At 37.0% G+C, this 121896-nt stretch overlaps 2 protein-coding genes across 4 annotated transcripts; one reads left to right on the plus strand and one right to left on the minus strand.

Moving 5' to 3' along the window:
* Positions 1–26364: 26364 nt before the first annotated feature.
* On the minus strand, positions 26365–47757 carry LOC125936007 (uncharacterized). The gene is made up of 2 exons (XM_049649837.1): positions 46610–47757; positions 26365–26784 (listed from the first exon to the last, which is right to left on the minus strand). The coding sequence occupies exon 1, from the start codon at positions 47755–47757 to the stop codon at positions 46792–46794; it is 966 nt and encodes a 321-aa protein (XP_049505794.1). The 3' UTR covers positions 26365–26784; positions 46610–46791.
* On the plus strand, positions 47085–112428 carry FOXN2 (forkhead box N2). Of its 3 annotated transcripts, none has more exons than XM_049651453.1 (6): positions 47085–47165; positions 83714–84264; positions 95725–95849; positions 98287–98351; positions 105963–106031; positions 108818–112428. In XM_049651453.1, the coding sequence occupies exons 2-6, from the start codon at positions 83728–83730 to the stop codon at positions 109339–109341; spliced, it is 1320 nt and encodes a 439-aa protein (XP_049507410.1). In that variant the 5' UTR covers positions 47085–47165; positions 83714–83727; the 3' UTR covers positions 109342–112428. The 3 variants fall into 3 exon arrangements, with proteins under 3 accessions (XP_049507410.1, XP_049507409.1, XP_049507411.1); XM_049651452.1 differs by lacking the exon at positions 47085–47165 and adding an exon at positions 47403–47491; XM_049651454.1 differs by lacking the exon at positions 47085–47165 and adding an exon at positions 48308–48734.
* Positions 112429–121896: the final 9468 nt, after the last annotated feature.

Below are 121896 nucleotides of genomic sequence, written 5' to 3' on the forward strand. Positions count from 1 at the left end.
AACAGACATTGTCATGTGATGAATTATCTGATAGAGACATGTTCAGGTTGCTATGGGAGCTCAGGGAAGAGACTTCTAACACAGTCTTGGAGATGATGAGAAAGGTTTTTGGAATTCAGAATTTCTAAGTAGTCTTGAAGGGTGAATAGAAGGTAACCTGCTAACAAAGGAAAACTCTGAATTATCATAACAATATTAGTAATAACATTTCATACCAATAAAGCTACAATTTATGTATTATTTATCATACTAATGTTTATTAAATACTAGGTGATAAGCACAGTTCTATGTGTTGAAAATATGGAGGTGAACAAGATAAAATCTCCCTTTCATGAAGCTTAGTGGGAGATAGTCAATAAATACATAGACAAGCGAAGCATAGTCTACTGGATTACAGCAGATGGTCTGGAGAACAACAGAAAAAGGGGAAAAGAAAGGTTTGGGAGGAGGGAAAGGATGTTACTAATTTTTATATGGTGGTTGGGGAAGGCCTCACTCATAGCAACATTTGAGCAGAGGACCATAGGCAGAGAGAGAAGGAGCCTTCTAGGAAGAAGTGGAGGCCAAGGGAATCACACATACAAAGTTCTTGAGGTGGGAAAGGGCCAGTGTGTGATTGAAGCATAAGGAGGGCGGGGAAGAGCTCCCATCATGCGGGGCATTTGAGGCCATGGTAAGGACATTGGCATGTACACTATGTGAGATGGAAGCCTCTAGAGGGCTTTGAGTAAAGAAACGACAAGACCTGACTTAGGTTTTAAAGGGGTCATTTTGTCTGCTCTGTTGAGAAGACTGGAAACAGGAAAGGTGGAAATGCCATCACCAAGTAGGAGACTACTGCAATAATTCAGGAGAAATTGATGGTGGCTCAGATTGGGAAGGTAGCAGCTGAAGTCATATTCTAGATAGATGTTGAAGGTGGAATCAACAAGATTGTCTGATAAACTGGATATCAGGTGTGGAAGAAAGTAAAATCACCATGAATGATATCCAAATTGTTAGCCTGAGCAACTAGAAACACTGAACTGCCATTGACTAAGATGGAAAAGCCTATAGAAAGAGCAGATTTGGGTTGGGTGCCAACACTGGAGCTACTGCATGAATGTGGGGAAAAGTAAAGATGGGATATGGCCATGGGGCTGTCAACACAGTTATACTCCTTGATGGAGGTTCCAGGAAAATAAGAGACATTGACAGAACAGGAGAGGATCATCTTAGTTAATATCTTGGTTCAGATACCAGATAAAGGTTTCAAATCTACTGGTTGGCAAAACCTAGACTAGATGACCACTAAGATCCCTTCCAGCTCTGATGCTATATCTCTGTTTCTGGGATTTTTGTAAAGCCAACTTTGTTTTCAATGAATTTCTCAAGCACCTATTAAGTGCATGAACGTAACAGGAAAGTCTGGTAGTACATTAGCTCCTACTGATGCCATCAGTTGATGGGCAGAGTTAACTGGCTTTTGCTCTGGCCCAGGCTTTGGTTATATCTGTCTGATTTTGTAAGGCAGAAATTGGGAAGTTGAAGAGCTTCTATAAAATGCCATCCATGACATCTGGCAATGGCACCTCTTACCCATCTTCCATAAAAATTACAGTGAATAACTGTCCTGTAGTGACCAATGAAAGGCATTTGTAAGATTGCTGGCTAGAGTTAAGTTTCAAACACAGAACTTTTGCAACGTGAAAGTAAGTGATCTCAGGACCTGTAGTCTCATGTCCTTCTTAACCAGGCAGGACTTTAATAAACACTCAGTAAAAACTCTTTGAAAGAATATAATCGGAACTCTCTCTGGCACTCTACGAAACTACAGATTATTTTCAGAATGGTGAAGATCCAGAAGTGCCTTCTCAAGCATAAAAGAAAAACCCAAACAGGCCATGGGTTCTGAGCTGCTAACTACATCCCCTGTCCCTGGGGTAGGCCCTGTAGAGGATTCAGAATAACTGTGAAGATAACTCTACTTCCAAAGAGAAGACAGAAATTGCACTGACCAGGCAAACATCTAAAGTGCTCAGATGTGTGCTCAAGCCTCTCCCCTGGGCTAGGGCCAGTCCCCTCTGTTACAGATCCTGTTCTTTCTCTAACACAATGTTCTTCACACTTACACTTACTTCCTCAATGTCAGTCTCACTTCCAGACAGTGAGCAAAGATCTACCCAGTTCACTGCTGTCTTCTTAGAACCTAGGCCAGTTCTAAGTGCCTGGCACAGAGCAGTCTCCAGTACATGTTCAATAAATGAATAGAAGCTATGAAAAGACATTTCCATTAAATAAAACAGTTTAAAATGCAAGTTATGTCAGGTTAGGTTTTTCAAGGCCTTTCCTTTACAACACAAGCATGCCATCCTCTGAAAGGGTTCCTTGAACCCTGACAGCAACCTCCTCTCCACAAGGGGCGGTCACACTTCTACACTTTGACCCTATTACATCTTAAGCATTTGTTATGCCATTTATCACTTTCTACCGTATATTATTTTGAGTTTTCATTCCTTGTATTATTCCCTACTAGACAGAATACACCTTGAGGACAAGATCCTTCCATCTTTGCATCCTAGAATCAAGAGATAGTGGTTGAATAAATAAGCTTCCATTTCCTGAAGTTATTAAAGGTGAATCCATTTATTAAATAAGTGGTAGACAGGTTTAACTAAAATCAAGAGTTTGTAGTATTTTGATAAGATTTTCCTCAATGAATATTTGTTGAAAACTGTTAAAGATATATTATTAACCCACTGCAATTAGTGTTCCCAATGGCATCTAAGAGCTCATTTCCTATCCTGAGTAAACTCTGCCATCTTCCAAGATCAAAGCTTTATTTCACAGGAAAATGAGGCAGACCTCTCTGCCAGTATGTTAGACTTTGGTGCTGGTCTCATTGAGAGTACTGTTCCTTCTCCTCTTTGGTGGAGAAAATGATCAAGATTCTAGGACCTCTGAGATTGACATATGAAGGCTAATAGTCTAGAATTAGTATTGGAAATTGGTAATTACCAGGAGGGTAATTATTTAATTGAAAAAGTAGATGTTTAAGTTACTGAAGAACATTTTTTTTTAAAGTAGGTTATACCAATGCAGATGAAATTTTGTGCTACTGAAAGTCAAGGAATAAACGTCTAATAATTTTACTCTTTTTTCAAAATGAAGACCCCCAAATCTGCTGGTATATTCAGTAATCTAACAGAAAAATTATACTCTGAGATTGAAACAGGTCTGTCTGATTCCATAATCTACGTTTTCCCCTTCTGTAAAAAGATTGCTCATGAATGATATACATGCTGAAGTGTTGAGAGGAAATATATTGATTTCTCTCAATGAATCAAAAATATCAGATGGATTGATGGGTAGACAGAAAGAAGGTAGATGGATCATTATGTGAGAAGGCAAATATGGTAAAATGTCAATTGTAGAATCTAGGCATTCATATGGATGTTCACTAGATAATTCAATTTTTCTGAAAATTTTTCATAGTAAATTTAAATAACTTATAATAATTTAATAATGTATAATAAAAAAGTAAAACAGTAAATTAAATTCAATTTTAAAATGGTAAAATAAATCTAAAGCTAGTAAATAAAACATTTGAAATTTTTCATAATAAAACATCGACAGGGAAGAAGTGGCATTATATTCCTTCCCAAGTCAACGAGGTCTAGGAAGCTAATGCTCTGAAAGCATGTCTGATCCTATTGTTCCACTGTTTAAGATCCTTGAAGCCTCTCCATTCCCTGTACAATAAAATTCAAGTTCTTGGGCTTGGCACACAAGGCCTCATCCCCTGTCCTCTGACAGGCTCTCTGATCACGTCTTCAATCCTTCAAGCATAAGAGGCAGAGCCATAATGTCTAATAATTTGGTGCCCCTTGATACTTTTAAACGAATGTTTACTTATCAAAGCAATGTATGTACATAATTTAAAAGGTCAGGTAGTAGCAAAAAGCCTATAACAAAAAAACCAACAGTATTTTTACACAGCTCTACTCTACCCTCACCATCCTATATTATAGACACAATCATTTCCAGCTTTTATAGTTGTTTCTATTTGCCTTCAAGTTTCTCTGTATGTGCTCCTCTAGTCATCGAGTTAGATATTATCTATTGATTTCCTTTCATTGCCAGTGAGGTGGTTAGCACTCTTACTCTTCCCCTTTTACTTCCCCCATCCCTCCAACATAGTTGTAACATATTTTTTGGCTAAATCCATATTTAGTATTACTTAATATAACTAATTACTGTTTGCTGAGGAGTTAGGAACAGTGATTATATTTTCTTTCTTGGATGTCTTTTAGATTGTCCAGAAGTTGATAACTACCTCTGTTTGGTCATTTGCTCAGATTTCATTGAACAAATTGTGTTTCTGTATCCGCCAACAGTTCTACAAAATGCTTCTCGCTAAAAATTCTCACATGACCAAACCTGTTAGATAATCCTAGTAGCCCATTTTGTTCTGCCCTGACAGCGCCCTTCCTATAGCCCTCAATCCCACTTAATTTATAAGGGTTACTTCTTTTTTTAGTTTGAGAGAGAAAGAGCACCGGCAGGGGAGAGGGGCGGAGGGAGAGAGAGAATCTTAAGGAGGCTCCACACTCAGTGCCAAGCCGAATGCGGGCACTTGATCCCACGACCCTGGGATCATGACCTGAGCTGAAATCAAGAGTCTCAAGAGTTGGACACTCAACTGACTGAGGCACCCAGGAGCCCTACATGGGTTACTTCTGGGCCTATCACATCACCTAGTCTATCTGAGGTCTTCTGGGACTTCATTTTGCCATCATTCTAGAGATGCCCTTTGCCTTATTCCTGTGTTCCCCTCTTCTCTGGATCTACTGTGTTCTTTCTTGGTTTATTTCTTCATTTGGTGGAACATATCATCTAGTGATTTCTTGAGAAAGGATATGTGAAAGGGATATCTTTTTGAGATTTTGCATGTATGAAAATGCATATATCCTGTCCTCACACATAATCAATGATTTGTTTGGGTGGGTTGGTGTATTACTCTAGATTAAAAATAACTTTTACTCAGACTTTTTTTTTCAAGATTTTATTTTAAGTAATCTCTATACCCAACGTGGGGTTCAAACTCAGGGTTCTGAGATGAAGAGTCTCATTCTCCACTGACTGAGCCAGTCAGGTGCCCCATAACTTTTACTCAGACTTTTATTTATTCATTTTTTAATGTTTATTTTATTTTTGGGAAAGACAGAGAGTGAGTGGAGGTGGGGCAGAGAGACAGGGAGACACAGAATCCAAAGCAGGCTCCAGGCTCCGAGCTGTCAGCACAGAGCCCAACATGGGGCTTGAATCCACGAACTGCAAGATCATGACTTGAGCCGAAGTCGGACACTTAACCTACTGAGCCAGTCAGGCACCCCTTACTCAAACTTTTAAAGGCATTACTCCCTTAGCTTCTAGCCCTTTTTTTTTTTTCCCCAATCCCTTGGAATGATTTTTTTTCTCAGTCTCTGAAAGGTGTTTTCCCCTCTGAGTTGTTGTTGTTATTGTTCTGGTTTCTAACTTCCATATTGGAGGTTTTCCTCAGATCTCCAGTGATCTTTGTCTCTCCATTTATAACTAAAATGAGACACTTAAAAGCTGTTCAGAAGCTGTTTATTTGGGCGGGGAGGTATCTTCTGGTGAACTGGCCAGCCAACTTTTTCATTTGGAATCCCTAAATTTTAGTATAGGCAGGTCTCTTTTCCAACAGTGTTGAGTTTCTCCTATGGGAGGAAGGCAGGGAGGAAGTGCCATTAGAACTTGGCACTGGGGTCCTCACTTCCTTCTTTTCAGACTCATAGTGCTTCACTGCCAGCTCTCCTCTGTATCTGATTTCCTGAAACTTTATAGTTTGGCTTCTCCAGAGACCCTACTCTCATCTCTGAGGGTGCAGGAAACTTAGCCCCTTTGTAGAGTGGACAGGAACCTACAACAGGTCTAGCTGTTCCTCATATGCTCTTAAATAGTCCCCATTCCACTGTCTTCCAGGTACTTGGAGCCACCAATTCCTGAGCCTTTCTACAGTTGGATGGAATGAATCAGCTCCTTAACATGGCCCTGCCCTGGGACTTTATTTTGACCTTCTTCCTCTTTGCTTCAGAACACAATTTTCACCCAGTTTTATTAAAAATAAACTCTGTGTTTCTTATTTTTGTTTTTCTTGTTCTTTAAGGGCAATTTTTGAGAGAAAAGGGAGTGAGGGGGGCAGAACCATCTTTGTTCAGTCATCTGTAAACTTGAAGTCTTCCAAATGGATATTACATTAAGAAAAAACCCAGTCTTTACTACTGTGTTTCTCCTTTACTCTCACACCACTACCATACTCACAACACGTCTTTAAAAAAAAAAAAAAGTTTTATTTTTAAGTGATCTCTAAACCCAACATGGGGCTTGAACCTATAACCCTGAGATCAAGAGTGGCAAGCTCTACCAACTCAGCCAGCCAGGCACCACTGCACTCATAATACTTCTGATGCCAGATATGCAGGGTTTGTTTCCCCCCCAGAAGCAATTCTGTGACAGCAGCTGGGTGCCCTACAATTTAACTCAGTTCTGACACTATCAACCTGGAGATAGCCTCAGATCCCACAGGTGGAGGGCTCAGTCCCACAAGACTGCCCCCCTCAGATGCCAATCACAAGCAGTAGGTACCCAGGTTGCCCACAACTTCTGTCTGACTTGGCTACAAACTGGAGAATCCCATGGCCTCCTCCCACTGGATTCAATTATTGGATTGAGTAAGCTATCTATCTGTAAGCTAGAGTGGCTTACAGAACTCAGGAAAACACTTACTCACGTTACTTGTTTATTAAAGGATATAATAAAGGACATGGATGAATAGCCAGATGACAAGATACATAGGGCAAGATCTGGGAGGGTCCTCAGAGTAGGAGCTGCTATCCCCATGGAATTGGGGTGTGTCACTCTCCTAGTACATGGATGTGTTCACTGACCTGGAAGCTTTCAGAACACCATACTTTTGGGATTTTTATGGAGGCTTCATCACATACACATAATCAATCATTAACTCCTGTCCAGCCCCTTTCCCTTCTCAGGAGAATGGGAGTTAGGGCTGAAAATTCCAGGCTTCTAATCATGGCTTGGTCTTTCTGGTGACCAGCCCCCATCCAGGATCCCACCAATAGTTACTGCTGTTACCCAGGAAATTCCAAGGGATTTAGGAACTCTTTGTCAAGAATGGGGATCAAAGACCAAATATTAGAACAAAGGGTATTCCTACTACTCTTATCACTTAGGAAATTATAAGGGTTTTAGGAACTCTGTGCTAGGAACTGGGTGCAGGGATCAATATATATATATTTGTTATCTCAAAGATATTCTTTATTATTTGTTCCAGATGTTTTTAGGGGAGAAGCTGGGGAAGAATGGGGAAAGAAGACCAACAGTGGTAGAGAGCTGAGCTCTGCCTGCTAGTTAAGTTTTACAACTTTACTAATTTAGTCCAAAAAGGAATGCGCTTGCTTATAAAACCAAATCATTGAAAGAACAGGGAAGACTAGATCTTACTAGAACTAGACACTCGATGGCTACATTCTCCAAGTAGTAGGGAATGAGTTGTTCTCAAACCTTGACATTAGTACCAACAGAGAGGAAAGAACTGCTGTCTATTATTCAGCTACTTGAAGAAAAAAGCCTAGAGAGACTCTTTGAGCCTTGACTTGTATCACAGACAGTGGCCTGGGAGGCCCCATATGGGCCACAAGAGTGAGGGAGAAAAGCAGTAAGTCTCTTAAATAAGTGGAAACAACACCAGTGTTACTGGGGGGCATCATTGGTGTCCTGCACCTTCAATGAACTGTTGAGCTACAGCTCACCACTGCCCCTAAAACAACTTCTCCTTTGTTGAGGTGGCTAGAAAACATAAGCTTCAATATTACTTCAATTTCCAAATATCTATGAGCATCTACTAATGCCACTAGATACTTGGAATAAAAAGATGAATAAGACCCAGTCACTGGACTCAAGGAGCTCACAGTCTAATTGTCAAGGTAGCCATGTAAACAAACAGTTGCAGGACAGTGTTGGTGAGTACAGCAATCCAGATGCTTAGAAAATGTACAGAGAAAGGAGGTCATAATTTCCTCTAAAGGAGCAGTATTTTGGAGTCGTGCTACAGGGTGGGTTTTGGAAAACGTAAATATGAGATCACTAGCCAAATAGGAAGAGGGAAGACATTCCAAGCAGAGAAAAGAAAAAAACAAAACAAAACAAAACAAAAAACATGTGCTAAGGCTCATTTGTTAAAAAATATTTACTGATTACTACCAGATACCTTGTACTAGGTACAGATACAATTCTGAACAAAATAGTCACAGTCCCTATTCTTGAAATTTGCAGTATGATGAAGTCAGACAATCAAATTTTCAAATAAATAAATTAATTACAAACTGTGTTAATTGCCACAGAAGGAAAGTATACAGTGCTATGAGAACCCAACAGGGTTGATAATAGTGGGAAGGGAATGTGGGAGGGGAGAAGTCACAACATGGAGTATCCAGGGAACCATAACCATTTCCATGTGGCTGGATAAGAACAGGAGGCCCAGCTGTCTTGGACAGGGTAACAAGTTCATTGCCCCATTTTACCCTTAGGGCTGTTCCACACTTGCTAATAGTTCTTCAAAACCCATGGGCAGACATTTATAAATTCTAGAGGTTTTTCCTTCTTTCATCAAATTCAGTTTATCTGATAATTCTAAAATTCCTTTTGAAATTTATGGATCCTTGAGTCAGATCTAATCTGTCATACTATTGCTCTGCCTCCATCAACAAGTTCAAATCCATCTAGAGTTTCTCAAAATTCTCCAGTGGGTTTTCTTTTTTACCTTTTTTCTTTTTTTTAACTTCTGCAAACAATTGTGTCATCAGCTCCCTTCTCCAATGTAGAGTTATTTTTCAAATTAAGATCAATTTTTTAAGTATGCACACCACATAGAAGTTTTATCTCATAAAAATATGCCCCATACTAAATAACTTTAAAGATATATAATTACTTATATATAATGCTTTTAATTACTTTATCCATTATCATGAATACTTTTGGTCCCTGAATCTGCCTTTGTTTCTTCTCCTAAGGCTGGATGTAGGGTACAATTGCCCTCATGGAAAGGGCCAAGAAATCAAGGTACTAAGGAGACCAGTCTCAGTTATCATTGATGATGCTGAGAGACACTTACCACTATGACCATGTTATTCAAACATAAATGAGAACTTAAGCTACATGAGTGAACTTCAAGAGGTTTGTCACATAAAGTGTATTTCATATCACTAAAGACTAAACTACCAACAAGCTATACCTAACTGAGTTACCTAACAACTTCTGAGTCCTTTGAAATAACATTAATATTCAGCTTCCAATTTGTACTCTTTGTTGACCTTGTTGTTGAAGGCATTAAGCACACCCACAGTTGGGGACATTTTTAATTTTTTTTTTTTTTTTTTTTTTTTTTTGAGACAGAGACAGACAGAGAGTATGAGAAGGGGAGGGTCAGACAGAGAAGGGGAGTGAGAGAATCTCCAGCAGACTCTACCTTGTTAGCACAGATCCTGACGCAGGGCTCGAACTCACAAACTGTAAGATCATGACCTGAGCAGAAATCAAGAGTCAGAAGCTTAATTGACTGAGCCACCCAGGTGCCTCAAGAGTTGGAGACATTTTCAAAAGTTGACTTTGGATGTACTCTCTCTTCTATTATGAAAAATGACTAGTAGTTTTGATGCCCATTAGCAAACCAAAGCTGCCAAGTTTTGTCCTTGTAGGTGATACCATCAAGTTGTGGTAACTGGCCTGTCCTACAAAGCACTGGCTTCCTGGTTATGCCAGATAAGATTCCTCTGGTTCATCCTCCTTAACATCTGCAAGTGCCCAGATTCACATTTATAGAGAACACCCACTTAGAGCAGCCTATTAAATGCATCACCTACAGATGATGGCCAGAAGTACTCAGGCCAGCTACCAAGGGCCCTCAGCAAAATGACAAAGTGTGATATATATCCTTGGTACCTTCCCAAAGTCTCTAGATTTGCCATTCCCCAGTCCATTCTCCTCAACTGCAGTTTTTATGTCTTTAGCTCCTGAGGTGGCACGAGAGAGGCATTGAGAGAGATGTCTTGGAAGGACTCTGACAGTAAATGAGTTCTTGTACCTGGGAGCACTTGAATGTCTACGTGTCTACACCCAAACTATACTTACCCATCTTGAAAGAGAGGCCCTTGGGGAAGGAGGAAGGAGTCTGTGGGAACAAGATAAGGAAGGGAAAAGGTGCAGGAAGGAGGAGGTCTGATGAGAGCTCCACCCATAGGGACAGAAAAGGATCCATCTACACTTCTGGGTACCAGATAAGGATAAAGCAAAATGCTGTGTAAAGGTTTTGAAGACTTCATAACTTCTTCATGTTGTTATTTTTTATCCCTTTTTATTTCCCCATGGTGCCCCCAATATAGCCCCCAAAACAAAAGGGCTTGTGTACTTATCTCAGTGCACAGCAAGACAGGGATACATCCCATTCCACATCTACTTTTGAAGGAAAATGAGAAACAAGAAGTATAGTAAGTGTGAACAGGTCAGAAAGGAAAAGAAAGCAAACTGGATTTTTCAGATGTACTGGAAAGAGGAAGAGGTTCAAGAAGTCAGGTCACTGAGAATCTAACTGGGAAGAGTTTCCCAACAACCCCTAGGGTAATACAACCTTCCTCCCCCTAGTGTCTGCCTCCCCTAGTTTTCTGTGTTCCGTTTTCTTTTCTTTTTTCTTTTCTTTTCTTTTCTTGTCTTTTTCTTTTTTTTTTTGACACAGAGAGAGATGGCACAAGTGAGTGAGGGGCAGAGAGAGAGAGAGAATCCCACGAGGGGCAGAAAGAGAGAGAGAAGCAGGACTCAGCCAAAGCAGGGCTCAGGCTCACCTCAAGCGGGGCTCATGCTCACCCTAAGTGGGGCTCACTTGAGGAAGGACTTGTGTTCACCTAACGTGGGGCATGAGCTCACCAGATATGGGCCTTGAACTCACACCGTGAGATAATGACCTGAGCCAAAGTCAGATGCTTTAACTGACTGAGCCACCCAAGCATTCCTCCATGTTTTCAAATGACTAACTTTTCCTTCTTTACTCTTTCTTAATCCAAGCTTCCATTTGGACAAAAGAGGTACAGGGAGTACCTGGACCACCATGGCAAAATTAAAGAAGGCTCTTCAGAAGAGGAAGATACACATGAGCTTCTTAATTTGGCATCATCTCTAACAGAATTGTTGGATGACTATGCCCTTCTGGGTCAGCCTTCCATGAGATCTCTACAGCAAACATCATTTTTCAAGAGGAATAGCTAGCTACTTCTTATTTAGTTTTTGGAAGTAGAAGGTAGGGCAGAGGCAGTCTCAAGAGAAATATCCAGGAAAAGAATTTCTTAGTCTCCTACCTGTCCTTTAGAGTCCATGATTTCCTTGCATTTATTCCTGAATGTGATTATATTAGCCAAACACAAATGGCAAACAATTCACATTATTGACCCTAATTTGCATTCTTTATACTTTGCCATGGTAAATGTCTGTATCTTTTCCTTTTATTGTGTTAATTATTCAGCATTAATGAAAAGCATCCTTGCAGCACTTTTTACCATATTACTTATGTCATTTTCACACATATTAGGAAATGAAAACCCTAAATCAGTCCATCAGATGGCACAAAAACAGACACTCAGATCAATGGAACAGAATAGAGAACCCAGAAATGGACCCACAAACTAATCTTTGACAAAGCAGGAAAGAATATCCAATGGAATAAAGACAGTCTCTTCAGCAAGTGGTGCTGGGAAAATTGGACAGTGACATGCAGAAAAATGAACCTGGACCACTTTCTTACACCATACATAAAAATAAACTCAAAATGGATGAAAGACCTAAATGTAAGACAGGAGGCCATCAAAATCCTTGAGGAGAAAGCAGGCAAAAATCTCTTTGACCTCAACCACAGCAACTTCTTACTCAACACGTCTCCAGAGGCAAGGGAAACAAAAGCAAAAATGAACTACTGGGACCTCATCAAAATAAAAAGCTTCTGCACAGCAAAGGAAACAATCAGCAAAACTAAAAGGCAACCGACAGAATGGGAGAAGATATTTGTAAATGACATATCAGATAAAGGGTTAGTATCCAAAATCTATACAGAACTTATCAAACTCAACACCCAAAAAACAAATAATCCAGTGAAGAAATGGGCAAAAGACATGAATAGACACTTCTCCAAAGAAGACATCCAGATGGCCAACCGACACATGGAAAAATGTTCCACATCACTCATCATCAGGGAAATACAAATCAAAACCACAATGAGATACCACCTCACACCTGTCAGAATGGCTAACATTAACAACTCAGGCAACAACAGATGTTGGCGAGGATGCGGAGAAAGAGGATCCCTTTTGCACTGCTGGTGGGAATGCAAACTGGTGCAGCCACTCTGGAAAACAGTATGGAGGTTCCGCAAAAAATTAAAAATAGAACTACCTTACAACCCAGCAATTGCACTACTAGGTATTTATCCAAGGGATACAGGTATGCTGTTTTTAAGGGACACATGCACCCCAATGTTTATAGCAGCACTATCAACAATAGCCAAAGTATGGAAAGAGCCCAAATGTCTATCGATGGATGAATGGATAAAGAAGATGTGGTATATACGTACAATGGAGTATTACTCGGCAATCAAAAAGAATGAAATCTTGCCATTTGCAACTACGTGGATGGAACTGGAGGGTATTATGCTAAGTGAAATTAGTCCATCAGAGAAAGACAAATATCATATGACTTCACTCATATGAGGACTTTAAGATATAAAACAGATGAACATAAGGGAAGGGAAGCAAAAATAATATAAAAACAGGGAGGGGGACAAAACATAAGAGACTCTTAAATATGGAGAACAAACAGAGGGTTACTGGAGGGGTTGTGGGACAGGAATGGACTAAATGTGTAAGGGGCATTAAGGAATCTACTCTGAAAATCACTATTGCACTATATGCTAACTAACTTGGATGTAAATTTAAAAAATAAATTAAATTTTTTTTTTCAACGTTTTTTTATTTATTTTTGGGACAGAGAGAGACAGAGCATGAACGGGGGAGGGGCAGAGAGAGAGGGAGACACAGAATCGGAAACAGGCTCCAGGCTCCGAGCCATCAGCCCAGAGCCCGACGCGGGGCTCGAACTCATGGACCGTGAGATCGTGACCTGGCTGAAGTCGGACGCTTAACCGACTGCGCCACCCAGGCGCCCCAAAAAAAATAAATTAAATTTTTAAAAAAATCAGCACATCAGAAGCAGGAGATCCCTTTCTTTAATGCCCTCATTCTATCTCTGGTCCTGATTGTGCTTCTGATTTAAACATATTACTTATCTTCCATTTTTCTAGGATGCTGTGCCATATACATCTGAAAGGGAACCTTGAGTAGCACTCAGGCTGCACTCCATTTTCTGTTTTAGCTCCCCCGACCTTATTTCTTAGGTTTGGACTGGTGGTTAAAAGGAATTATGACAGTATGGCCTGCTCTTTGAGGGTAGGGTCCTATAGAGTTCTGGTTGTGAGAGTGACCTCTGCAGTCTGACCTCATTCATTAGACTCCTTCTCTCTTCCACAATAGTAGTATTACCTTGAGCAAATATCTAAGTTCCCAACATCTATAAAATGGGAATCAAAAAAACCTTGATATGGCCAGGCTGACAGTGTTATGAACCTAACTTCTGGTAAAGTAACAACTAATATAATAATCCCCAATTGGTTTTAATAATCCCTAGATGGATCCCGAGATGGTATCTCACTTGCTTTCTTCCTATCCTGTCCTTAAGTCAGGTTGTAGACAGAAATGAATTTTCCTATTATCCAAAGAACAGGCTTCACTGAATTTAATGGGAAATGGGGTCACAGTAGCACTTTTGGAAGACACTGACAAGTTTCCTGGAATGAAAGCAGCATACAGCATAGGTTTCTTCTAAAACTTTTTGTTTTTGCATAGCACTTAAAACAAAACAAACAAAACAAAAATAAAAAGAAGATAAGTGTTTTTACAGAAACAGAAAACAGAAAAGGCACAAAAAAAACATACAACACAAACATATAGCTTAATGAGTCATTAAGGCAGACACTTTTATAACCATTATCCAGGCCAGGAACTAGAACTCTGCCAGCCCCCCTCCCTACCCAGGAGGCCCTCTATATACCCATTCCAACAATAACCTCCTAACTCGACAAAAGTAACCACTATTTGGAGTATTTTATATTTTATTTTATTTTGAGAGAGAGAGAGTGAGCAGGGGAGGGGCAGGGAGAGAGAGAGAGAGAGAGAGAGAGAGAGAGAATCTTAAGCAGTTCTGCACAGCAGGGATCCTGATGAGGGGCTCAAACCCATGAACTGTGAGATCATGACCTGAGCCATAATCAAGAGTGGAATGCTTAACTGACTGAGCCACCTAGGCACCCCAGCACTATTCAGAGTACTAAAGCAATCCTTGCTTTATGTTTTCATTACCCAAGTGTAATAAGACATCCGAATGTGTAACCCTAGACTACTGTTTAGTGTTGTCTATTAAGAAACCTTTTTCTTTTTGAAGCAACGGAAAGAGAAATAAAGAAACTGATCCCACTTATAACTGCACCAAGAACTATAAAATACCTAGGAATGCACCTAACCAAAGATGTAAAAGATCTGTATGCTGAAAACTATAGAAAGCTTATGAAGGAAACTGAAGAAGACATAAAGAAATGGAAAAACATTCCATGTTCATGGATTGGAAGAATACACATTGTTAAAATGTCAATACTACCCAAATGTCAATCTACTCCATCAAAATTGCACCAGCATTCTTCTCAAAGCTAGAACAAACAATCCTAAAATTTGTATGGAACCACAAAAGACCCTGAATAGTCAAAGTAATACTGAAGAAGAAAACCAAAGTGGGAGGCATCATAATCCCAAACTTTAGCCTCTACTACAAAGCTGTGATAATCAAGACAGTATGGTATTGTCATAAAAACAGACACATAGACCAATGGAATAGAATAGAGAACCCAGAACTGGAATCACAAATGTATGGCCAACTAATCTTTGACAAAGCAGGAAAGAGTATTCAATGGAATAAAGACAGTCTCTTTAGCAAATGGTGCTGGGAGAACTGGACAGCAACATGTAGAAGAATGAAACTAGACCACTTTCTTACACCATACATAAAAATAAACTCAAAATGGATGAAAGACCTAAATGTGAGACAGGAAACCATCAAAATCCTGAGAAGAAAGCAGGAAACAACCTCTTTGACCTCAGCCACAGCAATTTCTTATTCGACACATCTAAGCAAAAATGAACTATTGGGACCTCATCAAGATAAAAAGTTTCTGCACTGCAAAGGAAACAATCAATGACACTAAAAGGCAACCAACGGAATGGGAAAAGATATTTGCAAATGACATATTGGATAAAGGGCTAGTATCCAAAATCTATAAAGAACTCACCAAACTCCACACCCGAAAAGCAAATAATCCAGTGAAGAAATGGGCAGAAAACATGAATAGACACTTTTCCAAAGAAGACATCCAGATGGCCAACAGACACATGAAACAATGCTCAACATCACTCATCATCAGGGAAATACAAATCAAAGCCACATTGAGATACCACCTCACACTGGTCAGACTGGCTAAAATCAGCAAATCAGGAAACTATAGATGTTGGCAAGGATGTGGAGAAATGAGAACCCTCTTACACTGTTGGTGGGAATGCAAGCTGGTGCAGCTGCTCTGGAAAACAGTGTGGAGGTTCCTCAAAAAATTAAAAATAGTACTACCCTATGACCCAGCAATAGCACTGCTAGGAATTTACCCAAGGGATACAGGAGTGCTGATGCATAGGGGCACATGTACCCCAATATTTATAGCAGCACTTTCGACAATAGCCAAATTATGGAAAGAGCCTAAATGTCTATCAACTGATGAATGGACAAAGAAGATGTGGTTTATATATATAATGGAATACTAGCAATGAGAAAGAATCAAATCATGCCATTTGCAGCAACATGGATGGAACTGGAAGGTATTATGCTGAGTGCAATAAGTGAGTCAGAGAAAGACAGATATCATATGTTTTCACTGATATGTGGATCTTGAGAAAGTTAACAGAAGACCATGGGGGAAGGGAAGGTGAAAAAAAATAGTTACAAACAAAGAGGGAAGGAGGCAAACCATAAAAGAGTCTTAAAGACAGAGAACACACTGAGGGTTGATGGGCGGTGGGGGAGAGGGGAAAGTGGGTAATAGGCATTGAGGAGAGCACTTGTTGGGATGAGCACTGGATGTCTTATGTAAGTCAATTTGACAATAAATTATATTTAAAAAAAAGAAACCTTTTTCTGTTAAGTCTCTTAATATAGAAGTTCCTCCTCCAATGCTTTTCTTCACAAACTATCTGTTGAGGAATCCAGACCACCCAACCCATATACTCTCCTACACTCTAAATATTGTTGACTGTGCATGCATAGTGAAGTTCAACAAGCTTCTCTGTCCTCTTTATTTCCTGCATTGGAAGCTGGACCAGAGGCATGATCAAGTTCATGTTTGGTCCCTTTGGGAAGACTAGGTGCTATGGTCTGAATGTTTGTGTCCCTTCTAAATTTATATTTTGAAATTCTAACCCCCAAAGGTGATGGTATTAATAGGTGGGGCCTGTGGGAGATTATTAGGTCATGAGAGAGATGCCCTCATGAATGGAATCAATGCTTTTATAAAAGAGATCCCATAAAACTCCCTAGACTTTTCCACCATGTGAAGATACAACAATACATCTGTGACCCAGAAAAGGGCCCTCACCCAACTATGCGGGCATACTGATCTCAGACTTCTAGACTCCACAGCTATGAGAAATAAATTTCTGCTGTTTTAGGTCACCCAGTCTGTGACATTTTGTTACAGCAGCCTGAAAAGACCAAGACATGGGGGGTGATGGTCTTCTTTCACTGGAGGCACATGTTGAGTTGTCCCCTTTTTTGTGATGCCAGCAGATTGTTGATGCTTAGTGCCCATAACCATTAATTTGCTAAGGGTTGAAAAATGGTACTATCATTTTCTATCATTTCTTTTTCAATTATTAGCTGGAATACTTTTGTAAAAAGATGTTTACTCTTGTTTACTATTTAGTAACACAATGGCAGCGTTCATATAGGAAAAGTAAAATAAATAGTTGATTCTTTTACATCAGCAGTTCTCAAGATAAGGAATTAGTTCCCTAGCATCCTCTAAAGGAAACAAATTTTTATATCTATAAATTAATATATAACATATTCATAATCTTTAATATGCACAATTATATATAAATATATAAATTATATGTAAATAGTAATGATATGATATGTATAATTATATATAAATTACATATATACATATATATGTATATATATGTGTGTGTGTATATATATAAACAGCTTTGAAGCTCAAGTTATAATTTTCCTACCTTTTCTTTGGCCAGTGGGAGCCTCTTTAGGTTGGACCTTTGGACATGATCCTGGTAAATCTTAATAAACTTCCTCATTATTTATATAACAAGGTGTTTAAAGTTCATTTTTTATATTTACTACCAGCTATGGTTGAATTATATCCTCAAAATTTATATGGTGAAGTCCTAGCTCCCAGTATCTCTGAATATGACCTTATTTGGAGAAAGCATCTTTACCGGGGTAATTAAGTTAAATCGAGGTCATTAGAGTGGTCCTTAATCCAATATAACTGATATCCTCATAAAGAAAAGGGAATACAAAGATACTTATAGAAAGAAGACATTGTGAAGAAACTTAAGGAAAAGATGGTCATCTACAAGCTAAGAAGAGAGGCCTGGAACAGAGCCTTCCCTCATGACCCTTAGAAGGAGCCAACCCTGCCAATACTTTAATTTTGGATTTCTAGCCTGCAGAACTGTGAGGCAATAAATTTCTGTTGTTTAAGCTACCCAGTTTGTGGTACTTTGTTACAGAAGCCCTAGAAAACCAATCACCCATTTCCCCAAGAAGCTCAAATTTCTTTCAGGGAGAAATGGCATCATGGTATTTCAAGACCACAATCTGACTGCTAAGGCTGCTCATGGCTACAGGACTGGTCATTGTTTCTAGGCCTCTTCAGTGAACAAGAGATATGAAAATTAAAATAGAAAACCTCCTTGTAAAAACCTTGTTATTGTTATGTTAAACAACACACAGATACAGAGAAACATACATTTTAAACATAAATCTCTGAGTTAACATTGACATTTCCAAGTCAAATTGGGACTATAGGTTTTTTATTTAATCCCTTCTGTATTTAGTTTTCCACAGTGGAAAATCCTGGTTCTCAAGGAGAGAGGGTAATACACAATTTGAATATCCCAGAATTGCCATTTATTTTATCCCGTGTTATACACATCACAGGCTCAGAAAAATACACATGCAATTACTGAGGACAGACATTTTTCACATATTCCTCTCCCATTCTCCTCTCAGTTTTTTTTCTTTCAGTTTTAATACTTATACTGTATCTACATTGTCAGAGAACCATTACATACCATACTCTCCTTTTAACCTTTTTTAGTCTTCATCCTATACATAATATGTTTAATGCTCATGAGCAGAACTAATATCAATGTCTCACTAGTCTTCTTGCTTATCTAAAGCCTGATCTCTAACAGACAGACTCTTCAGAGAGAAAAATGAGAGCAATATTCCCTCAGTTCTTGCATGCTGAAAAACATTTGTTTGTGCTTTTTATACCTTGTGGTCAGTTTTAATCTTCATTTTAGAGAGAGAGAGAGAGTGCTCGTGGGGAGGGGCATAGAGAGAGGGAGACACAGAATCCAAAGCAGGCTCCAGGCTCTGAGCTGTCAGCACAGAGCCCGACATGGGGCTTGACAAACCGTGAGATCATGACCTGAGCCCAAGTTGGATGGTGAACCGACAGAGCCATCCAGGTGCCCCATTGCTAAATATATCCTTGTTCACATTTGATGTCTTTGAGTGCCTAAATATGTTACTCCATTTATGTCTGGCATTAAAGTGTTGACAAGACTGATGATAATATAACTATGTAATAGTTATATATAGTTATATAATGGTTATATATAGTAATATAGTAATCTCCCTTTTTCTTTAAAGTCCAATAATTTTACTAAATTATGTCTTGATTTTGGCGTTTTGGGTGAATAGTCTCAGATACATGGTGTACTCTTGCCATATGTAATTTACATTATTTTTTCTTTTTGTTTCAGGAAAGTTTTCTTGAATTAATGTTTTTTTTAGTATTTGTTTTGTTCCCTGACTTTGATTTTTTTTTTTTTTGAGGACTTCTTATTATCTATATGTTGGAACTTCTTTGCCTTAATTTATCACTTTCTCTTGAATTGTTTCTACCTTTGTTAACTTCTTTTTCATTTTTAAAATTCTTATTCTTTTCAACTTTTGCCTAAGATATTATTTGTACAGGTCCCTGGCTGGTTCAGTCAGTAGAGCACTTGGGATCTTGACTCATAAATCATGAGTTCAAGCCCCATTGGGTGTAGATCTTATTTAAATATATATATATATATATATATATATATATATATATATATATATAATTTGTATGTTCTCTTCAGTTAAGACTTCATTTCTTTTTTTTATTATTATTTATTTATTTTTGAGAGACAGAGAACGAAAGCAGGGGAGGGGCAGAGAGAGAGGGAGACACAGAATCCAAAGCAGACTCCAGGATCCGAGCTATCAACACAGAGCCTGATGTGGGGTTCAAACTCACAAACTGTGAGATCATGACCTGAGTCAGACACTTAAGTGACTAAGCCACCCAGGCGCCCCAAAGACTTCATTTCTGAAACGATTTTTCTTTTATTGTTAGTCTCTGAGTTCTATCATGTCATTTCTGAGTTTACGATAAAATCTGATTTATGGTTTTTCTTTTCATGTCTTGATATCTTTCAGGTTACTTTTCTTAATATCTTCCAGATTATTTTGAAATTAAAGGTTATAGACTTGATGTATTCCGTGGACACATGTTTCTGATGTGCTTTCACTGTCTGAGATGATGTCATTGTGCTCCTTATTCACTATCTTTTTCATATAGTAACTGATATATTGCCCACTTTTATGTGAAAAGAGTTTTTCTGAATCTTCAGAAGGTCGTATGGTTCAGGGTAGCCTGGCTAACTTTATAGAGCTCCCTCTTTTATTTCCATAAAGTGTTTAAAAAATTAACTCTTTAGAGTTAATTCTGAGATTTCTGAGATTTCCTGGCTATGGCTCTTATCTTTCCTTTGTTTTGTTGTCTTTATCCTGATCAATTTTGAGTCTACTCTCAGGAATCCGGGTCAGGCTGTATTCTGGAAGAGAGCCCTGGCTGGCCTGGCCAATCTGCATGAGTTCAGAGACACCAAAATGTTCTAGTCCCTTCCATCATTACTGGAGACCTCTTGCATTCATCTGCCATTGGAGTAAGGGAACTACCTCCCAATTTCAGCTGCTTTTCTCAAATCAGTCTTTTCACTTTCCAGTAGATATTTGTTGGTTATTTTTCTCTGCTCTGTTCTCAGGTTCATTAGAGACCTTGTTGCTTTCCTCTCCATTCTACCACACAAATGGCAGGACTTGTCGGTTTTGGTGGCTTGTTTTCATTTGCTTGTATTTTGGTTTTTCTAGGGATACTCTGTCACCTAATTTTATTCTAAATGTTTTTGGTCTTGCTATCTAGTGGCTCTATGTTGTGTTACGTAGAGATTTGAAGAGATTAAAAAACTAGGTCACTGCTGCCAACATCCCAGAATCTTCTCAATCTTAAAGCACCTTTTAAATGTATATTTAAAGCATGATAGTATTGTCCAGCACACAGCCCACAAGAAGGTGGCCTCCTGGAGGCGACTGGGTGGCTTGGTAGGTTAAGCTTCCAACTTCAGCTCAGGTCATGATCTCATGGTTTGTGGGTTCGAGTCCCGTGTCAGGCTCGTGCTGACAGCTCAGAGCCTGGAGCCTGCTTCAGATCCTGTGTTTCCCTATCTCTCTCTCTGCCCTCACCCGCTCATGCACACACTCTCTCTCTCAAAAATGAATAAACATTAAAAAAAATAAAAAAAAAAAAAAAAAGAAGAAGAAGGTACCCTCCTGACCAGGCAGGTTGGATCAGAGATCTTAGAGCTAGACAGAGCTTCAAGAAGTCATCTGGTCCAGTTCCCTATTTTTAGGCGAGAAAAGCATCACTCAAAATTCAGAACACATAGCAGTGGCACTCCAAAATTAAGTAGGAAGTGGAACTTATTGTTCAGTAGTTTTAAATTTTGATGTTTTCTTATAGTGTTCATACAATAAAATTTAAATATATAAATATATACCACAAAATATTGCTCATTCAAATTAAAATAAACTTGAACAAACAAACAGTTCAAAAGTACAAGCAGCAGGTTGATATTACATCTGGGTATTGATGAGTGTTAAGATTTCTGTATTAGTTATAGTCATGAAGGAAATATTAATTTAAAATAGCTACTTTTTAAGACAAATCTGAAAATCAGCTAAGAGTAACATCCAATTCAATCAGTTTGTGAATAGCCTGTTGAGTGAGCCAGAATATTTTAATGCAAATTCTTGTGAATTAACTAGGGAACAAAATCTCTGGTGATGATAAAATACTGAATTAACAAATGATTTTTTTTTTTTAAAAAGAGAGACAGCTCTCCATAGTAACAAAAAGAAATAACTATAATACAAGACGAAAATAACCTAAAAGCAAATAGAACATGTCATTAATAGAGTCCTTCATTATCTAGCATGGACTGTAATGGAGAAAATGGCAAGTGTAATTCTGTTATCTCACCCTAGGCAGTACGCACACACTGTAAAATCCATCTCTTCATTTTCTGGTTGAAAAGATCATTGTAAAAAAGGACTGCCAGGGAGTGGAGGTCATGCTGATTTATTGGCAATTAAACCTGCAGGATTTCTGCACTCCCTTCAAAACAAAGTATCTGAGGCTATTCAGCCAGGATGATTACATAGTGGGCTATCTACTAAAACCCAGGAGTCTTTCTGTTAGTGCACGACAGATACAATTGACTTGGCTGTATTTAGAAGATTACTGCTATTTTCTGTGCAAATTCTTGTTGTATCTTCTTCAAATCGCCTAGGCCTAAGTAATTACCTTGTTAGTCAGTTTAATAAGCAGAATCTTACCAAATGGTATATAATTCTGCTTGGGTGTATAAGAACTTTGGCATAAATACAAATATGGACTCCTATAAAGCAAGTGAATGTATTACTGAAACTATGTAATTGGTCTATAGAGTCTCAGCCCTAGCTTTCTGAAATGTTTGAGATGGTATTTTTAGGGGTTGATACTTATTATGAACCGAATGTTTGTGTCCCCCCCCCCACCCCAAATTTCTATGTTGAAATCTTAACCCCTAGTGTTTAGGAGGTGGGGCCCTTGGGAGATAATTAGGTCATAAGGGTAGACCCTTATGAATGGGATTAGTGCCCCTCTAAAAGGGACTCGAGAGAGATCTTTCACCCTCTTTTTGCCATGTGAAGACACAATGAAAAGTCAGCAATCTGCAACCCAGAAGTGGGCTCTCACCAGAACACAACCATGCTGAAACTCTAATCTTGGAATTCCAGCCTCCAGAACTGTGAGAAATACAGATCTTTTGCTTACAAGCCATCTGGTCTATGGTATTTGTTATAGCAGCCTAAACTAAGTAAGACAATACTGGTGCATATAACTAGCTTTTATCTATTCTATGTCAAGACACAACCCAAGTTATATATATAGACATTTCTGCTTGTCCTACAGATGGTGATGGGCAAGCTTAGGTGCTAGGAATGATGGAATCTTAGCAACACAGGTAGGCAGGAAAGAGAAGGAAGAGAATAGTTAGCTGAGGGTGGAGAATAGTGATCAGGTTAACATTTCTGCCTCTGCCCAATCCCACCTGCCAAAATGAATCAGATTGTACCTGAGTTGTTCTTCTCCTTAGAAACAGGAATATGGCCACTGGACATTGTACCATATTGAATTATCTGCCCCAGGCACTGGCCTGCCTGTACCAATCCTAGCTTTATTTTCCTCCCTGCTGGTTTGTATTCCTAAGGTCTCATTTATTCATTCATCCATCCATCCATCCATTCATTCAGTAAATATTTATTGAGATTTTAATATATTGAGATTTTAATATTCTAGGCCCTTGCAATATAACATAATATAATAATGTTATATAATGTCTCTGTAATGTAGTTTAAAAAATTTTTTTATTTATAAAATTTTGAATAAAAATACTATATTTATTTTGGAAAATGGAGAAGAATATAAAGAATAAATTTTTATCCATATTCCCAATAAATACTATTAAGAATTTCACTGTGTATCTTTTCAGCTTTCTTTTTACCTCTTCTAATGTTTTTAAATTGAAATATTATGGGCATACGAAATATTAGAGATTGACAAAATAAGCATCTATGTGCCCATTACACAGTTTAAAAAATAAAATATTACACAAACTGCTGAAAACAAGAACCACCCTGAGGATTTATTGCCATCCTCCAGAATCCAGTGCCACATTCATAATGGATTCTTAATGATGTTGGTGTGCTGTTGATAGAGGGAAGGCACTTTCCTTTCCCTCCCATGGAGAGGTCAGGTCACGTTCCTGGAGTGACTTTCTAGGAATAGCTATCCTCCCTCACTTTGGTAATAATCCAGTTAAGATGCAGATCCACCCACTTGTTGCCCCAATAATTTCATTCCTCTGTACACAACCTGGAGGAACTCCCTCACACGTGCTCTCACTTTTCTCTTACATTCCTCTTCTTAGTAAGTTCTCACAGCCCACCAAAAATCACCTTTCCTTTTGTCAGCATTCCAGAAATTCTACCACTACCAATTAATTATTTTGGACTCCTAAATGATAGGTATTGTAAGTCCCTTCTCCATTGTAAGGGAGTTTACTAGGCACTTTGTCCCACAACAGAACAATCTGATGCAAACCTGTTGACAAGGTATATAGTAGGTGCACTGAAAAGGACACTCTTTCATCTAACCAGGACAATCTTACCAGCTGGGCTGAGGGACTTAGTATTTGATGTGCCATAAAAAGAAACAAATGTTTCTCTTGGCCAATTATTTACTGTCATTAAATTACTTATTCTAATTAAATAATTGTCCAGTAAAATGTATATTTTAATATGCTATATTACATATTTATATACCTATATATCCATATATCTATATATCCTTATCCTGGTATGCATTCTTAGTCCAGTTGGGCTGCTATAATAGAACACCATAGACTGGGTAGCTTAAACAACAGAAATTTATTTTGTACAGTTTTGAAGGCTGGGAATTCCTAGATCAAGGCACCAGCAAATTTGGTGTTTGGTAAGGAGTTACTTCGTGGTTCATAGATTGGTTGTTTTCTCACTGTGTCCTCACTTGGCAGAAAGGGAAAGGCAGTCCTCTGGGGTTTCTTTTATGTCATTAATCCCATGAGCCCTTATGACCTAAATCCCCTCCCAAAGGCCCCATCTCCAAAATACCATCACAGTGGAGATTAGGTTTCAGCCTATGAATTTTGGGAGAACACAAACATTCAGTCTATAGTACATACAGAAAACAATGGTGTTATTGTATCAGAAATATCCTGCCTCTCTATACAGTGAGTGTGCTTTTTACTATAGGTCTTCTTAAATATTTTCAGTTACTTCAGAAAAACATGTTATTACTTAAAATATTGAATTACATTTTTTAATAATAAAAATCTCAATTACCAGTAAGACTGCCATCAATACAGTCCCGCATTAATTTCCTTCCCATGGGTATCCACATCAAGGTAAAAGTTTTGCACAGGAGGCTAGAAAAGAGCTGGGTCGTTCTGAACTAGTTAATTTGAAAAAACTATTAGAAAGCCTCAGCCATACTTTTACTTATCAAAGTGGAGCAATTCTAGATCACCACAGGACCCAGGTAACCTGAAACTAAGAAAAAAGGAATCATTCATTAGGAGGCGTGAGAAATGTCTTAGGGTTGATTTTGTTTAAATGCCAAAGTGAATTGATCATTAGCATTTGCGAGAGCTGTGCAAATAACACCACCTAAGGGGCTAAACCAACAAGGGATTGTTTCAAAGCAATTAATTCACTTCCAAGCTTCTTGTATTAACACCACCTTATTTCCCCAGTGTAGACATACAATTTGTCTTAAAAATAGATCCAAAACTGTGATATTCTGCCAACAAGATTACAGGGGTGAAAGAACAACCCCCTAGTCAAATGCAAATTGTAGTCATATTAGTATGCTAATGAGCTAAGTGATAAACTGTGGGTCAAATTTCCCCTTCTTCAGCTTAAACCGCACTTGAAAAGGCTTATTTCTAAATGTTTGGGAAACCTAGGAGCAGCAACAATTAAGGTTTATAACATGAATGTTATCTGTTCAGCAGTATGAAAAATTAATAGAGAGGACTAAACTAAAATGAGACATAATTCTTCCTAATGATTTGTAAGTTAATGGGAATGATGGCTTCAAGGAAACATATTTAATTATTCTAGATTTGGAACGAAGTCTTTGCAAATTCCTTATTTTACAATTTTTAAAAATTAGGTCTGTTTTGTCTAGTTGAAGGAAATTTAAGGAGAAGCCTTTTTTATAGTCAAGAAAAGAAGTTGAAAGGAAATAATGGGGCTTGGGGGTTTCAAGAAAAAAAAAGTTGAAAGGAGATAACATTTTCATGAGAAACAATGTTTAGAGGTCAGTTCTCTTTCTTGACCACGTATCAAAGAAGACTTTCTGGATTGAACCTACACCCATCGCCTGATTTCACCTTGTCACAAAATAGCTTTGTGCTTTTATAGAGTTTTTCTACAGATATTCATTATCTTTTAAATGTTCATGTTCATTTTATAAGTTCCTTAAAAATCCAAAGCAAGTTGGATTATATTTTCCAGCATCCAGATCATCTCCTTGCCTGCATGGCAGGCTGGAGAAAGCCAAGGGAAGACCCCAAAAGGCCAGGAAGTGTGGTGGAGAGAGACTGAAAATGGGGTCACATAGATACTCCGACACATCCCACATCTGTGTGCTCATGTCCAGCTCCACCCTCTGACACTTCCACAAGCTGTGTAGCCATGGGTAAGTTACCAAATCTCCCTGGGCCTCAACTTTGACAATGGAAAAAGGAGATAATAAAGCTTTAGGTCCAAGGCAGTGATCCCAACTTGGCTGCACAGTGGAACTACCTGGAAAACTTTAGTAACGCTGATGACTGAGTCCCACTCCCAGACCTTCTAAATTTTTTTTTTTAACGTTTATTTATTTTTGAGACAGAGAGAGACAGAGCATGAACAGGGGAGGATCAGAGAGAGGGAGACACAGAATCTGAAAGAGGCTCCAGGCTCTGAGCTGTCAGCACAGAGCCAGACGTGGGGCTCGAACTCACGGACCGCGAGATCATGACCTGAGCCGAAGTCGGCTGCTTAACCGACTGAGCCACCCAGGCGCCCCAAGACCTTCTAAATTTATCTGTGTGGTTGTTACAAGGGGATAGGGACTTTTTAAAAACTCCCTAAGTGATTGAAATGGGCAGATAAAGTCAACAGCCAGCACTCTAAGGGTGTTACAAGAATTAGTTAAAACAAAAACAGTACCTGACAAGTAGTAGGTCAAAAATTATTTGTTTCCTTTTATCCATAGTTGGTTTTTCTATGTGATGAATGATAGCTGTGTTCGATCTTAGCTGGAAGCTAAGAGAGAGAATTCAAAGATTTCTTTTATTTTTTTTTAAACTTTTTAAATTTTGAAATAATTTTAAACTTGAGTTGCTATTCTCCAAGATTGATTCACCAATTGTTAACAATTAACTACATTTACTCTATCACTCCTCTGCATTCTTTATACACATATAATTTTTTTTTCCTTAACTCAGAGATAGCTGCAGAAAACATGTGACTTTACCACTAAAGAGCATGTATTTATTAAGAACAAGGGCAATCTCCAACATATCCACAGGGCAATTATGTGGAAAATTTAACATTGATACTATTATATAATCTACAATCCCTATGTAATTTCTCCAATTTCTCAATAATATCCTTATGACATCCTACCATGCCCTACCCCCCCCCCCCACCCTTCAGGATTCAATTCAGAATCATGCACTGCAGTTGGTGTCATGCCTTTTTCATTTCTTTTAATCTGACATAATTCCTCTGCCTTTCATGATTCCTGATATTGACAGTTTTTGAAAAGTACAGGCCAGCTGTTTCGTATTCCATGCCATCTTTTTTGTAAGTATACAATTTAATGATTTCTGGTAAATATATAGAGTTGTGCAGCTATCACTACAATCCAGTTTTAGAACATGCCCATCATCCCTGCAAAATTCTGCTTTCCCCACTCAAACCCCCAGCCCTGGGTAACAACTTATTTGCTTTCTGTCTCAATAGTTTTGCCTTTTCAGAATGTCAAGTAATAGAATTATACAGTACTGTATCTGGTCTTTTATGTCTGACTTCTTTGACTAAGTCTGATGATTTTCAGGTTTATCCATTTATAGCATACCTTGGTAGTTTGTTCCTACTTTATTGTTGAATAGTACTGTTGTATGGATATACCACATTAGTGGGCAGCTTCTAAGATGGCCTTCAACAATCCCTACCTTCTGGCATTCATGCCCTTGTGTGGTTCCTTCCCATTGACAGCAGGCTGGACCTATTGACTTGCTACTAATGAACTGAATGTGGTGGGATGTCATTCCTGAGATGAAGTTATAAAAAGACTATAGCTTCCCTCTTGGGGGCTCTTATTCTCTCTCTCTTGAATCCCTTGCTCTAAGCTGCAGTGTTGTAAGCAGACCTACGGAAAGATCCATACGGCAAAGAACTGATGTTTCTGGCCAAAACTAATGAGAACCTGAGAAACATGGGGAAGCATGGAGGCAGATACCTCCTCCTTGCAGTCTGACTTCAAATGAGACTGCAGCCCTGAGCAGACCTTGGCTGTAATCTTGGAGGGAAGTTACCCAACTAAGAAAGGTCCAGATTGCTGACCCACAGGAACAGTGAGAAAATAAACATTTGTTGTTTTTAACCACTGCATTTTGGGGTGATATGGACATAGCAATAGATAACATATCACATTTTGTTTATTCATTTACTAGTTGATGGACATTTGGATTGTTTCTGGGTTTGGGCTCATATGAATAATATTGCTAATGAACATTCATATACATGTCTCAAAGACTTTTCTTACAGCACCAACTTCACTTGGCTTGTACTATTCTTATAGTTTCCCTACTTAAAGCACTTTCTTACCTTGTCAAATAGAATTGTACAATCTACCACCTATGCCCTGCAGTAATATTTTAAATCAGGACACAGTATGTTGGAGAAAATCATTAAAAAATCATTAGGTTTCAAACTATACAGAGCACTAACTACTTCTTGATAGCCAGAGTATTCATATTTCAGGATATTAAAAAATAACTTGGGTTGGGGGGAGCTCCTGGGTGGCTCAGTTGGTTAAGTGTTCAACTCATTTGGTTAAGTGTTCAACTCTTGATTTCAGCTCAGGTCACAATCTCACAGTTCATGGGACTGAGCCATGCCTTGGGCTCTGCACTGACAGCATGGATCCTGCTTGGGAATCTCACTCTCTCTCTCTCTCTCTCTCTCCCTCTGGTCCTCTCCTGCTCACACTCAATCTCTCTCTCTCTCTCAAAATAAATAAATAAACTCTCTCCCTCTGGTCCTCTCCTGCTCACACTCAATCTCTCTCTCTCTCTCAAAATAAATAAATAAATATTTAAGAAAAATTAAAATAATAAAAATAAAAAAACAACTTGGGGACAACAGTGATCATCTGCTTAATATTATACTAGATACATGTATGGGGTAAAGGGTAGTAGTTCTGTGCCCTGGGAGAATTAAGCTCATATTCTCTTTTTCCACTTCCCTATTCTCTAAAGCATATATCTCTTAGAAAAAAAACATTTTTAATCTACTATACCTGCAAAGTGGTACCTGTATTCCTTTAATTCTTAACTAATAATATAGTCACCATGACTATGTTTTCAGGATTTTCTTTGCATAGCCAAGATATGGACCGATTTCTAATAGCATCTAATAAGCCCTTACCATGTGCCAGGCACTATACTAAACCCTTCATATGCATTACACTTTATTTAATCTTTACAATGATCTTAACTGTCACAACTCCCTAAGGTAGATACTCATAACAGGGTGGTCCCTTTGCACAATTGTGGAAGATGCCATTCATGTTGTAGTTTATATGAATGCCTGGAATTATATAGCACTAGGCTGCTTGTTGGTATTATTTATTACATTCTCTACTCAACAGATGAAAAGGCACAGAAATGTTAAGTATCTTGCCCAAGCTCACCCACTTTGTAAGTGGCTGAGCTAGGATCTGCATCTAGGTTATCTGGCTGCAGCCAGGGCATGAACTCTTAAACACTGTACTCTTCTGAAGAACCTTAATTTGAGGTTTTAAAAAAAGTCATGTTAGATAGGGTCATTTTAGATCATTATTTCTAGGGCATTGTTTCACAAGGAGTGATCCTTGGACCAGAAAGATCAACATCACCAGGGAGTTTGTTAGAAATGTGAAATATAATGTCCCAGTCCCATCCCAGACATATTGAATGAGAAAGCCTAGGGTGGGACCCGGTAGTGTGCACTTTACAAGCCTCCCGCTGGTTCTGATGTGTGCTCAAGTTTGAGAACCACTAAGTTTTAGGAAATAACTTAGTTTTTTTAAAGAAAGGACAAAAAAAAGGAAAAAAAATAATTAATGGTATTTAAATTTTTTTATATTTGCTTTAGAGCAAGTTTTATTTCAAGTAACCTACTCATATTAGTTCACATGTTTATTATACTCTTGATCTATGCTATAAAAATTAATAACCTCACAGAATTCAAGAAGGAGGCAAGGGTGAGAACAGGGCAGTCACTTTCTTCAGTTCCCCTATGAAAGTGAGGTAGCTGCCCATTCCCTAGGTTTCTATCTCCTCTTTCAAATGTTCAAAAAGGAAATTAAAAAAAATTTTTTTTAATGTTCATTTATTTTTGAGAGAAAGAGAGAGACAGACAGAGCATGAGTGGGGGAGGGGCAGGACACACACACACACACACACACACACACACAGAATAAAAGCAACTCCAGGCTCAGCACAAAGCTCAACACAGGGTTCAAACCCACAGACCGTTGAGATCATGACCTGAGCTGAATGAAGTCAGACTCAACCAATTGAGCCACCTAGGCACCCCCAAAAAGGAAATTTTTATTGATCTATCTGTGCAATGGGGTACATCCTTTTGGGCCAGCCAAGTATCTACCCATAGCTTCCTTGCCTGAGTCTGGGACAGGGGTGAAGTCACATAGTACACATAGGCCAGAAAGGCTCTGTTATGATGGAGACAAGTCAGAATGTTTTAGAGGGGAGGATGGATGAAATCAACGATCTGCATCTCTGACACACAATTTATGTTTTAAATAATGTGGTAAATATAAAAAGAATGCATTCATTCTATCACATTTGTTATTGAACATGTGGCACTTGATTTTCTTAATTGGTTTGGGAAAGTATGATATGGGCGTGGCTGGAGCAGAAGCCCAATGCAGAGCAGCAATGAGTGATGTTCAATACACTTCTCCATCAAATGGTAACACAGATGCTGAAGTAAATAACAGGAAAAATTCATTTGTCAGATTAACTGAATTAAAGTTGTCGTTTTTTTCTCTTTAAGATCTGAAGATATTTTTCAAAAAAATATGAAATGCAGTATTTGCTTATGAAAAAATATATCCAATGGTAGTTCAGACTTGTTCAAAGTGGTACCATCACTAGCTGAATTATACATTGTATCTAGCTATTACCTGAACGATGCATAACCTTTCAACAAATCCTGGGTACTTCTGCCTGTCTTATTTCTATCACATTTGCATTCTTCCCAGCCACAGGTGATTGGATCAAAGGTAGACATCTGACCAAGGAGAAACAAGCCATTTCAACCAGTTAGGTTTCCTATCTCAATACTTTGGTGGCTGAGGCACATTAATGGTAGAGCACTAGAGTGAAGATCTCTAAAATCTTGATACTGAGAGTCCTGAAATGTATTGATTCCTCTCTTTCTTGTGGCTTAGTTGTTCTCTGTTCCTTTGTGGACTACGAAAGTATTTTTATAATGCAACTTCTTTGACATGATTTTTAAAAATTTTCATTTTTACTTATTTTTGAGATAGAGAGAGAAAGCACAAGCTGGGGAGGGGCAGACAAAGAGAGGGAGACAGGAACTGAAGTGGACTTAGTGCTGACAGCAGAGAGCCTGATGCAGGGCTTGAACGCACCAGCTGTGAAATCATGACCTGAGCAGAAGTCTGATGCTTAGCCGACTGAGCCACCCAGGCAACCCTAAATGATTTTTTTTAATGTTTATTTATTTATCTTGAAAGAGAGAGGGAGAGAGAGAGCACAAGTTGGGGAGAGGCAGAGAGGAAGAGAGCGAATTCCAAGCAGGCTCTGCGCTTTCAGCACAGAGCCTGAGGCAGTGCTTGATCCCACAAACCAGTGAGATCTTGTTGACCTGAGCCAAAACCTAGAGTCAGAAGCTTAATCCAATGAGCCACCCATGTGCTCCTATAATGCAACTCCTTAAAAATAACACTCTTAATGATAACCATATAGATGGAAAAATCTATAAAGAATAACAAAAAAATGATTATTTCCAAAAAAGCGGTATGACAGTTACCTCTAAAGTGGAGTGAGGGAGATGTTTGCAGAGAGGGGAAAACAAAGGTCTTCTAAGGTATGGAAATATTCTATTTCTTAGACTGGCTGATGGTTACTTTATAGTTATTTTTTCATATTGATATATGTGTATTTTATACATTCTTGTTCTATAAGACACAATTTCTCAAAAGGGAAAAATAATTTTTACTTGAGTAATTCAGTAGGTTTCTATTCCTTTCGTGCAAACATGTTCCAAGACTCATAGTTATTAAAGATGCTTTAATAGTAGTAGTATTCATTAGGAAAAATACAGAGAATATGTGTGTATGTGTTTAAAGCATGATTCAAATACCATTAAACTCCAGGCTTGGAAGAAAACTGGGGAATTTTCTAGTTAGTTGAAGGTCTTTCTTTAATAAAGATAAAATTGGGAGCTAGAAAAATTAAATAACTTGCCCATTTTCTTCTTCTAATTCAGAATTCTGAGTTCTTTCTACCAAGCAATACCACTTCCCTAACATGAGAAGAGATAGCAATCATATGAGTAAGAAATGCATATTTCAAAGTTTCAATTATTTTTAATGCTTATTTTATTCTTAGTCGACTTGACTGGCTCTGAACTGAAAATAAATTATCCTATGTAATATAATATCTATACATAAGCAACATTTTATATCATGATTGCTGGATATCAAGAACATCCAGAAAAGAAATTACTGCAATTTAAAATGGAATTTTACTGACAAGTACTAAATTTTCTTCCCTGCTTATTCATTTTAAATCATATTATAAAGTGAATTTAATGATAGAGTGATTCTTATGGGCATAGGAAAAAATTGCTTCCCCTTTGCTAAACCCATCAAAGGTAACTGAAGATTAATAATACTATGTGTTGTAAAAATTGGCTTATTTTCACTAATGTAAGACACATCACCACTCAGATGTTATAGTCTGTTACTTGGAAAAAAGAAGTAGAATGCCTACAGACAGGACCGACCACATTATTTGCAGGGTCCAGTGAAAAATGAAAATATGGTGCCTTGTTCAAAAAGCAGAAAAAGTGCCAATGCAGGGCAATGCTAAAAAGATACTAAAATATAAAACCGTTGTCTTTCTTCTCTCAACTCTTCTTGGTGTGTTTAATTTGCTACTTAAATCCCTTGCACAGGGATATTTTCAGGGTGAGGGCAGCTGCTCACAGGCACCTCAGGGCCCCATTCCATGACTGTGTGCACTCACCATCCACCAGCTTCCAGGGTCACCTCTCACTAGCGGCAGGACCTATGTGCTATGCCCTGGTCAGGGGCAGGAAGTCAACCTCCCTTTGCATGGCTCATCACCCTAACCCATGGCAGATAGGCAACCCCTGAAGACTGTCATCTCCACACCGAAAATGTTGCCCCATGTCAACCTTGAAGAAAAAATCTGAACATATTCCAATCCCTTCAAAAGAAAATCTACCCATCAAATATTTATAGGCAATGTAGATTCTACAGAAGATTTTGTAAAGGAGCCAAGGGAAGATTTTATAAACCACAGTGAATAGCACACAACTTTATTAATGCCCTCCTCTAATTTGTCTTCTTTTTCTTGTTCCATGGTGGGAAGAGTAACAAAGATTCATCATTTTCCATGAAGCCAACTCCCAAATCTTCTGTGCATCAGTACTATTCTTCCCTTTACTGCATTAGTCCCAACTTGAACTACAACCTGAGGAGTGTCTCTTAGCTAGTTTGTAAGACCAGGCAGTCCTAAAAATAATGGCTAGTTAGACATAAAAGTTGTGCTCTGTGAACAGATTGGGTATGGCTGAGGACTAGCAGGGGATGGGGAATGGCAACATGGGCAGCATTGACTCTTAGCTGAGGAAATGTACACATCAGCTTAAAGTAGAGTTGTATTTAGGACATTTGGGGGTTTTAGCATAGCACGAAGAAGAAATTGAAGCAAAGAGAAGTACAAAGAAAATGGAAAACCCCCAACTCATGTTGGCTTTGTTAAATTACTGTGAATTTGTTTAATCTTTGTCCAAATAAGAGTGTGTAACAAACACACATACAACTAGCAACCACAAAACTAATCAATTGACAAATATCTTTTGAGATATATGCCAGGCAGTGTTCTAGATGCTTAGCATACAGCAGAGAACAAAAGAAAGACTGCTATTCCTGTGAAGTATACATTCTGGTCAGGGGGACAGATTTAACCAAAACATAATAAATAAGCTACCTAGTGTGTTAAAAGGCAATGATTGCTATGGGAAAGATAAAATACAATAGGGAAAGGGGATTAGGATTCTTGGGACATGATTGGGGGTAATTTGCAGTATTAAATAAGGAGGTCAAAGCAAGCCTCATTGTGAAAGTAAATTTAAGCATAGACTTAAAGGAAGTGAGAGAGTTAGCTAAGCAGATATCTGGATGAACATTCCAGGCAGAAAGCAAAGGTCACAGGGCTGGGTGTGCCTGGCACTGTTAAGAAAGAGCAGGGAGGCCAGTGATGGTGGTGGTGGGGTTAGATCTTATAAAATGCTGTGGGTTATTATAAGGACTTTGGTGTTGCTTTGAGTGAAATGGGGAAGCCATTCAAGAGTTTTGAGATGAGGAGTAAGATGAACCGACAGATTTTAAGATCAATCCCGGCTGCTGTGGTAAGGGAATACTGCCTGGGGGAAGGAGGAGAAGCAGGGAATTAGGAAATATTAAACTCATTTAGGTGAGAGACAGGACCCTGGCTTTGAGCAGGGTGGTGGCAGTAGATGTGGGGAGAAGGAGTCAGATTCTAGACATATTTTTTATTTTTTAATTTTTTTTAATTTGTATTTTTTAACGTTTATTTCTTTTTGAGACAGAGAGAGAGAGAGAATGCCAGCTGGGGAGGGGCAGAGAGAGAAGGAGACACAGAATCCGAAGCAGGCTCCAGGCTCCGAGCTGTCAGCAAAGGGCCCAACGCGGGGCTCGAAATCACCAACTGTGAGATCATAACCTCAGCCAAAGTTGGACATTCAACTGAGCCACCCAGGTGCCCCCATATTTTATTTTTTTAATGTTTATTTATTTTTGAAAGAGAGAGAGACAGACCAAGCATGAGCAGGGGAGGGGCAGAGAGAGAAGGAGACAGAGAATTCCAAGCAGGCTCCATGCTGTCAGCTCAGAACCCACTGTGGGGCTCAAACTCACGAACCCCATGAGATCATAACCTAAGCCGAGATCAAGAGTCACACACTTAATCGACTGAGCCACCCAGGCACTCCTAGCCATATTTTAAAGGTAGGAACAAAGGGAGCCAAAGGTGACTCCAAGGTTTGGGGCTTGCACAATCAAAAAGAGTGAAGCAATTGACCATAGTTACTAAAAATGCCTGACTCTAAATGCAATACTACTGTAGAACAAAAATTTGTATTTGCTATAAAATAATTTGGAATCTCCTTAATACTGCCTTCCCTAAACATTTACCTTATTTATCAGAAGTCAGTTTCACAACTGTAGTGTTTAATTTTGAATAAACTCTATTTGCTAAATGGCCTATTGCTACGGATATCATTTGTTTTATTCTTTTAGCAGTGGAGAAGGAAACAGGCTTCTCTAGCTTCTCTTGTGCAATCCTTTTGGGCAATTTCAAAAATTGAAGTAGGTTGACTTTTTAGATGCTGTTCATTTAAAAAATAACATTAACAGCAGCTAGCATTTACTGAGCACTTATTCACCAGGCCATGCACTAAATTGTTTCACATACATTGGCCTCACAGCACCCCTCTGAGGCTGGAATTACTTTTTTCATTTTAGACATGGAGAGGTTAAGAAAATGTTGAAATATTTTGCCTGGGCTAGTTAGTAGCAGAGCCAGGATTCTAACCCAAGTCTAGACTAGAGCTTTTAAAAACTGTACAAACTGTCTACTTGACTGTTATGTAGGGAGGGACCAGAGAAGGGGTATGGAATTGTAGCACTATTTTGTCCCTAAGAGTTATTAAAGCTTTAGGGTTTCCTCTATCTTAGTCTATTCGGGCTGTTGTAACAAAATACCAAAGGCTACATGGCTGGTAAATAACAAATACCTATTTCTCACGATTGTAGAGGCTGGGAAGTTCCACCCTTTGGTGTCTTGTGAGAACCCAATTCCTGGTTCGTAGTCACCCATCTTCTCACTGTAACTTCCCATGATGGAAGGGGTAAGGAAGTCTGGTGACCTCTCTTTTGTAAAGGCACTAATCCTATTCCATTGGGCTTCACTATCACAACCTAATCATATCCCAAAGTCCCACATCCTAATACCACCATACTGGGCATTAAGGGGGATATAACAATCTATAGCAGCCTCTTTTGTTAGTGATCAGTATAGTTTTTAATATGCCTATGTTTTAACTGAGTTTCATTGGTCACATTCTAAGCCTTAGTTTCCCCATCTTTGAGGTAAGGGATCTAGACTGAGGATTTCCAGGTCTTTAAAAATTTCAACTCTCTCAAGGCAAGACATATCCTATCACTATCAGGGATTCATTGTAGAAGTTATCAATGAGGTAGAAGTTAAAGAGAGCCTGGAAGTTTGGCAGAGCCTGGCCCTAAAGGTTCTGATAGTACTTCTGCTCCTTCCACTAGATCAGTGGTTTTCAAACTGTGTTCCCAGAGGAACGCTGGATGAAAATGCCTGGGCTTTTCCAGTACTTCTCTGTTTATCAGCATCAGCCCATTTTCTTTTCTTTTTTCTTTTTTAAGTTTATTTATTTATTTTGAGAGAGAGTGCGAGTGGGGTAAGGGCAGAGAGAGAGGGAGAGAGAATCCTAAGCAGGCTCCAGCTCTAAGCTGTCAGCACAGAGCCTGATGCAGGGCTTGAACTCACGACGAGATCGTGAGTCAATATCAAGAGGCAGATGCTTAACCAACTGAGCCACTGAGACTCACTCAGTGAGTCACTCACTCACTCACTGAGACTCACTGAGTCCCCATCAGCCCATTTTCAACCAGAATAGGTTCACTCTGATCTATTTTATAGAGTTGGGTTTCATGTTAAGATTTCATTCAAATAAAACAAAACCCCACGGTTCTACTTTGAGTTGTCTGAAACTGCCATTCTAATTGTTTCTTATACTTTAATGTGTATATGAACCACTTCGGGATCTTTAAAAATGCAGTCTGGGGTGCCTGGGTGGTTCAGTCAGTCAAGCCTCTAACTTCGGCTCAGGTCATGATCTTGTGGTTTGTAAGTTCCAGCCCCGCGGTGAGCTCTGGGCTGACAGCTCAGAGCCTGAAGCCTGCTTCAGATTCTGTCTCCCCCTCTCTCTGTCCCTCCCCTGCTCTCTCTCTCTCTCTCACATACACACACCCACTCTCTCTCTCTCTAAAAAATAAAAATAAACATAAAAAAAATGCAGATTCTTATTCAGTGAGTCTGGGGTAGGGCCAGGGATTCTGCATTTCTAACTCCTGGTGATGCCAATGCTGCCAGTATGCTGGGCCTGAATATAGCAAGGACCAAAATGATCTCTAGAGCTTTAAAAACTCTACTCAACCAAAAAGACTCCTTGCTTATTTTCCTCAGTATGATCTTAAGTTTACCAAAATGGTAAATTCTAGATTTCATCTTCTCCTACTCCCCAAGTTTTAGTCTGCCTGACTTTGTCTTTCTAAATATCTGTCTCATTCTCTCAGTGCTTCTCTTCTGTCTCTCTTTTGAAAGGTAAATATTTAACTTTTTGGACACACATTTAAATATCTTTCTACATACAGTGAACATTGTGCCTCAGCCAGTTCATCTTAGCAAGAGCTAACTATGGATGGTCTGGGAAATTTGCCACAAGTGAGTTATTTAAAGGTAGTTATGGTGACATTCTCTTCTAAATTCAGCATCTTAATGAACTTCTCCAGATTAAGGAGTAACTGTCTTGCACTCTTCCACCCTTTGTGTGAAAAATTTAGTACATACTTGAGACTGATTATTTTCTTTCCTGTGTTAGAGACTTCAAACATTTCCTTTCTCAAAATACTTCCTCAGCTGGCTTTTCCCCACATTATCCTTTTTCTGCAGAGGGGGAAGAGCTTCGATGACCAGAGCTGTCTTTCCCTAAGCCTCTACATAGCCCTATGTCTCCACATCCAACTATCAAATGCAGGGGTCAGCAATCTTTCTCTTAAAGGTCTAGATAGTAAATATTTTCAGCTCTGTGGTCCATAGGTTCTCTGTTGCAACTACTCAACTCTTCCCTGTAATGTCAAAGCAGCCAAAGACAATATGTAAATGAATGTGTGTGGCTGTGTTCTGTTAAAACTTTATTTACAAAAGTGGAAGGCAGGCCAGATTTGCCACCCGCCCCCTCCCCCACCTCCAAGGCCACAAGTTTGCTGACCCTTGATCTACATGCAAGTTGAAACTGAGCCAGTCAGATTACAGCTCCTGGGAATTTGGAATTGGGACTGGGAAACTGAGTTAAGTAATAACTAAGAGTTGCTAAGCAGGAAAGTTGGGCAAACTGGGTGGAGCCCAGAGATGAAGAGCTGGGGCCACTATTTGGGGCAGCCATCATAACGTGCCAGCAGACAAGTAAGCAGAGAAGCCAGTTTGCAGGGGAAATGAAGCAGACATACAAAGAAAAGCTCAGACTAGAGACCAGAAGATGAGAAAGGGTGAAAGAAAGTTCTTGTAATGTTGGCTGTGCTTCCCACAGTTTTGTCTCATATAATCCCTGTCTATTTTTATATTTGTTCCTCCTTTACTTTAGCCAGCTGGTATGAGTTTCTGTTTCTTGCAACCAGATAACCCCTAAGTCGAGCAACCTTTTATACTCCAGACATTCCAAATGACAGATAGTTCTCTGACATGAACAGTCATGCTCTCACACAACTGAGGGTTTGCGAGGTGTGGTTCCACTCCCCACCCCAACACTGCCACTTCTCCATGTATTTTTCTTTCTGCACATTTTGCTCAGGCATTATCGCCTGTGGCTGAATTAGGACTTGGTTCCCATTGCTCCTTATGTAAAACTCTATCACTGCACTTTTAATGCCACATTACATTTTCTGATTTGCTTGTCTATAGTTATAACTATAGCTTTCATCTCTATGCTAGGTACAGGGCCTGGTACATAGCAAGAACTTAATACAGACGTAAAGGTACACAATGGTAAATATATCTCTAACACAGGGATAGGTTCTAAACACCCTGAAGGCTCAGGATCCTCAGATACCCCTTCCAGCTTCATGAGCCAAAAGAGAAATAATATAAACTGATAAATTTATTAAGATGTAAAAGACTATAGAAATATACTCAATATGCTTTTGTACTCAACTTTGCTAATAGTATTGTTCAAACATATGTTCTCACTGATTTTTTGTCTATTTTATCAGCAGCTGAATATGTTAACATCTCCCACTAAAACTGTTGACCTTTTTATTCTTCCTTATAGTTCTGTAATTATTGCTGTATGTGCTATGACATTATGTTATTAGGGGAATATAACTTAGAGTTTTAAAAATCTTCCTGGCAAATTAAATCATTATCATTATGAAGTCTCCCTTTATCTCTATTATTGCTTTTTGTGTTATAGTCTACTTAAATCTGATATTAATATAGCTATTCAAGTTTTCTTTCAAGTATTGTATGGTTTAGTTTGTTTCTATCCCTTTTCTTTCAACCTTTCTGCATTTTTATATTCTAGATATATCCTTTGTAAACAGCATGTAGTTTTTGATTTTTTTGTCCAGTATGACAATCTATGCTAGCTCGTTACATCAACTGGTGGCCCCAGATTTATCAACAGCTACTAATACTTACATTCTTCTGTAGTTCCCTCCCCTTGACTCTGGGATTGGCTTATAATTTGCTTTATTCAAAAGAATGTGGCAGAAGTGACAATATGCTAGTTCCAAGTCTAATCCTTCTGGAAGACTCAAGCTTGTGCATAAGAAGTTTGCCTATTCCCCTGGAGAGACTATGTGGAGAGGAAGAAGTCATGGAACTACTTACACAAAAACCAAAGAATTCAATTAACAGTGAGAACCAAGGCCCCATACATATGAGCTCAGTAAAGCTGGTCCAGCTAATCTCCAGCTATTGGAGCCATCCTAGCTGAGGTGCCAGCCATGAGAGTGAAGCAGCTCTCTGGGATGTTTCAGCCCCAGCAGACATCACCCAGAGATGAGATGAGCCATTCCCTTTGGATCCTACCCAAATTCCTGACCCACGGAATCATGATATATAATAAAATGGTCATAGTTTAAAGTTACTAAATTAGGGGTAGATTGTTAAATAGCAATAGGCAACTAAAACAATTTTTTTCATTAAATCAGGATTTTTTACTTAATGTAATCAGTGATATATTTGGGTTTAAGTCTATCATCTTATTAAGTACTTTCTTTTTTTTTTTTTAATGTTTATTTATTTTTGAGACAGAGAGAGACACAGCATGAGCAGGGAAAGGGCAGAGAGAGAGGGAGACACAGAATGTGAAGCAGGCTCCGGGCTCTGAGCTGTCAGCACAGAGCCCGACGCGGGGCTCGAACTCACGAACTGTGAGATCATGACCTGAGCTGAAGTTGGACGCCCAACCTACTGAGCCACCCAGGCGCCCCAGTACTTTCTATTTTTGTCTTATCTATTGTATGCCCTTTTATTTTTCCTATCTTGCATTTAGGATAATTACTTTTGATTCTCCATTCCCTTCTTCCCCCTTTTAAATTTTTTTTTTTAACGTTTTATTTATTTTTGAGACAGAGAGACACAGAGCATGAACGGGGGAGGGGCAGAGAGAGAGGGAGACACAGAATCGGAAGCAGGCTCCAGGCTCTGAGCCATCAGCCCAGAGCCCGACGCGGGGCTCAAACTCACGGACCGCGAGATCGTGACCTGAGCCAAAGTCGGACGCTTAACCGACTGAGCCACCCAGGCGTCTTCCCCCTTTTAGATTGGAAACTGCATAGTGTGATGGTTAATTTTATGTGTCAATTTGGCTAAACCACAGTGTCCAGATATTTGTTCAAACATTATTCTAGATGTTTCTGTGAAGGTGCTTTTGGATGAAATCTACAATTTAACTGGTGAACTCTGTGTAAAGCAGTTTGTGTAAGCCACTCCATAATGTGAGTGGGCTCATTCAATCAGTTGAAGGCCTTAGGAGAACAAAGATTGACCTTCCCTGAGCAAGAAAGAATTCTACCAGCAGACTGCCTTTGATCTTGAACTGAAACTCTCCCTTAGGTCAACCTGCAAGTCTATCCTGCAGATTTTGGATTTATCAAGCCTCCAAAATCACTTGAGCTACTTTCTTAAAAAAGTGTCTCTCTTTGTGTGTGTGTGTGTGTGTGTGTGTGTGTGTGTGTGTGTGTATACATCCTGTTGGTGCTGTTCCTCTGGAGAACCTTGACCAATAACCATAGTCATACTATTCTCTTAGTGATTATTCTAGAGATCACAAGATACATTCTTGACTTATCAGAGTCTACTATTAATTGTAACTTTTTTCCATCCTCGTAGATGATGAACAGATTTTAGAATACGTGATTCCATTTACCTTCTCCTAACATATATACCATTATCATACATTTTTAAATACAAAAGACATTACTATTATTGGACTACATAATCAATGTCAATATTCATTTAGATTTACCCACATTATTTATCTTTTTTTCTTAAGCATGCTTCACACTCAGCGCAGCCCAACACGGGGCTTGAACTCATGACCCTGAGTTCAAGACCTCAGCTGAGATTAAGACACCTAACCACCTAACCAACTGAGACACCTAACCAACTGAGCCACCCAGGCACCTCATTACCCACAAATTTGTCATTTTAATTGATCTTAATTTCCTCATGTATCTCTAACCTTATTACAACTGGGATCATTTTCCTTCTGCTCAAAGAATGCCAGTGTGAATCTGCTGGTGACAAATACTCTATTTTGTTTGTTGGAAAATTTAAAAAAAAAAAAAATTTTTTTAACGTTTATTTATTATTGAGAGACACAGAGCGTGAGCAGGGGAGGGGCCAAGAGATGGAGTGACACAGAATCCTAAGCAGGCTCCAGGCTCTGAGCTGTCAGCACAGAGCCCAATGCGGGGCTCAAACTCACAAACCACTAGATCATGACCTGAGCCAAAGTCAGACACTTAACCAACTGAGCCACCCAGGTGCCCCAGCGACTAAAAATGTATTAATTTCACCTTCATTCTTAAAATATTTGCTTTTAATCTTTTAAAGTTATTGAGCCATGGGGCGCCTGGGTGGCTCAGTCGGTTAAGCATCTGACTTCGGCTCAGGTATTGATCTCGTGGTTTCTGAGTTCAAGTCTGGCATTGGGCTCTGTGCTAACAGCTCAGAGCCCGGAGCCTGCTTGGGATTCTATGCCTCCCCTCCTCTCTGCCCCTCCCATGCTCATGCTCCGTCTCTCTCTGTTTTCAATATAAATAAACGTTAACAAAAAAAAACTTTTAAGTTATTGAGCCATCATTTTTTGGCTTCAAACTATTCTGTTATAAAGTCAGTTGTAAGTCTGATTATTGTTTCTTTAAAGATCAACTCTTGTTTTCTCTAGTTATTCTTAATATTTTTCTCTTTGTCTTGGGTTTTAGCAATTTTTTCATGACGTATTGATGTGTCAACTGTATGGATTAGAAATATATATATGTATATATACATGAATCCTCCAGGGGTTCATTAATTCACATATTATTTCTGCCCAATACTGTCTTTCATTTCATTCTGGAATTCCATCTATGTGCATATTAAACTTTATCATTGTATCTTCTATGTGCCTTCCCTATGTTCTATATTTTCCACCCTTTTTCTTCTGACTCATTTTGCATAATTTCTTCTCACTTATCATCTAGTTCACAAATTCTATCTTTATCTGTGTCTAATATGCTGTTATAGCCATCAGTCCTTATTTTCAGTTATGGCTGTTATAGCCAATAGTCCTTATTTTCAGTTAGTGAATTTTTTGGTTCTAAAATTTTCATCTGATTCTTATTTTCAAGTTTCTAGTTATCTGTCTAAATTTTAATCTTGTTCTATTTACTTATACATAGAAATCATTGTTATTTTATTTATTTTATTTTATTTTATTTTTATTTTATTTTTGAGAGACAGAGAGACAGAGCTCAAGCAGAGGAGGGACAGAGAGGGAGACACAGAATCTAAAGCAGACTCCAGGCTGTGAGCTGTCAGCACAGAGCAGGATGTGGGGCTCGAACCCACAGCGAGATCATGACCTGAGCCGAAGTCGGATGCTTAACTGACTGAGCCACCTAGGCTCCCTGAAAGCATTGCTATTTTTAAATCTAAGTCTGATAATTTCACTCTCTGAACCCCTTTAGTTCCATTTTTTGTTATTTGTTGTTTCTGTTGTTTTTCTTATTTTTTTGTGTGACTGATTATTTTTGATTGTGTACTAGACATAGTTTTTGGAAAATTATACAAATGATTTGAGGCGTAGAATAATATTACTTTACTCCAAAGAAAATTTCAGTTTGCTTCTGCCAAGGGTTTTGGGGGAATTGACTTAAAGGAACTACCCTAATCCAATCTTAGGGTTGAGATGATTTGAAATGGAGATGTTGACCCTTTACATCTAGGATGTAGCCATTTGGATTCCCTGTCTAAAGCAAGTTCAACCAAGTCATCCTCTTTCCCCCTTTGAACATTCTGATCTCTAATCACTATCCTCCATTCCTATTCATACTCTCAGCAACCCTCAGATCTTGGGTTGGTAATTTCTATCTTGTTAGCTCTCTAATACCTTTGAGCTGATAATTTTATTTTTTTTTTTAACTTTTTTAACGTTTTTATTTATTTTTGAGACAGAGAGAGACAGAGCATGAACGGGGAGGGGCAGAGAGAGAGGGAGACACAGAATCGGAAGCAGGCTCCAGGCTCTGAGCCGTCAGTCAGCACAGAGCCCGACACGGGGCTCGAACCCACAGACCGCGAGATCGTGACCTGAGCTGAAGTCGGACGCTTAACCGACTGAGCCACCCAGGCGCCCCTGAGCTGATAATTTTAATATTTTGTTAAGTTCTTCCAGTGTCGTTAGTAGAAGGATTGGTCCAAATTATTGCCAATACCAGGACTTACAGAAATGTAGGTACTGTTAAATATATCTAGTTGTTCTTAGAGGTACATTGAAAAAGATCCTCAAAGGAAAAAACAAAACAAAACTAGACTGTCATCTGCAATTCTATCTTTTTAGCCCCAAGTAACAGACCAGTACTTATAGGGCTGTTGTATCTTAGTCCCGGTATCTTGTGATTTGAGAAAAGTTACTTTTGTATCAACAAACATTATTATTTTTTTTAACTTTTTAAATATTTATTTATTTTTGAAGAGGGGAGAGAGAGAGAGAGACAGAGCATGAGTCAGGGAGGGGCAGAGAGAGAAGGAGACACAAGAATCCAAAGCAGGCTCCAGGCTCTGAGCTGTCAGACAAAGGCCAATGTGGGGCTCCAACTCATGGGCTATGAGATCATGACCTGAGCTGAAGTTGGACACCCAACTGAGCCACCCAGGCACCCCTACATTATTATTATTTTTTAAATATTTATTTACTTTGAGAGCAAGAGAATGAGAGTAAGCAAGCAGGGGAGGGGCAGAGAGAGAGGGAGAGACAGAATCCCAAGCAGGTTCCACGCTGTCAGCACAAAGCCTGATGTGGGGCTTGATCTCACAAACTTGATCTCACATGACCTGAGGCAAGATCAAGAGTCAGGCACTCAACTGACTGAGCCACCTGGGTGCCCCGTTAACAAATATTATTGACCATCACCTCGGTCCCAAAACTGTTCTAAGCAATTAGACTATAAGAATGAAAAAGATATGGGCATTGACTTCAAGGGTCTTCAAGTCTACATTCTTTATTGGTAAACTGTTTATTTTTAGAATCATCAAGTCATGATCAAAGTGTCTTTGTTAAATATATGTAATACAATAATAAATGCATTTAAAATGTAAATGTGTATATTTGAGTTCCTATCACTTTTCTGTCTAAATATGAGGGCATTTCAAACAATATGTTCTCTAATGTATTTGCCTTCCAGTAAAGTTTCAAGTACAAAAGTATTTTGGAGAGGGGTGCCTGGGTGGCCCAGTTGGTTGACTGTCTGACTTCGGCTTAGGTCATGATCTCATGGTCTGTGAGTTTGAGCCCTGCATTGGGCTCTCTGCTGTCTGCAAAGAGCTCTCTTCTGATCTTCTGTCCCCTTCTCTCTTTGCCCCTCCCCCACTGGTTCTCTCTTTCTCTCTCTCAAAATAAACTAAAAAAAAAAAATTTTTTTTTAAGTATTTTGGAGAATGAACAATATAAACTTCACAGGAGATCTTAAATGCCAGGATCCTCTTTTTCCTAAAGAGTTAAGCTCTGGTTTCACAGCCTTTTTACTCTTGCAAACTCCTGGGTAAAGCTACTCACCCTGAATCATCATTAGTTTTAATCACAGCTTTTTCTTGAGAGGTGTTCAAAGTCCTCTAAAATAGCCTTTAAGTATACAAGTATCCCTGGACTCTAAACTAAGTGTGATAGACTTCCTAAGAGACCTGAGCCTTACCTGCAGAGATTACTTAAATGTGCCCAGCCTGTCTACTGAATCAGTCATAGACAGGACCAGCAGAGAGATGTTAGTGGATGCCAATGCAGTATTTTCATTATTTGACCTTGTACAAGTTACATAGCTGTTCTGGATTTGTTATTGTATCTATGATAAACTGCGCTCCTAGATGACATGTCTTGAAAGTATGTATTAATGCCAACTCTCAAATTCTGTGATTCTTCTAGAGTTGAGGAGGACTGTTTGGTCACCTGAGTTTAAAATAGATGAGAAGGAAAACTAGAAACTAAAGTTCAATATATCAAATAAGATACTATTACAATAATCTGTAGGGAGATGAAGACCCATATTATATTAGTGATCACCATGGTCAGCAGATATAAAACAAGACAAAAGTATGAGGAGACTATGGCTTTCCAGAAGCCACCTCCTCTTAATCTTCCCTTCCTTCTTTGTTCCCGTTCTACTGCATTCTTCCTCCAGGAACTTCCTTCAATTTGTCCACATGAGGGGGCAACAGTGATCGATCTGAAGGGAGAAAATGAAGCAACTCTTGCTTCTATAAAGCATATAGTACATTTGGCTTGTGGCCGCTTAATCTAAGTGCAGTTATGAGGCCTTTCAGACAGTGTAATGAGAAACAAATGGAACTAGCAGAGGATTTTGGACAAATCATATAGACACAGTATTTTCATCTGCGGAATGATGCCTATAATTAATTCTGTGTCTCTGTCATCCCCCGAGCTTGACTTGCTTTATTGTCAGTAGGAAGCTTGTTTTATGCTCAGCTCACTTGACTCACAGCCCGCACACAGTGAATATCCAGTTAACATTCATTGTTCAGGAAAAAAAAAAAAATGAACCTTGTATGCATCAGTCCCTGTGCAGGTCTCTTTCACACACGTTTACTTTTAATCCGTTCAGCACATTTGTGATATAGGTATCACTACTCTACTTTTTAAAGATGTGGATAAAGATATTTAGAAATTTAGTGATCAGGATCATAATTTTAGTAAAATGGAGCCTTAGTTCTGCCTCTTATTTCTGTCAGATTATTTTTCTAAGCCTTGGCTTCCTTCTCTGTAAAGTGGGAATTTCTAAGAGTTAGGGCAGGGTTTGTAAATTTAGCAAAAAACAAAACAAAAATCAGGAAGTTCCCAAATGGAACATTCTTTTATTAAAAAATTATTCTACATTTACCTGAAATTCTGACTTTGGGCACTCCTGTATATTTTATTTGGCAACATTATCTTAGCATTATGGTTATGACAATGCATGTAAAGAACTTACCTCAGTCCCTAGCATTTAATGAGGGCTCAGGAAATGCGATGTTATTAAATTTTGGATCTGATTCCAAAGTCCTTTTTTTCACCACAAACACGCTGAGCTCAGTTTCCACTTAAAATTTCAGTGAAGCGAGTGTGATAACACTTTAAGTTCATATTAATGCTTTACCGCTTCCTACAGCGCTTTCAAAGCCCGACCCATGGCGGAAAGCTCTTGGGGAAACCCACAGAAGCTCGGGCTGTTGGGGGTCGTCGCTGCAGTCCCATCACAGGCTTCTCCAGCCGACCAGCCAGGAAGGCCACCCTAGCCCCGCCCCCGCGCCTTCTTGGCCACTCAGCGGCCGCGCCGCGCTCCGCCACACTCCTATAGGTTCTGCCGGGACAGGCGAGGCCTTTCCATTTTTCCCGCCTTCCCAGCCCCTCCTCAGCCCGAAACCGGCACTGGCCCACCACGTCTCCGCCCTGCCTTCCGTGCGAACCCCGCCCTTCCGGACACTGCATCTCCCTTCCTTCCCACCCGCAGTTCAGCACGGCCTGCGAGGTCCGGGGCCCGCCCTTAGGTAGGAGGTGGGAGGAGATACCGGGAGGCGGGCCGAGCCCCCTCCGGAGGGGGTCGCGAGAGGCGTGGACCGGAGGGAAGGGCGGGGCTAATCTCCTTGGCGCCGCGTTGCTATGGCAGCGGGGGAGGGTGCAGGGAGGGGGAGGAAGCGAACGGGAGGGGGATGTGGTGCTGCCGCGGCCGCCACCGCAGCTGCCGCTGCCTGCTCTTTGCCGCGTCTTCCCGGAGGCGGCTGCTGGAAGCCGCCGGGAGCAGCTGTGGTGCTCTGCCATATTGTGTCTTCCCCTGCCCGTTCCTTGCCTCCCCGCTGCGGCTGCAGAGCAGACGGTGAGTTCCCGCGGAGTAGCGCCCTCCTGGGCGGGCGCTGCCGGGCGTCCGCGCTCCCCGCCCCGGCCCGCGGCACAGCTCCCGGGCGCGGAGGCAGCGCGTGCGGCCGGCTCCCGGCGTGGGGCGCGGAGGCGGCTGTCCCGTGACGCGCCCGGACATTTTTGTCCTGTGAGGAATTGGCGCCGGCACGGGGTTCTCCCCTGCGCGCGGCTTGAGTCCTGTGTGGGTTCCCGGGGGGTGTCGAACCGAGGGGAGCGCGGCTCCATGAGGGTCGTGTTAGGAGGTTCGAGTTAGGAGTTTTTCGTGAGAGGTAATGACCGCCTGGGAACGGGTGTCGTCTGGCGGAAACCGCTGCGAGGGGTGCCGGCTCTCCGGGAAGGTTCGGAGGTGGCCCCGGGCACGCTTAGGGCTCAACTCAGGGCGCATCTGCTGTTAGAGGAAGTGCCCCAAGCCCCTCGGGAGTGTGTGCGGCGCCCCCTCCCCCGCCTCGAAGTGGAACGAGACGTGCCGGGCGTGGAGTCCTGGTCCGGCCCCAGACGGACTGGCTGGGCCCAGCCAAGTAGTGCCCAGGGAGGCGCCTGACGCTGCCTGGAGTGAACTTCAAGCCCCAGGATTGCCGGGCGTTCGGGGGACAGGGGCGGGTCCCGGATGTAGGGGTGGCCGACCCCGGCACTCTCTGGCCCCTCCTCCAGCGGGCGCCCTGGGGGCCTCTCGAGGAGGCTGTCTTGGTGGGGTGGGAGTTCTAGGGTTTTCAGCGCTGCAATATGGACACTTCCTTTTGGCTGCTTCTCTCGGGCCCGTGGTTATCTCTGTCCTTGTGTCTTTTGTCGGGGAGGGGGGTGGGGTGGGTGAGAGGTACTGAGGGCCTGTGCGAGGCTCTTCAGCCTTCTGGGTTCGCCCCACCAAAGCAGCGGCGAGTCTGAAAACCCCGGAGGACGGGGGCAGTCAGGGGAAGGAGGCCCCTGTGAGTAGTCCTTCATCCTCCACTCTTACTCAACTCCGCCCCTTTTACCCCTTTGCAGAATGCCTGTTTCCACCTTAGCTCGCGGGAGTGAGAGTAGCGAATTCAATGGGGTACCACTCTCGGGGTCTTCTTGGACCTGATTTCTGCTTTAAAGTCTCCTTAAAAGCAGCCCCTGTACTCCGTTTTCACCTTACAGGAAAAAAGTCTTAGCGTGCAAAAAAACGGCACGGTCTTTCTTCTACCCCAACTCCGAGGCGGAGGGCGGTTATTTATTTCCAGGTTAGTTTGTGCTGTTTCTCCTGTCTTCCTTCTGATTGTGACAGCCACGTGGCCGGCTGACTGTAATAGAGTGCCCTAGCGCCACTAGGTCTGTGGCTTCACTGGTAGGCAGGGGCTTTGTAATCGTGCTGTAGCCTTGCATCCACATTTATTTTTGTGTTTTCTGAGATGAGGAAGTGGAAAAAGCTGAACTGTTCACGTCTATCTCGTCTATCTCTGTTCCATCCGAATTGTAAGACTTATCTCTGTTTCCTTGAAGTCCTTGTAGGGTATATATTGACGTTTTTGCCTTCCTCTGCTGTTTGATGATTCATCTGTAAAATCTCAGCAGTGTTAGGTACCAATGAAGGAGTGGTGGGGAATAGAATAGCACATTATGGAGTTTCCCAACTCTGGAAAAACATCGTTTGTATTTAAGAACCATTAGTGACAGGTTCTAAAGCAATCAGAAATAATCACATTCTGGAATATTTCTTTTTGAGTTTTAGAAAGTCTTATTTTTTTCTTTTTATATAAAAATGTGACCTGAAAGGATATAGATAAATTATGAGTGAAAATACTTGTTTAGGGATGAAATAAGTACTCGTTTGATAAATTATGAGTGAAAATACTTGTTAGGGATGAAATAAGTACTCGTATGTGTACTTTCTTAGCTCTTTTTGGAAAAGTATGAACGCTTAACGTGAATGTTAACATGAACAGATTTTAAGGAGTGAAATTTAATTTTGAGAATATATGAAAGTAAAGGGTCAAAAGGTTGAACATTTAAAAATCCAAACTTTTGGAGAATTTGGAAAATTTTAGAATTTAAGTGTAGTCCATGGATACTAACATCATTTTGTGAATGCTTTGGTGGATTTGAATTATTCCTGTAACATATGTTTTTATTTGAATCAGTTTTACTTGAATATTGCTAAACCACAGGAAGCATTTAAAATGTGTAAAAGAATTATGTAGAGAAGTTATAGCAGCACTATTTATTAGAATTTAATTATGTCATAACAATGGTTCTCAATCAATGAAGTTAATAGATAAAAAGATTGGAAAGACTTCAGTGCCAAAAAGATAATGAGATTGAGAAATGACTATTATGTGCTGACCACTGAAAGCAATGCTTAGTTGAGAAAGAAAAGTAAATGTGGTGATGAAATGCCTATATAAAACAGGAAGCACTGAAAACATATGCTGTAAGATAACGACATTATTAGTTATGGGATCTATTGAATGAAACTTTAAGAAGTGCCATCCAAACAGGACTTGTTCTTATGGTAGCTTATTGCTTAGCTATCATTGTGTGTGTGTGTGTGTGTGTGTGTGTGTGTGTGTGTCACTTTTAGATTGTTGTCTTTTTTGTAAGTAGGTTTTACATAAATGCAAAAAGTCCTCCAAAAATAAAGTTTTAAGGGCCTAATGCTTTGCTGATTTCTTAGGAAGAAATGGAGATCTTTGATTTGATCCTTATTCTTTGATTGAAGAGACTAGATTAACACCAGTGAAAATTTAAGAATTTACTGTGTGAGAAGATGTAATTAGGAGTTAAATTGTATACTGCAGGCAAGTGGTATAAGGCTTAAAAGGAGAAGGAACCTAGAGGGTTTAAGTAGTTAGGGGAGGCTTCTTCAAGAAATAAGGCTCTTGATTTCTAAAGTTTAACATGTTACTCCCATTGGGTTAATCTTTCTGAAAATTGTATCACTCTCATGTCAAACATGAATTGTGTTACCCTTAGGTCAAGTATGAATACCAAATTTCTTCTCAGGGCTTTTCAAACTTTGGTCCTTGTTTAATCCCATCTTATCTTCCACTAACCTTCAGGAACTGTTCTTTATTCACTACTTCAATGTGGTATAACAATTTTACTTATCTTTGCTGGTGTAGCATTTTTCTGTTGGAAATATACCTGCACACATCTTAACCGCTGAAGAAATACTCAGGCTTGAGTCTCGACTGCCCTGAGAGCCTTAGAATCATAGAATTTTAGACCTGCCTTCACCTCCCCAACTGAAAATTCTTTACCTTTTTGAATAGCATGTAATTCTTTTGGCTGTAGCATTCTATGCTGCCTTGTTTTCACTTAATAAATACTTTTTGGGGGGCGCCTGGGTGGCTCAGTCGGTTAAGCGTCTGACTTCGACTCAGGTCATGATCTCGCAGTCCCTGAGTTCAAGCCCTGTGTCGGGCACTGTGCTGACAGCTCAGAGCCTGGTCCTGTTTCAGATTCTGTGTCTCCCTCTCTCTCTGACCCTCCCCCATTCATGCTCTGTCTCTCTCTGTCTCAAAAATAAATAAACATTAAGAAAAAATTTAAAAAAACACTTTTTGAGCCCTTTTCATGTTATAGGAACTAAGGATACAGCTTTGAATAAGATTCCTATGTTCTTTTTTTTTTTTTTTTAATGTTTATTTATTTATTTTGAGAGAGAGAGAGAAGAAAAGAGAGAGAATCCCAGGTAGGCTCTCCACTATGTGCGCAGAGTGTGATGCAGGGCTTGATCTTACAAAATGTGAGATTGTGAGATCCTGAGCTGAGCCACCCAGGTGTCCCTCCAATGTTCTTTTTTAGTCATTTTTTTAGGTTTTTTTTTTTTTTAATTTTTTTTCACATTTATTTATTTTTGAGAGACAGAACGAGGCAGAGCATGAGCCGGAGAGGGGCAGAGAGAGAGCGGGGACACAAAATCTGAAGCAGGCTCCAGGCTCTGAGCTGTCAGCTCATAGCCTGATGCGGAGCTCGAACTCACAGACCATGAGATCATGACCTGAGCCGAAGTCAGTCACTTAACTGACTGAGCCACCCAGGCACCCCTCATCTTTTTAGGTTTTATCACCCTAAGAAAATTATAAAGTCTTTGACCACCCAGAAGAGTCTTATTTTCCTGTGTATATGTGATATGCTTTGTGAGTATTGAATTATTTTCTGAATAAAGGAAAGGCAAGACTTACGGAATGAGGTAGAAAGATGGACGGAAAGATCTTTACAAGTGAAGGGTACAAAAACATAACCAATTATGGATGGCCTTAAAGGTATCACTTCTGAATTTAAATATGGTTTAGTACAAAAAAAAGAGATGACATTTGAACCTAGGAATATAATAAAATCCTTATTGAGGAAGGTTCATTTGACAGCAGTGTTAATAGTAATTATTAACTGCGGGAATGGGAGGCATGGGAAGGAGAGAGATCTACTGAAAAAAAATTAATAACTTTGAAAGGGAAGTTTGGAAGGGAAGCATCATCAAGAAGATGGTGAGTTTAGCTGAGTGTAAGATGCGTGGGAGAAAGCAAGGGGAATATGACCTTTAGTGACTAAAGATTAAAGATGTGGGATAATCACTTCAATATAGAAGTGACAGCAAATGTTATGAATTTTTGTCACAGAGTTAATGAAATGTTGAGGATGAAGAATGATACTTCGGGAAACTAAAATTCAAAGGGATTTGCTTTGATTATATGTAACTTCATAATTAATACTATAGACTTGTACAATGTCTACAGTATTGTTTATTAATAACTTTATTTCCACTATAGGAGAATACTATCTTTGTCTTACTACCAAACATAGAGGGACGAAAAGAAGGTTTATCATCATTTGTTTCCAAGGGATTTTGATTCTTGTATTCCTTATTTTCCTTACTCTGTTTTCATTTAAGTAACCTTTTTGTTTTAGAATAGTTTTACATTTACAGAAAAGTTGCAAGGTAGTACACAGAGTATACCTCACTCAGTTTTCATTATTGTGAACTGCTTATATAACTAAGGAAACGAAATTGCTACATTTCTAAGAACTACGCACTTTCTTCAGATTTCACTAGTTTTTCCCTAGTGTTCTTTTTCTATTACAGAATTGCAAATTCTCAAACTTTTCTTGTTTTTGATGACTGTGACAGTTTTCGGGACTACTAGTCAGAGATATTAGAGAATGTCCCTCGGTTGAGATTTGCCTAATATGTGAGGGGATAAATGATTCTTAATGATTAGACTGGAGTCATATAGGTTTTAGGGAGGAAGACAACAGAGGTGAAGTGCCATTCTCATCACATTACTCTAAGGGCACATAATAACAATATGATAAAATTGATGATAATCTTGATCACTCTTTGAGGGCTTTGTTTGCCAGGTTTCCACCCCCTTTCCTTCCATACTCTACTCTTTGAAAGCAAGTTACAAAGCATATCCCATGCTCAAAGCCTTAACCTAATTTTGATTCATATATTTTTTTATTTCCCTCAACCTAATTTGCTTTTCTATAAATATTTAAAGTTGGATAGATATTTATTGAGCATCTACTGTATTTATGTGCTAAGAATATAGTGGTGAGCAAGAGAATTCTACTTTCCTAGAATCTGCCTGTTATAAATGTAAAATGGAATTTATCCCCTCACATAGATCTTGGTTTCACTGAAAGTTATAAACATAATATTACTATGGCCTAAAAGGCTAAATAAATCTCTTTACTTAAGTAGTCATGTAGAAGATATGCTTATTATCATAAAGGTTAACTGCCTTTTGTACCAACACAGATAACAAAAAATTACTTTGATTCTCCCCAAATAGATGTATTCCTGTTAAATTGCCAGGATAGTTTAATTACCATTAATTATCCTCAGATCCTATTAAGTCTACAGGTTGTATAAGAAAATTCTTGGCTTTTTTTTTTTTCTTTAAATATTTATTTTGAGAGACGTGCATACACAGGGGAGGGGCAGAGAGAGAGAATCCCAAGCAGGCTCTGCACCGTCTGAGCAGAGCTGAAGACAAGGCTGGAACTCACAAACTGAAAGATCATGGCCTGAGCTGAAATCAACAATTGGGTGCTTAACCCACTGAGCCACCCAGGCGCCCCAGAAAATTCTTGGCTTCTTGATTGTACTTTAATAGTTACTTGGTGTTTTTGCCACTTAGAAGTGGTCTGAAAGATATATTGGGGAAAACATACTGGGAAAAGAACAGACCCTGTGCTCTCCTCTTTGTGAGAGGCTATAATTATTTATTTATGGAAAAGAAAATGCAGTTGAAGAAAATAAACATTAAAGTTTTGAAAGTGATGATGAACTTTGTTGGAGGGAAGACACTGTGTACTTAGTGGAAGAGTGATGCCATTGTAACATTGGGAATGTTATTGAGAATATTATTAATAAAACAGTGTCAATTTTATTGGACAATAAAATTTTTGTTTAAAGTCTTCTTGAATGAACATTTTAGTTATTTTTTTCTAGTTAACTAGGTTAACTACAAAGTGCTCTTACTTTGAACTCTTAACTGAAATTTTTTCTAAAATGTATTTAATACATTTATACCTTTCACACTATATTTTACAGCCCACTGAGCATAATTTAATATTTAAGTTAGAATTTTTTTCATGTTTATTTTTTGTTTTTTAGAGAGAGAATGGGAGAGGAGCAGAGAGAGAGGGAGACAGGATTTGAAGCAGGCTCTGTGCTGAGAGCAGAGAGCCCGGTGTGGGGCTTGAACTTACGAACCACGAGATCATGACCTGAGCTGAAGTCAGAGGCTTAACCAATTGAGCCACCCAGGCGCCCCTTAAGTTAGAATTTTGAGACAGAGTTAACATAGTACTTTTGAGTTTTATTCATAACCTTAGAGGTAGAGAATTGAGGAAATTGATAAACTTACATCCTTATGGTTTGTTTCTTTATCTTAAAAGAGGAAATAACAGAAAAAGAAGAGATTTCTTGTAAGTTAAGATTTTGCTGTTCCTTTTTTTGTCCCACGCCTTTGTCCAGCTCCTCCATCCTTAAAAGTTCAGTTTAAATGCTACCTGTTGTATGCTGATTGAACAACATTCAGTAGTAGTCCTAGCAATAATCACTATCTTTTATTGATCACCTACTATATTCTGGCATGGTATTATACTGGACATGTAGTTATATGATATATAGAGTATAATATGTATTAATTCCTCTTAACCCTACAGGAAGTATTTTATTCTTATTGATAGAGAAAGATAATGAGAAGTTATGTAAATGCAGTGCTAGGTATTTGAAACCAAATCGTTAAAATTTTCAAAATGCATACTCTTTGTACTGTGACCTGAAGTCTTTAAGAAATGGGTATTTGCCAGGATGAGACACTTGAATCTTGATTTGTCTCCTGGAAGGAGTAGGGGAAAATACATGGTAGGGGGAAGAAACTGATATTTCCAGACCATCTTCCCTCATTTGATGCCTAATTTATAGAATGCCTAATCTGTGGCAGCAGTGCTACTACTTTATTGTTATAATGAGTTAAGTAAATGGTGTTAACCCCTTGGGATTCAAGGAGGTTAAGTCATTTGTCAGAGGTTGTATATATAGAAGTTTGTTGGCTGATGGGTCTGCCTTGCTCTTTGACTTTTCTAGTACAGGGTGCTGCTATATTTATTCTTTTATTTAAATATTTGCTTACTAAGTGGTCTGTACTACAGCATAAAAATGAATGTATTGAGTGCTGCTTGCAAGGATTTATATTCTAGTGCAGTATTTCTTAAGTGGATGATAGAACCTATGTGGTAAATTGTAATCAGCATTTCTTTTAAAAGATTGAATAGAAGAGGTACCTGGGTGGCTCGGTAAGTTGAGCATCTGACTTCTGCTCAGGTCATGATCTTACAGCTTGTGGGTTCAAGCCCCGTGTCAGGCTCTGTGCTGACAGCTCAGAGCCTGGAGCCTGCTTTGGATTCTGTGTCTCCCTCTCTCTCTGCTCCTCCCCCACTCACGCTCTTTCTCTCAAAAATAAATAAACATTAAAAATATTTTTTAAATAAAAAATTGAATAGAAAATTTCAGTGTGTTATATGTGGTTAAGTGTAAAAGTATGATTTCACTTTGTTTCAGTTATATATGTATATCATGGATCTCTACAAAAGTCATAAATAGCAAGTAAGTTCTATAATAGGGTTCTATATAGGATGCTAAGCAAGCAGGATGGGAAAAAAAGTAATTCAAGGAAGTCCCTTCTGACTACTACTACTAAGGCTTTACTGACTCTGAGCAGTTCTAACAAATGGGGTAGAGAGCCTTAAATTCATCTAAAAACCGAAAGGAGTGAAAGAACATAGTGGCACACAGTAGTGCCACACAGGAGCCAGATTTTTCAGGGAGCTTACTAGGCCAATGGTTTTCTGGAGTCTCACGGTGTTCTTTTGTTAAAGAACAAAAAATACATGGATACATTTGATTGTATCATATAATCTAGAAACAGTTTTAGCAATAGAAAATTTGACCATATAACTGTATGTAGTGTAAAATGGTGACCATGAACATAACTGTTCATAAAAACAATAACAACCAAAAATTGGTTAAGCAACTTTGAGGTGACTATCAAATAAATGTTACTTTTCTATTTTTTTCTTGTGTTTTGTCAACTGCTGGCTTTTGCTAGCATACTAATGGTAGCAGGGCCAAAAATTTTAAGAGAAAAACTTTATAAGAGAGAAAGTTGTTCCCTTTGCTTTGAATTAGGAAGACAGTCTTTTTTCAGTTCTGAGGACACTCAGGAGCCAGCTACTGGAATATTAATATCAGGCACATTTCTGAAGGCAGAATTGGCAAACTTTACCTACAGCTGTTTTTTTGTTTGGCTTGTGGGGTTTTTTTGGTTTGGTTTGATTTTTTTTTTTTAATTTTGAATTATTTGCCAACATTTAAATATTGGTACATTTCACATGAAATGACTAGAGTTCTGTCATCTCTTGAAAAAATTGAACATTATAGCAACATTGGCTTCATGTTCCTACATGGTGGTAATTGCCTAAAGCTTGTGAGTAGCTTCCTTCTTGCTGGTAGTTTCCATCATTCTTTGTTGTCTTACATCAAACCAGCTTCACCCACTTGTTGTCTACCTTGTCCTTGTAAGGCATTTAAATTGCCTATGTACTGTACTGTACTTTGTAAAGAGTTTTTAAAGGGGGTTTTGGTGTTTGAAAGATCGTTCTGCCATACTGGAGAATACAGATTGAAGGAATATGAGAAGGGTGTGGTTAGAATTTTAATGCAATAGGGCAGGTGAAATGCCCTTTTTTTCTTCCGAACCTGCAGTACCTTGTACCTTTCTCAAAACATTTACTATATATAGCTTTCTATTATAGTTGTTAATTATCTCTTCAGTCTAAAGTGTAAATACCTCATAGAAAATATGTGCTGGATAAGTGCTTGTTGAATTTAATTATATTTATTTTGAAGACTACCATATTTGTCACAAAGATGAATTTTCTTGGCAGTTTTAGAGTATCTCTACTGAAAAAAATCTTTTATGCATTTTAAATATTGCAGTTTATTCTAAGAATCAGTAAGTGTCAAATACGTTTTAAAGTATGCGAGAAACAGAACAGGTAGGTACTTTATAATAAGATAGAGTTTTATATTTTTCTAATGTTTATTTGTTTTGAGAGAGAGGGAGACAGAGAGAAGGCAGGAGCAGGGGGAGGGGCAGAGAGTGAGGGAGATAAAGAACCTTAAACAGGCTCTGGTGCTGTCAGTGCAGAGCCAGAGACAAGGTTCTATTGCACAAATCATGAGATCATCACCTCAGCTGAAATCAAGAGTCGGATGCTTAATGGATTGGGCCACCCAGGTGCCCTTAAGATAGTAGACTTTTAATTCATCATCCTGTTTGCCAAATATAAGGACGAAATATTGTGGGAAAATTGGTCTCTCGGTTTGCCGCATAATTCTATTACGTTGGTTTGAAGATTATTCCAAAAGCTTTTTGTTACTGTTTTCCATTGATATGTAGAAGTAGTTTTAAATTAGTATCTGTGGTTTTTGATTTTCCTAAATTCCTTTTTTTACTGTAAAATAAAATGTAGAAGAGAAAACAAATGTGTAATTTAGTGAATTATGAGACCGACACCCATGTAACCATCTTCCAGGTGAAGGGAGAGAATTTTGCCAGCTACCTTAGAAGCCCTTCCATGTATGCCTTTTCCCAAACATAGCTCCTTTCCTTCAAAAAATAACTAATAACCTGATTTTTTTGGAAACTGCTTAATTGAATTTCTTTTTTGTTTTATTACTATGTTTCCCTAGACACTATACTTAAGCTTGCATGCACCCTTCCTTCTTTTTGATTTTTTTTTTCTTTTCACCTTCTGTTTTTCTTAAGACTTTATCTTTTATGTTTATTTTTTCTTATATTTCTTGAACTTAAGTCTTCATTCCTGAAATGATTTTTCCCTTTTATTTCGGATTCTTTCCTGAATTTTGTCATTTTTTCCTGAGCTTTTTAAATTTTGATATATATTTTTTCTTTCCTGTCTTACATAATTTTTTAAGTTCATTTTGAAATAGAAGCTCATTTTTATCTCTTCTGTGAGCATCTCTCGCATGCTTTCATTGTCTGTAGGATGTTATTTTATTCCCTTTTTTCTTTTATTTATTACTTTTTGTGTGTGGTATGGTAAGTACACTTAACATGAGATCTGCCCTGTTAAAAAATTTTTAAGTGTACAATACAATATTGTTAACTGGAGGCACTATGTTGTACAACAGATCTCTAGGACTTATTCATGTTGCATAATGGAAACTTTATATCCATTGAACAACTCCCATTTCCCCCCTCTCCCTTGCTTCTGAGTTTAACTATTTTCCTGTTTCTTTTTTCTTATTGTAACTTTGTATGATATTCAACCTCAATACTTTGACTTGTTTCTTTATATGAAAATAGTTTTCTTGAACTTTTAGGAGGAGGCTTAGTTCTTCTAACTTCAGAGTTCTCTTTTATTGTTTTTGTGCATCGTTAAAAAGAATGGTAGACGGCTTTCTGAGATTTCCTGGCTCTGTTCTGCTCTGACACTTCTATTTGGACCTTCTCTTTTCTTTATCTTGTTTGTCCTTAACCTGCTCAATTTTGTTTTCATTCCCAGGACTTTCTCTTAAGGGTGAGGTCTGTCTTGGAAGACAGCCCCAAGTGTCAGTTTCAAATAACCTAAGGGGACTAGACTGCTGTAGGCCTATAGGCCTTACTGTGAACCACTTGCACCTACTCAATGCTAGAGTAATTTTAGCTTCTCACAAATTGTCTCTCAGTGCTTGCCACTGAATACCTTTTGGCTATTTTGTGCTTCTGTTCTCAAGTTCCTCAGACACTTCATTGCTTCCCTCTGCTTTCTTTCACTTAGACACCAGTAGAAAACAGATTGGGAGCAGAGTGGGGGGAAAGAAGGTTGGGGCTGTTGGTGGTTTGTTTCAGTCTTTTGTATTATAGGGTTTGTGGTGAGACTATCAAATAGTTTTCTTGTAAAAGTTACCCATGGTTTTTGGGTTTGCTCTCTAGTTGCTCTGTGTTTTATGTAAAGATTCAGAAGGACTTAAAAATTTGCTGCCACCACAGCTGCCATTTTCCATAATCCTCTTCCTGATAATTGTAATTTCGGGAGTGGTTATATATTTTACCCCCCTAAAATTTTGGCAAAAAACTTAACTTCTAAAATTGTTGCCACGTGATGCTGTCCACTGATTTTACGTGTCATAGCACTCTGAACCTGTTGTTTTGCCCTGATTATTTCTTCTTAGTTGAGAGAGCATTTAAAAGTGTCTTAAAGATCCTTTGGGAAATTGTGAAAGGGTCATGAGGCTATCTTTCTGTTGCAAATACACAAGTGTTAGTGCTGACATTTAATGCTTTAGCTCTTTCCAACATTTAAAAGCTAACCTACATTATTTGTACCTAGGGCGTTCTTATGTTATGGAGAAAAAAATGGTTAGTTTTGAGAACTTATTTGTTGATGTTCCTTTATATAAAGATAGTAATTCAGAAATATGAAATAATCAGAAAGCTTAATGGGATATTCCTTGATGTTTAGAAGAACAAAAAGATTTAAATAATTTGTGCAAGCTGAAGATACTCATTTAATAATTAGCAAATGCTTAATGTACATTAGGAATCAGATGTGTGTAAGTAAATAATTACAATGTGAGACATACCCTTATAGACATAGATTCAAGAGTACTGTGGAAACACAGAGATTAGGAACCAACTTTCCCCAAGGAGTGGGATTAGGTGAGGCGAATTTTTTAGTTACAATGGAAGTTTACTAATGGTGTATCATTACTGTTAATAAACTCATTATCTCTATTTGTTTTTGTAAACTTTTCTGTTAGCAGTGCTTCATATAAATAGTTTTACTATAGACTTCCTTCATTTACTACCTCAAAATAGCATGTTGTTCAGATGGAATTAAAATAAGTAATGCTTAAAAAGTTTTCTGATACTGTTTTGCAAATACTTCCTAAGCGGAGAACTAAAATTTAAATGAAAGGCTCGCAAAGCAGAATGGAAAACATGGTATCTCGCATTGTTTTCTGTGCTTGAATGTCGATTGCTCAGTAAATATTTTTTAATGAATATATATTTCACCTTTTAAATTTTTGTTCCATATAGTTTGATAAAAATATCTCCTTTGTTTAGTTGAAAAAAATTAATAATATGGTATAATTTGGGCTTTGCATGTCTAATGTAGTTGGCAGCAAGTGACAGCCAGGTTATACTTGCTTAAATTACTTACGGTTGTTGTGCCCATTGTTTTCTATTCTTTTTGGGCTTGTTTGTTTGTTTTAGCCTTAAGTCCTTTATAAGGTATAGAACTTTAGTGTTTATAAAGTGGTTTCATTTCTGTTGTTTGCTTTGAGCTACTGACAGAAATAACCATAGTAAAAAAAAAAAAGGAGGAATAAATGCAGTTGGAACATAGGAGAGATAAACATCTTTAAAAGTAGTTCAGGTGGTAATTACATGGAGGAATTGTCATTGGGGTTTTGGCTGAATGGTGTTAGGGAAGCTAGACAATCCAGGTGTTAGAATAGCTGAAGCAATAATCTAAATAGAGAAATGCACAGAAAGTATTTGGGCAGGAATAGTCTAGTTTGGACTAACTTCCAGGAGAGAAGAATAAGCTTGAGGGTGTAGATATTGAGTCAGATATATTGATGACAGTATGTACTTTTTAAAAAATCTTTTGTAGTTAATGGAGCAGTCTGGGCAGGGTGGCAGCTAGTGAAGTAGTGAAGAGTGTGAGCTCTGGAGCCATACTCCCTTCAGAGTTTGTGATTATGGACATACCTTTTATCTCTCTTTATATGTTTCTGTATATAAAATGGACACTAATCTGCCTGGTAGAGTTGTTGTGAAGTTTAAAACAATTCCTGGTATCATAAACATTCAGTAAATGTTTTTATATAAGAAAGTATTAGCTTTCATTTACATAAATCATGTGTACGTGATTTATACAAACACACATAGGAAGTATACATATGGGTAGGATATATATATAGGCCTTACCATGTATGTATCTACAGGAAAGCTAGTAATACTTGAATTTCCATTTTTAATAACATTTAGATTAGTATAGAACAAAAATCCAACCGTCTCATTTTATAGATGTCCAAGTTAAGTGGTTGCAAAGCTAGAACCCAGATCTGACAGACAACAAATATTTGAGCATTAAACAAAACAGACAACCAGCTCTGCCATTATGCAGCTTTCAGTCAGTTAGGAAAGATATGTATTAAGCCATCTCAAGATAAATGTTATCAAAAAGTATAGGATATTATGGAAAGACAGAACTTAAGGCCCCCTCTAGTTTGGGATGTGGAGAAGGTTTCCCTTATAATTTTATTTTATTTTATTTCATTTCATTTCATTTCATTTCATTTCATTTCATTTTATTTTATGAGAGCACGTATGCAGTGGGGGTGGGGGGGCTGGGAGGGGAAGAGAATCCCAAGCATGCTCCATGCCCAGCACGGAGCCCAACATGGAACTCCCATCTCCCAACTGTGAGATCATGACCTGAGCCAAAATCAAGAGTCTGAGGCTAGAATGCTCAAACTGCCTGAACCACCCAGGCGCCCCTCCCTTAAGATTTTAAAGCTGAACTGTGAATGATAAATAGCAGCCAGGACTAGGTGAAATGAAGAGTATATCAGGCAAAGGAAGTAACGTTTGTAAAGGTCCTGAGGGAGGAGAAAGCATGGCCTATTTAGACATCTAAAGTGGGGAGAACCAGGGAAAGAGTGGCTAAAGATGTGGTTAAAGAAGTTAGATAGGGGCTGTCATGCCAGATCTTATATACCATGTAAAGGACTTTGCATTTGGATTTAAGAGCCCCATTGATGGATAAAGCAAGAAAGAGACCTTGTCAGATTTGCATTTTATAAGATTACTCTGTATTGTAGAGAGCAAACTAAGAGAGGATCAGGCATAGATGCAGGGAGACTAATTATAAGGCTATTGTCTGGATGCCTGGGTGGCTCAATCAGTTGAGTGTCTGACTCTTGATTTTGACTCAAGTCATGATTGTGGGATTGAGCCCCCCCCCCGCCCTTGTAGGGCTCTGCACTGGGCATGGAACCTGCTGGAGATTCTCTCTCTCCCTTTGCCCCTCTCCCTCACTCGAGCTCTCTCTTTCTAAAATAAAACAAAAATAAAATAAAAACATATTGTCAGAGCCACTGCATATGTTTGTGCAGAACACAGTTATGAGGGGTACCATTCATATAGATTACTTTTATAGTGACCTAGATGAGAAATGAAATATTGCTCCACACTACTGTCGTGACTATGAAGGTGGAGAAAGATGGGCAGATTTCACTATTTCTCCAAAATCTATCCCCAGACCAGACCTCTCTTCTGAACTTGAGATCACATATATCCCAAATGACCATTCTATTTGAATATCTCACAAGCCAAATGCAACAGGTCAAAACAAACACACACACACACACACACACACACCACCACCACCGCAAACACTGATCTGCCTCCAAGAAGAAAAGCAGCCACTTTGCTGTCAATATTCTCTGTATTATCAAATGGAACTAACATCCATTCAGTGGCTGATCCTATCTACTAGTAGTGACATCTAGATTTCTTAGCTATGTATAGCTACAGTTGATTTTGCTGTTAAGAATTTAGGTTATATTTCATGTAAGCTTATTTAGGAACTTGAATGTTTATTAGGTTAAGTGTTACTTTCTAAAATGTCCTGGAGATAGTCTATTTAATAACATAGATATCTTTAATAATTTTTAGCATAAATATATTTTATTTCAGTAATTACACATAGGGTTAGTTGAGTCTTTTGTTAACCTTGTTTAAATTTATTTTTGAGAGAGTACAAGCAGGGAAGGGGTAGAGAGGAGGGACAAAGGATCCCAAGCAGGCTCTGCACTGACAGCAGTGAGCCCAGGTGCCATCCAGGTGCCCCAGAGGGTTAGTTGAGTCTTACTTAAAATGTACTTACTTCTAGGGGCCCCTGAGTGGCTCAGTTGATTGAGTCAGACTTCAGCTCAGGTCATGATCTCACAGTTCGAGCCCCGAGTCAGGCTCTGAGCATCAGCACTTGCAGCGCTGGAGCCTGCTTCAGATTCTGTGTCTCCCTCTCTCTCTGCCCCTCCCCTGCTCATGCTCGCTCTCTCTCTCTCTCTCTCTCTCTCTCTCTCAAAAATAAATAAACATTAAAAAAAAAATTGTACTTACTTTTAATTAATCATACTTTTGTGTTGTTTTTAGAATGACCTATCAAATCAGTATATTAGGGGCCCCTGGGTGGCTCAGTCAGTTGAGCGTCCAACTTCGGCTCAGGTCATGATATCACGTTTGTGGGTTCAAGCCCCGCGTCAGGCTCTGTGCTGGCAACTCAGAGCCTGGAGCCTGCTTTAGATTCTGTGCCTCCCTCTCTCTCTCTCTCTCGGCCCCTCCCTCACTTTCTTTCTCTCTCAAAAATAAAATAAAACATTAAAAAAAATTTTTCAAATCAGTATATTAAATTTATTAGGTATAGAGTCCTAAGTTTTGCTTTCCAAATTTGACATAAGGGGCTATTAGTAAGATAAGATATTTTCTGCCTTTATTAAATTTATTTTTGATCATGGATGTACTTTTAAAAAATGCTTATTTTCAGTGGAACCATTTAATTGGCTGTAGTAGATTTATTGCATGGCTGAGGCATTGAAAATCATTTCTACATAAGTAAATTTTGATGACAGTATATTTGCTGTTTGTATTCAAATGCCAACCAAATTTACCCTGGTCCCTTAGGACATTAGATCTGTTGACTTTCAGGTTTCTGTAACTTTGTTCCTGTCAACGTTACTTTTTCAGTGCTGTCAGTACAGGACTGTCAAAGAACCAAAGTGCTGTTTGGCTAACTGGTCACTATATAGTTTGTAACATAGGTGATATTACTTCTAATTCTGTATGGCAAGGATATTTCCCTCCTTTAGTGATTACTTTTATTTTTTTATTTCTGTGTTGTTAGTGTTTTCCAGCCTTTAACATATTTTCCTTTGGACACCACATTGATTGTAGTACCAAAGGTTGAGAAAAGATGGGTTTTCTAAGCTAGATTTACTCTAAGAGCTAGTACTGCATTTTTAAATTTCCCTATCATATTCAGTAACATGTAAATTAAATTAGTGGTATGTTTTAGATAGTAATAGAAGTTTTTCATGTCATTTTGTTATCAACTTTTTTTTTACATTTTATTTATTTTTGAGAGAGACAGTGTGAGTGAGGGAGGGGCAGAGAGAGAGGGAGACACAGAATCCAAAGCGGGCTCCAGGCTCTGAGTTGTCAGCACAGAGCCCAACACGGGGCTCAAACCTAGGAACCCGTGAAATCATGACCTGAGCCAAAGCCGGATGCTCAACCGACTGAGCCACCCAGGCGCCCCATGTTATCAACTTTTTAAAAAAATGTTTACGAGAACCAGCCATTTTCCTTATCAGAGAAAACAATTTTCACTGAATTTAGATCTTTTGTGGTACTGCTTTTTGGATCAGCATTTCTGTGTGTGAAAGGTAGGGTTAGGTACTAGCATTCATTTTTTAAAGAAAAATGTTTGGTCTTTATATGGAAAATACCAGATTTTTTTATTGGTTAGAAGCAAATGAGTTGTGTGTGTGTGTGTTTTTTTCTTATAAAGCAATTGCTTCATTTTAACTTCCCCAAGAAACTGATGAACAACAGACACTTTAAGAGACAAGTACTGCAACAATGTGTAGGACAATTTTATATACTGAGTACAAATAGCATAAAATTATTTAGATAGAAATTGTATTTAAACCATGGATTACACTGTGTACCTGGGCAAGTTAGGGAAGAAGAGTGGATTCAGTGGAAGGTTACAACAGAATTTGTTCCCCCAGATTTTAGTGTTTTCTCCTTTCTGCATGAGTTGGAGGAAGGTCTTTTCCTCCACTCAATTTTATTTTTTTACCCCTATTTGAAAAACAGTTTCCCTATGAGACAAATCTTTGACCCTTTTGTATTCTGTATCCAACCCCCTCCTCCCCCCTTCCTGCTCTTTCTTGACTGGAAAATGCAGCTGCACACATTTTTTGTGTAGAGACAATGGATCACATGCTGTGTCACCTAAATCTATGACCAAGAGGCAGTTTTATCCCTGAGAGACCATAATGCTTCAGTTGTCCTGGATACATGACATCATGTAGCATTATAATCAAACACACATCTTTTTTGCAGTACATTTGGTATTTTAATCTACCTTTTAATCTCAGTATTGGATTTTATGGGATGGACAGTATTTATAATAGAGAATCTTATTCAAAATGAAGGTTTTATTATTTAATAGGAAGGATTGTGAGTTCCTTCCTTTTATATGTCTAATTTTTTTCTTACCTGAGGGTTACCAATGTTATCAGGTATTTTGAGTTCATGGAATGTCATTAAAATTCTAGTGTTTGTTATTTGTTACATGTGCTCAAATAGTATGTGCTCAATAAATGTTACACTTAATTTTTGCTCCCAATGTGATAAATGAACAGGAATAAAATTGTTTTCCTTTTTTAAAAAATGAAGAACTCTTAGGATTTAGGAAATAATTAGTATCCGTAAGCTGCTAAAATAGTTTATATTGAGCTTATTATAGTCTTATTATACTGTTGAATAAATCCAGGAAATATAATGGTATGACTTACAACATTGAGAAAAGTTATTTTACTACAATTAATTAATGGCAGTAGTTTACTCCCAAGGACATTGGAGGTGAAAGGAAAAGGAAATGGAATCAAACTTTTTTTTATGTATTTATCTTCATCAGAGACAAAGTTTAAGTTACAGTGAAAAATTGAGGTCATTGCCAGGACATGCTAATAAAATCACAAACATTTTGTATTCTATGCTATGGCGTATTTCTGTGGTAGATTTGTTTTTATTTCCCTTTGCTAGGGTTGTTGTCTTAGCTCAAATCAAATATTTTTTTATATTGTTACTTTAAAGTGATTGGATGAGAAAGCCACAGATCTAAGATGGGGCCTACTCTTTGATTGCTCTTTTGACATTTGCAAGAGTGTTAGATTTACTGATGACATTAAGTTACTGGTTGGAAGAAAGAAGGCAAGTCAATAATAATAAAGTTTCCAAATGTATTTAAGGCCATGTAAAAAGAGAATTAGAAATTATGCATTTAATTAAGTATAACTTAAAAATGATATTCATTTGCCACATGCCTTATGAATTCACATGTTTAAAGTGTTTATAATGAGACTGATTTTAAGTAGGAAGCTAGACTAGAAGAGTGAAAATGGTGAGAAACAACTTTATCTGTAGGCCAGAAGCTGCTGGATTGTTCAAGGTTAATCATCCCTTGTTTTAAGCATAGGACTGACTGCAAGTCTTCATCAGGGTTTCTCTCTGTACAATTGCTCAAGTGTTGGTTTCATCTTCTTCCCAGTTAACAGATGGCATGGTTCCCCTTCTCACTCTAGTAGAGTAAAAGCTTTTAATAGCAAAATTGATTTTCCTCATTACCCTTTTTGGGTTTTCCTTTTTTTAAAATGAGAAACTCTTGAGATTTAGAAAGTAATTAGTATTTGTAAACTGCTAAAATATTTTATGTTGATCTTGTTATAATCTTACTATGCTGTTGAATAAATCTAGGAAATATGCTAGGAAAAGAAATATTCAATGATTAGCTGGGGGGGGGTGCAAGGAAAAAAATCAGAATACATTTGCTTTGGGATATCAAGAATTGACTATCATATTTTATTTTGATCTGAGTATATTTTGGTGCTTTTCTTTATTTCCTAATGAGAATTCCTAGGTAACATAATGGATTAAAAATAAATCTTAATAATTAATAAATTATTTTGCAAATAGTTTCTTAGATTTAGGGCTTGAAGAACTATAGTATATATAAAATAAAAAATTAAAATCGAAAAATGTAACATGAGGAGATTCAATAATATAATTGAAAAGCACTTTTGGGCTGTCGGTGGCAGATTAAGCTTCTGACTCTTGATTTTGGCTCAGGTCATGATCTCACAGTTAGTGAAATGGAACCCTGCATCTGGCTCCATGCTCACAGCATGGAGCCTGTTTGGGATTCTCTCCCTCTGCCTGTCTGTCTTTCCTCACCCTGTCCCCCAAAATAAATAAATAAAACTTAAAAAAAAAAAAAGAAAAGCACTTTTTTAGAAGTATTAAGCACATCATTAATAGAACTGAATTAACTGCAATTATTCCTTATTTGTTGTAGATCTGTATTACTAAAGTATACACTAAAAAACTTTCATATGCATGAGAATTGCTGGACTGCGAGATTGATTTTGGGGGGGGTTTGAGTAAATATATTCATGAACCCACTTTTTATGAACCCATATTTTTAAAGGATTATAAATATGCTAAAATCATAATTCTATAAGTAATAATCTTTAAAGAAGAGATTATTTTGAATATTTTAACTTGATAAGAATTCTGTAACAGGATAGTAGATTCTGAAGTAGTTGGATACAAATGAATGTACTATATATGTAGATATTTATATTTCTGTTTTGCTTTGATTATAGCATATTTGCCACTACTATTTTTTTCATTTTGTTTTGAGAACATCATTACTAGTGAAAACTCAACTTTTTCTTTTTTTTTTTTTTTTTTTTTACTTCAGAGGTAGTGTAGTTATTATTATTTTTTAATTCTTTTTTTGGTGTGTGAAAATGTTAGCATCAGGCAGAGCTGTTACTAAAGGAACTTAAGAGTTTTTGGAGGCCATTAATAACAAAATACTGAAGTGTTCTAAAAGTTTACATAGTTTAGGATCTTTTAGATTATTTAAACTAGAAAGATTTGAAGAAGAGTTTTGTCATGTAGCACAGTTGGTAAAATACTGATATAACATATGAAGTGCAAGGATACAAATAGAATAAGGAAGTGAAAGTCGCAAAAGAACATGATGAAACTTATTGCAGCACTCTTCTGAGAAGTCCAGTGAGTGTTATTGGTCATAAAGGAGATCCCTCTGTAATATTAGCATGTTTTTTTTTTATTTCCAAATTTCAAAACATAAAGTATTGTTACTGATTTTGTACCCTATTTTTTTGTATTTGAAAGAGTACCATTTATAAATCTACCCTAGAAAGAAAACTAATAATAATTTAAAAAATTAACAACAGTAACAATACTTACCATCTCTGTAGCTAGTATTCATTGTGTACTTACATGTTTGTATGTTTTATATTCTCTTTTTTATATTTTATATATAAAATATGTTCTCTTTTATATTCTTTTTATATTTTCATGTGATTTGTATCCTATCGAGTGACAGAGCTGGGATTTGAACCAAGACAGTATCTCTTCACAGCTTATGCTCTTAACTCTGCTTTACTGCCAGATGTGATTATAATATCAAGAATAATATAGTGATTTAGATTTTACTATTTTTTTAGAATATGAAATTGCTTATCCTTCACAATTTTAACTTCAGATATGCTGCCACCTCAAGTTTTGGTTAAATATCTCCTAATATTACATGTATTAATTCCTTTCTCAAGGAAGAAGTCTTTCATTTCACACTTGTGCCATGGTTGTTAGATTCTATGATAAAATAGTGAACAACTATGGCAACAGAGCTGTGAATATAGTAGGAGTAAAAGGGTTTTGTTTTGTTTTGTTTTTGTTTTCCTTTTTGAAACTTCTTCAAAAAGGACCAGGAGAGGTTATTCTGAATACCATGTATCTTACAGTTCTCTTTCTCTTCGTTTTATCCACATTGCTAGATGTAGAGATCTTGTAATTATAATCCAGTATAGCTAATGCATTAGCTTTGGAATGTATTTAAATTCCTATATATGATTAGGTACTTCTGACATTTTACAATTCATAATATATATATTTCCTGTTAACAGGAAGTTACTTATTTTGTATCCTCAACTATTAAACCACAAATAGACAAAAAGTGACTCTTAGGGGCGCCTGGGTGGCGCAGTCGGTTAAGCGTCCGACTTCAGCCAGGTCACGATCTCGCGGTCCATGAGTTCGAGCCCCGCGTCAGGCTCTGGGCTGATGGCTCGGAGCCTGGAGCCTGTTTCCGATTCTGTGTCTCCCTCTCTCTCTGCCCCTCCCCCGTTCATGCTCTGTCTCTCTCTGTCCCAAAAATAAATAAAAAAACGTTGAAAAAAAAAAAAAGTGACTCTTAAATAGTTGGGGGAAAAATTACAAAGTTTATACATTAAATTCATGCACTTTATGGTGAACTCTTTACACTTATTGATCTTACTGTGATCTTATATGAAATTGTAATAAAAATATTTTGGGGGCGCCTGGGTGGCTCAGTCGGTTGAGTGTCTGACTTTGGCTCAGGTCATGATCTTGCAGTCAGTGAGTTCGAGCCCCGCGTCAGGTTCTGTGCTGACAGCTCAGAGCCTGGAACCTGCTTTGGATTCTGTCTCCCTCTCTGTGCCCCTCCCCTGCTCATGTTTTGTTCTCTCTGTCTCTCAAAAATGAATAAATGTTAAAAAAAAAAAAATTAAATTAAAAAGAATATTTTGGCTTTCTAGTCTATAGTTGACAATGGTACTATAATTCCATGTTAGTGATTTAGGAAATCCAAAATGCTTTGAAAACCAAAGTTTTCTCTTGGCCCATTTAGTAGCAAAACATGATGTGAACTGATGTAAGACTATTGATAGTCTTTATTTACTCTCAATGTGAATCTGCATTTTGCTACAGAAATATCCACATGTTTGTTATGGGGTACTGCCTCAGACCTCACTGACACATCATACAACATATCATATTTGCATTGTAGTTCCTTTCTAAACTCCAAAATATTCTGAATTCTCAAATATATCTGCCCTCAAGGATTTTAGATAAGAGATCAATCAGGTACAGTGTGTGTAGTACAAATGAGAATGAGGATATAGAACTAAGAAGATTAATCTAGTAACTCAAGCATAGCAAGGTGAAGCCTTTTAGCGTGGAGCAGTGTTTCTCAAATTGAGTAATACATGGATCCCTTAAAGAAAAAATTATAGATCCTATTTTAAGAATCACTGACATCATTTCCTGAAGTAGTTTTTTTTAAATAAGTCTTTCATTTTTCCCTTTGAAAATGATTAAAATACATTTTTATACTCTGAAATAAAAGCACAGAATGAAAATTTGCAAAACTTTGGGCCCCTGGAATATATCCATCGGACACCTTGATTTGAGAAACACTGATAAAGTGGCAAATAGTCCTATGTACTTGAACAGCCCTATAAATATTCTTTACCAAGTCTGTTTATAATGATGAACCTGAATCATAGTTAAAGGGTTAAGATATCTTTCCTATCTTTATTTTTATTTTTTACTTATTTTTATTTTTTAGAGAGAGAAGTGTGTGTGACTAGGGGAGAGGGGCAGAGGGAGAGAGAAAGAATCCCAAGTAGGCTCCACACTCAGCACAGAGGCCAACATGGAGCTCAATCCCACAGCCATGTGATCATGACCTGAGCCAGAATCAAGAGTCAGATGATCAACCAACTGAGCTACCTAGGCACTCCATCCTGTCTTTAAAGAATATGATTTTTAAAAGGGATGAGAAGAACCACCCTCCAAAAAAAAAAAAAAAAAACCGTGCACAATTTTTGATAACTACCTTCCACCTCCTGGGAAATGTCTTCTACTTACTTCTAGAAGGGAATCACTGTCACAGTGAGCAATTCTTATTGATAGAAGAGTGAGTCAGATTCTTCAAGTGTGTTGAGGCAGAAGGAATTTAAAGCAGTGCTCTAAGATACAGGATAATGTAGGTTAGTGATATTGCCATCAGGAACTAATATAAACATCTGTTTCCAACAGCATGGCAAAGTAAGGTTGGGGACCTTGGCATGGCAAAATAAGGTTGGGGGCAAAGTAAGTCCAGGGGGACCAGCCTTTCTGCTGACAACTTAAAATGCTGGCTAAAATGCATCGGTGCTCTGGCACAAAAGTAAAGAATTTTTAGACTGAGCACTAATTGGAAACCTAGTGAGGTAAGCTGAGTGCTGAAGTTGGCTATTGCCTTGAGGGTATTTACCAAATCAAGTGACTTTATGTTTTCTTACCCTTGTGGAAGCAAAGCCGGATCCAGCCAAGTTAAAACACCTGGGAGGAAACAGTTTTCTCCATTACTGTGGAGCCCCAAAGGGCTATACCCTCCAAATGCAAAAGTGGTCTAGGGATTCTTTCCCTTCGTGTCGTTAGAGACGACAAAGAAAATTATTTTCTAGAGTGTTGATGCTAACAGGAAAATAATATCTCTACTGAAAATTTGGTAACCACAAACTAGCTATCACACGGGTTTGCAGCCTGAATGCACACTAAATCTCAAGCTAAGAATTTTAAATGGTACTGTATTGTTACTGTTCCCAGGAATTGGACAGAAGCAACACAAGTCATCATCATCAAAGAGTTGCTTTTGATGAAGTTCTAATGAAAATGAGTGGCTTTTAATAAAAATTTACAAACCGTCTAAGGAAACAAAGTATAATATAAAATAGGCAGAATCAGACTTGTTAGTAGCTCACAGCTTGGAATTATTGGATGTAAAATATAAAATTAGTACATTTAATGTGTTCAATGACAGGTTAAATGAGGAAAAGAGCAAACATTTTGTAAAGAATCACTAGCTCTAGAAATAAAAATATGTAGTAATTGAAATTAAAATTCAAAAGATAGATTAGAGTAAGGAGATCCCATTGAAGAAAAATTGATACAATGAAAGATATACATCTGAAGAAATCCAGGATGCAACAGAGAGATAAGAAAATGGAAAATATAGAAGAGGTTAATAAAGGGCAAATTTTTAAGAGAAAACAGAACACCTTTAAAGGAATATCAGGTTTCAATAATAATAATGGAAGTAGAAGGCCATGAAATGATATACTCAGTTTAAATAAATCTAACAACTATGACCTAGAATTCTTAAACAAGGACAAAATAAAGACATGCTCAGATAAATAAAATATGAAAGTTCAAAAGCAGACCACTTTTTACATAAAAGGAAAATGGTCGTAGCAAGTATGAGATTCAGGAAGGAATAATCAAAGAGAGTGTTAAGTATATGGGTAAATTAATAAAAATTATAAGTAATATAATTTATCAGTATTATTGACTATAAATAATAAAAACTAGAACTAAAGTATCAGTTATTTTAGTTACTTACTAAATACCAGTTATTTTATAAACCAGGAGGAGGTGATTAAAGCTAGTATTCAAAAGATCTTTTTATTACTCAGAAGAAAATTAAAGGTGACTTTGGATTTTGGTAAGTGTTCATGGTAAAAATTTTAAGGTAACAATTTAGTAATAGAAATAAATATATAACTTCCAAACTAATAGATGGTAAAAAGTAGAACCAGGGAAAAAAATAAAGCAAAAAAAAAGAGAGAGAAACCTAGAGAACACTAAATAAGGTGTTAGAAGTAAATACAAGTATATCTACACTTTATATTTAAAATGTTCAGCTCTGTGGGGTTTAAAACAGACTACAAGGAAACAAAAGGAAAAAAATGTTGGAAGTAAAATGATGGAAAAAGATATACCAGGTAATACTAGTGGAAAGAAAGCTGGCATATCATTTGAAATAGATGTAAAAACTAGTAGAATTACTAAAGGAAAAGAATTGATGTGAAATGGTAAATGTTTCATTTTTGCAAGAATAATAGAAGCTTTAAATTTGTATGCAACTAATTAATAACTGTAACCACAAAAAAAAGCTAAATTAACAGAACTACCAGGAAAAATGGAGTAATTTCACCAGCATAATGGGATATTGTAATATATCTTCCTTTGTATTTGATAAAGAAAGCAGCCCCCCACCACCCCAATTGGTACAAATATAGAAAATTTTAACAAGTAATTAACAAGCTTAATCCAGTGGACATCTCTTTCATCTAATCACTGGAAACATCAGCCAAATCATTATAAAAATCAACCACATACTGGGCCAAACGAGTTTCAACAAATTTCAAAGGATTAGTATCCTAAAGTCCATTTAAGTTAGAAATCAGTAAGAGAAAAAAATCAGATGGCAGTTAAGAAACAATCTTCTAAATAACTCATGAATGAAAGAAGAAATGTTAGTAGAATTTGAACTGCTCTTTGGGAGATGTTAGGTCATCCGTCAAGTGTGCTTGTAGCAAACACAAACCCTGAGAAATGGCCCACTTAAGACCTTTCATTCTCCACATATCCAGTAAAAATGTTCAGGGATGCCAATGCCAGATTGGTTCCCCCAACAAGGAGGATAAAATTTTTAATAAATGATACTTGGAACAATTGTGTATCCATATGTAAAAGTTGAAATTGAATAAAAATACAGAGATACATTTTGGGTGAATTGAAGACTTAAATGTGAAAGGCAAAAACTATAAAACTTTTAGAAGACAATATAGGATAAAACTTACATGAATTTAATGTAGGGAAGGAGTTCTTAAATGAGAAACAGTAACCATAAAGGAAAGGGTTAATAAATTCTACCATATTAAAGTAAGAACTTTTTCATTCATAGACAACTAATAAATAGACTAAAAAGACAAACCATCTACTAAGGAAAGATATTTGCATCACACATAAGGATTAGTGTACAAACAGTATAAATGAGTTAGACAATTAGTAGAAGTTTCTTACATACAGGTTTCTCTTGCTACCAAGTACAACAGTTATAAGAAAGGAAGCCAAAATGGTGTAAAGTGAAGAAGCAATTACCATTAATTTATATGGAAAAATTTTGAACATTCCTAAACCCCAAAAATAACCTCTCGTAGGCTTTTTTGATGCCTTAGGACACATATTGCCAAGGGATGCACAAAATAAATCCAGAGAAAGCACAGAAGCCCACAGGTACAGTTCAAAGCTATGGCAGCTTGATGCTGAGGTGCTAAGTATAGTTCCTTCCCCTAGGGAAGCAGCTTGCCAGTACCACTCTCCATGCTGGAGGTGTAGGCCATCTCTCTAATGCACACTTCAAAACAAACACTGAATGCTGTTTTCACTTTTTGCCTTTTCCTAAAAGCGAAAGTCCTCTTTGACAGGTACTAATGTAGGTCTTTTGTAGAATCAAAGTGGTGGAATAAGAATTTTGAAAAGCGAGGAATACCTGCATTTTCAGCTTCCATTATTAATCTGGGAAATGCAAATTAAAACACAAGGAGATGAAATTTCATAGTCATCAGGTTGGCAAAAAAAATTTTTAATGGGTGTTTGGAGCAAACAGAGTACACCTACCTTGCTGGTAGCAATTTGTCGTGACCAGTGAAAGTTGAAGAGAAGAATATTCTGTAACCCAATAATTCTACTCAATATATTCTGCTTTTAGTTGTGTACCACAGAAAAGTTCTTGGCAGTTGTATTCCAGGAGATGTGAACAAGGATATCCATAGCAATGCTACTTGTAATAGCCTCAAACATAAATAATTGTCCTCAAGAGTATAATAAATTTTGGTATATTCATAAAGTAGAATACCAGTCATCTGTAAAAATGAATTACTGCTGCTATAAGGTTAATGAATTTGGTGGTGGGGGGAACAAGTTTCAGTACAATTAAGTTTTACATGATGTTTAAAGAACATAAAGGGCTAAAATAATATTTAGGGATCCTAACATGGTAAAACTATGAAAAAAAATGTTTTTGTTTGCCTAGTCTGTGATACAGTCAATTAAAAACATGGACAAATGTCAAAAAAAGCTGTATGATAATAACTAACATTTTGTATTTAGGAGGTTTCTTAGTTATTTTGGGCAAAAGAGCTATCAGTATAGCACCCCTAATACCAGGGTAATACTCAAAATTCTGTACCTTAATTTCCCTTCTCTAGGCTCTGTCAAGCCTTTTCTCTCAGACCATTGTTAATACTGACCTAAAAAAAGTGCTCTCCTCTAACCTTTTGGGAAATGATCCAAGAATTCCAATATGGAGTTTTATTTTTCTTGTTCCAGAGTAGAATATCACTGTAATATTGAACATAACATGGAAACATACAGATATCTATTAGTTATCTTTGAGAAATGCATGAACTGTACAATGTGAAAAAATTATACCTTTTAATCCTGAGCCCTCTTCTTGAGATCCTGCCATGGCCTTACACAGTGAACCTTTAGGCAGAGGTTGCAGAGTGATTGTAATGGGCTTGTTTGAACTCCACTTTTAAATTCTTCGCTAAAGATACGCAATTTTTTCCTGAAACGTAGAAGATTTGGAGTCTTAATACAAATGTGTAATTTGCAAAATTGTCTTGTACATTTACCTACTTTTTTTGTAGCAGTGTCTTTTAGGAATTGGTTTATTAGTGGTTGTATTTATTACTTGGGTTATGCTAGTTACAGTCCTGAGAAATTAGAGTACATTTTTCAAACCCCACATCTTGGTCTCTTGGCCCTAAATTGCTTTTTTTAATGTTTATTTATTTTTGAGAAAGAGAGAGAGAGAGAGACAGAGCACAAGCAGGGGACGGGCAGAGAGAGAGGGAGACAGAATCTGAAGCAGGCTGCAGGCTCTGAGCTGTCAGCACAGAACCTGATGTGGGGCTCAAACCCATGATCCGTGGGATCATGACCTGAGCTGAAGTCAGACACTTAACCGACTGAGCCACCCAGGCACCCCCCCTAAATGCTTTTTTGAGTGACATGTATTATGTGTAACAGTTATGTGTGGTTTGTTGAGGTATTATTTTTATTAATAAAAGGAAACGTTACATCACTAGCCCAGATTTCCTTGTATTTCTTTACTTGTTCTGCTTTAAAAAGCAAACTTCCATGCTCATTATTGACCTGTTACTGAATGGTTTCAGTTCATTTTAAGAAGCACTTTCTCATAAAACTAGAATTATCCAAACAAAACTAAAAGCTTTAAAAAAAATTTTGGGTGTGAAATACATAGGTCTTTCTGTTGTAATATTATATACTATGAATTTGTGAAAACACTAAATATTGTGCCAACTCACCTAAAAGTGTGAAGTTTTATAATCAGAACACTAACAAAAATAAATCTTAATAAGTATGTTAGATATTTTTAAAGATATATTAAACTTACTACAAATAAACACTACAAAATAGGATTAAAAAAAAAAAAAAAAGATGAAGATAGCCTGATGGAAAGGCATGCAAGGAAGGGTGGAAGCTACAGGGTTATGGAGGCCAGGGTAAAATGCATAAAAATTTGGAGAGAAGAGCTCGTTAACACTTCCAAGAAAATGCATGTGGCCAAACTGTGCTGGGAGGAAAAAACATGGGTTGAATGAGAATTGTGTACAATACTGCATTCTCAGCAGTTTGCAGCTTTCCACTATGTTAGCCTATTTTGGGTTCAGCTGTTATTTCTTAGTACTGCAAAATCATAGGCTTGTAAAAGATCACTTACAAACCAGTGTGATTTTCACATTGTACTAAAATCTTTCCCCTATTTACCAGTGAGCTAATTTGTTTTACAGAAAAGCTTGGCAATAGAATAGGCTGTACTGAATTTAAGAGGTAACTTCTGTTTTTGACTTGAAGCCTTTGATATGTCCATGACCTTTTTGTGATTTGATTCTTTGTGAAGTAGAAATACTATAACCAAAAATAATCTAGCACAACCTTTTCCCCTTTGAGTGTATTTTAATTTTTTAATATAAAAGTAATAAACGCATTAAAAAAACTGGAAAAAAGAAAACAATTACCGAGTTACTACTACAAACCACTGTTAGCTTTTTATGTATTTTTACTTTTTCATGTTTTTAATAAGTTTTTTGTTTTACTTCATAGCCTTCAAGAAAATCATTTTTAATGACGAAATATTAGATTGAGTAGATGTATTTCAGTGTAGCTATTTCTTTATAATAAAATGTGTAAGTTGTTTATACTTTTCTATTGTCTTTAATAGTTCTTCAGTGAACGTGTGTGCGTGTGTGTGTGTGTGTGTGTGTAAGAGGAGGAGGAGAGGGAGAGAATCTTTTTTTCCTATGTGGGATTATTTCACTGAAGTGACTCATAAGTGGAATTATTGGGTCAAAGTATGACTTTTTTTCGTTGAAGTATAGTTGACATATAATATTAAGCTAGTTTCAGGTATACAACACGGTGATTCAAGTGATACATTATAAAATGCTCATCACAATAAGTAGATTTCAATATTATTGACTATATTCCCTGTGCTGTACTTTTCATCTCTGTGACTTATTTATTTTATAATTGGAAGTTTGTATTTTTTCATCCCTTTTACACAATTTACCCATCCCTCCCATACTCTTCCCTTTAATACTACCAATTCTTCATATTTGTGAGTCTGCTTCTCTCTTTATTGATGTTGTTTGTTTTGTTTTTTAGATTCCACATGTAAGTAAAATCATATGATATTTGTCTTTCTCTGTCTGGCTTATTTCACTTAGCGTAATATCCTCTAGGTCCATTCATGTTGTCATGAATGGCAAGATTTCATTCCTTTTTATGGCTGAGCAATATTGCATATATATACCATATCTTATTTATTTATTTATTTATCCATTGTATGATACTTCTATTTTTAATTTTTTGAGAAACCTCCATACTATTTTCCACTGTGGCTGTACTGATTTATATTTCATCAGTAGTTCATGAGAGTTCCCTGTTCCCTTTTCTCCATGTCCTCACCAATTCTTGTTATTTCTTATCTTTCTGATACTAGCCATTCTGGGTGGTATAAGGTGATACCTCATTCTGGTTCGTTCTCTCTCTCTCTCTCTCTCTCTCTCTCTCTCTTTTTAATGTTTATTTATTTCTGAGAGAGAGTGCACAAGCCGGGGAGGGGCAGACAGAGAAGGAGACAGAGGACCCAAAGCAGGCTCTGCCCTGACAGCAGATAGCCTGATGTGGGGCTTGAACTCACAAACTGTGAGATCATGACCTGAGCTGAAGTCTGATGCTTAACTGACTGAGTCACCAGGTGCCCCTCTCATTCTGGTTCTGATTTGCATTTTCCTCGTGGTTAGTGATGTTGGGCATTTTTTCATGTGTCTGTTGTCCATCTGTATGTCTTTGGAAAAATGTTCAGGTCATCTGCCCATTTTTAATTGGATTATTTAGGGGTTTTTTGGTGTTGAGTTTTAAGAGTTCTTTATAGATTTTGGATATTTAACCCCTTAATGTATATATCATTTACAAATATTTTCTTCCTTTCAGTGGATTGCCTTTTCATCTTGTTTATGGTTTCCTTTGTGTGCAAAAGCTTTTTAGGTTGGTACAGTACCAGTTGTTTATTTTTGCTTCTGTTTCCCTTGCCTGAGGAGACAGATCTAGAAAAATATTGCTGTAGTTGCTGTCCAAGAGATTACTGACTTTTTCTTTTAGTTTTCTGGTTTCAGGTCTTAACATTTAGGTTTTTAATCCATTTTGAGTTTATTTTTGTGAATGCTTTAAGAAAGTGGTCCAGTTTCATTCTTTTGCTTGTAGCTGTCCAGTTTTCCCAGCACCATTTTTCGAAGAGGCTGTCTTTTCCTCGTTGTTCTTGTCTCCTTTATCTTAGATTAATTGACCATATATTTGTGGGTTTATTGCTGGGTTCTCAATTCTGTTCCATTAATCTATGAATTATTGGGTCAAAGAATATGACATTTTAAATGATTCTTGGTACACACTACCATTTAGCATTCTAAAATGCACTAGGTCCTTGCCCAAAATCATGTATTAAATACTTTTTTAAACCATTGCCAATTTGGGCAAAAGTTGATATTGTTAATTTTATGTCTAATGTTTGTGCTTACTGTATACCAACCATTGTGCTAAATACATTATCATACCATATGTGTTATCAATTGCTTTGTGTTTCTTTATTGGCAAAGTTTGGTATTTTCTAATATGTTTGCTATTTATAGTTATATCTTTATTTGACTTGTGGGAAAAGATCCTTTGTTTTTGTGGTGGACTTAGTATTCTTTGTTTTTTTTTTTTATTTTTTTTAACAATTTTATTCATTTTTGAGAGACAGAGAGAGACAGACTATGAGCGGGGAAGGGGCCGAGAGAGGGAAACACAGAATCTGAAGCAGGCTCCAGGCTCTGAGCTGTCAGCACAGAGCCGGATGCAGGGCTCAAACTCATGAACTGCGAGATCATGACCTGAGCCGAAGTCAGATGCTCAACCAACTGAGCCACCCAGGCGCCCCTGGACTTAGTATTCTAAATGGATGATGTCCTGAAGTATTCTAAAAGGATAGTTCAGAAACAGCTCTTTTTCCCTCCTTGAAAATACAGTCACCGTTGAAACGTTAACGAAGAGAATGTCAACCTTTCAGTCAGTACTTGATTTTTTAACTTTGCTTGGCTGTACAGTCTGTGTAATCTTCGACATATATGCTGCCATAATATTGCTTTACATCTTAAAGTAATGAGACTTTATTCTAAACTTGTAATTCAGAGGAATAACATATATTTGCAAACATTTGAATTAGTTTCAGAGGGGAATATATATCTTATTCTGTCAACAGTATTTGTTTTAAGTAGTACTGCTAAAAATGTAAGTTCCTTAAGAGATTGAGTGTACTTTACTAGACAAAAAACTTGAATATTGAACTTAGCCCAGTTTATGATTTTGGCTTTACTGTTTACTAGTTTTAGAACCTTAGGCAAATGGCTTACCTCACTCCCATTTCCTTAATAGTAACAGTGAATTTCAGTTTTATGATTGTCACTAGTTACGATGTTTGCTAGCATTAAGGATTTCTTCTAAAATAAAATAATTCTTAAAATTTTTTAACATTTATTTATTTTTGAGAGACAGAGTGTGAGAGGGGGAGGGGCAGAAAGAGAGGGAGACACAGAATCTGAAGCAGGCTCCAGTCTCCGAGCTGTGAGCACAGAGCCTGATGTGGGGCTAGAACCCACAAACTGTGAGATCACAACCTGAGCTGAAGTCTTTCGCTTAACCAACTGAGCCACCCAGGCACCTGTAAAATAAATAATTCTTTTTTTTTAAATTTAATTTATTTTTTAAATTTACATTCAAGTTAATTATCATATAGTGCAACAATGATCTCAGGAGTAGATTCCTTAATGCCCCTTACCCATTTAGCCCATCCCCTCTCCCACAACCCCTCCAGTAACCCTCTGTTTGTTCTCCATATTTAAGAGTCTCTTATATTTTGTCCCCCTCCCTATTTTTATGTTATTTTTGCTTCCCTTCCCTTTTGTTCATCTGTTTTGTCTCTTAAAGTCCTCATATGAGTGAAGTCATATGATATTTGTCTTTCTCTGACTAATTTCACTTAGCATAGTACCCTCTAGTTCCATCCACGTAGTTGCAAATAGTAAGGTTTCATTCTTTTTGATTGCCGAGTAATACTCCATTGTATATATATGCCACATCTTCTTTACCCATTCATCTATTGATGGACATTTGGGCTCTTTTCATACTTTGGCTATTGTCGATAGTGCTTCTATAAACATTGGGGTGCATGTGTCCCTTCGAAACAGCATACTTGTATCCCTTGGATAAATACCCAGTAGTGCAATTGCTGAGTCATAGGGTAGTTCTATTTTTAATTTTTTGAGGAACCTCTATAGTGTTTTCCGAAGTGGCTGCACCAGTTTGCATTCCCACCAGCAGTGCAAAAGGGATCCTCTTTCTCCGCATCCTCGCCGACATCTGTTGTTGCCTGAGTTGTTAATGTTAGCCATTCTGACAGGTGTAAGGTGGTAGCTCATTGTGGTTTTGATTTGTATTTCCCTGATGGTGAGTGATGTTGGGCATATTTTCATGTGTCGGTTGGCCATCTGGATGTCTCTTTGGAGAAGTGTCTATTCATGTCTTTTGCCCATTTCTTCACTGGATTATTTGCTTTTTGGGTGTTGAGTTTGATAAGTTCTTTATAGATTTTGGATATTAACCCTATATCTGATATGTCATTTGCAAATATCTTCCCCCATTCTGTCGATTGCCTTTTAGTTTTGCTGATTGTTTCCTTCGCTGTGCAGAAGCTTGTTGTTTTGATGAGGTCCCAGTAGTTCATTTTTGCTTTTGTTTCCCTTGCCTCTGGAGACATGTTGAGTAAGAAGTTGCTGCGGTTGAGGTTTTTTCCTGCTTTCTCCTCTAGGATTTTGATGGCTTCCTGTCTTATGTTTAGGTCTTTCATCCATTTTGAGTTTATTTTTGTGTATGGTGTAAGAGAGTGGTCCAGGTTCATTTTTCTGCATGTTGCTGTCCGGTTTTCCCAGCACCACTTGCCGAAGAGACTGTCTTTATTCCATTGGATGTTCTTTCGTGCTTTGTCAAAGATTAGTTGGCCATATGTTTGTGGGTCCATTTCTGGGTTCTCTATTCTGTTCTGTTGATCTGAGTATCTGTTTTTGTGTCAGTACCATACTGTCTGGATGATTACAGCTTTGTAATACAGCTTGAAGTCCAGGATTGTGATGCCTCCTGTTTTGGTTTTCTTTTTCAAGATTGCTTTGGCTATTCAGGGTCTTTTCTGGTTCTATACAAATTTTAGGATTGTTTGTTCATTCTGTGAAGAATGCTGGTGTTATTTTGATACATATTGCATTGAATAAGTAGATTGCTTTGGGTAGTATTAACATTTTAACAGTATTTGTTCTTCCTAAAATAAAATAATTCTTAAAGCCAAGTACAGAATAAACATATATGTTGACTATATGTTCATTTCAGTTTGAAATAATTATAATTTGAATGCCTATTCATGCTGAACATTTTGTTAAGATTCATTAGGAATACAAAAGTAAAAAAATTACATATTATAGAATTCATGGCTGAAAGGGCCATACACAGAACTGAATAGCCATGCAGAGTAAGTAGAGATTATAAAGTCCATAGCATAGTATCTGTAGTATAGTAAAATCTCAATAAATGTTAGCTACTGATACGTGCTACTCTCTGATTTCTATATGTAAATGAAAATAAATGGAGATATAGGTGAGAGGTAAAAGTTAGAACATTGGAAATTAGTCATTCTTTTCTTTGAACGTTGAGCGCTGAGAGTTTTTTTGTTTGTTTAAGGAAGCAAGACATTCTTCAGCCATTGAATTCTCATTCACATTTTTGGAATTCTCTATGGGTAGAGAGACTTAGGTGGTAAAGTGAATAATTTCGTCAGCTACATTGGACAGAATGTCATCTCTGAAATATAGTGTGTGCATGTATGCACAGATGTGTGTATGTTTATTAATGTGTGGTTTTCATAATTGATTGAAATAGAAACCATATTTGTTACAGTTTGATCTTTTTGTTTTTAAAGTGTCTTAATATGTCAAGTTATAGATACACTGTAAGTAAGGTGTAAGTAAGAAAGATAGGAACTTGATATGGAGAGAACAATAATGAGATTTAAGGTGGATAGGATTGAGTCATTGGTATTCACAGGTGATGTGTATGCATTGATATCAGGATAATGTAGTAGTTAATTTTGGTTCTGAACTCAGTCTTTCTGGGTTTAAATTCTGTTGTTTCCATTTACTGATCAGGTAAGCTAAAACAGGATGCTTAACCTCTGAGTCATTTTCCTCATTTATAAAATTGGGTTAATAATTGTGCCTACTTTATATAGAGAGTTTAATTGATGGTTAATTGAGATATAGTTTGTGGTGTTTAGCACAACATCTGGCCCCCAAAATATTAGCTGATGCTGTTGATAATTAAGTGCTTTGAGACTACATCTATTAGTAGCTACCAGAATCTAGATAGGAGTGTTATACATATAAAATCTTTTTCATAATTCTTAGCATAACCTGCCAGCTTTGTTCTAAGTAAAGTAAAATTCTGGAGATACTTCTCTTATTTCAGTTATATAAGCATAAGTAGATAGAATAGGAAGACATGGAAGGTTTTTCACTGAATTCGTAAGTAGGGTACCTTTATGAACCATTGAAAATGAATTAAATAGCACCTTAGGTCTATTACTTTTCTCTTTGGTCAGTTATTCTCCCATCATAAGTTTTTTGTATTGAAGTATGTTCCAAAAGCAAAACAAAAGACATTTGAGAAAATAGAAGTAAAAAAGGGTAGTTTAGAAATATCTTTCTTTCTGCTCCTTGAAAATAGTTACAATTCAAATTTTACTTCAAGAATGTCAGCCTTTCGGTGTCAGTACTTGATGAGATGATACAGAATTCAATTAAAAATGTTAGAATGTACAGAAGAAATAATAAATTTATAGTAAATATAATTTTGGTGATAATGAATTTAGTGAATAAGAAATGTTATCTTTTTAGTATGATATACTATAAAAATGTTAGAAACTGTTTATCTCTTTATAATAAATATTTCATATTTGAGGAAAGGGTTTATTTGGAATTATTATTTAAGCAATGTTTTAAATTTGGTTATTTTCTGTATTGAGCCATATGTATGACTATTACAATAGGTCATAGATCCTTAAAATGCATAGATTATAAAGTCTTACAATTCAAAGAAAGTCTGTTCATTTTTAATAATAAGAAGCATTACCATTAGGCTATAACTGTGGGCTAGGGACTTTAGTAACTATTCACAATTATTTAATTTTCTTAATGTCACTCATACATATGGTGTTTTAATACTATATTTTATTTACAGTCATTTCTAATACCATGAAATAAGCTCTGTTCCTTGTATTGTAACCCTTAATGTCTTTGTTACACAAATATTGTACTTAAATATTATGTGGGATAATTGATTGAAAAATTTCTGATTTTGGTGATATTTAAATATGTATTTTCTTTTTCCATGAGCTTAAAAATCTTAAGTATTATATTGATTGACAATTGTTTCCTTTATTGCAGAACTGTAAGAGTAAATGGGTCCAGTAATTGGAATGACTCCAGAAAAGAGAGCTGAAACTCCAGGAGCTGAAAAGGTTGCAGGATTAAGCCAGATTTACAAAATGGGAAGCTTGCCTGAAGCTGTTGATGCTGCCAGGCCTAAGGCCACTCTAGTGGACAGTGAGTCAGCAGATGATGAACTCACAAACTTGAACTGGCTTCATGAAAGTACTAATCTTCTAACAAACTTCAGCTTCGGAAGTGAGGGTCTTCCAATTGTTAGTCCATTGTATGACATAGAGGGAGATGATGTGCCATCCTTAGGACCATCTTGCTATCCGAACCCAGAAAAAAAATCAGCAACTTCAAAGCCCCCATATTCCTTTAGTCTTCTCATTTACATGGCTATTGAACACTCTCCAAATAAATGTTTGCCTGTCAAAGAAATTTATAGCTGGATTTTGGACCGCTTCCCATATTTTGCCACTGCACCAACAGGCTGGAAGAATTCTGTTCGACATAATCTGTCCCTGAATAAATGTTTTCAGAAAGTGGAAAGAAGCCATGGCAAGGTCAGTGTTTATGAACATTGCTATATTTGGGCAGGTGGGGGAAAATTATCATAGAGACCTTAAAATATGGGGAAATTAAAGGAAGGCAAAAAATAGTCAACTTATGATTACTTCAGTTTGAGCTTAATTATATTCATTTGCTTTCATTTGAGATGTTTTTAAATTTCTTAAATATTTATATAAATCTAACAGAATTTCAGTCTACTATAGGTAGACTAATATTTTTCTAATCAGTTTTCTAATATTCTAATTTTCTATTCTTAGTTTCTGTACTGTTCCTGTCAACTGTATCAGTATATTACTCTTAATTTATTCAATACGGCAGTCTCTGCCTTATAATTGGAATGTAGACTATTTACATTAATGTAATTGATATGGTTGGATTTAAATCTATGATCATGCTGTTTGTTTTCTACTTGCTCTGTTCTTTCCCCCCATTTTTCCTGTTTTTTTTAAGGATTGAGTATTTTTTTTATGATTCAGTTTTATCTCTACTATTGGCTTATCAGCTATTCTTTTTTTAGGGGTGGGTTGTTACACACTTATCAGTATGTGTCTTTACTTTATCACAGTCTACCTTCAAATCATACTACCATTATACCACTTAATATCTGGCCTTTCACAGAGAAGTTGACCAATCTTGATGCTTATCTGGATTAGTTCTTTTTTCCTGGAGAAGTTTATTTAACATTTCTTATAGCATTGAATTTATAAAAATCTTTTTGTGGAAGATGGGTATTCTAGGTTAACAGGTGTGTTTGTTTTTTTGTTTTCTTTAAGTACTCTAAAGATGTTACTCTCCTATCTTCTGGCTTATATAGTTTCTGATGGGAAGTCTGCTGCCATTCTTTGTTCCTTTGTAATAGTTCTTTTCTTTTCTTTCTTTTTTTTTTTTTTTTTTAATTTACATCCAAGTTAGTTAGCACATGGTGCAGCAATGATTTCAGTAGTAAATTCCTTAATACCCCTTACCCATTTAGTCCATCTCCCCTCCCACAAGGACTTTTTTCTTTATATTACTGTTTGACTATGATGCACCTAGGTGTGGTTTTTGTTTTGTTTTTGTTTTTGTTTTTGTATCCTGCTTTGGTTTTTCAAAGGTTCTTGGATCTGTGATTTGTTATTGGATATTGTCATTATCAGATCTGTCATTTATTAAATTTATGAAAGTTTTGTTCATTATATCTAAATATTTCTTGTGGCTCACTTCCCACTTCTGGGCTTCCAAGTAAAAATATATTAGACCATTTGCTCTTTCTTACCTCTTGGTTACTTTGCCCCAGTTCCTACTCTTTTCTCTCTTTGTTTCAGTTTGGATAGTTTTTATTTTTCTGTAGATTCTGTCTTCCCTCTGTTGTGTTCATTCTGTCGATAAGCCTGATAAAGGACTTGTGCATATTTTTCATTTCTAGCATTTCTATTTGCCTTATTATTTTTTTATTTTTAATTTTTTTAATTTTTTTTTTTTTTTCCAGAGAGGAAGAGACAGCACAAGTGGGGGAGGGGTGGAGAGAAAGGGAGACACAGAATCCGAAGCAGTCTCCGGGCTCTGAGCAGTTGGCACAGAGCCCAATGCGGAGCTTGAACTCATGAACTGTGAGATCATGACCTGAACCAAAGTCCGATGCCCAACTGACTGAGCCACCCAGGTGCCCCCTTCTATTTGCCTTTTTAAAAGTAGTCTCCATCTTGGAGCACCTGGGTGGCTCAGTCAGTTAAGCAGCCAACTTGATTTTAGCTCAGGTCGTGATCTCAAAGTTCATGAGTTTGAGCTCTGTGTTGGACTGTGCACTGATACTATGGAGCCTGCTTGGGATTCTCTCTCTCTCTCTCTCTCTCTCTCTCTCTCTCTCTCCCCCTCTCCCCCCCCTATGCTGCTTGTGCTATCTGAAAAATAAATAAGCATTTAAAAAATAACAATAAAATTAGTCTCCATCTTTATGCTAAAATTTCCCACTAGATCCATAAACATATTAATTATAGATATGGTGTCTGTCTGATAATTTCATTATCTCATCCATCTCTGGGTTTGGTTTTGTTGAGTGTTTTATCTCTGTTTCTGTGTGTGTTTCCTAATTTTGGAAATAATAAATATATTTAAATATAAATAATGTCAAACATTATTTATAAAAGAATGGTAGAGACTGAGGCAAATAATATTTCTATTCAGAAATAGACATGCCTCTACTTTTGTCTGTTAGTGTGAAACAGGTGTTGGTCAATCTTTGTAAATAATTGGGCTGGGTTTGGGTTTTGTGGTTGTCATAATTACCTTCAGAATACCACAGGCTTCAAATTCATGTAGAAATGGACTGCTAATACTTTGTGCTTGTGAAAGTCCTGGAGTGTTAGATGATGTTCCTTAGCATTTTTGCTCTACCTTCATCTTTCAGCTTGTGATACGTTTGGGGGCAGGAGGAGAGTTAGTTATTTCTGTCTGTGCTCTTTTCCCTCCCATAACAATTGCTTGTTACTTGGTATGAGGCTTTTGGGATGGGAACATGAGTTTCTTGATTCTTCTGTTCTAGTTTTAGTATTAAGCAGGCTCTTATACCTGTCTCAAAAGTAGGACTTTGCTTGCCTCCCCTGGGAGCAGACAGTCTCTCCCATCTACTCAGAGTAGAGTCTAGGGCCACACTTATCAGTAGCCAGTTATCTACATGTGGCTAGTGGTTGGCATATTGGACAGTACAGATATATGATATTTCTGTCACTGTAGAAAGTCCTATTGGATAGCACTGTTCCAGAGCTCAGGCCAATTTCCTGCTCATTCCTATCATGGTAAATAAACTCTGCCTACTATCAGTGGATGGTCCTGGGTATAAGTGAGTGACCATTTCCTTTCTCAGTGGAAGTATATCTCTGCTTTGTATCATCTGGGCATGAGCAGATTTCCTGCCCATTACCTAATGACACATGGCCATTGCCTAGTGTCAGTAAAGTGTGAGGATAGCTGAGTTTTGTATTTCTCTCCCAGCAGCAGTCATCCTTTGTCTGGGACTGGGATGAAAAGGGTGTTTTGCCTCTCTCTTAGTGGCAGGCAGCTTTGGCTTCATAGTGGAGTTTTGTCCAGTTTTTGTGCCTGTCCCACAGTAACACCTCATCTCATCTTGTGCTCATTTAGGGCCTGGAACATGGTTGAGCTTTGCCTGATATTCTTGCTCCAGGCTTAAACCTTAGTATGTTCTGCACATCCCATCATCATCTCCAAGGGTATTTCTCCCTGCCTCCAGTCTTCCTCTGGAGCACTGGATGGAGACTCATAGAAAAATGCTGGCGAGTAGGTATCCCAGGACGCTCAGTTATCTTGCTAGCTCATTCTTGGCTTTTAAGAATTTGTTAAAATCAGGGTGCCTGAATGGCTCAGTTGGTTAAGCGTCCAACTCTTGTCAAAAAGAATTTGTTAAAATCGGGGTGCCTGAATGGCTCAGTTGGTTAAGCATCCATCTCGGGTCATGATATCACAGTTCATTAGATCAAGCCCTGCATCAGGCTCCATGCTGTACATACAGAACCTGCTTGGGTGTCTGTCTGTCTGTCTGTCTCTCTCTCTCTCTCTATCTCTCTCTCTCTTCCCCTCCCCTGCTCTCTCACACTGTCTCTTTCTCTCTTTCTCAAAATAAGTTTTTTTTTAAAAAAAAAAAAGAATTTGTTAAAATTTGAGTAGTTTTATTTTTTAACCTTATTTTATGACCACCACTTTATTTGTGCTCTCCCAAAGATAAAACATTGCATATGTTCAATCTCTCCTCATAGGACTCTGTCATACTTTAGAGTTCAGTTCTTTCACTTGTCTTGTACCCTTAGTTCCCCGTTGATCCTGGTGCCATTAGTCCATGAGTAGCAAGACATCGGGACACATCATCATCTTACAGCGAACTTAAAGGAGGTTGTATTAGTTATCTTTTGTAACATGTTGCTATCTAACACATCTACATATGGAATATTTATGAAGACCAACTATGTGTTAGGCCATTGAAAAAGTTTCAGTAATTTCAAAAGATCAATCTCTGTCATAGAGAACCCCAAATGAGCCCTACCTTCCCGTATTCATGCCCTTGTAGAGTTCCTGCCAATAATGAATAGGGCTGAGTTGTGTAACTAAGGATATTGTGGAAATGCTGGAGCATGCCTTTTGAGGCTAGGTCATAAATGCCACTATGGCTTCCATCTTGCGCTCTTGGATAACAAGCTGTGGGGGAAGCCAGCTGCCATATCATAAGAACATTTAAGCAGCCTCTTGCCAACAGCCATGTGAGTGAGCCATCTTGGAGGCAAATTCCCCCAGTTCTCAGTCAAACTTTCCTTTCAGATGACTAAAAGTTTTATAAATGTTGGATATATTCATTCCAACGTGCATTGTTAGATTTTATTTTGAATTGTATCTCTTAATTATTTACTAGTTTTAGACCTATTGTGTTTATACTTATGGTGGGACATAAGAGGGGAAATGTCTACTAGGACTTAGAAGTATGGTACAGGAATAGTGGTAATGTGGGATTGAAGCTCTAAGTTTTGAAGTCATCAGCAGCAATGATTTTCAATAGAAAAATCTAGGAAAAGTGTGTTGTAATGGAATCTAAGGAGGGTAAGTTTAAGTGTGAATGAGCAACAATATCAAATGTTGCAAAAACTTGAAAATGATTGCTAAGATGTGATTGATACAAGTAGCAGCCAACAGATTAGGATTCAAAATATGGCGTGCTGGTAAATGTTGAAGGATTGAGTAGGTGGGGATGTAGGTTCTCTAAATTTTCATGGTATAAATATTTCCATCATGGCCAGTTTCAAGCTACCAGTATTATGTCATTAAATGTGATGTTGATGGGAGAGGTTTACAGTGAACAGCACACCACTGTGTGTAACGAACTCATCTAATTCAATAAGAAAAAAAACTAATAGAAAAATTGACAAGAATATGAACAGGCAATTAACAGAGGAGGAAATATAAATGGTCAATAAGCAGGCAAAGATATTCATCCTTACAAGTTGTCAGGGACATACAAACTAAAATAACCCCAAAAGTAATTTATACCCATTAGAATGCAAAAATTTTAAACGTTTGGTAATATCAAATAGATAAGGATAGGGGAAACAATAATATTTTCACACTACTGATATGAGTATAAATGAGTATGACCATTTTTGTGGGCAAGTTGACTACAATTATTAAAATGAGAAATGTGCATATATTTTGATGTAGTAGATTAGATTCTGATTTCTTCCCTAGAGTAACATTCATACTTGCATGCAAGGAGATGTATATGATATTCACTATGGTATTGTTTGTAATAAAAGTTGCAAAATAATATGTCCAGTGTGGCTTGATTTGTGGTAGTGATCAAAAGGGACTTGTTCTTGACCATAATTTGTAAATGTGTGTGTTATTTACATAATTAACCTGAACATTTTTGAGTGCTCAGAGAAAGAAAGAAGGAAGAGCATTACAGAGTACAAGGAGAGTGTGACAAAGAGAAATAAATCATCTTATGAGATAATAAAGAATATGAGGATAAATAGAGAAATTGTAATATATTGGGACAAAAATTAGCAAGCTGTCACAACTGAGGTCAGGGTGAGAGGAGAGAAAGGCAGGTGATGGTCTTCTCAAAAATCAGTAGCCTACTTAAATGTCTGAAATTTGGACAGAAAGTGTGGTACTTTCAAGTAGGATTGGGAATGCTTGTGGATTTTTTTTTTTTAATGTATGAAATACTTCTTGAATTAGTGTTTCAAAATGACTGTGTTTCTCTTGTAATATGCAGAAGGCAAGTAAATTATACTTACTTCCAGTAAATGTTGGAATTGAATTTGGCGACCTTGACAGCACTTTTCTGATGAATATCTCTTATCTATAGATGATAATCTCAGAAAAAAAGCAAGATGGCAAGGTCTGGGTCAAACTACAAAGTGGAAATGATACCCAACCAGCTGGATAGCTGCTGATTAGCTTTCCTTCACTGTCATCCATACCGTAGTTACTGCTCTCAATAGAGAGGTCTAAAAATCTTGGCTTGGTATTTATCTGCCTCAGTATTTATAAAAGTTAAACGTGATATATTTTTTTTTTGCTTGGGTTTAGGTTTCATGTTTTAAATATTTAAATATCTAGGTCTTATATCTACTTTCCTAAATTTGTATAAAGCCAAACTAAAATACTGTAACTGGAATTTTAGCTGGGAAACATTAAGTTAGAAATTTTGCCTGGTTTAGTACAATTTTAGTCTGTAGATTTGCATAGTGATGACTCCCTTCAATAGCTGAATTCCAGGAAAGAAGTCATGCCAACCACTATAAAAGTTCATACTAGAAGCTATAAACAAGAGTTATGAATGCCCTTTTTAATTAGTTAATTCTTTTTAATTCATTTTTTTTTTTAACCACAGAAAAGGTAGTTGAGGGGAGTCTATTAAAATGCACAGGGCAAGTACATAAAAACATTTCAGAAATAGTGAACATTGCCTTTTCTCCCAAACTCTTCATTACAACTAACATTTAGATCTTTTTAAAGTTCATTTCTTAGTATTTTCCTTATGTCTTCAGCACCTTCAGTGGTTCTTTAACAAGTAAGTCCAGATGCCTTAGAGTTCCACAATGCAAAATAGTAAATGAGAGAATGCACATTTCCTGTTTCCATTGCACAGAAGATTTATTTTGTTATAGGCAAATTTAGTTTAAAATAATACTTAACATCTGAAACTCTTTATTATTTGTGTTCTGTCTTCTAAGCACAGTAATAAGAGGGCAAGGTTTTTAAGTAAGAGTTTAAAATAAATTTTTCTTTCCTGAAGATCTTAAAACATAATGTTAGCAAATACATAGTTTTATCTCTTGTTACTGATAGTTTGTGAACAGACCCAGTGAAAGGAAATGCTGCCATGGTAACATAAACCAGACTGTTATTTGGAGACCTTACTCAAGATACTTAACTGCCCTGAACTGCAGGTTTTCAGTACCAGTTCTTCCAATTTACTGTTTCAAGGAAATAGCAATTCTGCTATGTTCAAAACAATTTGTAATTCTCACGATTGAATTTGAAAAGTAGATTATTGAACAAAACAGTTTCTAAGAGTGTAATCTCAGGAATACCAAGATAGAACATGACTAACATTCTTAACATAATTGTCTTAGTCAATATATGAAAAATAATCCAGACATATCTTTTCTATATGAAACTGAAGTGGGTTGGGGCAAAGGATGTTGTGGGTGCTAATGTTTTAAAGTTTTATTTCCCTATCATTGAAACATATTTATCATTTGGGCCAAGTGACTGAAAATATATTTAATTTAAGAAATTTCGTCACTTAATCCAAAAATACATATATAAAATTTGACTTCCTTTGAAAAACAAATCAAGATTTCAAATACTTAATACATAGTTCATGTGGTATTTTGCTGCTGACGACCAGGAAAAGTTTCATCTAATAGTATGGTATGTCTCTTTCTGTATTACAGTATGATATGACACCCATGGTTTTTCTTTTCCTATACATCTGGGTTGCTAGGATGTTAAAAACTGCCTAACACTCACAGCATAGTTTTTCTAAGACAAGAGCTATTTTCCCTTCTAAATTTAGTTTATTCCTTGTTCTTTACTACCTTTACTGTCTTACTCAGAACTAATTGATTTTTGTTCTTATTGTTGATTTTTTTAACTCCCTCTTAGAGGAATATACTGTTACTAAACCATATAAACTCTTACTTTATGCCAATTTCAGAATAACCCCTAGAAATAAGTATTCACTTATTTTCCAGCTCTGTGTCACATATAAATTACCTTATTCGAATCTCCTCACAACTCAGTAAAGTGGCCTGGTTTTTTATTTTATGAATAAAATATGAGTAAGACGACTGACTCTTAGAGATTAAATGTTTTGTCCAATATCACATTGCCAATCAATAAGCAATGATTAAGACCTTACTATTTATACCTGTGGAACAGTGTTCTTATATTATGCCATTCTACTATAATAATTATGACATGATGTTCAGAAGATAAAAGAGCCTCAGTAATAGAATATTATCTTGACAAAGAATTTGGGACATGGAAACACTCTGGAATTCATCATGTAAAATCTTCAGCAATCATAACAGCTTATATGATATAGGATTTTGTATAAACAAAAAGGAGACCGGGGACTAGAACACGCATAAATTTTATTGTTGTCCAAGTAATTGTTAATTTAATTATGAAGTGTAATTCAAATTTTAACAAACGGCTTTTGAAATAGAAAGGTATAATATGAAAAAAAATTTAACGGTTTGAAACTCACTAATCTTATGAGTTCTAAGGAAGTTTTGAACGTCACATGGTGGGAGAAGAGAAGATTATATACCTTATGGTTGATTTTCAACACTTGTAGAGAAAAAAATCTTCAAAAATATTTGTTAAAATTTAATGCCAATATCTAGTAGAATAGAAACAGAAAAACAAACTTGCATGCTATTAGACTAGAGGAAATAGGAACAGTTTTTAAAACTACAAAGAAAGTGGTGTCTGGATGGCTCTGTTGGTTAAGCATCCAACTACCACTCAGGTCATGATCTTGCAGTCTGTGAGTTCAAGCCCTGCACTGCGCTCTGTGCTGACAGCTCAGAGCCTGGAGTCTGCTTTGGATTCTGTGTCTCCCTCTCTCTCTGCCCCTCCCCTACTCACACTGTGTCTCTCTCTCAAAAATAATAAACATTTAAAAAAAACTTTTAAACACTACAAAGAAAATGAACATATATCAATAGCAGTAGCCAATGTTTAATGAGTACTTACTGTCTGACAGTGTTCTAAGCACTTTATGTGAATTAACTCTTACAATACAGTAATTCTTGAAATAGGTACTATGTTTTATATAGTTATATTTTGAACATAGACATTTTTCTGAAGATTACACAGCTCTTAAGTGACAAAACCAGGATTCCCAAGGAGGCAAAATGGTTCCAAGGCTTACACTCTTAACCACTGTACAAGTAGTGTTTAGCTCTGGGGAAGTGGGATGAGATTGAATTTGGATCTTCTTCTTGCATGGCTGTGGAGTTTTGTGTAAAGGCTATGTGTGGATGCGGTACATGTGTATGGATATATTTATCATCTAGCTACTGTTCAGGATGTGCAGTTAGGGATGTTCAGCTAAGGAAATAGGAAAGGATAGGGGCGCCGATGGCTCAGTTGGTTGGGTGTCCAACTTTGGCTCAGGTCATGATCTCAACAGTTTGTGGGTTTGAGCCGTGTGTCGGGCTCTCTGCTGATAGCACAGAGCCTGCTTCTTATTGTGTCTCCCTCTCTTCCTGCCCCTCTTCCGCTTGTGCTTTGTCTCTCTCTCTCTCTCTCTCTCTCTCTCTCTCTCTCTCTGTCTCAAAAAAAAAAAAGAAAATTAAAAAAAAAATTAAAAAAAAAGGAAGTAGTAAAGATTTATCCTGAAGGAAGAGTTAGCAGGTGATCTCACAGCTCCTAAAGTCCTTCATTTATTTCCTTTGACTACCTCAACTAGGATGTATAATATTTTGATGGTTTTTTAGAATACTCTCTTGATTTGTCAGTTCCCTTATTTTCCTAATTTTTAGTTATCAATTTATCAATTTTGTTTTCATTATTTATATTATATAACATTATAATAATACCCCCCTCCCCAGATATGATAAAAGCTGGTTTCAGATATTTCAATTTATTTTGAGACAAAGAGTGCACATGGGCAGGGGAGGGACAGAGAGAGGGAGAAAGAATCCCAAGCAGGCTCCATGCCATCAGCATAGAGCCCAATGCAGGGCTCCATCTCACAAAACGTGAGATCATAACCTGAGCCTAAATCAAGAATCAGACACTTAACTCACTTAGCCACCCAGGTGCTCCTAAAATTGTGATCTTTAAAAGGAAATTTATTATTCTTCATGGCCTAATCAATGTTTATAGTTTTTTCCATTAATATTTGGAAAGTGTATTCTATAAAAATTCACTAATTACATCAATTTTTCTCACAGGTGTTCCACAGAACACAAGCTTCCTCAAATATTACCTGAGAGAAGGAAGTTCTGTATTGGATAATTTTAGGAAACCATATAAAACTGGCTTAATGACAGAAATATTTAGATCCCTTAACCTGCTAATATGTAGTGTGACCTTCTAAGAAGGAGAGAAGTAAAATATGCAGTATTTTTCAAACCTATTTGAAGGAATTATCCCATAGCCTAGCCTTATCTCTGTATGTTAGATAATATTAGTGAGATTTTTCAGGTATCAGGTCCACCTACCTTCCTGTAAGCTGGTCCTTCACATGGGGCCAACTGTGGATCACTCAAGCCCTTCCTTCAGGCAGCTCCCATTTGAAATTTAGCAGGCACTTTTGTTTATGGTTTCTTCAGTTTCTAGTAATCATACAAATTACATAATTTTTAGATTCTGTTGATTATTTCAGTGGCATCTGGGTTCATATGTTCATTGCCATATTATCTAAAAGTCCCTCAAAGGTTGTAACTTAAATCCTCTAAGGGCTAATAATGTTTCCTTCCTCTTCATTATCTTTTATAGGAGTCTTTTCCATACCTCAGTTGTTGATTTGCCACCCTGAGGCTTCTACTGTGCTTTTCATTAAATCATTTGCATTTTAAATTTAAATTTTACTTTATTTTTTTATGTTTATTTTTGAGAAAGAGAAAAAGACAGAGTGCGAGCAAGGGAGGGGCAGAGAGAGAGGGAGACACAGAATCCAGGCTCCAGGCTCTGAGCTGCCAGCACAGAGCCTGACATGGGGCTCAAACTCACTCAAACTCATGAGCTCATGACCTGAGCTGAAGTCAGATGCTTAACCGACTGAGCCACCCAGGCGCCCCTAAATTTTACTTTAAATGCTAACTTAAATATTACTGTTAATACCATTAAAAATGAGAATTATTTTTTGATGTATCATTTGATATACTTCTTATTACTTTTGGGGAAATGATGCTGCATAGAAAGCTTAATTTTTCCTTTTCTTTCTGTTTTTCCTATAATGGCTTCCATTTGTTACATCTTAGCATGTGGAGGACCACATTGTATAGTCCTTCGTGCTCTTCACTGTACTTCTTGGGGTTGTACCATTCTCACAGACAATGAAGTGATTGGCATGTCCTGTGGCTCTCTGTGCCAGGCACTGTGTACTGCCCCTTATGCATAATTTAATCCATAACAGTCCTATAAAGTAGGTTGTGTTATCATCCCTACCTTCCAAATGAAGGAATGGAGAATGTCTTGGAGAGATGGGAGTTGGTTAACTTTCCTAAGGTCACGTAGCAGGTAAATGGCAGAGCTGGAGATCTGCCTCTAGGGCTTTTAATCACACAATGCATTTATAGCAAGCTTATTTCAACCTTTGCATTCTCCTCAAAAGGTACTGTAGGGTTTTTTGCCCCCACACATTTAGTAAAAACATCCAGGCACTGATTGTGTAGGTCTTAAAGATTCCAGGTAAATAATTCTTGTGTATTTTATTTTAGGTTAATGGGAAAGGTTCCTTATGGTGTGTTGATCCAGAATATAAACCCAACCTTATGCAGGCACTGAAGAAGCAACCTTTTTCCTCAGCATTAACATTCTACACCCCTCCTGCATCTCCACAAAGGTACAGGATCTTCCATAAAGTGTCAATGGTGATTTATAAGATTTTATTGTGTGAGATACAAAAACTTAACAAAGTTGTAAGGTTTTCTGTGTGGTTTTTTTTATTGTATGGAGACCAATATATGGGGTAAGACATTAGCCTAAGGCATTTTCACTTATATCTAACTTTTTGTTATTAGGAAATAGGATATTTGATAGGTAAGAACATAAATTCTGGAAAATACACCCTACTGGGTATGTAAAGAAAGTTATAATATGATTCTAGGTACAAAAGGTTTAAATTATTTTAATTGTCTGCAATACAAATGCATACTAAAGACAAGACAAAAGTATATACAAACTTTCTAAAGTAAGGTGATTTGTTTGTCACTGTAACAGTTTTATATGTATATTTATATTTCTTTTCTATTTTAAGTTTGGTTTTCTTTCACACCACATTTAATATTTTGAAAATTATGTTCAGAGTCTCAAATTTTAAAATGTCTGACAAGCCGAATAATGCTTTGAGTTTTTTTATTCATTTCGTTTTTGCTGGTGAATATAATTGTAATATATTTCCTTGGGTTTTGTTTTCAAACTCAGTGACTCCTATTGATCTTATAGCTTTCCCATTTAAGTCAAAGCTGAAAATGGTACCTCAAATCTGGTTTTGTTTCCTTTTCCTAAAGAATCTGTTTTTTTTAATTCTATTATGTACATTCATTTGAATTGAAAATGCCAGACTTTGTTACTTTTGAGGGTAGCCTAACAATGGTTAATTTCTTTTTTGGAAAATTTTAAAAGCTTTTTAATAAAAGACTAAATGGAAAATTTCAAATATATACAAAAGGAGGGAGAAAGTTACAATTAATCAGTATTTAATGCAATGTTTAATTTCTTGAACTATTATTAATTAACTTTTAGAGACCTTGTTGTACCCAAAATACAGAAAAAAATTAGTAAGGCTAAAGTTGCAATCAGTAATATATTTATATACTCATTGAGATTTTAAGTTTATTTACTATACTAGTAGATTAGAAGGATTATTGTCACAAGAATTATTGAGTAGTTTGTCTGTATGAAATGAAACCTAGAAAAGAAGTCACCAGAGTTTATAGCCTTGTTTGGAACTTGGTATCTTCTTTATTACTTAATGTTGGTGCTTATTTGGGACTTAGTATCTTCTCTTTATTAGTGAATGTTGGTGCTTATGAGGTATACTAGTTAAAAAAATTAATTTGGAAACTAATGGTGAGTTCTGCTTTTGGTCATTTGTGTGTGTTATTTAGCTCTGCTTTTTTTTTTTAATTAAAGATTAAATGAGAGAATTGACACTCTACCATCAAATATCCACTTTACTGTGCCTTTGATATGTTGCATTTTCATGTTTGTACTTTTTAGCTTTATCATATGTTTAGATGTTAAATAAAAATGATTTGTGGTTTAAAAACAAATACATAAATGACACCATAAAGATTCTAATTTTTTACTTTAAAACATTATCTTAATATTTTTAGAAACATTTTCTTTTTCATTGTTGGCAAAATGATGGTTCCATCTGATACGCCTTTGTTTAGCCCTTTCATGTCATAATTGGTGAGTTGAGGAAGACAATGAAATAAAGTGTATGTGAAACTGTGAGTAGAAAATACACTTATAATTTACTTAGCAAAACAGATATTTTTTTTGAGAGAGGGAGAGGGAGAGAGAGAGAGAGAGAGAGAGAGAGAGAGAAGCAGGCTACATGCAGAGTCTAATGTAGGGCTCAATCTCATAACAGTGAGATCTTGACCTGAGCCAAAATCAGGAGTTGGACACTTAACCAAGTGAGCCACCCAGGCACCCCAGCAAAACAGATTTTTTTATGCTATCACAAATTCCAAAGAACAGGAATAGTGTGTCCCCGAAATGCTTTAATTTTTGGAATTAAAAAAGCCCAAACTGCTGGTGTCTTTATGAATATAGCAAGATTAGTTTGATATTGATATTTATTAATAAAATCAGGAACCATACAGTTCTATTTACACATTGTTTTGATAAATGCTTTCATTTCTGTGGTAACACCTATATTAATATCATCAAACTTAAGCATCCAATACAAAACCAAATAGTAACTATTATGTATTATCTGTTGTTACAGGCATTTTAAATGCATTATTATTATTTAATCATCACAGCAACCCTGTGTGGGAGGTTTAATTATTCCTATTTTACAGATGAAGAAACTAAGAAATTAATTATTTTGCCTAAGAACATCCAAATAGTTGTGATTTAATCTTGGATCTAATGCTCTTTCTGCTTTGGCAGACTCTTCCTAAACTGAATAGTATTAGCAAAGAAAACAAGGTAAAAATAGTTTGTGTTTTTTATTGTATAAATTAGTTGTATTTGTGACTAAGTTCTATAAAAAGTGAAATAAAGATTTTTATAAGCATATTTGTCTTATCTCTATTTTTCAGTGGCTCTTTATCACCTCACTTCTTAAGCTCTGTACTCAAGCAGAACCAGGTGCGAACCCTCAAAGGTATGTGAAAGAACATTATTTTAAATCCGAAAAACTCAGGTCAAAAATAAGGATTTTTTTTTTTTCTAACCATAAAAGTATATTATATGCTTGTTGTAGAAGATTTGGAAAATAAAAACACTTATAAAAAAGAAACTAAAACTTACTCTTTATTCTATTGTCAACATTTTGTTTTAATTACTTTGGTTCTTTGTTTGCCCTTATATATGAGTAGATATGTATGTATGCATGCACACACATACACACATACTTTTTCTCCAAATGCTAGGCTCATACTGTGTATACTGTTGTATTTCTCTTTTTTTCATTTCCTTTTATGTATATTTTTTCTTGAAAATAGGAAAATAGGATAAGCACTGGATGTTGTATGGAAACCAATTTGCCAATAAATTTCATATTAAAGGAAGGAAGGGAGGGAGGGAGGGAGGAAGGAAGGAAAATACAAAAATACTTTGCAGGGTGCCTGAGTGTCTCCATCAATTAAGTGTCTGACTTTGGATCAGGTCATGATCTCAAGGTCCGTGGGTTTGAATCCCCTGTTGGGCTCTGTGCTGACAGCTCAGAGCCTAGAGCCTGTTTCAGATCCTGTGTCTCCCTCTCTCTCTGCCTCTCCCCTCCTCCCTTTCTGTCTCTCTCTCTCTTTCTCTCTCAAAAAATAAGCATTTAAAAAAAAAAAGGAAAATGTTTCTTAGTCATACTATCAGTATTTTCAGGTCTGTCTTAGACTTCAAAAGAGGTGGCCTTTGGCCTTCGGGCCCTTGGCCTTTGCACCCTATCTGGCCCACCACCTATTTTGGTATAACCTGTGAGTTTATATTTGTAAATAATTGAAAAATAATAAAAATAATATTTCAAGGCATATGAAGATTTGTCACAAGAGCAGAGTTAAATAGTTGCCACAGAGATTTCTGTATTGTATCCTTGGTTTTTCCTCTTTGCTGGCAAAACCTAAATTATTTATTTGATTACCCTTTACAGAAAAAGTTTGCCAACCCCTGGATTAGAATATAGTTCAAAATTTTTTGTTTATAGGTTAAATGGAAAGAACTTTAAGAAGGTAACAAGTTAACTTACAGAACTTTGTAGATGACTTTTTAAAAGTATATCAAAATTCTGAGGTAGTAGTTTTTTCCTCTACTCATAGTTAATATTATAAATTAGTGATGTATTAACATAAGGTTTTCTAGCATTGTTGCTTTGGGGCCTAGAGACATTTCTATGACATTCAAAAACAGAAATCCTCAAACCAAAAGCCCTTCTGTGTATCAGACACATTTTGGCTCTTTGGAACTACACTAAACCAAGCCTAGGAAGCAGTGTGAAGATGGTCTGTAAAAATAAGGAAGGGAAAGAGTATGAAAAAGCTCAAGAGAACTCTGCATGGAAGTTACATGTTTGCTTCAGATAATGTTCTGACTTAACATAAGGCAAGTATCTGTTTTCTCATTCCCTGCATGGACAAATGTGCTTTCTCTTTACATGTAGGCATTGCTAAAACTGCATCTTTTTATTATCTCAGTAAGTTCTGACCTTTAGTCTTTCAAGCTCAGTTCATATGCAAATTTTGAGAACATTTTCTTTGTGAATTCTGGGTTTATTTAGAATCTCTTCTTGCTCTTATGCCATCCCATCCTAATTCTGCTTCTTCCTTTGGGGAGCAGACACTTCCACAATTTTCTCTTGCTAGTTTTAGCCAGTTTTTCAAAACTGGAGCATAGGCACTTCTCTTTCATCTAACGACTTATACATATGGTTCATCATCTCTTCAGTGCTGCTAACAGCTTACTTCCCTCCATTTCTATACTGGTGAGTCTTAGGCCTGGTAATAATGGACTTGGTGGGAAGAGTGCTTGGTGTTCTAGGTTGAAACAAATTCAGGTCTGTCCTGGAATAGAATGTACAGTTCTTATGAGTTTTAAGAGGAAAACATAAGACCAAACAAAAACTTGAGAAAATCCATATATAAACCAGGTTGCTTTAGGGTAGTTTGATAGACTGTTGAGGAAATTTGCATTTTTTTCTATCTTGATATCATTTCTAGGGAAAAGTTTGAAAAAACACAGTGGTAAAGGGACTAAACATTCAACTGTTTATTCTATAAGTAATTGTGGAATTCCCACATGGTGCCAAGCAATGTATGGGTGCTTTGAGATATGCAGAGTTGAAAGAGACCCAGGCCCTGCTCTGAAAAACCATACAGTTTAATTGAAGAAGGTTGATAAGAATTATGCAGAGTACACTGGGACAAAAAGGAAGTGAGTGGCAAATTAAGCTTAGAGGTAGGTTAGGAAAGGCCTCTTAGAAAACAAAGTGTGGTGCTTGAGCCAGACCTGAAAAGTTGGGGGAATACTTGACCTTGTTGGAGGGTATCTGCTGGGAACCACAGGCTAATGAGTTTGGCTGAAGCCTAGGAGTATAAAAGAGGATTAGATAGCCTTGGTCCAGTAGCTGTAGATGTGATCACTTAGCATGGGCAAGGCAAATGAAGAAGTTTAAGCAAGCATCAGCCAAATCAAGGAGAACTTACTTAGAGTAAGGAGTTTGAACTCCTTCCTATAATTATAACATTAGTTAGCACTGAGTTCCTTACTATGATGCTTTGAATGTGTCATCTCATTTAATCCTTCCAACTCTGAGGTATTGTTACTTCCTTTTACAAATACAGAGATTGAAGTTTGAAGAGAGTAAGTAACTTTCTCAAGGCCACACGACTAGTAAATGGCATACAAAGAACTCAGAAACTCTGATTTCAGAACCTGCACTCCTACCATATATGAGGTGCCTTAGTTGCTGCTGAAGGGCTTTAAAGAATCAGGCAACATTGTCAGTATTGTGTTTTGTAAAGATCACTTTGGTGTCATTGAGTTCCAGTATTAGAATCCAATATTATATTCATCTATCACTTCATAGAATCATCTTTACTAATAATTATATTATAGCTACCTTTAAAATATGTAAGAGCAACAGAAGAACTTATTTAGGCATAGGAATTTGAGAAACAGTCACTGTCATCCAGAGTAGGTGCAGTAGTTTGTTTAAAGTATCTCTTGCTCACCTTTCAATGTCTAATTTTATGTGCCAATATTTATGTTTACAGGATTGTATAACGGGGCAGGAGACATAAGAATCTCATACTGAGATCTCAAAACCTTTTTTTCTCAGTATTTTGGTTTGGTGTGGGTTTGGAATAAATTCATCCACTTAAATATTGAGCACACTTATGTACTAGGTACCAAGGATACATTAGTGAACAAAGACGACAAAAATGGAACTCACATTCTAGTTAGTAAGTTTTAGTATTTCTACTTAAGCACTAGTATACTACAAGAAAATACAAACTTTAGGCAGTTAATGATGATATTATGGGCTAAGTGCAAATCTAAGGGCAAATTTAAGGTTGCAAATCAGCATAATTTGTATCTTAATAGAAATGAAAGTAAACCAGTGGCCCAAGCAGCTTAAAGTATCAGCAATTTATCAAAATTGCTCTCCTCTATTAAAGAATCACAAGAGACAACTTCTCTGGATGCTCTTTAAATATGTATATTAGTTTTGATAGAGGCAATAAGTCCTTATAGTTATTACTGAGCTTGTAAACATTTAAATTCTGCCTCTTTTGTTCTCATAGCATTCCTTAAGCAAATGAATTGAGAATCAGATAACAGAAATGTGTTAGTCTGTTAGAACAGAAATGTATTATAACCCTCACTTTGGGGCATGTTGGTGGCTCAGTCGGTTAAGCGTCCGACTCTTGGTTTCAGCTCAGGTCATGATCTCCTGGTTCATGAGTTTGAGCACCACGTTGGGCTCTGCACTCGCGGTGTGGAGTCTGCTTGGGATTCTCTCTCTCCCTCTCTCTCAAAAACCCTCACTTTCACATAGCTGAACCTAGTGTCTTTTAATTTTTTTCTGAATGATCGTTCATAATTTCCCAGCATCAAACCTAATGAAATATAAGCCAGGACATACAAATTAACACTTACGATGGAAATTTATTTGAACCAGTTGTTAAATCAGTAGCAGGTTTTGAACTCCAGTCAGAACTATGAAGGAAAAAATAAATAATAAGACTTTGAACTAAGTTTTTGTTGTTGTTTTTTTTAATCACTATTTGGATAGCTCTCATGACTAATGACAAATGACTTTCAACTAGAAGTTAATTATTTGCTTAATCTAAATAGTGCCAGAAAATATAAACAAAAGACCTTATAGGAGCACCAGATTTTTATTCTTTATGAACTGGACATGTTAGATAACCTAGCTAATAGTATGTTTTTTAAAAACACAGAGCTACCTTTTAAATAGTGTGAAGTATTGTCGGTGAAAAAGTAACATTGTGAAGTGTTTTTAATTGTGACAATAAGTAAGTCTTCAGTTTAATGTTAATAGCAAAACAGATTGGGTACTCCAAGTTAAAATTGTAAAGTTTTTGTAAAATTTGTAAAGTGTTTTTGTTGTTTTTGTTCCAAGAATGTACCTTGGACAAATCATTGATAATCAGGTATTCTTGATTACTGAGTGTTTTGGGTCATTTCTCTTGCAGTTAGACTTTTTTTTCCAGAATTAATTGGCAAGGCATTATGGTAAGCACACTTACAAATGTTCTAAACCAAGCAAATCAGATACAGATAAAATCCTTTTGCAAAGAAGTTTTTGGTTTCATAAAGTTAATTTCATGTGGAAGAGTTCAAATTAATTTGGCTGTAATTTATACAAGAAATAAATGTATTTAAGGAACACATTTCCTGTCCTACTGTACAGAAATAATACCTAGTTTTGTTATCATTTTTAAATATTTGGAAACTGAGAAAAGAAATGTGGTGTTAATGCAATTTTCTTATGTTGTCAGGATAAGCCTCATCAATTTTCTTTATTTTAGGTATTATATTTCAGAAATATGACTCCTTGAATTCTAATGGAAGTTTACTATGGGAGATTAAGCTAGAGATACACTAATTTTTTTTGATAAGATTTTACAGGTAGTTCATTTATAAGATTATAAATGTCCTGAAATTGTTTCCTCATCATAATGTATTTCAGTGCTAGATTCTCCCTCACCACCACCTCCCCCTTCCCCGCCTCTTTTTAATAAAATTGGAAATGAGATAGACCTTTTTTTTATTAAAAGAAAAATTATTTCATGTAGCAGGAATCTCTCTGTAGGGCTTTTGCATAGTGCCATTCAAGATGTGCCCTGCCCAAGGACATCTGGCTGAGACAGTAAGTGGGGTCTGAAATTCAACCCACACTCCAGTCTTCAAGCTGTGTGCCTTCATACAGGGAAGCATTCACCTGGAGGCAGAGTTGCTTTTTTCCAGTTCACACAGAGATACAATATGGGCTAGAGTCTGCACTTTTTTTTCTTCAGGGACATGTTAGAATACTGAGCTCTATCAAATTGTAGTCAGGTCTCATTTTAAGAGACGAGAATTGAGAGATCTTTGTTTTGCTATCCTTTTGGCTATGATATGGGAATTACTGATTAAAATTTTTTTTTACTTAGTGTTTTTTCTGTCTTGAAATACTCTTCCCTCAGATATCTAAATGGCTTCTTTTTCTCATCTCCCGGAGATCTTTGCTCAACTGTTGCCTCTTGTTGAGACCTTCTCTAACCTCTGTTTTTAAAATTGCAACCACCTTTCTCAACACTCTCTATCTCCCTTTCCTCTTAATTTTTCTCCCTAGTGTTTATCACCTTGTGACATACTGTGTTTTAATTATTCCTTTGTGTTCTGAGAGGTTAGGGATTTTCCTGTTTTGTTTTTTTGCTGTGTTCCCACAACCTGGAATGATATCTGGCTCATAACAGGGCACTCAACTTATTGAGTGAGTAACAGAATAGAGAATTTCCAGTATCTTCTGTAAATTTCTGCAGAATCCTACTCTAGTCATGGATACTTAGTAAGTATTAAGGATTGATGATAGAGTACAGATTGAAGGCCTGGATTCTAGAAATAGACTATTGAGGTTCGTCCCATCTTTGTCATTCCTAGAACCCCTCTGTGTCTTTTTCTTTTTTCTTTTTTTCTTCATTTTTAGGATGGAAATATACTAATAGTGCCCACATTATAAAGTTGGGAGAATGAGATGAGTTACTAATGCCTAGAGCATGCTAAGCCCATTGATATCGTTAGTTAGTAATTTGGTGGTAGGTAGTAGCTTAATCTAAAGAAAGGAGGATAAAGAGGTCTTATACTTTATTATTTACACATTTATCAAGGACCTACTATTGTTACAGGCATTGTGGAACATGGAGGGTAAGATGGGTTCCTACCTTAAGCTGGCAGTCTAACTGGGGAGGCGTTCATATAGAGACTTGTGTTTCACAAAGTCACAGTTTATTCAAGGGGAAAGAACTACAGTATTGTGTGCTCCCTTGTGACAACCATCTTCTGATTTACCTAAGTCTGTTTGGTAAAGTCCATAACAATAACCTTTTCTGCCTTCACTAAGTTTATAGTCAGGTTGGGGAGAAGACAAGTCAATACCTTTATGACCTTATTATCTAGAATAACTCTATAATTAGATATTACAAATAAAATGGAAAACTTTGGGTTAACAAAAGTTTTCTGACTTTGAGGTAGAAATGGGAAGTTTCAAATCCAAATCTTATTTTAAACATCCTTTATAATTTAAATTTTCTAAATATTTTCTAACTTTTTCTTCATGTTTAGATTGTATCATTTCACTTTTCTTTAATTATAGTTATTCAGAATAATAGATCACCAAGATGGAGAGGAACTTTCAGTAGAAAAGTAGATATGAGAGCATAATGACTTTATCTGGAGTGGACCTGCTGATTTTCTCAACCTTTTAAAGCCTATTTTTCTTATGGAATATCTATAATTATTTTTGCCCTCATATGTATTATACAAATCTATAGTACTTGTAGGCTCATATATAATGATTAAAAACATTACTAATACTTTTGTGCCAGCAATAATTATTCATTTAGCATTTGTAGATTCACATGATCCAGACTGACCAAGTACATATACTTTTAACTCCTGTAACTAGCATGCAATTAATGCAGTACTTCATAACTGCACATATGCACAGGTAAGGATATTTTTTAAATGCTAAAAAGTAATGTCTTTGTGTACATTTTCGTTTAATTACAGTTGACCTTTGAACAATGTGGAGATTAGGGGTGCTGACCTCCACCTCCTTCCTCAATGCAGTTGAAAATCCATGTATAACTTGATTTCCTAAAAATTTAACTACTAATAGTCTACTGTTGACTGGAAGCCTTACTGATAACATAAACAGTCGATGAACACGTATTTTGTGTGTTATGAGTTATTACTGTCTTATAGTAAAGTAAGCTAGAGGAAAGAAAAAGTTATTAAAATCATAAAGAATTTTATGATCTCTAGTACCTTGCATTTGTCCTTCATTCAATACTGTTCATAAAACTGTTCATAATTTTAAGTGAACAAAAACAAATTGCAGAATAATGTGTCTCATTTTGTTTATTGTGTATGTGTATGTGTGTGTGTATTTAAGCAAAAGAATATGCACCACATCTGAATTTTGGTTACCTTTGCAAATACTTAAAATAGCTTCTCTTTTATAAAGAACATTAATATTGTTACTGGTTTCCTTTTTCAGAATCTGATATTGATGCTGCCACTGCAATGATGCTTTTAAATACTTCTATAGAACAAGGAATTTTAGAATGTAAGCAAACCTGTTTTTCTTCTTAAAATACATTTTTGTGAGTGCTTTTTCAAATGTAATTTAGAATGCAAAGTATTTAAATGTTATAGGCAAAATTGTTTTTTTCCAACTAAATTATGTTTTCATCTGAATTACTTTGTCTTATCATATTTTAATTTATGTGAGCAAATTATGAGATTGAGTTTAATATTGTGATAGATCTTTTTTACATGGACCAAGAAATGAAGAAATTAACAGCATGTATAAAAATTAAACTTGAGGATTTAAAGGTAAAAATGAAAGCCATAGATAAGAAAATATAGGAAGGTATATTTATAACCTAGAAATAGGAAAACCCTTGAGATACAAGTGCAAAATCCATAAAAGAAAATGTGAGTAAATTTAACTAAATGTCAAAATTTTGAATGGGGCTCCTGGGTGGCTCAGTCAGTTAAGCAGCCAACTTTGGCTCAGGTCATGATCTCGCGGTCCATGAGTTCGAGCCCCGCGTCAGGCTCTGTGCTGACAGCTTGGAGCCTGGAGCCTGCTTTGCATTCTGTGACTCCCTCTCTAGCCCTCCCCTGTTTGCGCTCTGTCTCTCTCTGTCTTTCAAAAATGAATAAATGTTAAAAAAAAAAAAAATTTAACAAAAAAATTGAAGTTCTGACAACAAAAGATACCTGTAAGAAAAGTCACCCAAGCAAAACACTGAGAGAACATTTTTTTTTACTATGTATGTAACAAAGGGTTAATATTGAGTATATGTATATAAAAGGATTCTACAAGTAAGAAGTAAAAAATCCAACAGAAAAGCCAAGAAAATAATATGAATTAGGTAAGTCTCAAAGAAGGAAATAAAGTGGACAATACACATTTGAAAAGATAAGCAACTTGTCTAAAAGTTAGGGAAATGCAAAATGCAACAATATTGGTATACTACTTTCTTGTCCATGATAATATCAGGTGTTAATTGTAGGAACTGGATATTGTCACACACTGTAGGATGTAAATTCATAAAACCATTTTAGAGGACAGTTTGAAAATACCAATCACAAATGCCAATCAAAACCACAGTGAGATCTCATACCAGAATGTCTAGTACCAAAAAGATAAGAACTAACAAGTATTGATGAGAATGTAGAGAAAAGGGAACCTACTGTTGGTGGGAATGCAAATTGGTACAGCCACTATGGAAAACGGTATGGAGGTTCCTCAAAGACCTAAAAATAGGGGTGCCTAGGTGGCCCAGTTGGCTGAGCGTTCTACTCTTGATTTCAGCTAAGGTCATGATCATGCAGTTCCTGAGATTGAGCCCTGCGTCGGACTCTGTGCTGACTGTGTAGAGCCTGCCTTGGATTCTCTCTCTCTGTCCCTTCCCTGTTCTCTCTTGGTCTCTCAAAATAAATAAATAAACACTAAAAAAAAACAAAAAAACTAAAACCATACTATCCAGTAATTCCACTTCTGGATATTTACCCAAAGAAAACAAAAATGCTAATTCTAAAAGATATGTGCATCCCTGTGTTTATTGTAGCATTATTTTCATAGCCAAAATAAGGAAGCAACTTGTGTCCATCAATACAAGAACGGATAAAGATGTGATAGATATATACAATGAAATGTTACCCACCTATAAAAAAGAATGAAATCTTGCCATTCTTGACAACCTAAAGGAACCTAGAGGGCTTTATGTTAAGTGAAATAAGCCAGACAGAAAGACAGATTCCATATGATTTCACTTATATGTGGAATCTAAAAAACAAACAAGTGAACAAACAAAAAACAAACACACTTATAAATACAGAGAACAAACCAGTGGCTGCCAGAGAGAAGGAGGGTGGGGGGATGGATGAAATTAATTGAGGGAGTTAAGAAGTTTCAAATTTCCAGTTATAAAATAAATAAGAGAGGAGTGAAAAGTACAGCATAGAGAATATAGTCAATAATGTATTAACTTTCTATAGGTGACTACACTTATAGTGAGCATTATGGAATGTATAGAATTGTCAAATCACTATGTTGTACTCCTAAAACTAATACTGTGTGTCAACTATAATACTTCAATTAAAAAAATACTAATAATAACTTGAAATGCGTGTATTCTCTTACTTAACAGTTCTGTTTCTTAGTATCCTAGAAAAATATTTGCATATGTGTAAGAAAAAGCATCAGAAGGATTTTCATTGCAGTTCTTCATAGTGGTGAAAAATTGGGAAAACCTAAATATCAAGGAAATGGTTAGCTAAACAGTGTGATACATTCTTATTGAGACATTCTGTACAAGCAGCTCAAAATAATTATATTTTTGATGGAAAGGTCAAGACATTTCATTAAGTGATTTTAAAATGTTTCAAATTAGGGGCACCTGGGTGGCTCAGTCGGTTAAACATCTGACTTCGTCTCAGATCATGATCTCCCAGTTCATGAGTTCGAGCCCCGCATTGGGCTCTGTGCTGACAGCTCAGAGCCTGGAGCCTGCTTCTGAATCTGCATCTGTCTCTCTCTCTCTCTCTCTCTCTCTCTCTCTCTCTCTCTCTGTGTGTGTGTGCTCCCCACCCCGCTCATGCTCTTGCTCTCGCTCTATCAAAAATAAATAAACATTAAAAAATTGTATAAAATAAAATGTTTCAACTTAATACCTACAGGATGATATGGTCTGCATAAAAAAAGAAACAAGCAAACAAAAACCTATAAAACATTACTAACTTAAAGCACTTACTATTCAGGAATGGTACAGTAGTTTAAATGGCCTGTTCTTGCAATCAAATGCATTTGACCTATATCGATAGATGTTTTCTTTACAACAGGTGAGAAGCCTCTTCCTCTTAAAACAGCAATGCAAAAAAAGAGGAATTACAGCAATGCATTCGGTCATCCCAGTACTGTGCGACTGCAAGAGAGTCACTCTTTAGCCACGAGCATTGATCCAAAAGAAGACCACAATTACAGTGCAAGTAGCATGGCAGCACAGCGCTGTGCATCCAGGTCTAGCGTGTCTTCTCTGTCCTCTGTGGATGAGTCATATGAATTTATCCCAAAGAGTAGCCATGTGGGAAGTGATGGCAGTGAAGGATTTCACAGTGAAGAAGATACAGATGTTGATTATGAAGATGATCCTCTTGGAGACAGTGGCTATGCGTCACAGGCTTGTGCTGATACCTCTGATAAAGGGCAGCCAGGCAAAAAGATGCGTAAACAGTTATGTCAAGAAATTGATGAGGAGCTCAAAGAGGCAGCTGGATCTCTGCTCCACCTTGCTGGAATTCGTACCTGTCTGGGTTCCCTAATAAGTACTGCAAAGACACAAAATCAAAAGCAGCGGAGAAAATAGAAATACTTATTAGTGTGAAATTATTTTAAAGTGTGGCAATACTCTTCTACTTAATTCTTTATAAGGGATATCAAAGCCATAATGGACTTCTTTTGTTTGAGGGTTGGGAGGGGTGCTAATTGTTTATTTCAAAATGTTTGTTTTAATTTCTATTAAATAATTGCTGTTAGGAACATGCCCAATCATAGATACGATGCCAAGTCCTAAAAGCATAATTTTTGTGATAAGTGTCTCCAAGATTTGGAAATTTTTGTATAAGAAAATCCACAACCTCTGTCTTAAAACTTGAAGGAAAAATCTTTTATTTTGTTAATATGTTAAAGTGGGAGAATTGGCAACTCTGTGACTTTTTTTCATTTTCTTTTCCAATCTGTAATTAACTGTAGTTGCTGATCCAGCTAAAATTTTTGCTGATGTCTTTCTCATGTACTTCTCTCTGGACACATGCAGTCCAGTAGAATGAGATTTGGAATTTTTTTTTTGGTCTTAATTTTGGTTTTTAATTACTTTTTGTTGAAGCATGGACAAAGTTGAGTATAAATTGGAAAAGGTCCTAGATGTCTAGAAGGTTCCTTTTGTTTACATAGGCAGAAAGTACAGCAAAGAGTTCTGAGATTTAGAAAAGGCAGGTTTGTGGCATAATTTCATCTAAGAACACTCCAATTCCTATTACAGTGTTATCTTTGATTTCTTTTTTTTACCTCTCAAATATTGCATAACATTTATTGGGGCCTTTTGTTTGTTCCCAAAGTGCTTTGTAACCATTGTTTGAATTTTAGCCACTAGCTATATTTGTTGAGTAGAAACAATCCAATGAGAGGATATAGCCATAAAGTGTGTTATGGAGTTAACACTCATTTTGACACACTTTTTGCAATAAGAGTATCTTTTATTTGCTTGTTAAGTGGAGTGCATTCTGAGAATTTTGTAGTAGGAATGGAGTGTAATCTAATATAAACATTTTGAATAGTTACTACATATGTCGTCATAAATAAAGGTAGTAGATCCTTTAGGAAAAAACTTCTCTCCAGGGTTTGTATGAATTAAATTTGTATGTATTCGTAATTGAAATTGAAAGGATTTAACAAAACTGTAGAGACAGTGTACATTCAGGGGTTTTAAAATTTATACAAAATTAATCTTATACAGTACATCTTTTGGGGGAGACCGTATAATACATATTATGTGCCATTTATTCCATACTAAAAGATTTTATATTGCTGTTCCAAATGTGCATTGACTAAGGCATTTTAAGTATTTGATCAAATCTGCTTCTACAAGACATTTTTTTCATATCATTTTTATAGTTTATATATTATTTAGAAAGAACACAAGATACTAATAAAACTAAACTTTATTATATATATTTTTTTACAGTGGTGGAAGCAACTTTCCAAAAGTTCAATTTATCTCATGATACATACATTCTGTTTTATAACAATGACCTTGTTTTCACTTTCTGATAATTTCATATACATGTACACACACACACACACATACATACATACGTACACAGATAGGCTCATGATTTGGGATGGTTACTTTCAGCTATTTCTATGACTAAAGCATTTTCTTGGATTTGCGTGTGTGTGTGTGTGTGTGTGTGTGTGTTTTAAGAGACAAATATTTTTATTTTAACTTGTAAGTTTTATTTGGGCAAAACTGTCAAATGAGAAGCCTAATGAAAACATCTTTTTCAGTCGGCAAAACTTTAAGCCAGGGATAACAACATTACTATTATCTGTCCTGTTTCCATGTTAATTGTAATTGAACCTGGATAGCCACATTAATAGAATTGGTGCTGTTGAAATACAGTAATTTTTTAATTTGTTGATAACAAAAAATAGTCCTCAAGTATGCAGGATGAGATATTTGCAGTTTTTGTTCTTCATATATGTCACATCTACAGAAAATGGCTAATTCAAGTTACCACCTTTTACTGTAGACAATGAATATAACACACAAAAAATGCTTTACACAGTATAAATAGTACACAGATTATCAATATCATTCTAACAATATCTTGAAACTGTTCTGCATAGACCTTAGTAACAGTGTTTCAGTGATCTGGTTCCAGTTTATTGTGTCCTACTGAAATTCTGTACCACAGATAATCTCTCTGGTTCCTGTCCATTTGTAATTACTCTTTGAAAGCAGAGGAAAATGATCTAAGGAGGGGGAGAGTTGAGTTGTCCCTACTTTAAGAGGGATCTTCGGAATTATTTTGGCTTAATATAAATAACAGTAATACTTTAAACTTGATTTTCTCTCCCTCTTCATGTGCTCTTCCTGCAAATTTAAAAGTTAAATTTAACTTCACTAGCAAGGACAATAAACACTTTTGTACTACAAGTGAATAGGAAGAAGTCACACAATATTTTACACTTAATTCTTAAACAGAATTCATTGCATCACTCCATTTGCTGATTTACCAAGACAGTTATTTTAAAGAGAAAGTACCTTTTTAATTATGGTTCTCCCATTATTACTTTCATAGGTATTATGATCCCATTCCTCAGATGTGTTGAGATAAAAACATGGCTAATCACCACCCAATTAAAATAATTTCCAGTCCTATGTACTAGAAATTATATTTCTAATATATTCATAAGAAATTTTACTGTAATAGCAAAAATTTGGCAATTTCAGAGAGATTATATATGTTCCAGCATACTTTAAGACTGTGAATTAAGCTAACATTATTTGCCTTATATTGATATAAATTGTTACAACCAATTCCCATTTATAATAGATTTCTAGTAAAAGTTTTGACTCAGCACAATTAATCTTCATCCTTCACATCCCAAATAGAATCAGTGTTTCTTGAATATAGATTTTTGAAATTTATTTGTGCAATATATTATTAAATTCATTAATATTTTATTTTACCTTTCAGATTCAGAGAAAGAAAACATTACTTGTATTCATGGAAAGAATTATTGGTGGATCATCTCCTTGTTCCACCTTTGAGTCTTTCCTTTCCTCCCTATAGCCAGCATGACTTCTCTTAACTTAGATCCCCTTGTATATAATAAGGTTTAGAATATAAATTTTCTTCTGCTACTTTCTGAGGCATTATGTAAAGGGTTCATAGGAGGCGGTCAGTTAAATATATGTTAGGACGAATTCAAAGCTAGAGAAAGTGTTAAGGAGGGAATGTGTGTGTCTTGGTAGATCAGGAGGCCTTTCCCAGCAATTTAAGCAACAGATGTGAATACTTCACAAAGCTGTAAAGACTTTTGTCTTAAATACTACAGTAAGTTAACAACCTTTTGTGAAGACTATAGCATTTAATTCAGAAACTTTGAGGCTTTCTGGTTTACATATACTTTATAGTTTATTTTGTTGTTGTTGTTAGTTCAAAATGTGTAAGCTTTGATTTAAACAAAGTTTACTTCACTATGTTAATGATGTACTCAAAATATTTATTGAAAGACAAATTTAGAGTATTTTAATGTTCTACCTGCCATCTTTTTCTTAAAGCACATTTTTTTTTGCATTTAACTGCCAGTGCCATTATCAAATTTGTTTTTAAAATTGTTGTACATTTCTTATTAAACTAAGTGCTTAATTTTAAAGTATTATGTTGCCATCCTATAGTGTATAAAAATGTATAATTGCCAATTCAGTGTAACTATTATTTATTTTTCAATGAAAGTATAAGAATGCTTTCTCATTCAAGAAATTTGAGTTATTGAACTGATTTCCTTATCCTCTTTTCTAATGTAGCATAAAAACTGCCCTGAGTTTGAGTTATAACTGCCAGTAGATGACCAGTCACAAATGAACCACTTCTCAGTTGCCAGTCTTTGCTCATATTAAAAGCAACTTAACAGATGTTTAGTTTTTGTATCTAATCTCTGATTATTAAAATGTTTATAAAGTTTATTTTTACCAAAGAGATGCAATTCATTATGATAAAGTATTGCAGAATAAACCTTGTTTTATAACATTTTTGCTTTCTCTGTTCTTTAGGGGTGGGTAGTGTAGTTGTAAGTGGTCATACTTCTGCATACACACACCCTTTCCATTTTGGTGTTATAAAGTTGAAGGTCATACAAATGAAAAATAAAATTTCAAATTCAGAATTTTTAAGTCTTTTTTTTTTTTTCTAGTGTTACAGGCCATCTTAATCATTTTGAAAGCTAAAATAGTGTTAATTAAATTATTCCCTCCCTGGGGTGCCTGGGTGGTTCAGTCAGTTTAGGTTAAGCACCTGACACTTGATTTCAGCTCAGATCATGATCTCAAGGTTTGTGAGATAGAGCCCTTAGCTCAGACCCTGCTTTGGATTCTCTCTCTACCCCTCCCCCACTCTGGCACATACACATACTCTCTCAAAAATAAATAAACTTAAAAAAAATTATTCACTTCCTGAAATTGAACTTCTTTTCCTATACATATGCATATGTATGAGATAGTTTGAAAAATAGGAAAAATTGAGTAGAATGTGAAATTATTAAGATTATTTCTAAATCCAGTAGTGTTATGGAGTGCCTGGGTGGCTCATTCAGTTAAGCATCCGACTTCGGCTCAGATCACGATCTCACAGTTTGTGAGGTCAAGCCCTGCATCAGGCTCTCTGCTGTCTGCTCTGTCTCCCTCTCTCAGCCACTTCCCCACTCTCTCTCTCTCAAAACTAACTAAAACATTAAAAAATATATAAATACAGTAGTGTTACTTCAACAATACCCAGTAATGCCATGTGTTTAAAAATTGGGCATCCATTGTAAAATGAAGCAATCTACAACCAACGTCTTAATTTTAATCCCCCTAACCCCTGCTTCCCTTTGAAGTTCTGTGCTAGTAATTTAAATGGTATTATCTATGTAGAGTTTTTTATTTAAAATGAGTTGAGACAGCCATATTGATTTTAAACTACCATGATCTCTAAGCCCTCCCTCCTTTCAAAGCATCTCTGATACACAAAATCACTTACAAAGCATAGCCATTTGGGAGCCAAGTATTTGTTCCCTAAGACCTTTATTCTCACTGTTGCATTAATCTTTGAGTTCATAGTAGTTCTGAAGGGGGAAGAAATATTTACACACCATTTTTAGAAAAATAACTTCCTAAAATATGGGTTAAAACACATTTAGTCTTTTCCTCAAGAACTTCGGGACATACTAATTTTTTAATTGGAAATAGAGGTTGCAAAAGTTGTGCAAAAACTTAGATGTGAAACTGTTGAAAATCTTTAAGAATGAAAATAATTATTAATCTTAGTAATAGCGTTATTCATGAATTTTTAAAAGTATATTTATTTTGAGAAAGAGTGCACGTGTATGCACAGGTGAGTGGGGGAAGGGCAGAGAGAGATGGAGAGAATCCCAAGCAGGCTCCTCCCTGTCAGCCTCTTAGAGCCCAGCATGAGGCTTGATCTCACAAATTGATCATGATCTGAGCCAAAATCAAAAGTTGGGCTCTTAACCAACTGAGCTACCCAGGTGTACCTGCTTCATGAAATTTTAAATAGACGACTGTTTAGAAGCTGTCACCTGAAAATTAAAATAGCCATGTGCTGCACAGAGAATGTAACACTTGTGTTTAAGAATAGCTTGTGTTCCAAAAGTTTGTTTACAAATATATTCTTGGAAAAGTAGAGGTGTTTTTAAGTGAACTGCAGGCAAGTTATGAAGGCTTATTTACTTCATAATGTAATGGATAAACAACAATCCCTTCTTAACAAAGTGATTCTTACACAAAATGTTTGTGTAAGTGGATTTACTTCCATTATAGATATTCCACAACCTTGAGATTTAGGCTCAAGTAAATACTTATAAATCAATCTAGTGGAGAAATTTTAATAAAAATGGAAACTAGGAATTGGACAGAAAGGAGATATTGTAGAGAATATTAACTTAAGGAAGATGTTAGAACCCAAAGCGAAATTGTTGCCTAATGGTTGAGAATTCTTAAGTAGAGACTGCAGCCAGCATAAAGTACTCTGCTCTGCAGTTTAGCTAAATGTATATGATAATCTTGTATATCAGGAAAGGAACTGAAAAAAAAAAACTCCACTTAGATTTATCAGTGCATTAATCCTGAGCACTGAGCTTTAAGTGTTGGATATACAATACGCACTAAGAAAGAAAAACAGATAATCCCTCTCAAAAATGTGAATGCAATTGTGAATTGAGATAATTGCCATGAAAGAAAAGGCTAGGGGGCTATGAAAACAATATTTAATCTGGTGTTTTAGGGGAGGCTACTCTGAAGAACGTGATTTAAGCTGAGATCTGAAAGAAACAGGTATTGGGACTGAAAGCATAGCATATTGTTCTCGGCAAGGGCAACAGCAGTCACAAATCCCTGTGATAGAAAACATGAAATTTTGGGTGAACTAAAAGGCTTGTGTGGCTACAAAGCAAAACAGTTGGTGCCAGGTCTTGCAAAGCCATGTATGTCAAGGATTTGGGCTTTTAACAATCGTAGGGAAGGGGTGCCTGGGTGGCTCAGTCAGCTCAGGTCATTAACTCAGGGGGTTCGTGAGTTTGAGTCCAGCATCCAGCTCACTGCTGTCAGCGCAGAGCCCTCTTTGGATCCTCTGCCTCCCTCTCTCCACCCCTGCCCCACTCATGCGCGCGCACTCTCTTTCTCTCTCTGTCTCTCATTCTCTTTTTCTCAAAAATAAGTAAACATTAAAAAAAAAAAAAAAGACCTAAGGGAAGTCATTAAGGGTGTAGACCCTTTAAGAAATTACCCTGATACTTTGACTTGCAGCCATAATTGAGATACAGGTCCAGACTTAAGCTCTTCTGTAAGCAACTAGAAAACTGGACAAAATACATGAAACATTTTTTGACAAGACCAGTAACAGTGATACATCTCTAGCCAGATTAACTAATGGGAAAAAAGGAGGACCCAAATCAGCAAAATCAGAAATGAAATGAGACATAAGGACAGATCCTATAGGTAATAACAAAACAAAAACAAAAGAATATCTAAGAACTTTATGCCAGAAAATTCACCAATTGAGATGAAATTTAAAAACTTAAATCAAGAAGAAGTAGAAATCTGAATAACTTTGTGCCTATGTGTAATTGAATTAATAACTATTAGTAATTAAAGCCTTACAACAAGATGCAATTCCAAAAGCACAACCTGTGAAAGAGAAAAACTGGTAAGTTGGACTTGGTTGAAATTAAAAATTTATGCTCTGTGAAGGTTACTATTAGGAGAATGGAAAGACAAGTCACAGCCTGGGAGAAAATATTTGCAAAACATATAAAGAACTGGTGTCAAAAATACATACAAAAAAAAAAAAACTCTTAAAAATCAGTAATAAGAAAAAACCAATTTAAAAATGAGCAAAATATCCAGACACTTTATCAAAGAAGATAAACAGATGGCATATAAGCATATGCAAAGACTCTCAACATCATGTCATTAGGGAAACGGAAATTAGGACATTAAGATACCACTGCACACCTATGAAGATGGCTAAAATCCAAAACACTGGCACCACCAAATGCTGGCAAGAATGTGGAGCAAGTCTCACTCATTGCTGCTGGGAATGCAAAGTAGTGACACTATGGAAGAAAGGTTGGTGGTTTCTTACAAACTAAACATATTCTTATGTATGAGCCAGCAAGCATGCTCCTTGGTATTTACCCAAATGAGCTGAAAACACGTCCACACAAAAACCTGTGTGCAATTCTTATGCAAAACTTATTCATAATTATCAAAACTTAGAAGCAACCTAGAATTCCTTCAATATGTGAATGGATAAACTGTAGTATATCTCCATATATCTATATAAACAATAGTAATATCCATACAATAGAATATTATTCAGCTGTAAAAAGAAATGAGCTATTAACATTTCTCCAAAGAAGATATACAAATGGACAACAAGCACATGAAAAGGTGCTAAACATCACTAATTATTAGGTAAATTCGAATCAAAACCACAATGAGATACCACCTCACACTCATTAGTTAGGATGGTTACTATTTTAAAAAAATGGGCACCTGGGAGGTTCAGTCAGTTGAGCGGCTGACTCTTGATTTCGGTTCAGGTTATGATCTCACGGTCATGGGGTTGAGCCCTGCATCTGGCTCTGTGCTGAGTGTGGGGCCTGCTTAGGATTCTCTCTCTGTCAGTCAATCTCTCTCTCTCTCTCTCTCTCTCTCTCTCTCCCCCCCTCTCCCTCTCCCTCTTCCCCTCTCCCCCTCCTTCTTCCTCTCCTTCTCCCTTTCCCTCTCCCTTCTCCCCTCTCCTCACATTCTGTCTCTAAAATTAAAACTTAAAAATTAAAAGAAAAAAGTAACAAGTGTTGACAAGGCCATGGAAAAATTGGACCCCTTGTACACTGTTGGTAGAAATAAAATGGTGCAGCTACTATGGAAAGTATATGGAAGTTCCTAAAGAAATTAAAAATATAATTACCATATGATCCAGCAATTGTGTTTCCAGGCATATACCTGAAAGAATTAAAAGCAAGGTCTCAACATATTTGTACATCCATGTTCTTCATCACAGCATTATTCACAATAGTAAAAAGGGAAACAGCTCAGGTGTCCACTGACAGATGAATAGCTAAATAAAATGTGGCAGTACACATACAATGACATACTATTCAGTCTTAAAAAGGAAGTTTTGACACATGTTAATACACAGATGAAGCTTGAGGATATTATGCTAAGTGAAATAAACAAGTCATAAGAAAACACATACTATATGATTCCACTCCAGTGAGTTACCTGCAGTCATCTAATGATAGAAAGTGAAAGGGTGGTTGCCAGGGACTGTAGGAAGAGGGAAATGGGGAGTTGTTGTTTAACGAGCATGGAGTTTGAGTTTTGCGAGATGAAAAGAGTTCTAGAGATTGGTTGCACAACAACGCGAACATACTTACTACAACTAGAAACAAAAAAAGAAGAAGAAATGAGCTATCAAGCCACACACAGACATGGAAGAATATTAAATGCATATTGCTAAGTAAAAAGAAGCCAATCTGAAAAAGCAACATACTGTGATTCCTGGAAAAAGTAAAATTATGGAGACAGTGATAAGACCAGTGGTTGCCAGGGTTTCAGAGGGAGGCAGAGACGAATAGGTGGAGCACAGAGGATTTTTAGGGCAGTGAAACTACTCTGTATGTTACTGTAATGGTGGATGCATGTCATTATACATGTACCAAAACCCACAGAATGTACAAGATAAAGAGTGACCCCTTAATGTGAATTATGGATTTTAGTTAATAATGACATATTAATGTCGGCAGTCGTAATAAATGTACCACCCTAATGTAAGATGTCCGTAATAGAAGAAACTAGGGGTAGGGGAAAATAGGGCTGAAAGCAAGTGTATCAGGACTCTCTGTACTTTCTGCTTAACTTCTCTCTAACCTAAAACTGCTCTAAAAAGTAAAGTCTATTAATTAAAAACAAAGCAAAACAAAAAACAAAACAAAACAAGAAAACTGCCAGCTGCAAGAACTCCTGGTGGCCAAAGCTGGAACAATGTAAGCAACAAAATAAAATAGTATTGGCTTACAACCCAAAGTATAAAATAAATCACCACGAGTACACATTGTTATACATAATGATTGAATAAATAAATAAATGAGGGAGAAGAGACCAATGTCCCATACAGAAGAATTCCAAATAAATTGTTCAGATACTCCACCCTAAAGGAGGGGGAGCTTGACTTTCCTTGTCCTAAGTGGAGGCTACACATAGTGACTTTTCTCACAGTTCTGGAGGCTAGAAGCTCAAGATCAAGGTGTTGGCAGGTTTCGGTTTCTCCTGAGACTTCTCTCTTTGGCTTGCAGAAGGCTGTCTTGCTGTGCCCTCACGTGGCCTTCCTTTGTGTATGTGCATCCCTGACATCTCTCTTGTGCCTCTTTTTTGTCCAAGTTTGTGCTTCTAACAAGGACACAGGTCACATTGGATTAGGACCCGCTCCAAATGGCCTCATTTTAACTTAATTTCCTCTTAAAAGTTCTATCTCCAAATACAGTCACATTCTGAGATAGTGGGGCTTAGGACTTCAAGATACAAATTTGGGAGAGGGGGTTTACAGATCAGCCCATAACACTCAGCAATTTCCCTCTTAGGTATTTACCAGGAGAAATGAAAGATCTGTTTCCGAATGTTCATAGCAGTAATATTCAAGATGGCTCCAAAATTGAAACAATTTAAATGCCTATCAACAGGTGAATAAATGCATTGTGGTAAATTCATAGAATTGAGCACTTCTCAGGAAGTAAAATGAAACATACTGCTGATACTAGTAACAACGTATAAGAAACCAGTCTCTAAAAAAATGTTTTTAATGTTTATTTATTTTTGAGGGAGAGAACAGGAGAGAGTATGGGAGGGGCAGAGAGAGAGGGAGACACAGAATCTGAAAGCAGGCTCCAGGCTCTGAGCTGCCAGCACAGAGCCCGATGGGGCGTTCAAACTCACAAACCACAAGATCATGACCTGAGCAGAAGTCAGACGCTTAGCTGACTGAGCCACCCAGGAGCCCTGAAATGAAACCAGTCTTTAAAGAATACACACCATGTGATTCCACTTACATGAAATTTTGGAAAAGACATACCGACCGAATCTATAGGAACAGAAGGCAGATCAGTTGACTGCCCAGGTGTGGGAGGTGTGTGTGTGTGTGTGTGTGTGTGTGTGTGTGGGTGTGTGGAGGTGGGTGAGGGCTAAGAACCATACAAATCCGAGGAGAGAAAAGCTCCTTGGTATTCTAATTTCTTTTTTTCATAACAAAAATAATTTGTCGTGTTTGAACTGCAGAAAGAGGGAGATAATAAAAATGTGTTAGTAAGCAACAGATGAGAAGTTGAAATACATTCAACAGCTTGTGAGAGTTGAATGAAAAACCTTGAAGTCAGACAGATGGCTCCCACGTAGACTCTGAGATGGACTGGGGAGAAGGAAATATTAAAACAGTTTCTGGGGAGGGTTGGGTGGTTGTGAGGGACCAGTTACTAGAAGTTCAATGGCTTTTTAAAAAAATTACATGAACAACAACCTGACGCTGATTTAGTAATCTGTGATGGGTCTCATCTGGAATATTCTACCTACTACTTATTGATGATTTTCTACCTGACAGCATGGTGAGCACTAAGCCAAGCATTTAGATGTTATTTGTTATCTTACTTAATCTTCACATCAACTCTTTGAGGTTAATGAGGTAAATGTTACATTTGTAGATGAAGAAATCCACACTAGATGAGCTTAGATTGCCTGTATTTACACGAGCTAGTAAATGGTCAAAAAACAAGTCTGAGTCCTAAATGTGTGCCTGCATTCCCAGGCTCTAGTACCTTTAGGTTACAGGAATATGCAGGCACAAGAAGAAAGTTTAACCTTTTATTCATTTATTCCACAAATCTTCACTGAGCACTTGTGAAAGGCCCATCACTGGGCTAGGCCCTGGTGGTTTGGCAGTGGAAGAAACAGACAAAGTCTCTGCCCTCGAGGACCTTACGTTGTCGTGGGAGAAGGCTGACAAAATAAAAATTTGAAATTAAATTTCAGAAGTGTAAGTGCTATGAAGAAAACTAAAGTGAGGAAGGGAAAGGAGAGGGGTGACAGTCACTACTTTAGAAAGAGTGGACAGGGAGGAACATTCATCCAGGTGGCCTTGAGCAGGGATTAGACTGACTGCAGGAGTGAGACCTACAAATACCCAGAGGAAGGGCCTTCCAGGCAGGGAACAGGGAAGGCTGCAGAGAAGGTAGACGCTGTAACCCTGCGATGTTTTTACAGCCTCAGCAAGAGGAATCACTACTGTGCCTGTAACATCGTGTGCAAAGGGAGGGCTGGAGGAGATAATCTGAGAAGTGTCAAGATGCCAGGGCCCATGTCAGGCAGGCTCTGCGAGTGCCATGGTAAGAACTGAATAAGACTGGGGGGTAATGGAATCAAATGTACATTTTCAAAGGATCACCATTCCACCTTGACACTTGGGGATTGCTCATGCAAATCCTAAATATGCGTTCATAATCAAATACCTTCTGACAAAATACTACATCCTGCACACTGTGGCCAATTCCAAATCCTCCAAACCCAAGAAATGTAATAATCCAGGAAGTTAGGAAAGGAGGGGTTGTTTCTCTAAACTGGTACAAGTTGTTTCATAGGGTAAAAATCTTACCTTTTCTTCTTAAGTGTAAAGGTCAGCCTGCATTATTGAAAAGTCTATTAAAATACATATTTATTACTTTTACATGTAATTGGACCTAAGCCATCCAAGTTTTTTAGGGCATGAAGGGAATAGACAAGAATAATTTTATAATTAACCGCTGACAGGTTTCATTAAGTAATTGAAGCATTCCCTTAAGATCTTGTTTATAGCATTAAATCTCTTAATAGATAGAGTAAAAGAAAATATAAAACTGAATCTTGATCAGATTATAGTACTATCAATTGTACCTCACCATAATTTACTGCTAGCAAGCAAACCCTTTAAGAACCCAGATGTTTGGTATTTTCTTGTCAAATGAACAAGAACCACGTCAGCAACAGAACCTTCCCCTCCCATGTATCAAGATTTCATTTAAAGGAACTCACACCCACTGTCTGCTTTCA

Source organism: Panthera uncia, assembly GCF_023721935.1.
Source record: "Panthera uncia isolate 11264 chromosome A3 unlocalized genomic scaffold, Puncia_PCG_1.0 HiC_scaffold_11, whole genome shotgun sequence".
Classification (NCBI taxonomy): domain Eukaryota; kingdom Metazoa; phylum Chordata; class Mammalia; order Carnivora; family Felidae; genus Panthera; species Panthera uncia.

Coding starts and splice junctions, on each gene's coding strand:
- LOC125936007 (XM_049649837.1), bottom strand. CDS start 47,757: ATGGAGCCGCGCTCCCCTCGGTTCGACACCCCCCGGGAACCCACACAG.
- FOXN2 (XM_049651453.1), top strand. CDS start 83,728: ATGGGTCCAGTAATTGGAATGACTCCAGAAAAGAGAGCTGAAACTCCA. Junction 95,850..98,286: donor CCTCCTGCATCTCCACAAAG/GTACAGGATCTT, acceptor TCTATTTTTCAG/TGGCTCTTTATCACCTCACT. Junction 98,352..105,962: donor CCAGGTGCGAACCCTCAAAG/GTATGTGAAAGA, acceptor TTCCTTTTTCAG/AATCTGATATTGATGCTGCC.